This window comes from Artibeus jamaicensis, unplaced genomic scaffold, assembly GCF_021234435.1.
Source record: "Artibeus jamaicensis isolate MK-2021 breed Jamaican fruit bat unplaced genomic scaffold, CSHL_Jam_final contig_456, whole genome shotgun sequence".
NCBI lineage: Eukaryota > Metazoa > Chordata > Mammalia > Chiroptera > Phyllostomidae > Artibeus > Artibeus jamaicensis.
The window spans coordinates 2,943,942-3,088,120 of record NW_026521839.1 but is presented as its reverse complement, the minus strand read 5'-3'; the positions used below and the strand labels follow the sequence as shown (position 1 = coordinate 3,088,120).

At 40.8% G+C, this 144,179-nt stretch overlaps 1 protein-coding gene and 1 non-coding gene across 8 annotated transcripts; both read right to left on the bottom strand.

Annotated features, from left to right (window-relative positions):
* Window positions 1-24,300: 24,300 nt before the first annotated feature.
* On the bottom strand, window positions 24,301-131,718 carry NR3C1 (nuclear receptor subfamily 3 group C member 1). Of its 7 annotated transcripts, XM_037141717.2 has the most exons (10): window positions 130,841-130,941; window positions 129,691-129,787; window positions 126,120-127,313; window positions 55,467-55,633; window positions 48,175-48,291; window positions 45,558-45,836; window positions 43,925-44,069; window positions 39,168-39,298; window positions 28,901-29,058; window positions 24,301-28,349 (listed from the first exon to the last, which is right to left on the bottom strand). In XM_037141717.2, exons 3-10 carry the CDS (start codon window positions 127,298-127,300, stop codon window positions 28,197-28,199), a joined length of 2,331 nt encoding a protein of 776 aa, XP_036997612.2. In that variant the 5' UTR covers window positions 127,301-127,313; window positions 129,691-129,787; window positions 130,841-130,941; the 3' UTR covers window positions 24,301-28,196. The 7 variants fall into 7 exon arrangements, with proteins under 7 accessions (XP_036997612.2, XP_036997615.2, XP_036997613.2 ...); XM_037141720.2 differs by lacking the exons at window positions 129,691-129,787; window positions 130,841-130,941 and adding an exon at window positions 131,606-131,718; XM_037141718.2 differs by lacking the exon at window positions 129,691-129,787 and having other exon boundaries at window positions 130,841-130,949.
* Window positions 125,809-125,991, bottom strand: LOC119046591 (U2 spliceosomal RNA). Its single transcript, XR_005082014.2, has one exon. It is a non-coding gene; the product is annotated as a U2 spliceosomal RNA (small nuclear RNA).
* Window positions 131,719-144,179: the final 12,461 nt, after the last annotated feature.

Here is a 144,179-nt window from a genome sequence, read left to right as displayed (position 1 = left end):
GGCTGGGCAGGTGTCCCATGGCAGGTGGGCCTGCCCGGTTGCGGCTCTTCCCAGCCACTCCTGCTGCCCAGCTCCGGTGCTGGACGGTGGGCTCCCCGAGGGCAGGGACACTCCCTAAGTTACTTTGGGATTTTTCAGGAACCTTAATGGAGTAGTTTTCTGTGTGCGTGTGTATTTCCTTGTTCTTTTTTAAAATTTGACTTAAAATAAATTTTAACTTACAGTTGACATACAATATTAATTTCAGTTGTACAACCCAGGGACTAGACATTAAATCTAGTACCTGACTGACACCATACATAGTTATTATTATACAATATTGTGTGTGTGTGTTTCTCGCCGACAGTGTGAAGGACTGGGGGAGGGGATTTACATTCCTGAGCATGTGCTCTGAGGGCAGGTGTGTGACACACACACACACCTGTTCCTTCCTGCAAGGGGAGCCTGCCGCCGTGATGAAGACCTGAAGTCTGGGCGAGGCTGGCGGCCCACGCTGCTCACAGCGCACCCCCAACAGGGCTCTGTGGTGCTGCCCAGGGCCAGGGCGTCACACTCACCCTCACCGGGGGCCACGTCGGCCTCGCAGCTGCCTTCCAAGGGCCGAATGGAACCTCAGGACTGTGTAAATGGAACTACTCCTTCACAGTTAAGCCTTGTGTTTGCCACCTGTGGCCTAAATAGTATTATCGGAAAGTGGGCGGTGGCCCCCAGATTGGAGGAATCCCTTTTCCACCACAGGTACAATCTGTCAACTAAACAAGCAGGATGTATTCTCTGCTCTCTCTTTTTGTGTTCATGCAGCTGTGTTTTGTTCTCACAGGAGGTACATTGTAAGCACATTTGTCCAGCTTGTCTGTAGGACGGGACCTGCCCGTGGGGCTGGGAGCAGGTGGAGTGTGTGTTGAAGTAAGGGCCCTTGCTAACACCCTAGAATCGGGGATTTGGAGTGTAAGCAGTAACGGCATACTCTCTTTCCTTTAAAAATGAGGTGCTCTCAGTGAGTGTTAGTGTTCTGGTTGGTTGGCCCTTTATCTGCCCTCCTTCCTGAGATTTTTTACTGCTCTGCTGAGGTCAGCAGCTCTTCTGCGGGCGGCGAAACATCATTGGTGATATTCATTACCATCCTCGGGACAGATTTCTTTCCAATTACCCATACCAACTGGAGAAACACAGTCTCTTTAGGATCATACTTTTTGGGTGTCTTATTCCCATGTCGTAGACATAGAACAAAATCTCTTACGAAAACACCTCGCTCTGTCAGGAAATTTAGCATATTCTGGAAACATTGGTATTCAAGGTAAAAATAATGCTGAGACTTTTTGTGGTGCTGAAGGCCAAAGACTGATGTGGCCGGAGCAAGGAGTGTGCGGAGAGACGTCTTCTCAGCTCTGTGCGTGTGCATGTGTATGCACACACACACACTTATTTATATATATAAATAAAATGTATTTTGATGAATTCTTGGGACACTTCCACCACAGAAGAGATTTCAGCGGGCCCGTCCTCTCGCCTGAATCCCAGGCAGCTCTGTACACGATGAGCAGTGTCCTGCCAGCTTCCTGGCTACGTTGTGATTCCGCAGCGTCTGGCTTTGACGCTTGGCCATAGAAGTTTCAGAATTTGTGGTCTAGCATTTAAGTAGGAGACAGCTAAACTGTTCCTGGCAACCTGCACACAAAGATTCTGCCTTGTTTAATCAGATGCATTGCCCTGCTTTGACACATTGTTTATTCTTTTTTATTTTTTATTGTTCAATTACAGTTGTCCCCATTTTTCGCCTATTACTTTCCCCTGACCTACCCACCTCCCATCCCTCATTCAGTCCTCCCCCTTCCCCATTGTCTGTATCCATGGGTCCTTTATAAATGTTCTTTAACTTGGCCCCTCCCCCTTTCCCCTGTTACCCCCTACTCGCTTCACCTCTGGTCACTGTCAGTTTGTTCTTTATTTCCATATCTCTGGTCCTGTTTTGCTCACTTATTTGTTCTGTTAATTATGTCCACTTAGAGGTGAGATCATATGGTATATGTCTTTCACTGCCTGGCTTATTTCACTTAAAATAATGCTCTCCAGTTCCACCCATGCTGTCCCTAGGGGTAGGAGTTCCTTCTTTCTTTCTGCTGCATAGTATTCCATTGCATAAATATATCACAGTTTTTTTAAAAAATTATTTTATTGATTATGCCATTACAGTTGTTCTATTTCCCCCCTTCATTCCCCTCCACCCTGCACACCCCCTCCCCCATTGCCCCCTTTTAGTTTATGACCATGTGTCTCAAGTTCTTTAGATTCTATATTTCCCCTACTATTCTTACCCTTCCCCCTATCTATTTTCTATCTACGGTCTATGCTACTTATTTTCTGTACCTTCTTCCCCCTTCTCCTCCCACTCCCCTGTTGCTAACCCTCCATGTGATCTTCATTTCTATGGTTCTGCTCCTGATCTAGCTGTCCTCTTAGTTTGCTTTTGTTTTAGGTGTGGTTGTTAATAACTGTGAGTTTGCTGTCCTTCCACTGTTCATCTTTTTTGTCTTCTTTTTCTTAGATAAGTCCCTTTAACATCTCATATAATAAAGGCTTGGTGATGATGAACTCCTTGAACTTGATCTTTCTGAGAAGCACTTTATCTGCCCTTCCATTCTAAATGAAAGCTCTGCCAGATAGATCAATCTTGGATGTAGGTCTTTAGATTTCATGAGTTGGAATACTTCTTTCCAGCCCCTTCTTGCCTGTAAGGTCTCTTTTGAGAAATCAGCTGACAGTCTGATGGGAACTCCTTTGTAGGTGACTGTCCCCTTATCTCTTGCTGCTTCTAGGATTCTCTCCTTCATTTTAATCTTGGTTAATATAATGATGATGTGCCTTGGTGTGTTTCTTCTTGGGTCCAACTTCTTTGGGACTCTCTGAGCTTCCTGGATTTCCTGGAAGTCTATTTCCTTTGCCAGATTGGGGAAGTTCTCCTTTATTATTTGTTCAAATAAGTTTTCTACTTGTTGCTCTTTCTCTTCTCCTTCTGGTACCCCTATAATTCGGATGTTGGAGTGTTTAAAGATGTCCTGAAGGTTCCTAAGCCTCTCCTCCTTTTTTTGAATTCTTGTTTCTTCATTCTTTTCTGTTTTGTCATTTTTTCCCTTCTTCTGGTCCACTTCTTTGATTTGAGTCCCAGTTTCCTTTCCATCACTATTGGTTTCTTTTGAATTTCCCATCATTTTAATTAGTTTAGCCTTCATATGTTCCTCTAATTTGTGACTAAAATCAACCGGTTCTGTGAGCATCTGATCACCAGTGTTTTGAACTGTGCATCTGAAAGTTTGGCTATTTCTTGGTCTCTTAGAGTTACGGGCTCTGGGGCTTTGAGTTCTTTTTGAACCGTGTTTTGGTCTGTTTGCACCTGTTACGGATGAGGAGGGGAGCCTTAGGTGTTCACCAGGGCGGGGCCACCCACATTGCTGGTTTGTGATGCTGTATGTGGGGGCGGGGTCAGAGAGGGACAATAGCAGTACCCTCTGCTGCTTCCCACCACTGAGGCCTGTGCAGTCTGACTCAATGCTCATTCCTTCACCAGTTTATCTGCATGCGAATGTGTGACCCCGGTCAGCCCTCACTGGGTCCACCAGCTACTCCACACCTGGGATCCACCCACAGCTGCTGGCACACCTGGGTCGCGTGCCCAGGTCACTCTGGTGGATCTTTCGTGCCCGATCCCGCTCTGCTTCTGGCTCTGCCCCTCTTACCGGTTTGGCTGAAGGGTTCGTTCCGTATAGTTCAATTTTCTGTGGTTTGGCCGTGTTTTGCTAAAACTTTGTAGTTTTTAAACTTGGTTGTGCAAGAAGGAACAGTGCTTCCACCTACACCTCCATCTTGGCGGAAGTCCTATATCACGGTTTTTTGATCCACTCATTTATTGTTGGGCACTTAGGTTTCTTCCAGCACTTGGCTATTGTAAATTGTGCTGCTATGAACATTGGGGTGGACAGTTTCTTTCGGATTGCTGTTTCAGGGTTCTTAGAGTATAATCCTAGCAGTGGAAATGCTGGGTCAAAAGGCAGTTCCATGTTTAGTTTTCTGAGGAAATGCCATAGTTTCTCACAGTGGCTGCACCAGTCTGCATTCCCACCAATGGTGCACTAGGTTTCCTTTTTCTCCACAACCTGATCAGCACCTGTTGTTTGTGGCCTTGCTTATGATCGCCATTCTGACCAGTGTGAAGTAATATCTCATTGTGGTTTTAATTTGCATCTCTCTGAGGGCTAGTGACGGTGAGCATCCTTTCGTATGTTTATGGGCCATCTGTGTGTCCTTCTTTGGACAAAACCACAAACCACAAAGGCCAGGAAACAAACTCACACCCACAAAAATAAATCCCTCCTGCAATCCCACCATTGACAGCAAATGATCCAGTATTAGTAAGAATGTAAGGAGAGTAAGACTATTATAAGAAAGGAGAGTGAATATGAGATGACCTACTGAAAGAAAAATGATTTTGGGAGGGTAGAGGGGGGAGTACTAATAAGAGTTGGGAGTTGGTGCAATGTGAAGAGAGAAAGTAAAATTCACATTATAAATAAAAAAGGGAATGAAGAAGGTAGAATGCAGTAAGGGAAGGCGAGTACATGGTATGAGTTTAAACAGAAAATAAAATAAAGTGAGAGAGAGAAAGAAAAAGTAAATAAAAGGAATCAAGTTAGAGAGAAAGATCCACCACACCCTATCAATAACAAATTATCTAAAATTAATATAGGTGGGATGGGAATAAGAGGGGGAAAAGAAAGAAAAGTTTAGGAGATTTCTACAGGAAAAGGGAAGTGATTTTGAGATGATAGAGGGGGAGGGAATGTCAAGAACGAGGAACAACAACCAGGCTAAGATGGAAAAATTGAAATTTGAGACAAAAAGAAAAAGGAAAAAGGGACAGGATTAAAGAGAAAAGAAAACAGGCTAAGACCAGGCAAAATTAAAATTTGAGATGAATAAAGTAGGAGAGGGAACAGTAAAATTTGAGATTTAAAATCCAAAGTTAGTGAAGATCTATAGATAAAATTGAAAAAAGGCAACAGCAGCTACCATGTCCACAGCCAATGGGCAAAAATTGCTAATGGCGGAGAGAGAACGCAGGTATTTTAAGACTGGGAAAAAGAATGTGAGATGACTGTGGGCAAAAAACTGCGTTTCCAAGGCTGTATAAGGAGAAACAGGAAAGAGTGTGGAACGGAAACAAGTTGTAGCCAGAGAGAAAACAAAATTGAACATGAAAATAGTAAGACGAAAGAAAAAGGTAAAGTGGGGTAAGAGAAGGGAGGGGCAAAATATGTGAATTGAAATGAACTATAGTATAAAATCCAGTGACGTCACTGCACAAACTTGAAGGACAAGGAATGAATGTTAAAAAGCTATGCAGGAAAGAAAATACCACTAATCATATTGCCAAGAAGACCACGGTGGATTTCATCTTGGTAGCGTCTAGTATTTACCACTGTTTTTTCTGGGTCTGCCTCTGGTGACGTCAGAGGGTGACCCCGTCTGACCCTAGGCAGCCTGTGGGAGACTACCTGGGACACTAGGAGGCCCTCCGGCGGCAGCCGTCTTCTCCAGTCGTCCATCTGGTCCCTGCACTCAGCGCGGGGCTGCCGCAGCGCAGGGCCAGCCGAGTCCCTCCTGGGGTGGGTCTCCTGGGGTGAGCCCGCTCAGGGCGGTGGTCTGGCCACTGCTGACTGGGGGCGGCTCAGCCCTGTGGTGGCCGAGCCTGCTCTCGCCGCTGTCTCCTGAACCTTGGTCCCCAGTCTCTCCTCAAGCGTCTCCAGCCTACTCTGCCCCCCACCCACTTGGCTGGAGCCCCAGGAAAGTGGCCGCCAATGCGAATTTGCACGTTGGCCTTTTAAATGGCCTGCGTCTCCAGCCAATTCTTAGTGGGAAGCAGCCCTGCTGCTTTGTGTGGCGGGCTGTTATCTGGGTACTTTTCGGGCTCTGATGCTCTGGGTCGAGGACCCCAGCTCAGGGGGTAGGCCGCACACGTCTCAGGGGGATCCAGCCGGCCACCGAACATCCTCCCGGAGCGTCAGCTGCCGCCTTTGGGCTCCCAGCCAGACCTCTGCCATCTCTGCCACACTCTCTACCAGGCCGGTCGGTGGTGCTGAAGCTGATTTTTCTGTCTGTCCGGGGTTGTAAGGCTTCTTTCTCGCTATCGTTCGCGTGTTTGTTCTGGGTGATTTCTCCACAGTTCAGTTGGAATCCCAGATTGCTCCTGGGAGGAGGTCAGTGTGGCTTCCACTCTCTCCTCCGCCCTCTGGGCTCCCTCTCTGACACCGTTCATTCCTTGAGATGCAGTCTGTTAGGTCAGACTCGCTCAGGAAGCCAGGCAGCGGCGGCTGAGGAATGGGGTTTAATAGTGAGGAATGAGAGGGACAGTGGGGCCAACCACGGGAGGTTAGGACTCGCTCGGGTGTTCTCAGGGCAGGGGTTTTAAGCACAAAAACCCTCAAAGGGTAACTCGTTGGGGTGTCAGAGTCTGATTGGCTCGAGCTGGTTGCTGGGTGCCATTTCTAATGACCCTTGTCCTTGATACATCTTGTCAGGCTCAAGTTAAAGCTGCATCCTGCTGTGCTGGCTCCGCCGACCCCAGACCCCAGACCCCAGTCTTAGCCGGGCATCTGTTTGTCCTGGGCGGTCGGCAGGCTGTTTCACCATGGCCTGGTGATTTTCCATTCCCCTGGGCCTCCAGGTCTGTCATAATCCATCCTTTCAAAGTGTACAGTTTAGCAGGTTTTAGTATTTTCACTAATTCCAGAACATTTTTATCACCTGAAAAAGAAACTTTGTACCACTGCTAAGGCAGTGACTGTTTCTCCTCCCTTCGGCCCTCGGCAGACACTCACCTACTTTCCGTCTCTGTGGGTTTGCCTATTTGGACACGTCTTTGAAACGGACTCCTACAGTGTGTGGTCTTTCGTGAATGGTTCCCTTCACTCAGCGTCGTGTTTTGAAGGCTCCTCTATGTTGTGTGTGACAGTATTCCACCCCTATTTTATGACTGAATAGTATTCCATTGTTTGGATATGCTACACTTTGTTCATATATCAGTTGATGGACATTTGGGTTGTTTTCAACTTTTAGGTATTGTGAATAATGCTGCTTTGAACATTTCTGTACACATCTTTCACCATATTATTTCATTTCTCTCAGATCTACACCTAAGGAGCGAGATTGCTGGGACATACAGTTACAGGATGGACCCATGTTGGGGGGACAATGTACTGTCACTGAATGGACCCCTTCTTCTCCCAGGGACTCCCTGGGAGAAGTAGGGAATTATAGCTCTCAATGTCAGAGATTGGTGAAAAGCAAAGGAATTATTTATTCAAAAGTCATACAGACTTAAGAGTAATGACTTAATGTCTTCGTTAAGTCATTGAGTCATCCCAAAGTCCCTTAGAACACCCACAAACACACACAGTCCTTCCCCTTTTGCCCAGTTCAGGGTATTGTATCTCAGGAAAAGAAATAGAAGTCTGCGGCTCAGGTAGCCCCTGGTTCTTCCCAGTAATTCAGCTGGCCCGGCTTCCCTCGGTGCCCAGCACCATCAGCTGTGGTGTCGCCACCAACTCCAGTTCTCAACCCAATCCCATGTGGCACCTTCTCAGGGCCCACCAGCGAGAGTCCCTTCACCCCTTTCCTTCCCGCAGCGTCTTTCCTGCATTCTTCCGAACTGCTAAGGGAGAGCTCTGCATCGCTGCTCCATCTTGTTTTCTGGCGTCCTAAGCTGCATGGCAAAGGGAGCCCCAAAGCCACGTGGCACACCCTTCTCTCCAAAGCTGTATGGTCCCCTTCTCTCAAAGCTGCGTGCTCCCTCCTCGCATGGCCGCCACACCTGGGTTTAAATCCCAGTGCCAATCTTCTTCTGTATCCCCATTTCCAACTCCTCCCACCATCAGTTACACCTGCCAGCACTCCCATATCTCTTCAGCATTTCTGGGCTGCCATTGTAAGTCTGGGCAGGTGTGGCCCCATGGTGTGGAGCCAATCATCTCCAAGCTCTCACACAGGCACTGTAACCAGGGGGAGTTGCTTCCCAGTTACATCCTGGGTAGAAGTCACTCCCATCCCCCCTGGCTCAAGGCACAGCCATAGCTATTTAACATATCTATGAAACCAGTTAAAGGTTATAGATATGTTAAATGACCATGCCAGAGGTTATCTGCAAAACCGTTGCTATGCAGAATAACTCTCAATGACCCTACTCCATGCGTCCCAGCCCCCAGTTCAGATTTGTGGGAGTGAAGATATCCTGTATTTTTTAAAAATATTTCCTGGACACCCTGAGTTCTGGACCCCTTTATAAATCCCTCTTCCCTTGTGTGTGCGCTGTTATAATATGGTAAACCTGTGTTTAACTCTCTGAGGAGCTGCCAGACTGTTTTACACAGTGGCTGCATCACTTTACTTCCCAACAGCAATATATGGGTACCAGTGTCTTCACATCCTTGCCAACACTTGTTACTGTCGTTTTTAAAAAAATATAACATTGCTGGTAGATGCTGGCACACTGTATTTTGCTGGTAGAAAAGTCTAACCGCCACATTTTTCACATTTTCAGGATTAGAGGCCTACTTCAATAAGCATTTTTAGCATCATCTTTTTAAAATGTTTTACTTCATGGAGGCTACAATTAGAATAATTCTATTATTGTGTTATTTACTTAAATTATAGGTTAATTTTTGAAAATTCCTTATTATGGCTTCAGTTTTTGCCAGCCCTCAGATGGATTTTATTGAAAGTTCTAGCTATATCTGGAAAAGCTCATTATTTAGATGAAATGTTACAATTATTGTAATCCCTTGAATATATTCCCCTGCCCCAGAGGGCTTTTAATGTGCCAGACTGTGAATGTTTTTGAAACAACTGCTAAACACTAATTTTCAAAGACATTATTAAACATAGGCAGTAGCAAAAGTCTCTGCTTTAGAAGTCACCCTGGCCATCACTTTGAAGGCATTTCCAAATTATTTACTGACATTGTGTGTTAAATTCTTTCTTCAGGTTTGGCTCTGTGAGCCAGAAAAAAATAGCCATTTTATTCCCTAACATCTTAACATTTTAAAATATACAACAGAGCATTGTTAAGTAGGCACAGTGCTGGTTAGCAGATCTCTGGAACCTCTTGGTCTTGCACAATGGAGACTTTACACCCACCGAGTGGCAGTCGCGGTTTCCCCTCCTGCTGGCCCCTGGCAGCCACAGCTCCACTCTCCAGTTCTGTGAGGAAGTTCTGTTTCTCACCTAAGTGGAGCCAGGCGGTGTTTGTCACTCTGTGACTGGCTTATTTCCCTTAGCATAATGTCCCGCAGGTTCACCTGTATTGTTGTGTTTTGCAGAATTTCTTTTTTTTTTTAAGTCTGAATACCATTCCACTGTACATGTATACCACATTTCCTTAACCTGTCACTCCCCTGATGGACAGTTGGGTTGTTTCCACATCTTGGCTGTTGCAGATAGTGCTGCAGTGAACACGGGAGAGCAGGTACCTCATCAAGGTCCGCATCCCCATCCTGTTGAACATATACCGAGAAGCGAGGTTGCTGGGCCGCGTGGCTCTTCCATTTCCAATGTTTCGAGGAACCTCTATGCTATTCTCCATAGCAAGTGCACCATTTTTGCATTTCTGCCAGCAGTATGCAAGGGGCTCTATTCCTCCACTTCCTCACCAACACTTGTCTTCTGATTTTTTGACAAATCCATCCTGACAGCTGTAAGGTAATACTGGGGGTTTTGATTTGTGTTTCCCTGATGAGTAGTGCAGCTGAACATTGTTTTATATTCTTCCTGGTCATTTGTATTCTTTGGAGCAATGCCCATTGAAGTCTTTTTTAATAATATATTTTATTGATTATGCTATTACAGTTGTCCTATTTCCCCCTCCCCGTATTCCCCTCTGTCCTACAAAACCCCTCCCACCCACATTCCTCCCCCCTGACTTTAGTTCATGTCCATGTGTCATAAGTTCTTTAGCTTCTGTATTTCCCATACTATTCTTGCCCTCCCCCTGTCTATTTTCTCCCCACCTTCTATGCTACTTATTCTCTGTACCTTCTCCCCCCTTCTCCTCCTCCCACTCCCCTGTTGCTAACCCTCCATGTGATCTCCATTTCTGTGATTCTGTTCCTGATGTAGTTGTTTGCTTAGTTTGTTTTTGTTTTTGTTTTTATTTTAGGTTCGGTTGTTAATAGTTGTGAGCTTGTTGCCATTTTACTGTTCATATTTTTTTATCTTCTGTTTCTTAGATAAATCCCTTTAACATTTCATATAATAAGGGCTTGGTGATGATGAACTCCTTTAACTTGACCTTATCTGAGAAGCACTTTATCTGCCCTTCCATTCTGAATGAAAGCTTTGCTGGATAGAGCAATCTTGGTTGTAGGTCCTTTCCTTTCATGACTTGGAATATTTCTTTCCAACCCTTTCTTGCTATAAGGTCTCTTTTGAGAAATCAGTTGGTAGTCTTTCGGGAAACTCCTTTGTAAATAACTGTCTCCTTTTGTCTTGCTGCTTTTAAGACTATCTTCTTATCTTTCATCTGGGATAATGTAATTATGATTGGTGCATTGGTGTGTTCCTCCTTGGGTCTAACTTCTTTGGGACTCTCTGAGCTTACCGGACTTCCTGGAAGTCTATTTCCTTTGCCAGATTGGGAAAGTTCTTTATTATTTGTTCAAAATAAGTTTTCCATTTGTCACTCTTCCTCTTCCCCCTCTGGTACCCCTATAATTCAGATGTTGGAATCTTTAAAGATGCCCTGGAGATTCCTAAGCCTCTCCTCATCTTTTTGAATTCTTGTTTCTTCATTCTGTTCTGATTGAATGTTTATTTCTTTCTTCTGATTTGAGTCCCAGTTTCCTTCCTGTAACTATTGGTTTCCTGTGCATTTTCCTTTATTTCACTTTGCATAGCCTTCACTTCTTCCTCTATTTTGCGACCATACTAAATTATTTCTGTGAGCATCCTGATTACCAGTGTTTTGAACTGTGCATCTGATAGGTTGACTATCTCTTTATTGCTTAGTTATATTTTTTCTGGAGCTCTGATCTGTTCTTTCCTTTAGGCCATTTTTTTGGTCTTGGCACACCTGTTACAGATAGGGGGCAGAGCCTTAGGTGTTCACCTGGGTGGGGCAACCCACGTTGCTGTATTGTTACTCTGTATGTGGTGGGGGGAGGGGTGTCTGAGAGGGAACAATGGCACTTGCTCTGCTCTGTGTCAGTTTTTAGTTACTTCCCCTGCTTCCCTCAATCAAATTAGGCCCTTCTGGTGCTGATTCCCAGGCGGGTCTCCAATGAGCTCTCCTGTGAGGCTGGGAGTTCTTCTGCTGCCGCCTCAACCCCCACAGGAGTTTTCATTCAGAGGTTTGAGCCTTTATTTCCCTGTACTGGGGCCCTGGGTTGTGAGGTCTGTCTTGCTCCCTAGGTTTCCCTCTCAATTTTTACAAAAATAAGAAAAAGTTTATATGCACACAAATGTGGGACGGCCGGGTTCACCAGCCTCATCGACCAGCTGCAGCCTTGCCGGCCTTGCTCCACTATCTGGTGCCTCACCAGGTGTGCCAGCTGCTGTCTTGCTGGCCCTGGTCCCCCAGCCACACCTCGTTGTGAGTCCTCTCTGCCCGGTGCCTGTCTCCACTGGGCTGCCCGACTCCGCCCCTCCTGCCAGTCTGGATGGATGTGTGTACTTGAACACCTTGGTTTTCGGACTTCTATTTTTTATTTTCTGTCAGTTCTGGTTGTTTTTTGTTTTTAAATCATTGTTGTCCTTCTTTTGTGTGTGTGAGGAGACACGGTGTGTCTACCTACGCCCCCGTCTTGGCCAGAAGCTGCCTATTGAAGTGTTTACCCCATTTTTTAATTCAGGTTATCAGTTTTTTGCTGTTGAGTCATTAAGTCCTTATGTATTTTAGAAATTAACCCTTTATCAGAGATATGGTTTAGAGCAATTTTCCCCCATTGGGCTGCCTTTCTGCCCCGGCGGTTGTTTGCTGTGCTGTGCGGAAACTCTCCAGCTGCGTATCCTCCCCTGAGTCTGTCTGTGCTTTGGTTGCCTGTGCTTTCGGTGACAGATCCACGAAATCACTGCCACGACCGATAGGATGAATATTTGCCCCTATATTTTCTTCTACGACTTTTATAGTTCCTGTTTATGTTCAAGTCCTTCCTCCATTTGGGGTTAACTTGTGCATGTAGTGTGAGAAGGGCCCAGGTCCCTTCTTTTGCATGTGGAGGCCCAGCTTTCCCAGTGCCCCCGGCGTCTTCTCGACATTGTTGTGGATTGGTCCACAGTCCACAACAAGTGGCCCATATATGCACGGATTTATTTCTGGGCTCTCTGTTCTGTTCCGTTGGCCTATACTGTGTATCTTCCTGCCAGTTCTATGCTGTCCTAATTACTGTACTTTTTAATATATTTTGAAATCAGCAGCTTTGTTATTTCTTAAGTTGTTTTGGCTCTTTGGGGTCCTTTATGATCCCCTGTGAATTTAAGAATTGTTTTTTCCTAATTTTGTAAAAATGCCACTGTAATTTTTAAAATTAGATCCATTGTGGTGGCATTGATTAATAACACCATATACGTTTCAAATGTGCTATTCATAGTACATCATCTCTATATTGCATTGAGTGTTCACCACCCAAAGTCTAGTCTCCTTCTGTCACCATATATTTGACCCCCTTTAATCTCTTCATCCTCCCCACAAACCCTCTTCCACTCTGGTAACCTCATACTGTTGTCTGCATCTATGAGTTTGTTTTGTTTGCTTGTTCGTTTGTTGCTTCGTGCTTCAAATCCCACACAAGGAAAACCGTACGGTTCTTATCCTTTTCCACCTGACTTATTTTTGGTAGGGATTGCACTGAATCTGTAGATCACTTTGCATAGTTTGGGCATTTTAACAATATTAAGTCTTCTATGAACAGGGGTTGTCCTTCTATTTGTTTGTGTTTTTAATTTCTTTCATCAGTGTTTTATCGTTTTCAGCGTACAAGTCTTTCCTTAGTTTACTCCTAGGAATTTCTTTCTTATCGCTATATTGTAAGTGGGATTGCTAACCTAATTTTCTTTTCAGGTAGTTTGTTGTTAGTTTGTAGAAATGAACCTGATTTTTGTATGTTGGTTTTGTATCCTGCAACTTTATTGAATTTGTTTGGTAAAGTTGCAGAATAAGTTCAAACAGTTTGTGTGTGTGTGTATATGTGGAGTCTTTAGGGTTTCCTGTATAAGATCATGTCATCTGCAAATAGATTTAATTCTTCTTTCTCAATTTGGATGCCTTTTACTTATTTTTCTTGCCTAATTGCTTTGTCAAAGACTTCCAGTACTATGTTTACTAGAAGTGGCTAGAGTGGGCCTCTGTTCCTGATGTTAGAGGAGAAGCTTTCATTTTGTCATCACTGAGTATGATGTGAGCCGTGGGTTTTTCCTATATGCCCTTCACTGTGTTGAGGTACGGCCCTTCTACTCCTAGTTTGTTGAGAGTTTTTATCTAAAAAGGGAGTTGAAGTTTGTCAAATGCTTTTTCTGCATCTATTAAGAGGATTATGTGACTTTAAAAAATATTTTATTTTCAGAGAGAGAGAAAAGGAGGGAGAAAGAAAGGGAGAGAAACATCAATGTGTGGTTGCCTCTCACATGCCCCCTACTGGGGACCTGGCCCACAACCCAGGCATGTGCCCTGACTGGGGATTGAACCAGCAACCCTTTGGTTTACAGGCCCACACTCAGTCCACTGAGCCATACCAGCCAGGGCTGGATTATGTGGTTTTTATCCTTTATTCTGTTAATGGGGTGTTTCACATTAATTGGTTTTCCTGTGGTGAGTCATCCTAGCATCCCAGGGAAATCCACGTGGTCATACTATATGATCCTTTTAGTATGCCATTGAATTCAGTTTGCTGGTGTTTGTTGAGGATTGTTGCATCTGTATTCATAAGGATACGGATTGTAGGTTTTGTGTAGTGTCTTTGGCATTATGGTAATACTGGCCTCATAAGTTAAATGTTTTGGAAGAGCTTGAGAAGGATTGGCATTAATTCTTCTTTAAATGTTTGATGGAGTTCACATTTGAAGCCATGTGGTCCTGGGCTTTTCTCTGATGGGAGGTTTGTGGTTACGGATTCAATCTCCCTGCTAGTTAAAGGTCTGGTCATACTTTCTCTTTCTGTTTGATTTGGTTTTGTAAGGTTGTGTGTTTCTAGGAAATTATCCTTTTATTATATTATAGGTTGTCTAATTTGTTGACATGTAATTGTTCATATTACACTCCAGTGATCTTTTCCATTTCTGTGGCACCACTTGTAATGTCTCCTCTTTTATTTATGATTTTTTTCTACTTGGGTCTTCTTTTTTCTTAGTCTAGCTAAAATTTTGCAGATGTTGTTTATCTTTAAACTATTTTCTGGTTTTATCACTAGAGAATTTGTCCATGAATTGTTGAACTAGTGTGTTCGTAGGAGTAGGGAAGATTCAGGACTTCCTATTCTGCCATCTTTCTGACTTCTAAAATGGTAATTTTTTTCTTATTACTACTAAAACTTATGTAGCCCCTTATAGGTCATAAAAGCACTTTCACAATGTTACCTCATTGTGGTGTTTACATTACCCCTGTGAAGACAGATACTGTCAATATTTTCATGTTACACATCCAGAATGTATATACAAAAAAACAATTGCCCAGGATCACACAGCTGATAAAAAGTTCACATGAGCTTTCTCTCACAGCCCTCTCTCCTAAATGTAGAATACTGTTTTAACAAATTTAAAAAATGATGTTTATGAAGTCTCAACAGTTGTTCTTCCCACACTGCTTTAGTGATATGAAAGAACAATTTTATTTAATATGCAGTTCTCAGAAGCAACTTCAGGCATGCGTGCTGGTCCACCAAGCACCTGTTCACTTAGAACAGAGCTGGACATGGGGTAGCAGGGTGGAGTCAGGACACGGCCCCTGCCCTCCTCAGGGCGTGCGGACGAGCCGACAGATGGTCCCATCGTGTGCTGGACTCCTACAGGTGTGCGCTGTGCTTACACGGCGCAGGGGGTAGGCCCGGGCACGTGCCCCCAAGATGACATGTGTGCACAAGAACCCAAGCAGAGAAGGGCAGTTCAAAGAGAAGGAGCTTTATGAGCCAGATGGTTCCGGAAATGGCCTGGAAGAGATACCAAGTGGAAGTTCCAGGTGGTCTGGATGATGTGATTTTAGATTGTACATGTGAATATTGAGTTAAAAATGTGTGTTGGAAGATGGATGAGACAGTGAGCCTAAAGAGGCAAGTTAAGACTAATTTGAGCAGGGCCTTGCCTGTGTTTCTAAATTTTTCTGTGGGGAAGCATCAGAGGCTTTGGGATGGGAGGCCTGTGCGGTCCCATGTGGTTCAGGGAGACTGCGTGGGAAGCAGAGTGGAGGGTGCTGGCAGAGCTGCGAGGCCCGGCCCCAAGACCAAGCAGCAGGTCTTCGCTGTGATCCCGGAGAGGCACCATAAGGGCCTGTGTAGCAGGGTCAGCTGCCCAGCTTTACAAAAATACTTCTTAAAGGGACTTCAAACCAGGTTTCCTTGTTGGAAAATAGAGTTACTGTGTGTTAGTGATGGTCCCAATTTCTAGTGTGAGAACCTTTATTTGAACTCTTCTCTAGTACTTAATGTTCTTAGAGAAATAAGTCATTTAAATGCATGTCTTATTTTTGATATTTCTAAGGACAGTTATATCTGGTTCTGTAAGTCGAAGGGTTTCTTTTGTTTGTTTTTAAAGTTCAGGTTTATTGAGGCATAACTTGTATACAGAAGAACTCACCCCATTTAGCGTGCAGTTCAGTGTTCTGACGCACATGCGCAGTCCCGGAAACCTGCGTGACCACCACCGCAGGGAAGGTGCGGCTCCGCCAAGCTCCCTCCTCCGCCCTGTGCTCCTTTCCCTCCTCGGCTCCCCCGCGTCTGCAACCGCCCATCTGATTTCTGTGCCCACGGACTGGCATTACAGAATGTCCCCTACGTACAGTTCCACAGGGGGAGGACTTTCTGTCTGACCTTCACTGAGCACAGTGCTTTTGAGGTTCGTCTGTATTAATGCATCAATTGTTCATTCATTTCTGTTGTCAGACAGTATTTTATTGTATGAATATGCCAGAGTTTATCACTTTATTCTAGTTTTTGATTTTTATAAGTAAAGCTGCTATTAATATTCATGTACAAAGGAATGAATCTTTGCATGGATATATATTTTCTTTTCTATTGGGTGAATCCTAGAAGTTCAGAGGTTTTCAACCCATAGCCCATGGGCTGGATGGCTATGGATGCAGCCCAACACAAAATCGTAAATTTCCTTAAAACATTATGAGATTTTTTTTGTGATTACATGTCGCGCTGTATTTAATGTGTTGCCCAAGACAACTCTTCTTCCGGTGTGGCCCAGAGACTCCAAAAGGTGGGGTCCCCTCTATATCACACAGCAGGTGTAAATTTATGCTTATTTTTTTCAAGAAGCCGCCACATTGTTTCTTTCCATGGCGGTTGTGCTGTCGGGCCCTCCCATCAGAGTGCGTCAGAGCCCGGCCCTTCTCCACTGGCACTTGGTAGAGTCACCGTTTTCGTTTGTAGCATTCTAATAGGTGTGTATTACTGCCTATTGGGTTTTTATTTTGCATTTCCCTAATGACTACTGGCAGTCACCTTTTTCATGTGTCTATTTTCCACCTGTATTTCTTCTTTGGTGAAGCATCTGTTCAAATATTGAACCTCCCACCCCCTTTTGGTTTTTTATTATTGAGCCTTGAGAGTTCTTGACACGTGTGGGCACAAGTTCTTTATCAGAGTTATGCTTTACAAAACTTTTCCCCAATTGGCCCTTTCATTTTCATGTATAAAATTTATTAGGGTTACGTTGGTTAATTAGGTAGTTTTCAAGTGTACAGTTCTATAACACATCATCTGTGTTCACCACCCAAAGTCAAGTCTCCACCCATCACTGTTTATTCCCTGCCTTTGCCCTCCTCTTCCTGCCCCCACTCCCTTGCTCTCTGGTACTCACCATACCGATGTCTGTGTATGATGTTGGTTGGTTTTTTCTTTACCCCTCACCTATTCCACCCAGCCCCACCCCCACAGTGTCAGTCAATTCTCTATGTCTATGAGTCTGTTTCTATTTTGTTTATTTTACTCATTAGACCACACATATAAGTGAAACTATATGGTATTTGTCTCTCTCTGACTGGCTTATTTCACTTAGCACAATGTTCTCCAGATCCATCCATATTGTTGCAAAGGGTAAAATTTTATTCTTTTTTATGGCCGAGTAGTAGTCCATTGTGTAAATGTCCCACAGTTGTTTTACCTACTCATCTACTGATGGGCAGGTAGGCTGCTTCCCTATCTCAGCGACTGTAAATAACGCTGCAGTGAACATAGGGGTGCCTATGTTCTTTCCAATCAGTGTTTCAGGTTTCTTTGGATATATTTGTACAAGTGTCTTTTCATTTTCTTAGAAGTGTCCTTTGGCGAGTAGATGTGTTAAATTTTGAGGAAGTTCAATTTATCAGTTGTTTTTTTATGGATTGTGATTTTGGAGCACATTCAAGAAACCTTTGACTACTTCAAGGTCACATATTTTCTCCTAGTCTGTAAATAACATGGTTTGAGGTTTTATGTTTATGTCTGTGGTCTGTTTTGTGTTCACGTTCACATGTGGTACAAGGTATGAGTCCATGTTCATTGTTTAAAACGGCTCCATCTCTCTCCACTGCCCACGCACCGGTGTGGGAAGTGGGGTCTGTGCAAGTGTGGACACTGTTTATGTCGGGGCTGTGCCATTTTAATCCCTGTACTTTTATAATAATCTTTGAAATCATGTAGAGTGAGTCCTCTTTGTTCTTTTATTTCATGCATATTCTGGCTATTCTAGGTCCTTTTCATTTATGTATAATTTTTTTAATGTGCTGTACATTTCCATCAAAATTTTCTGATTGAATCTGTGGGTCAGTTTGATACAAATTGACATCTTAATGATATCAAGTGTTTTTTAATCACATGTATTTAAGTCATCTTTAACTTTTCTCAGCAATATTTTGTAATTTTCAGTGTATAGATTTCCCACATATTTTGTTAGGTTTATCTCTAAGTTTTTCATATTTTTGAAGATATTGTGATGTTATTTTTTAAATACTGATTTCTAATGTTTGTTGCTGGTACACAGAAATAAAATTAACTTCTGCATATTGACGTGATGGCCCACACATCAGCAAACATTTTCCGTGAAAGGTCAGACAGTAACTTGCAGGCATTGCAGCCCCGTGTGTCTCGGAGCCACGCGGCCCTGTCGCGGCCACCGGGGAGCAACTCGGAGGCCGGGCGGTGAGGGGGACGAATGCGCGTGCGCGCGCGTCTGGTTCCGAAGCCCGGCGGAGCCGGTTCTGGCCCGGAGCCATGATCTGCCGACCCTGTCGTAGCTCGCAACCTTGCTTAACTCACTTGGTCTGGTAGCTTTGTAAAAAAACAGTAATTCATTAAGATGAAATTAATGTAACAAAATTAACCATGTAAAAACAAATTATTCAATGGCATTTAGTGTGTTCACAGAGCTATGCACCTCTGTGTAGCTCCCAACCATTCCCGTGATTTCAGAGTAAAGCCTTTACCGATAAAGTGATTCCTCTCCTTTACCCTCCTCCCCGAGCAGTCACAGATGTACTTTCCGTATCTACAGATGCACCTGTCCTAGGTGTTCGTGTGAGTGGAATCACATGTGACCTTTCGTGTCTGGCTTCTCTCCGTGATGTGCTGGGGTTCTGTCCACGTGTCGCAGCGTGTGCTGGTGCAGCATTTCACGCCTATGGCTGAACAGCGTCCCATTGTGGGTTCGGGTCACAGCCAGCTTGTCCGCTCACCCACCGAGGAGCCTGTGGGCTGTTGCCTCCTTTTGCCCCTGTGGCTGGTTTTGCTGTTATTTACTGGCTTGAGTACCAGGTTTCCGTTCTGCCGGGTGGACGGACGCCTAGGAGAGGAATTGCAGGGTTGTGTAGTAATTGTGTTGACTTTTGATTAAGTCTAGTAGCTTTTTCAGTTTTCCACTATCGTGGATTGCGTTGGTCAATTCTGAAACGTCAGTCCTGTCCTGTATTCCGGGGCCGCCCTTGGTCCGGGCATGTCGCCCTTTACTGCGTCCCAGGCCCCGTCCACCGGGTTTTGTTTGGAGTCGTTGCATGTGTGTTCATGGCGGATGTTAATCTGCAGCCTTCTTTTCTTGTCGTATTTGTCTAGTTTTGGTGTCAGGGTAATGCTGGCCTCAAGCAATGGATGGAGAAGTTTTTTCTCCTCTTCAGTTTTTTTTGGGGGGAAGAACTTCTGTTGAACTGGTATCATTTTTTCCTTAAATGTTTGGTAGAATTCACCAGTGCAACCTTCTGGGCCTGGAGTTTTCTTCATGGAAAGGTTTTTAACTACAAATTCTGCCTAACTAATAGATACAGGGCTATTTAAGAGATCTGCTTCTTCCTATTTTGAGTTATATCTCAGATACCACAAAATTTACCCATTAAAAGGTACAGTTCAGAGGCTTCCCATAAACTCAGGAGCTGTGCGGCCCTCGGTGCAGTTTAATTCTGGAACATTCCCATGACCCCAAGGAGCCCGCCGCCCGGCGAAACCACAGGCCTGCCCTCTGTCTGTGGACTTGCCGCTCTGGGCACTCCGTCCAGGGTGGGGCAGAGGTCGGGGTGCAGTTCTGCGTACACCAAACAGAGTTTAGTCTTGTGTATTAATTATCGTATTTTCTAGGCAAGCAACTGTAAACCTACCTTTGCCCTCTGTATAAATTGATTTATAAGAGTCTTTTGTGACTAGCTTTTCATTTAGCATAATATTTTCTAATTTTATCTATGTTGTAGCATTCCTTTTTATTACCAAATATTTCACTGTGTGGGTATACCACATTTTATTTACCCATTTATTAGTTGACGGACGTTTAGATAGGTTGGTTCCACTTCTTGAGTATATTATGAATGATGCTGCTTTGAATGTCTGTGGAAGCTTTTGTGTGGACATGTTTTCAATTGTTTTGAGCATATACTAAAAATGGATCATTTGACCTCCAGCTCAGAGGACGCCGGTCTGGGTAACGCTGGTGAAGGCGCTCTCTCCTGTCTGTGGAAGCCTGGGGAGACTCCGTGCGGGGAGGGTGGGCTGGCTCCTCTTCCTCAGTCTTCTTGCTGACCAGGGAAAGTTCTGTGAAAGACGAGGCCAGACAGATTTACCGCTTTGCCTCTGCTTTTGTTGTTACGTTTTATTGATTGTGCCATTGCAGTTGTGCCAGATTTTCCCTTTGCCCCTCCCCCCTCCCCCACCAGCTGTCCCCACACCCATCCGTGTCCACGGGCCGCGCACGCACGGCCTCCCGCTGCTCTGCGCCCCGAGCTGCACTTGTGTCCCCACGACTGTCGGCTGTCGGGTAACAAGCCACTTGTGCTTCTGGGTCCCCTCGCCCCTCACCCGTCCCCACCCGCCCGCCGGCCACGCGTCCGCGGCCCTGTCTCCGGCCCGCCTGTGCTTTCACCTCGGCTGCCCGGCGCGGCTCCTCTCCCGCCTGGAGGTGCCTTGTGCGAGGGGAAGCTGCTTCCCGAGGGGGTGTCCGCGCCCCCGGGGCCCCGCCCGGGGGTGGCGGCTGGGAACGCGCAGTGCGGAGCCCGGGCCGGGGCCTGGGGCGCAGGGAGGGACGTGCGGACACAGTTCTGTGTTCACGTCCCTGTCACTCACCTTGACTTTCGCTGTGCGTTTTTGGGGAGAGCACTGAAAATGTCCATTTTCCCTGGAATTTCCCTGAGGATTTAAAACACAGCGAACGTGTCTGCAGCACTTGCCGTGTGGTGGGAAGCGAGCTGGGCAGTTTAAACGTGTTGTGTCTCCTTCAATTCTCATCCCTTTAAGTTGCTGGTATTGGCTCCATGTTTCAGGGGCGGAACCAGGCCTGCAGCACCCCACGTCCCCGCGTTTGAAATGTGCTGTGTCTTTTCTTACTTAACATGTTGGTGATCTCTTTGCATACGGTTAGCTCAGGGCAAGCACAACGTATAGCTAATTAAACACCGGGGCAAATTCGTTAGTATTAATGAGTCACCGCCTCTGCGTTTCAGCCCCTTACTGCCGCTCCCGGCACAGGGGCGGGCCGGCACGTATTTCCTTGTCTCCTCATATTTTTTAAAATACATACTCATTTCTAAAATATACACATTGACGTAATTTACATATTATAAAATCGACTCACTTCAAGCGTAAAATTTAATGACTTGATTCTGTTCACCGAGTTGTGCGACCGTCGCCGTCATCCAGCTACGGGACATCTCCGTCTCCCTGTGAGGTCCCTGTCTCTGCCCCGTAGGGCCAGGGGCGTCACAACCCCCCCCCCCCGGGCCACATCAGCCCCCGGGTTGCCCCGACAGGGCCAGATGTGACTTTCGGGCTGTATAGATGGAACTGCTCCTTAACCAGGGGTGAGGAGTCAGGGCGGGCCGGCTCGGCCTGCAGGCCCGAGTGGCCACTGGGCCGTGAGCGCCCATCGGTCTGCTTTGTCTCTGCAGAGTTGCCTTTTCTGGACATCTCACGTTTAGTCAAATGATACCTAGTCTTTTGTGTCTAACTTCTTCTACTGAGGTTCGTCCGTACTGTAGTAGGCATCATTGTCTTTTTTATTGTTGTATCACGTTCTGTTGTGCGAATGTGCCACACGTCGCGTGGTTATCAGCGGACGGCCATCGGGTCGTTTCCACTTCCCGGCTGGCGCGGACCCCGGGGAGGCCCGTGTGCAGCTCCCGTTCCTTTCGAGTACACGTGTTGGGGCGGACGTGGACTTGGGAACTGCCTCGGGTTCCCCGGGGCAGGAACCTCTCCCGGAGTTTTAGTATTGTCGAGGTGCGTGTTCTTCAGAGGGGATCGCCTAGCGCGACCCCCCGCCTAGTGTGACCCCCACCTAGCGCGACACAGTGGGCAGGGGCATCGCCTGGGAAACACTTGCGATGTAGTCTCGGGCGCTATGAACCTTTGTTCAGTCGGTGTGTACACTGTCCCCCTCCCCTTACTTGGAAAGAGTCTGATTTGCATCTTAATTCCCTGCCATTCCCATTGGTTCCGGAGGCCTCCCGTGCGCACTCAGACCGAACCCAGCAGTGCCACGCTCACTGGGACGAGTGTGCGCACTATTTGCAGTTGTGTGTGTCTTTACTGACTGTTTCTGGGGAGGGACAGAAGAGGAATGGTTTATAAACTCTCTTGAAAGTGGGCTGAAGAGCATGAGGAAAGTTTTTGGGGTGTCTGATGTGGTCTCCGTGAACCCTTTTTTCTAAGATTAACATGTCTTCATCCAAATAAAGTAAAAATGTCTCCCTAACAAAGTAGTGTTTCATTTTAGGAAACAAGTCTGATGTAACAAGAGAGGCTGCATGTTTTCACCAGAGAGCATGCTATAAAGTCACTACTAATGTTAAAAGCCACTTTCTACCAAGTATGAAAAATGAGTTGAAGGTCTGAAAATATTAAACTAGTGTAAATGCCTCTGTATGTCCAGCCTCTTTTCTACACCCAGTCTGGCTCTTCCTTTACCTGCCAAACTAAGAATACAGTTTATTTTATTTTAAAGATTTTATTTATTTATTGTTAAAGGGGAAGGGAGGGAAAAAGAGAGGGAGAGAAACATTCATGTGTGGCTGCCCCTCATGCTCCCCCTGCTGGGGACCTGGCTCTCAACCCAGGCATGTGTCCTGACTGGGAATTGAACCAGCGACCCTTTGGTTCAGCCACCGCTGCCCACCATCAACATCCCCAGGGGACAGGACACAGGTTTTTGAGGAGGGGATGTCACTGTTCAATGACGAAGTCAAAACCAGGACGTTAGCAACAGGGATCGGACTGGAGGAAACCCTGCTTCAAGGCCAGTGCCGACCCTGTGAGATCTCATCCCCTCTGGAGCGTCCCCACACCAGCTTCCTCAGTAGCACTTACGGGCACAGCCTTTAGAGCCGGTTTCCGTGTTTAAAAACAAAGACCAAAAAGCCGACGTAACCACGTCCAAGCTAGTCAAATTACTCAGTTGTTGGGGCCAGCTTCCTCATGGAAATGCAAGGAGGTTAACAGTCCTGCAGCTGTGCTTTAGAGAACTCGACAGGGTTGCTAAGCTTAAGTGGGGTAATATGTTGCAATGCCATGTCTGGCACATAGTAAATGTTCAGAAAATGCAAAACAGTAAAATGTAAAAGCAAACGAACGGTTTCCTGGGACGCTTGTGGACCAGAGATACATTCTGATGTGATAAACGGCCTCAGAACAGACTTTCCAATCAACCCTCGACAAAGTGGGCATTAGCAGCGAGGAAGCAGTTGTTTAGCCTCTAACCCCCCCCCCGCCCCGCCCCGCCCCGCCCAGAATAAAGTGGAGATGGTGTCTTCTTCAGCTCTGGCTTTCAGGCGTTACTAGGCAGGTGGAGACGAGCTGGCGCGCGTGGTGCTGTGTGAGCACACAGTGAACATGTGACATGCGTGGCAACAGAACCGCGTGCATATGGGAGGCGGCTACTTCTGCCTGCCTAGCCCGAGACGCTGGGGACTCGGGTTTGCTGTCCACACACATCCGGTCACTCTGAGTGATGTCCGTGCAGAGGGCAGTGGTGGCATTTTCCTCTCATATTCCGTTCTCAATATTTATCGTGTATGTGGTAGGTATGTTTCAAGTATACTTAGTGCACGTATGATGAATCAGGCAGATTTAGTTTTTAAACCATGATGAAGAGAATATTTATAGGGAAGTTTGTTAGATCATCCAATTCATTGATAAAACCTGAACACATTATATTTTGGAAAAAAATGAACAGATTGCATGAAATAGTTGTGTAACATTGCTGTGATAGTTTCTAAATACTTATGCCCTTTTCTGGGAGAAAGAGTTCATTTTAAAGTGAGGAAGGTAAGAACTGACTAGATCACATGTGTTTGCACACAGTGCCATTTTCGGTGGTGGTTATGTGGAGAAGCCTCAGGAGGGCGCCCTCCCACCCTCAGCCCCCTGCAGTGACCGCAGGGGCCCGCGGAGGTGGGGACGGCACAGTCACGGGCCTCAGGCCCGGGGCTGAGCTCCTCTTGGACTTGGGCCACCTCAGCAAGCAAACGCTGCCCCACGGACTCTCGGAGGCCAGCATTCGCATCCCAAGGTGCCCGAAACGATGACTGCTTTCAGTAGAAAAAGGAGGAAAACCGGAACTGCGCGCGTCCTACAAAAGCATGTTGGAGTCACACAGTGAAAAAGCAGATTTTTTTATTATGCTGTTTTTCCATATTTGGCATTGCTGTAAATGGCTAACTAACGTTTACTGCCAATCAGTACAAATGTGTGGTTTGGTAATACCAGAACAGCAAGTTTAAATGAAAGATAAAAGTTAAGCATTTCCACACAAGATTTGCAGTCTGACATTTCACTGTGTAGGTAAAAAGACTTTTTTTAAACTAGTGATTATTATTCAGCATGAATAAAAAACTACAACTTTTATTTTTAAACAGGAGTCACTGGTTTTAATTTTTACACATTTTAAAATTACTGTGATAAAAAATAATGAAAAAGCTTCTTAATAAAGCCATACACAGTATAATATAGATTTGCCCCCATTATATAGCATTTGTTTAATATACAAAATAGAATATTGACACACTTGAATCTAAATGTAGTTAAGCGAGTTATTTGAGGAGGATATTTTCATACTGCCTTTCATCCGAAAATAAAAACCCTCCTTTCAGGCATTTCCTAGAGAGAAGCCAGCCCTTGCCAGCAGCCCGGTGGCTCACCCTTTGGTGGACCAGGCCGCCCGACCGCAGCCCGGAAAACGACGGGACTTCCACTCAAGTGTCCTGCTCCCACTCCTCCTGTCCCTTCCAACTCTCACACCAGGCACACAGGAACACGCTCGTCCATCCACAGCTAGGGTCTTTAAATGGCCCACTGAGACCGAAGCCTCACCCAGGGCTGCCATGGCTCTTGAATGCTGGCAGACCACAGCGCAGGGACACTGTTCCTTCTGTGGGCATGCGGTCCGGGTCAGTGACAGCCGGCTGGCAGACATGAGGCACTGGAGCGGCCCCCCCCTTCCGAGTGAGGTGGGCCTTCCCTGAGGTGCACATCCAGAGGGAGTCCTTTGCTGTCACCAGACTCATCGTGGACCCGAGCCATGCTAGTTTTCCTTTCGGGGTGCAACTTTTTTCAGAGGGCGGGGGCTCTTTTAGGGTCCCTTCCCATAGTTTTACAATTGGGTCTGTATACACCCCAAGGGTCACTTTCCTACCAGCAATTAGAAAGACAGTTGAGGATGTGCTGTTGGGAGTCACCTAGGCACGTCACCAGCTCTCCCTGACGTTGCTACAAACTTAAATGGTTTGGGAAGGCAAGACGCCACACACATGGAAAATGAAGCTACTTCCAAATAACACCCTCTTTTTTTCACTTAAATCCATGATTATACGTAGATGAACAACATAATTAATTAGGACAACTTCTTTCCCACATATTCAAAAAGGGCACAACTTCCTCTGCCACAGCCTCCTATAGTTTTATGAATGTCAGTTGATTTCAACAACAAAGTGCACACACCTGTCTTTCACTGACCTCTACTTTTTTTAAAGAGCTGAGGATGTTGGGACTATGTATGATTAATGTGCGATGTGCTTTCTGGTTTTAAGCATTTAACATTCTATAAATGAACAATAATTTACCTTTCAGAAGATTTTTTTGAAAATTAACACTGTCATTGATAATAATATTCAAGCGATATTAGGCACCAAAAATTTCACATCCAGCTGGGTTACAAACCATCTTAAATTACTTTGAGATCAATTTAAACAATTACAAAACAACATTCCCTTTTAGATAGCATTCAAAAAGCAAATTATTACATTTTTATTAAATAATTTCTCCAAAATACTGAAAAATAACAAATAACATTCAAATAGCATTCAAAGAAAACATAAATGTCATGGGGGGGGAATGAACTCTTGTAGGATAGAAAGGAATTAGTGTATTATTGGCAACCTATGAGATTCTGCACTATTTACATATTGCTGGTACCTCTATGCGCATTATTGCCAAACTTTTAAAGCCTCTGCTTTTGTTGACCTGTGGGAGAGGCTGCGTGGGAAAGCAGCCCTGAGCCCTGTGTCAGCACCGCCCACCTCCGCCCACCTCTGCCCACCTCCGCGCTCTGGAGAGGCGGCCAGCGACACTGCGGCCAGGCTCTGTTGGAATGAGAAAGGTGGTCATGCAGGAGGCAGAGGACCGTGCCCTCTGTGGCGGGCACGGCCGGAGCTTCGGCAACCTTCCCTGCACACAGGCCAGTCTGCTCGCCCCTCTTCCCCTAGAGCAAACCTGCTTGGTTTCTGAGACCATTGCCACCTGTGCGAACGCTTGCACTCACCATAAATCATATAGGTTATCCATCAACATTTCTCTGAGCCCTACAAAAAATATAGAACATGTCGTGATAAAACAATCTCATCTAAAAATCATTCTTATTTTACACTATATAAGCTATTTTACAATCATTTTAATAAATTGCATGTAAAGCTGCAGTAGCCCTTCCCTTCCCAGATTAGTGAATACCAATATGATATATATCTGAAACTATAACTAAATATAAAAATATATTAGAAGTTTCATATTTTTAATATTAGATTTTGTTTTCTATTACACAAATAATTTGGCCACTTTGAATAGAAATCAAATTTCTTACGGCTTAGGAAATATAAGTTTTGTGTTTACAGAAAGTTGGTAAGGTGCACACAGAAAGGGCTACTACAGCTTCTATTTCCTTTAAAATGGTGATTCTCAACAGTGAGGAGGAAAAATTTACAAGACTTTTGTTAGACTCTGTGGCACATACAGGGCTGTGAGGGATGTGCAGGTTCACAGACGTGAAGTCTGATGCACAGGCTAAATCACACATCAGTAGCTGAGCTTTCCTGTACCACCAGGAAAGATGGACCAACTGGTGACAGAGGGGAATGTGAAAATGGGTGTCTAGCCACGTTTGCCATATTAAGATATTGATTGGGGGTCAAGTTTAGTGAGAGCAATTATTTGGTCTGATTAAAATTTCTCAGCTTTGTTTCAGCTGGTTATCTAGAGTCGTAACTTTTAAGAACTCACACAAACTACCACAAAAGGTCCTGAAGGACAGCGCACTAGCTTTCTTGCCATCTAACCATTGCAGGGACAGGGCAGTGGGGACAGACAGGGCCTCTTGGTAGTTATTTGTTTGCTTGTTTGTTTTAACTACTCTTTTACAACCATCATCCACAGTTTACCCAGCAGGTCACTGGACTAGGTAGGTGCTTTCTACCAGTTAGAACGGTTAATCTGCACAACCTATATAATTCTCCACTGAAGCAGATATATACAAAATATGAACTTTTTTTGACAAGAATACTGGAGATTTGAGTCAATTTTTGTGGTCTTCTGACAGCTAAATGCCATCAGGTTAGAAGCACCAACCCATTTTCACACAGGAGATAAATGTTCAGAGTTGATGAGGAAAGCTACGAACTAGCTGCCCATCTTAAGCAGTTGTACAAGAACTTGGATACAAAAATTATGTAAGAAAAAATGAGCAAGTGTAGTTCACTGAATATAAAGGAAATTGTTAAAACCAGACAATAATAGCTATAAAAGGCACAACTTCCCTTTTCTGATATACACTTGTAAACTTTTTTTCAGGTTTCCATGCATAAATCAAAAATGTTATGTTAACTATACAGGGCAAAATACACCAGTAACAAGTCTAGAAAATTCTGTCCAGCCAACTGTGGAAACTAGGAGCAGAGAGTGCACTGTGCAGACTGGGGCACGGGTGGTCTGGCTGCCGTCCTCCTCTGACACTGGAGACCACCCCACATCACTGCTCTGATTTCTGGGGCCCACCACCGTCACCTTCCACTTCTCCCGTCCCTGGAAGTGATGGCGCAACTGCTGTGTGGCCACGCCTTGGCCCTCTATAAACCACGTGTAGTGCGTACTGACAACAAAACAGAACAGGAACCAGACATACACAAAAAAGGAAAAATAAAACAGAACTGCTCTAGGACAAACTGATAGTTTGTACAATAAAAGCTATAAAGTCAACTTTCTTTAAGGCAACCTTTCTTATTAAGGCAGTCACTTTTGATGAAACAGAAGTTTTTTGACATTTCCACTTGAATATTTTGGTAACTGATTGGAGATGATTTCAGCTAACATCTCTGGGAATTCAATATTCATGCTCTTATCCAAAAATGTTTGGAAGCAGTAGTGAAGGAGATGTTCAGCCACCTACAAAGAGAAGACAGAGGAACGATCGGTCTCAGAAACTTAGCAGCAGGCACACTCATGCCTGTTGGTCTCTATTTTCTTTTTAAATATATGACCTAGATAGAATATACCAATTTCTGCTGAAATTTCCCAAATTAAAAATAAAAGTTTAAATAAAATGAACACTCAGGTACTAAAGACATCTTGAACCCCTTAATTGTACACAGAATTATATGAAATTGTGTTTTGTGATGAACTGTAATACTATAATACATGAGACATATTTAATAGCTTAGTCAAGTAAAGCCAGGGGATTCTGCATTTTAAAAATTAGTGCTGTTAAATTCTCTGTCAGCATCATGATGTTATGTGCATGTGACCACATGACATTAAATTGCACCACTGGCCTTAGGTAAAGTGTGTGCCCAACTGAAGTCACAACTTGAACTCCAACCATCATCAATATCCACAAGTGGGGAAAAGGTATTGGTGTACAATTATATACACTAATTAGAGCATACTTGATGTCCCAGAAAATGCCTCTGATGTTTGGATTTGTGTCTAACACTTACGTCATGCATGGAGTCCAGGAGTTTTGTCAGCTGGTAGAACCGCTGCCAGTTCTGACTGGAGCTGCCTTCTCTCTGGACAATGGCTTTCCCCAGCTCTTTGATGTAGGTCATCCTGATCTCATCGAACAGCTCCTGGCTCTTCAACCCTTCCTTAGGAACTGAAAGATCAAGATGCAGTAGATTAAATCGTGACCACTGTTCCTATGCTCAGAGTGTGGCAGGTATTGATAGCATGCTTCATGACTTCACAGTGTTGGTATGATTTCAGTGCACTCTATTAAAATGTAAGTATTTCAAAGGACCGTGAAACTACAGCCAAGAAACTAAGAGTCAGAGGAAACTGGAGGACTTAACCTTGGGTAAGTTGCCTCGTTCTGCGTCTGTGACATGGCACTGGTGGTGCACCTTCCTCTCCACAAGGCTGCCGTGAGGACCAGATACTGGTACGCAACACGGCGGCTGCCATTCTGCCCTTCTGTTTCGCTCTAGTGCAGACGCGTGGAAAGTTTCAACAAGTTTCATTCCACCAGTTACATTCTGGAGTGGCTGTGATGCCACCAGTCACTTACAACCTTAAAATCAGTATGCAATACTTTTTATCAATCAATGCATTAACATACTGAACTGATATGATTCCAATCTAAAATGTGATTTTTTTATGTGGCCTATATATATGCCTCCTAGGAAGGAAATAATCTGCCTTCCTTTCTGTACTCAAATATAGTAAACACCTCATGAACTATGGATCATAAAATTGGTGTAAAATCAATTTTAATATTATTCTTAAAAGACAGTTACTAGTAAAGATTGTGAGTGGAGCATTAATCGTGGTTTCACTTACCTTTATAGAGATGGTGACTTTTGTGGAGTGCTACACTTCTGAAAGTGCACTCCTGGGAACTCTGGTTCTGTGTTAATGGCCAGGGAGACGACGTGATGGTCCCAATATAAGCAAAGCTAAATGTTCAATACAGAGTGAGGCGTATTCCTGGATATCAGACCTTCTCAGAGCTGTAATTACGCAGTCTCTGGGTAGGAGAATGTATTTTTCCCTAAACTTCACTGCTGCTGACTTCTTAGGAAATGCTGGACGTAGGAGCAAGAAGTCGTAATGTAATTCTCACTTGCCCTGTGGACATGTTTCCCATTCTTTCTCACTAGATTAATTTTTTTGATTTTCAAAAATTTAGATATAATTAATGATATTATAAGTCTCAGGTGTATGACATGATTACATATTTGTATATGTCACAGACTGATCACTGCAGTAAGTCTAGTTAACATCCATCACTATGTATTGCTATAAAAATTTTTCTTTGTGATGAAAATTTTGAAAATTGTCTTAGCAACTTTCAAATATATAGTATGTTATTATTAGCTGCAGCCCACACGTTATACATTATACCCCAGTGACATTCATTTTATAGCTGAAAGTTTGCACTTTTTAACCCACTTCACCCATTTTCCCACCCTCTGCCTCTGGCATCCAACAGTGTGTTCCCTGTGCCCATGAGCTCATTTTGCTTGTTCGGCCTGACATACGAGTGAGGTCATGCAGTGTCTTTCTCTGACTGGCTTGTTTCACTGAGCATAATGTTCCCCAGGTCCATCCACGCATCACAAAGGGTAAGGTTTCTTTTTATGGCTGAATAACATCCCACAGGATATAAACACCTCTTTCACACTGTCTTTACCCACGTATCCATCGATGGACACTTAGGCTGCTTCCATATCTCGCCCACTGTAAATGATTTGTCAATGAGGGTGCACATATCTTTTCCAGTTAAATGTTTTGTTTGTTTTCTTTGGAGAGAGGTTTTGTTTTCTTTGGAGAGATACCCAAAAGTGAAATTGCAGGATTATATAGTAGTTCTATTTTTAATTTGTTGAGGAATCTCCATACTGTTTTCCACAGTGGCTGCACCAATTTATATACCCGCCAACAGTGCAAGAATTCCCCTTTCCCCCACATCCACACCAGCACTTGTTATTGTCTTTTTGATGACAGCCATTCTAACAGGTGTGAAGTGTTAATCTCACTGTGGTTTTGATTTGCAGTTCCCTGATGATTAATGATGTTGAGTACCTTTACATGTACTTGTTGGCTATTCTGTATGTCTTCTTCAGAAAAATGTCTATTCAGATCTTCTGCCCACTTTTTAATTGGATTGTTTATTTTTTGGCTACTGAGTTGTATGAGTTCTTTATACCTTGGGTTGGCCAAAAAGCCCGTATGGCTTTTTCCATAAGATAAACACATTTTCATTTTTATCAATAACTTTATCGATCTGGCTCTCTCCCACGTGGTGTAATGCTGATTGTTCTCAATGTCTCAGTTTGGTTGCTACCAACTTCAGTTGGTCCACTGGACCATGGGGTGTGTCCAGTGATGCATCTCTGGCATGAAAGTTTACAAACCACTTTTGACACATTCGATCGGTCACAGCACCTTCTCCGCATGTGGCACAAATCTTTTTTTGCACTTCAGTTGCATTTTTACCTTTCTTGAAATATTATGCTTTATTTTCTCCCATCTTCAATGAAGTTAAAGACAACTAAGTATTACTAGAGCCACCTTGCGGGGAAAACTGAATGGACTTTTTGGCCAACCCAGTATTTTTGGATATTAACCCCTTATTAGATATATGATTTGCATTTGGTACATTGCCTTTTAGCTTTTTGGTGATTTCCTTTACTGTGCAGATGCTTTTAGTTTGATGTAGTCCCACTTGTTTATTTTTGCTTTTTGTGTCAGATCCAAAAAAGCCGTCACCAAGATTGAGGTTGAGGAGCTTATCACCTATGTTTTATCATTTCAGGTCTTAACATTCAAGTCTTTGATCCATTTTAAGTTAAAATTGTTATGTGATATAAGACAGTGGTCCAGCTTCTTTCTTTCTTTTTGTATATGGCTATTCAGTTTCTCTAACACCATTTATTGAAGAGACTGTGCTTTTTTTTTGCCACCATATATTGGCTACTTTGTCATAAATTAACATTTTAATATAACTAACATAAATTAACATAAATTAATATGAATTCTTCCAATGCACAAGCACGAAACACCCTTTCACCGCATCTTCTGGTTGGTTTTGTCAATGTCTTACAGTTTTCAGTGTATACAGGTCTCTTTCACTTCACTGGTGAAATTTATTCCTAGGTATCTCGTTCTTTTTTTTTAATTTCAATATATTTTTTTATTTTTAGAGGGGAAGGGAGGAAGAGAGGGAGAGAAACATCAATGTGTGGTTGCCTCTCACACCCCCCCAACTGGGGACCTGGCCTGCAACCCAGGCATGTGCCCTGACAGGGAATCCATCCAACGACCCTTTGGTTGGCAGTCTAGCACTCAATCCACTGAGCCACACCCGCCAGGGTGCTATCTTACTCTTTTTGATGCAATTGTAAGTAGAATGGTTTTCCAAATTTCCCTTTCTATTAATTATCACTGTATAGAACTGTGACAGATTTTTGTATACTGATTTTTGTATCCTGCAACTTCACTGAATTTGTTTATCAGTTCTGACAGTTTTTTGGTGGAGACTTTAGGGCTTTCTATATATAATACCATGTCATCTACAAATAGTGAGAGTTTTACCTCCTCCTTTTTGATTAAGATGCCCTTTCTTTTTCTCACAATTATCTCTGGCTAGGACTTCCAATACTATGTTAAATAAAAGTGGCAAGGCTGGGCATCATTGCCTTGTTCCTGATCTTAGAGAAAAAGCTTTCGGATTTTCACCACTCAGTATGGAAGTTAGCTGTGGGCTGTCATATTTGGCCTTTATTATGTTGATATATATTCTATTACTACTTTGTTGAGAGTTTTTAATCATAATTAGATACTGAATTTTGTTAAATGCTTTTTATGCATCTATTGAGAATATGATTTTTATCTTTCAATTTATTAATGTAGTGTATCATTCTCACTGGATTTTGATTAAGATTAGACCAGAAAAGACACAGGGAAATGTTTTGATTCCGTAAAGCAATACTTGGCACTTCTAACATGTCAGTGTGAATGCGAAAATGAGGACTGCTTAATCAGGAGAAGTAAGACCCCACCATGTAAGTGACGTATTGGTCACTTGACACATATATTACAGATAATCTACTTATTGATGATTTTCAAGACAGTGTTTGCTTATTTATATACTTTTTCCTGCTTGTTACCCTAATTCTAAAAATAATTATGGAAGAAGCCCTTTTTGATACTTAAAAGAATTCTATCCACCCAAAATTATCTTCATAGTTCCATGAATTTTTGCTTTATGTTTTTGGAGGCTATACATTTAGAAATGTTTTCCTGGTGAGTAGAATGCTTTATGTAATGAGTATTTTTAAAAATATAACTTTATTTTTTACTTTACAGTTTATTTTGATAATAACATAACTGCTTCAGCTTTCTTTTGGTCAAAGCAGTGGTCAGCAAACTACGGCTCGCAGTCCAGTCCCATGCGCAGCCCGTGTTGGTAAATGGTGCTTCACTGGAAGACGGCCATGCCTGCTCTGTAAGTATCGTTGGGGACTGTGTTCGTGCCACGAGGGGCAGAGCTGAGTGTAGCTGTACCAGGGAATGTATGCAGAGCCAAAAACATTTACCATCTGGACTGTTATGAACATGTTTGCCATTACTGGGTTATACCACGCATAGTATATCCTTTTACCCTGGGCATATGCCTGGGTCTCTTGTGATGCTGCTGATATATTTGAAGTTAATTGTACCACCTATTGCCTCCTCTTATGATGCTTTTTGTTTATCCTTTGCCCCCTCCTCACATCTCACTCTTTTGGATTGTTTTTTTCACCATGTCATTCTCTCTTCCTTAATGGTTTGCTGTGTTATATACACTTTCTGTTTCTAGTTGTCATCAACACTCATTCTTAATTTACCAAATTCATTTTTTTTCTTACATGTAATTATTGTGTGCTTCAGTTTTATTTTTAACCCTCCAAAGAGATTATTGTTATTTTATACATAAATGTTAGGTTAGATGTGTCTACATGTGTATCCCCTTTGTTCTCTTATCTCCTTAAAGATATGATTATTTTCCCTTAGCCTAGAAATGATATATCTTTTAAAAAAGATTTGATTTATTTTTAGAGAGAGTGGAAGTGAGGGGAAAAAACATCAATGTGTGGTTGCCTCTCGTACACCCCCCACTGGGGACCTGGTCTGCAACCCAGGCATGTGCCCTGACTGGGAGTTGAACCAGTGACCTGTTGGTTCACAGGCCAGCATTCAATCCACTGAGCTACATCAGCCAGGGCTTGATCCATCTTTTAATATTACTTCAGTAAGGCTTTCTGGTGGCAAACTTTCTTTTAGCCTTCATAAAAAAAAAAACAACAGTATATTTAGACCATTAAAATTTAAAGCAATTGTTTGATATATTTGGATCAGTATCCACCATGTTTGTAACTGTTATCTGCTCGCTGCATTTGCTCTTTGTTTCTTCTTAAATCTTTTCTTTCTGCCTTTTCTAGTTTTCATTGAGCATGTCTCAGTATATGAATTACATATTACTGCTTTTTAAATTGTTTCTAGTGGTTGCCCTAGAGTTCGCATATACATTCACAACTACAGTGGACCTTAAATAATGGTGGGGGAGGGGTGCAGCTGAAAATCCACTTGTAACTTCTGACTCTACAGGTGTCCCTTTGTATCTGTGGATTCAATCAACTGTGGTTGGGAATGTGAAAATACTTTTTGATCTGCATTTGGTTAGATTTGAGGATACAAAATCTGTGAATACAAAGGACCAATTGTACTTGTTAAAAAAATCTGCATATAAATGGACCCAAGCAGCTCGAACCTGTGTCGTACAGGTTTGCAGTCTGCATCCTCTTTCAAAATATTCCTACAGGTAGTGCAGGTACCGCACAGCCTAGTCCCAGTCTCCCCCCCCCCCCCGCCGCCATTCCTTTCAACACTGCTGTCATTCATCCACCTCATCCATATGTTACCATCATCCAGTACCTTGTTGCTTTTATTACTTTAAACAGTTACCTGTTACATCAATTAAAAAGAAAAATAAAAGCTTATTTCTGTCTATTCCTTGTCTAATACTCTTCCTTTCTTTATGTAGATCCTTGTTTCTGACCTGTATCATTTTTCTTTCCTCTAAAGAACTTCTTCTAACTCTTTATGAAAGGCAGGTCTACTAGAGACCAATTCTCTAAAGTTTTTGCTTGTCTGAGGTATTTTGCCTCCACTTTTGAAGGATAACTTCACTGGATACAGAATCCTAAATTGGTGATTTTTTTCTTTCAGTACTAAATATTTCACTTCACTACTTCACTCTCCTGCTTGCATGGTTTCTGATGAGAATATTGTTGTATTTCTTTGTTCCTCCACAGGTAAGCTGTCTCCCCACCCCTGGCTACCTGCATGATTCCTGCCTTTATTCTTGCTTTTCTGTACTTAGAGTAAAATATGCCTAGGTGTAGATTTTTTTTGGCATTTTTCTTTGTTGGTGCTTTTGAGTTTCCTGGATGTATGCTTTGGTTTCTGTCATAAATCTTGGACACTTATTAGCCATTATTACTAAAATATTTCTTCCATTCCTTTCTTTTACTTCTGATTTTCCCATTACTTGTCTGTTACACCTTTTGTAATTGTCCCCATTATTCTTAAATATTCCGTTCCATTTTTTATCTTCATTCTTTTTTCTCTCTACATCTGAGTTTGGTAAGTTTCTATTAACTGTCTTCAACTCAGTGATTCTCTCCTTGGTGTGTCCAGTCTTCTGATGAGCCCAATAATAGCATTCTTCATTTCCACATTACAGCGTTTTTAAGTTTAATTATTGTTCAAGTACAGTTTTCTGTCTTTTACTCCCATCCCAGCCCACCCCCCCGTGCTCCCCACCTCCCTCCCATTTCCACCCCCCTTAGTTGTCCATGTGTCCTTTATACTAGTTCCTCACAGTACAGCATTTTTAATTTCCAGCATTTCCTTTGGAGTCTATAAAATGTCCACCTCACTGCTTACATTACCATGTGTTCTTACATGTTGTTTACTTTTCCCACTAGAGTCCTTAACATAGTAATCGTAAGTATTTCAAATTCCCTTTCTGATCATTATATCTGTGCCACAGCTACATCTTGTTCTAATGTATGTTTGTTTTTTCAGACTGTTTTTTTCTTTCATTTTAGCATACCTTGCAGTTTTTTGCAAAAAGCTGGAAATTTTCTGTCAGAACTAAAGTAGACTATAGTGTAAGTCTTCTGTTAATCTGGTGAAGGGCCAGGCTATGTTAAAGGTCTGGTGCAGGTGTTAAGAGGGTCTAGTCTCCTCTTTATTCCCCCCCCCCCGCTGCTGTCGTTCCTTCTTACATATCTGTGTTCTGCAGCTTCCTCCATTGTAGCTCCATTATCATTACTACAAGTCTGTGGCGTGGTGGTAAGGTGTTGAGGATGTGGAATGTTTTACACCTTTGTGATCTGATCTGTTTTAGTAGGCCTGGCCTCTGGGCTGGGTCCTGAAGAAGTGTTTCTGAACCTTTTCTCTCTCCCCTTTCAGGGGTGTCCAACCTTTTGGCATCCCTGAGCCACACATGAAATACATTGCAACATAATCACACAAAAAAATCTCATAATATATTAAGTAAATTTACGAGTTTGTGTTGGGCCACATTCACAGCCGTCCTGGGCGCTGCAGGTTGGACACCCCTGCACGATAGAGAGGGGCTGAAATTAGGAACTTGCCCCTTCTCCCAAATCAGATACAGCTTTGTCACAGCAGTTTCCCTTAGTGGGTAGAAACATGACAGGACCATTCCGAGGTCTTCACCATGGGAACCTGGGATTCAGGAGGTAAACCCCAAGTTAGCCCCCTATCAAGACTGAGTCCCAGGAGTTAACTCTCCAGCTACTCCTGACTGGGTCTTCAGAATTCATCAAAACTACCACAAGTTTTCCTACCAGTCCCTGACTTTAGTAGCTTCTGTTCCCTGGAAGTTGATCTTGAGCTGTGCTTTCTCTGTATTTGCCTGCTCTACAGATTTTGAGGTGGTGATTTGCCTTGTAATCTCGACCCTCTGATGGACTTAAGAAAAGCCACTGATTTTCAGCTTCATCAGGTTTTTCTTATTGTGAGGTTAGGTGATAATTTCCAAGCTGTTTACTACTTGTCAGAGCTGAAACTGAAGCCCACCTTCATTTTCTTTCCTTAGCATTTTGAAAACAACATTCTTTTTTCTTCAGTTGCTGCTGTTCACTTCAATTGCTTCTCCCTTGAAGACATTTTTTTCTCTGCCTGTTCAGGGATCTCCTTGTCGACCTTGCTGTTGAACCAGTTGGATTTTGTCAAATACATAACACTACGTGGAATTCACCGCACTGCCTGGATAGAGGGTTGGTGTCTTTTCAGAAATTTGAATGGTTTTCAGCCATTACCTCTTTGTGTGCTGTCTTTTCCCATCTCCTTCACCTTCCATTTTAAGTCTCTGGTGCTTATGTGAGGCCAGAGTTTTTCCAGCCGGTGCCCTGTGCATGGGTCACCTATGGGTTAGAGTAATGATTTGCTCTGCTGGCTGCCAGTGCCCTCACTCGTCGACCTCCGTGTGCTCCACTGTAAAATGCCCTTTCTATGTTCATTATGACATGGAGGTGAGTTATGAAACAGTTTTAGACCTCCTCCCTCAAACATGCCTCTTTTCCTCTTGTTCATTTACACATACACATAACACATATATAAATACATGTACATACATGCATTCATTTAAACAATTTTGTTCTGGCTAATTTCTTTAGGTTTATAATTTGAACTTCAGTTTAAATGTCTGTTCATGTGTGTCTGATCTGTTGTTATGGCCATCCATTGTTTTTCCATTTCAATGATATTTCCAGCCCTGTTTTTAAAGTTGTTAACTACAGTGCCATACCTGCAGATGCCCTCTGAGAGCTGGCTACAGAGTGCTTCTCACCTCTGTGGGTTCCCAACTGCACTCAGTGTGCAGTCCAGCATCTTTGGTGGGAGGCGAGGGCACTGTTCTGGCATTCCATCAGAGCAGAAGTCTAATTACATCTTAGGGCAAGTATTTTCATCCTTATGAGTCTATTCTTTTTTTTTTAAGAACCAGTGATATGTACTAGTTCAGTTTATTTTTTCTTAACTACAGTTTAAGTCAGGTATATATAAAATTTTAACCACAATTTTTTACAAATAAGACTGGTTAGTATCTTGGTCCTGGCTTATACTCGGATATTATGTTAAAATCATGATCAGAACTTTGTTTACTCAGATAACACTGAGCTAACTTCAAGTGCACTGCTGTGGGTAACCTTAAAATTGAGTCTCTAGTAATGATCTTTACCTTTAGCTTTTTTAATGGGCTGTGAAAAGTTTTCTAGCCTTGAGTATTAAGACTCCTTAAATCCATGAGCATCAAATGACTTTTTGTAGAACAAATAATATGAAAGCATTATAAAAGCTTAGTCATGTGCAATATCCATAGCTTAAAGTTATGTAACATTTTTATAATGAAAACACATTTACTATTGGAATAAAGACTTTTTTCATATTTTAAATATACTTATTTTAAAAAGGTATTCAGCCATCAAAACTCAGTATTTTATAAACACTAACCTGATACATAATTTTTAATAGAATGGCCTAAAGTTTATAACCAACTGGTTCACCTTCTTATTGTTGAAAATGCCCTAATTTTACTCATAGAGACAAGATACTACAGAGCATTCCTCTGCTACCTAGCTGAGAGTACTCACTGACCTTTCCAGAGTAACAGATCCCTGTTGCTGGTTTCTAGCTAGGTTACCTCTTCCCGGCAGTCCAGGCCCAGGGCTGCACCAACCAAGCCTCTAATGTTAATCAAGAACACCGTTTTGTAGGGTGTATCTTTTTTCCCCCTGCACTGTCTTATACATGGTAGCACTCACTGTATAAGTAAAAATTTGACACAGTAAATAATGTACTAGAGGAACGAGTTTCCCTCCTAGAGAGGTGCTGTCAAAGGTCACAGGAAGGAGGAAGCTGACGCACAGCCAGTCAGCTGAGACCCCCGTGCAGCTCACATCCCTCTGCATCTCTCCAGGGTGCCGATGGGCCATGCTGATTGAGGCATCAGGGGCTGTGCCCTTCTAAAATTTTATATTTATGACAGTCTGGCTAGCAGAAAATAGCAGACTTGGTATAAGTATTAAGGCTATGTATACAAATAAACCTTTGTTTCTAGACTTCTATATTTCATGCTTCTGACACATTTGAAAGTGAGTTTTAGAAGTGAAGAGGTGTTCCACAAACCTGATGAGAGAAGCAGCAAGGTCTTCATACAGAGAAACTCTTCGTAAGATACCTGAAGCCTCTGTAACTCGGTGGCAACAAACAGCATATGTTTACATTGATCAAACAGGAAGGGTAGAGCCATCCTCTCCCTGTGAAATACAAATATCAGTGTTTGAATTAGAAATAAATAGCACTTGTTTAAAAAATGTACACATTTTTAGTCATTATTTTATAAAACTATGAACCCATAAAGGAAAACCTGACTGTTATTGGAGTGGCCAAAAAGTCTGTTACTTTTTCCGTAATACGGTTCTAGTAGTGCTTAGTTTTCTTTAACTTCATTTGAAATGATTTTGTTAGACTGTATTGTGACAGCTGTCAGTTACATCAGTGTGCATTTAAAAAAACATCAAAATTGGTGAATTTTGGGGCAGCCATTTTAATATTAAAGATGGAAGAAAATATGCAACATTTTTGGTGTACTATGATTTATTATTTCAAGAAATGTAGAAACGCAATTGAAATGCAAAGATTTGTGCAGTGTATGGAGAAGGTGCTGTGACTGACTGAATGTGTCCAAAGTGGTTTGTGAAGTTTCATGCTGGAGATTTCTTGCTGAACGATGCTCCACGGTCAGGTAAACCAGTTGAAGTCGGTAACAATCAAATTGAGACATTAATTAAGAATAATCAACAGTATACTATGTGGGAAATAGCCGACATACTCAAAATATCCAAATCAATAAAGTTATTAGTGAAAGTGAAAAATGTGTTTTTTCATTTTATGGAAAAGAACATATGAACTTTTTGGCCAGCCCCGTACAATACTGTTAATGCTAATTCCTTATAGGTCAGGAATTTTTAAAATTTTTCCTTAAACTTGTTCCTGGGTGTTGAGCATATAAAGAAACTACTGAACAACCTAATTTTACATTGGAGAAATTATTTTTCTATCATGCATGCCATGTATTATTTACTTGAGTGTTTAGAATTTATTATTCCTACAGAATTTATTACCACATGCTCATTTAAATCCAGGTTTTATGGTAGCATTTGAATATGGCCAATTAGCTAACAGTTTTAGGTCCCACCCTTCTGAAAATCAAAAGGTACTTTTCTGCACGGCATCCCGTTCTGAAGACGTAATGTTCGCAGTTATGCAGAGCCACGTGTGAGGACGCCAGGCTTTCTGGTTCTTCAGCCTGCCTCTGGCACACACTGTGTGATGGAATACTCTCCTAACCAAAGGTGCTACATGCATGCCCAGTTGGGAATCTTAACAGTCGTTATCACAACTATGATTTTCAAATAGATCTCTAAAGTTTCCTAACTTTTAAAATGACACCAAGAGTCTGAATCTGGGTCCAGTTCATAGTTTTTAAAACTATTTCAATATCTGTTTGGTTCTTTTAAAGTTTTTGACAGAAAGTGATCTTGGGCTTAACAGAAAAAAAGTTAGTATTATTCCCAACTGAAGATGTAGTTTACTTCTTTACACGATAACCTGGATCAGACACGAGTGGCCTCCGGCCACAGTGGTGACAGGAGCTCTGAGGCTCTTCACACTGGAATCTGCTTTCACTAGGAGGCGCTCCCCCAGGGCCGAACAGGGGCTCAGCATTCCTTTCCTGGGAGGTTCTTTCAGTTTCTAATCTGTGGTAGTTTTCACAAAGTTACAATGTAGTAGAGTAAAAAAAAAAAAAATCATTCTAGTTGGCATTCAAAAAAGTTTTTCTACAATTTTTCTGACCTAAGGACAATGATAAGAAACTGTTTTGCTGACTACACAGAGGGTCAGACTTGGCTTCACACTTGCCGACACCCAGCTCTGCCTGCCGCGGACGCCAGGTTGGTGCTGACACCCAGTGAGCTGGAAGAAAGGGAGCAGGCCTTCCCTCCGCACACACAGAAAGGAGGAGGTCAGAATGGCCTTTTCCAAACTGCTGTTTGTCTAAGCCATTTACCCAGCAGTGGAGCTGAGCACTGAGAAAACAGTTCTGTGAGTCCCACCTTCAGGTAAGGAAGGCATATGGCGTGATCAAGCCGTGCTGTGACTGTTTAAATCTCAATGTGTTGCCAAAACAAAAGGCCTGAATTAGGTTAATTTTATAACAGAAGGATGAACTGGCGTATCATAGAAAGCTCCCCTCAGTTTTTAAAATTCCAATTAAATGACTTAAAATTGCTTTTTTAGATAGAGACAATAAGTAAGTATGGTTGGATTCTGAAACAAACAAGTACTTACAGATTTTAAATGTCTTCAAGTTTACATATACGCCATATAAATTTATCAGTTAATTTAAAATTTGAGCCAACAAAGCTTGTTAAACTGTGATGCCCCTGATTTGAACAGTCCTCTTTTTGGCAACAGTCAGTCAAGGAGCCCTGCCCCAGGACACAGGCACCCCTCAGGGTCCATATGGAGACCTGCCCTGGCTGAGCATGAGACAGTGCCTGTCAGCTGAGGGGCGGGACATGCCCTTCTCCTTCAAGTCTCAGGTCAAATGACACCTCCTCCCAGAGGCCATTAGCCACCCCAACAGACACAAAGCTCTGTCCAGTAAAACCTTTATCTCAATCTGAAATTTTACTGATTTGGTGATTATCTGTGTCTGTCCAGCTGGAATGGAAGCAATAAAGGTGCGAAGCCTTGCCTATCTTGTTCTCTGCTATAGTACCAGGCAACACACATTAGGGGTGTGATGAATATTTGTTATTCCCCTTTAATCCACTCTCTTCCATCATGTCACCCTCTCTCGGAAACCTTCCCAGGCTTCTTGGCTCTTAGAATAAAATCTACACTCTATTTTGTGACCTACACATTCTGTTTGACTCCGTCTCTGCCCACTTCTCTAAGCTCACACAATGCCCTCTGTGGCTTTCTCTCAGTTCCTCACACACGCCACAGTTCTTTCTAGCCTTTGCCCTCATTTCTTCTGCCTGGAATGCCGTCCCTTCCAAAGAACCAGTCCTATTTAGTGCTCAGCTATTCAGAGAGGTCTTGTATGTTCCCAAAATCTAATAGCATACACCTCTCTCTCCTCCCCTTTGTCACACTAGTATATCATGGCTCTCCCAAGTAATTTTGACCATGTGCCTTTTCCCCCATCAGGATGTTAGCAGGGCCATCATCTATTGTATTCACTATTATAGCTCAAGCTTCTAATGTAGTGTCAGGCACTTGGTAGGTACTCATATAACAGAGTGAACACAGTGCTGGGAAATAAGTGCTACCAATAGAGAAGCAACACTAAGTTTAACTCAATAGTTCAGTCCCGTGTTTTACACTAGTTTTGCATGCAGCTATCCTAATAGAGGGGAAAACCTGAGCTTTCTGCTTCAGGTAGTTCCTATCTATCCTGCCAGATACGTGGTCTTGGAATTACCTAGTAGTAGTAGCATAAGAAACTGTGTCCTGACTCTAGAATTAGCCACTACTTGTGCAATGCCTAAGAATTTCCTTTAAAATATCTGGAGCTGGTACCATCTAGTCTCCACTAGAACACAATCATGCAAGCTTCCCACATCACCAAGACGGCCCCCCAGAGACACTACAGTGCGTCTGCTTCGCCTCCTCCAAACGCCCTGCCAGCCGCCCTTGTCGTTTGATGCCTCCTCTCCCCTTTCCTCCAAGTATGTCCTGTTCATCACCTCCGGTTAATGTGCAAACTCCTTGCCACTCTGGACATATTTAAAGTTTTCAATGTTTTCATATGGCATCCAGTCCTGAAAACAGACCACTAATGACGTGTGACTCATGCAGAGGGGGTGCAGTGGGACTGCTCTAATAACGTGGTTTAAGAATTCATTAACTTTTTTGAACATTTGTCAACATTAAGTACACAGAGCTCACAATTAAAGAAATATCCTTTTTGTTCCCCATGTAAATTCCCCTCCACATTTTATTCTGCCTGTTTGTGTTCTAATGCAGGAGGTGAGCGGTGGGTAGTACAACAAGGTGGAAAGTGGACAGGTCTTACACGGTGACGTGGGCACCATGAACTGAGGGGGTGTTTGGACGACAGCTCATGGGAGTGGGGACAAGGAGTGTGTGAATGGAGAACAGTGGGAGAAGGAAGCCAGAAACCACAGTGAGTGCACAGGTGGTCTGTGCGGGAGGCTGTGCACATTCACGTGCTGGGGGTACCTGTGGTGGGCGCACACTTTGCTTAGGGGAGAAAACATTAGTCCGCGTGATGGTGACGACACTGGAGGCAGAAAACCATTTAGGAGAGCAGTGCACAGAGCTACGGGGGACAAGACACCTGAAATACTTCACAGATGGAAGCACAGGCCTGGAAGACCAGAGAGAGAACAGCTGATTTATAAAATCTTGAAGCTTGGTTGGTTCTCTCCCAATTAAAAAGAACATTCTTATTCCCATATTCTTCCCAAGCAATGAGCACTGAGTGACCCTTGCCACGCAGAGAGACCCCTCTTCTCTCTGGACCTCTACTGCCCCTTCTCTACCCCCAGCCTACATGTCCTGGTCTGTAACTGTCTCTGCCAAAAGCAGGACCAACACACTGTTTCTTACTGGGATCGGGTTATGGAATTAAAATGCACCGTAAGACTCCATTTTACCTGCTATAGACTTTACTAACCCAGAGGTGCTATGTAAATAACATCCTTAAGTACGCCCTGGGACACAGTGTTGCCACATGTCTACTACATGTTAGGTCTACTACATGTTATACCTGGTGGCATTTGATTCAGTCCTGAATGACCACAATGAGCTGGTTAAAATACCCTATGAATACAGGGAAAATGACTTACTCGTTAATAATAAAATCAGGAGCAAAACACAGCATGTTCCCATGTGTTTGTTTGTATGATCTCCATCCCAGGGCAAATGACATGAGAAACATCCATGAATACTGCAGCAAGGTCATCTGGTCATCCAGGTGTAAGTTCCTGAATCCTGAAGCAAGAGAAACAAAGGCTTGAGGAAAAACTGCAGTTGCTGAAGAAAAGACCCATCTCTCTGGACACGGCCAAAGGCCCAGCCAGGAGTCAGCCTTATTTTGGGAGACCACTAACAGAGGAGATGAAGCTCCAGGGGGGCTCGCTTTTCCTTGGTCATGTGACATGCTAATGATCAAAGCCCTCGGTGCTTTTTAAATGTTTTTAAAAATCTCACCCGAGGATTTGTTCTTCAGATTTTACAGAAAGAAACAGCGACGGGAGAGAGAAGCTTCGATCCACTGGCCTCCTGTGCACGCCCTGAGCAGGGACGGACCCCGGAAGCTGTGTGTGTGCCCTGACTGGGGGACCGAGCCCACTCCCTCTGGTGTGTGGAGCAACGCTCCCATCACCTGAGTCAGGGCCCTCGGTGCTTTTCAACAGCATCCGATGTTCAAAAACTTGAGTAGGCAAAAGGTGACAAAAACTGGCTACTCTTAAGGAAATATAAGCTAATTAGTAAAGAGGCAAGCCAAGAGTCCTGGCTTGGGACATTAAATTAAAAACCTCCCCCTGATATTTATGCCACTTTCCCCCTTGACACCCTAGGGATGCCAGGGGGTCATGTCACACTTGTTCCGTGTCTCTTTGTGTGAGCATCAGCTGTCGAATCCCTTCCAACTGTAAAGGCAGGGAAGAGTTAAAATAGCCTATGTTAGTATGTTCTGACAGTGTCACTACCCCTGATTTTTGCCAATTTTATAAATAATCTGATTTTTAAAAAATGATACACTAAAAAGAAACAACCTGAATTCTAAGAAGTATTTTACATTTTTTCCCCCTACTTAAGTGTAAAGGGAATTCTGAGGAACTGTGACTCCATTTGTGATGTTACACGGTCCCATCAGAAACTACTACCCTCTGAGTAATAATGTGAAAAGCAGAGGGCAGTATAAAACTTGTATTGCAGACTCTCCACATTCCCATAACAGAGTCTGAGAAATATCCTGGGACCAGATGGTGGAAAGCCAGACTGTTTTTGTCTAAGAAACAGACTCACAGAAACAGAGGACAGACTGGTGGTTGCCAGAGGGGAGCGGGGATGGATGGGAAAGGTGAAGAGTAAGATGTACAAACTTGCAGTTACAAAATGAGTAAGTCACGGGGATGTGATGTGCAGCACAGGGAAGAGTCAATATCTTAACACCTCTGTATGGGGACGGATGCTACTAGACATATCATACTGATCACAACATAAGGTACAAAAATGGAAAGTACGCCCTGGCTGGTGTAGCTCAGTGGATTGAATGCGGGCCTGTGAACCAGACGATCACGGTTCTATTCCCAGTCAGGGCACATGCCTGGGTTGCAGGCCAGTTCCCGGCAGGGGACACGTGAGAGGCAACCATACATTGATATTTCTCTTCCTCTCTCCTTCCCTTCCCCTCTAAAGATAAATAAATAAAATCTTAAAAAAAAAAGGAAAGTACAAAGGTTTGCATCTTACCTGGTAATGCCTTTGCCCATTTCACCGCTGCAATCACCTGCCGTCCACCTAGCATGTTGAGTGTGGTCATGATCCGCCAGGAGGAATCCGGAAGAGAGCTGTCGTACCCTGCAAACAGCACCTCGGGTTCGATGACCTCCAACAACGAGATCAGGGTGGGGGTGACTTGTGGCAACGCTGCAGGGACTACTGTTTTGTTAGCAGGGTTTTCAGGAGTCTCTTGTGCGACCCCTGCAGCAGCTTGCTGAATCCCTTTGATCTTCTTCTTTGTTTTTCGAGCTGTGGGAATTAAAAAATACACAGAAATGAGTTGTGATGGGAAGGTGGAGGTGGCAAAGTTTATTCAAGAGATGTTTTAATTTCTGAAACTGTTTGGAATGAAAGAGTAAATAAAATCTTTTATTTAGCACTCATAATAAAATGAAATAAGAGGAAAAAATTTTTTCTGCTACAAATAAGCCAGTTACTTTTCTATTCTAATTACACTTTATATGAAATTATCTTACAATAATAAATACTATGTTAAAGCAGTCTAAGCAAATCACTTACATAATTCTTCCATAAAGTAATTTCTGTCTTTCACTCCAAAGTCAAAATTTTCATTGGTTATATAATGCAAATGACTTTTACTATCAATTTAAAGAATCTAAGCTTGTAATACACAAGAAACTCTAGCTTAGGGTTGCTCTAAACAATGGTAATATATATAGAGAAAGAGCTATACTGTTTAGTCCCTTGCACAAAGTTCCCTTCTTTTCAAGACAGAAAAATGACAGCAGATCACATGCTGAAGACCGCATTAGTTCTAACAGCAGAAAAATCCATTTTTTCCCCTCTAATAATGAATATGACTTGGGACTAAAAACATTTGGGTAAAGAGAAAACCTTTACATTTTTTCACATAAATTATTAGTGGGTAATTTCCCTTTTATAAGAGATTTAAATTTAGGTTTATATGACTACAAACATAAAGCGTCCATTTTCATAGTAATATTATATATAAAGTAACTAAAGTTATCTTTTATCTTTGACTTAGTTTGGAAATGTAATCAGATTACAACATGGATTTGGTAGTTTTTTTAGTAAACGTAGTCATACTCTTTGTCGTTTTAGTGACAAATAAGAATTATTATTTTTTAGTCTTTGTGCTGCTGAAGCAAGCACATAATTATAGTATTCTTAAAAAAAAGATTTTATCTATCTTTAGAGAGGAGAAGTGGGGGACAAAGAGAGGGGAACACTGATCAGCTGCCTCTCTTGCTCCCCCACCTGGGGACCTGCCCCGCAACCCAGCACTGTGCCCTGACTGGGAACTGAACTGGCAACCTTTCTGTTCACAGGCCGGCACTCAGTCCGCTGAGCCTCACCAGCCAAAGCCCACCTGACTCTCTCTATCAAAAATAAAACTATGTTTTGTAATGGTTACAATGCACCTTAAAATGAAGTTAAGTATAAAACATTTGAGATCATCATTAAAAGACCTTATCTTTATTCAGCCCTGGCCCAGTAGCTCAGTTGGTTAGAGCACTGACCCAATAAGCCAAGGCTGTGGGTTTGATCTCTGGTCAGGGCACATACCAGAAGCAACCAGTGAATGTATTAAGGAAGTGGAACAGCAAATTGACATTCTTCTCTCCCAAAACAATTTTTTTAAAAACTCCACCTTATCTGTAGTCAGATGCTAGGCACTTCAGGTAAGGCTGCCTTAAAATATATCTTGAGAATTATTTACTGTGAGGAAAAAGTATCACACCCCTTCCTGCACTGAGTTCATGGATAGATCAAAAGACCCACATGGCGTCCATCCCCTCTGACACCACTATGCCCTGTTTAGCTGATCTCTCACAGGAGATGATTCTCACATACAAACATGATCATGCCTCTGCTCTTATTTCACCTGATTCCTACTCAGCTTTTTTTTAGATCTCAAATTCAATGTAGTTTCTTCCAGGAAGCTTTCCCTGCCTTTCAGGACAGAATCGGGTGATCTTCCCCATGCTGTGTGGCTCTGTTCCTTTGCAGTGTGCCACACCATTCTGTGACTTCCCTCTGCACCCGAACTGGACAGTAGGCTCCTAGAACACAGGCACTGCTTCACTCTGCGGTGCCTGCCCTCCTGGTGAGTACTTGCTGCACGAAAGTGTTACTCTCACAAGAAACTCTGAGCGTATGGGTCACCAGGTCACCATCATCACCTTCATGGAACTTGAAGTTCCAATTAAATCAGAATTCCAAAGCTTGTGAGATTAATGTTAATCATAAAAACTGTTACTTAAACAGTGTACCTTGAAGAGTTCCCCCCACCTCTGAAGATCAAAGTAATGTTGCCTCAAGTATTGTAATTATGTAATTACATAATTATTATTCTGTAATTTCACTGTTTAAGTACAGTCTGGCTATACTGAATTCAGTAATAAGAGCTGGTGAATAAACTTAAGCAAAACATGAAATTTCATTGAAAAATTCCAGCTTTTATTGAGCAATAATATAAAATTGTGCTAGGTGGGCACAAGTATACTGCAATAACTAAATTATTACATCTGCTTACTTATATTTTAAAGAGTAAGATTTGTATATCCCGCAGATACAATTCATTCCTTTCAGGTCTTTACATTACCTTCCAGGTTCATTCCAGCTTGGAGACATTTCCGATAGCGGCATGCTGGGCAGTTCTTTCTTCGAATTTTGTCAATGATGCAGTCATTTCTTCCAGCACAAAGATAATTATGCTGTCCTGTATGGAAAATAAAGGCACCGTTAAAACATCACAGGGGCGAAAGGGTGTTTTTCTGGAGAGGCTGTTCTATTTTGGGTGGAACACAGCCAAGCAGCAGAGGCACTGATGGCGGGAGGGATGGCGTGCTTGCTCACGCTGCCATGACACAGTTGAAAGGTCAGCTGAAAAAATCTTTCTTATTCTGGTCAACAAATTCAACATAGGTCATTAACAAACTTTACAGAGCATACAAATAGAAAAGTGCACAAAATCATAAATGTACCGCCTAAAACATTTTCACAAACCAAACATGTAACCAGCGCTCCGATCGAGAAGCTGGCACTACCCCACAAAGGCTCTCTCACCCCTCTCTATCCATTCCCTGTCAAGGGGCACCTCTTTCTTGATGGACATGCTTTCCACAGTTTCTTCCTTTAATGGTTACAGAAGACGTCTGTAATCTCTATTTTATGATGACTTCTGACCTAATGCTAAGGACTAAAGACAAAGGACACAGGCTTTAAACTACTCTGAGAGTTTTCCCAAAGGGAAAACGACTTTCATTTAGCTTCATGCCACCACATGCAAATAAAGTGTTCCTTGTCCCAATTTTAAATGAAGCAACAGGTAAACACTTCATCTTGAAAGTTAAGGTTCCCATCAACTAGTTGGGTGAATCACAGATGTGGCAAACTAATCTACTGTATATAGATCTTAAAGAGATTTGTTAATTATGTCATATGCTTTTAGAATATAAGAATGTTCGACTTCATCATGGACCCCAGATATTGAAAGACCACTACTGTCTAAAGTCTTGTGTACCGTTACTAAATAATTGGGTGCCAGAAGATGTGTTAGAGGTAGAAGTGTAGTTTTCCCCTGGCAAAAATTTTCATGGAAAATTTAAAAGGAAAAGACTCAAAATCTCCATGCCTCGCCACCACATAAGCACAATCTTGTTATTTTCTTTCAATCTGGTTACTAAATGTTGAAGAAAGCTATCTGAGGATCTGCTGGCCAGGCAAAAACAAAGGACCTTCCTATACAAAAAATACCCTAGATAACCAAGAGTCCATGTACCTTCCACTAGAGGGGATGGTCTTGAAAAGACTGAAAACCACTTCTCTCCTCAAAAATAAATCATGTTCAAAGAAAATATAAAAATCATTTCACTAGGTTGAACATGCTTCTGAGTTTTAGGAAAAGATCCTTTATGCATAGGACAACCTAATACTTGCCTTGGGTGAAAATAAACTATATTTACTTTTTCTTAATATAAGTCACAGTGATCTTTAAGCATTAGTTCTGAGTAGATGGTTAACTGTATCAGGTTCGATTCTTTGCGACTAATAAGCCACAGAGTTGACACAGAACTGGCCTCTGACACCAAATGTCTGTGCCAGCTGCTTTGATTCCTTTCTACAATGTGTATGTTTGTAGCTGCTTTACTTGAACGTAAAGTGCAAGCATTAATCCAGTAGGTCTATCCTCTATTAAAGCAAAAGTGGGAACAACACAGTTATAATATAAAAAATTTCTACTCCACAAAAGTATCACCAAATCACCATCCTGCGGTTACTTTGAAAGACAATTGAAAAAATTACTCACTGTCAAAATCAAAACATTCTAATGCCTTATTCATATGCAAATGAAACACCGGCATGTGTACATTATGCTGAGAATGACTTCTTTATCCTAGGTACAACTATGTCTTAGGCACATCTAAGAATCTGAGCTACAGGATCAGGGGGGAGCGTGGTTATATCTTTAGGTCAAAATTAGTCCTACCTATCTGGTTATTAGTATGAAGTTGGGCAAATCTGTGTCTTACAGAATAAGGAGCGGTCACTTTTTTTTACAAGGCATGGCCAGGAACCACTAATAGTCACTCCTTGTTAATCCTCTGATACAACAATGGGACATCTAGGTTTGGAGTCTCCCTTTGTCTTATACCACTTGGTAAATTCCCTTTCTAACTAATGGAGTAGACATGAAGGAGAAAGACCTCCAAGCCAATGGGAATTTCTTGACATTGTTTTGTCTTCGTCGTATTTATTTTTGTGGTTAAAATCTATTTTTGGCAAGTGATTCTAGTTTCTATTTGTGATAGGTGTGGCAGCCGACCTCCAAGGTGGCCCCTGTGGTCTCCGTAGTCCCTTCCCATATTCTATCAGGACTGTCTGTGTGACCAGTAAAATACGGCAGAAGTGACAGTATGTCACATCTGAGACTCAGTTATGAAGACACTGTCTCCATGTTGGTCACACTTTCTCTGGCGGATCACTCGTCGGGGGGACGCTAGCTGTTATGCTGACAGCGGCCCTGGAGTAGGCTTCCCCAGTGAGGAGCTGACGCTTCCTGCCAGAAGCAACCCTTCAGGTCATTGTGCCCCACCAGTGGTCTGAACGTCACCTCACAAGTGTCCCAGGACTACCCAGCTAAGAAGCTGCTCCCAAATTACTGACTCTCAGAAACTGTGACACAATAAATGCCTCATTTTAATCTCCTCATTGTGGGGATAATTTGTTATATAGCAATAGGTAATACAGTAGGGATAGTAAAGTTGTTTTTAATTAAAAAGTGATCCAAGAAAAATCTTAGTTAATAAACAGGACAATGGTCTGGCTGGGTGGCTCAGTTGGCTGGAGCACCGTCCCGTGCCAAGGTCATGGGTTTGAGCCCCGGCTGGGGTGCCTGTGGGAGGGAACCGACTGCTGTTTCTCTCATGTCTGTGTGTCTCTCTCCTGCCCCTTCCCCTTCTCTAAAATCAATAAACATATCCTCGGGTGAGGATTTAAAAATTATAATTAATAGGTAGGACAGTGACACGTAGACATGAACAAGATCATCAAAGTTGTACAGGAAATGGGTAACGCGGCAAAGGGCCTGCTCTAGGGCTTTCTGCAACTTTATACCCCACTTGAAGTACCCAGGTTTTCAGGGTGCACTGTGAGGCCAGCTTGAGCTTCTTTCTCTACCTGCTCTCAGAAGCAGTGAGGTACCCTGGAAACGGCACTGGTAGGTGCCAGGAAGCCCTTGATCTGAATCTCGGTTCTATTTCCTACCTGTGGGATTTCAGTGATGTTTGTTAACTCTTCTGAGCCCCTGCCCCCCCGTCTGTAACTCCAGAAAATTAGCGCCTGGCCGGCTGGGCTTCTGTAAAAGTTAAAGGCAGTTGTGGAGAAGGCTCTCCTGCAGTGTCTAACACATTGTAAGCACTGAATAAAGGGCCACTATCGAACAATGCCCATGCTCTAGCTTTCATCCCAGGACCTAACTAGATCACAAACTGCCAGGTGACAGGTTTTTATCACACACCTCTCAGGCTGTTGGGGCACACGGAGGTGAAGAGCCTGTCTGGAGACAGCTGTGTTTCAATCCTCGTTCTGCCAGCTAAACTCCCTGAGCCTCAGGGGCTCAGTCCCTCAGACCCAGAGCACGGGAGCATCTGTGAGTTCTCCGCTGTAAGTCAGTGGTAGGACACATAAAGCACAGTACTGGTGTGTGGTAAGTGAAGGGCAGCTCATGCCCATCTCCATTATGACCCACCAACAAAGATCAAATGTACCGCTGTGCAAAGGGAGCATAAGAAAAAGGGGCTCAGGGGAGGAAAGACCACTGAACGCCTAACACCAACAGTACTGGAGCTACCCGACGTTGTTTTCTGTGTGCAGGAGAGAGACTATCGGAATACTGAATAAAAAATTCAAAATATCCTTGATGTGGGCTGCATGGTCATTAAACAGGTAAAACTTATGCAAATTTCCTAAAAATAGTTAAGTATTTGGGTATTTATTATAATATGACAATTTGGGGGATAACTTATTTATAGAAGATGTTATAAATGGAGTGCTAAATGTAATATAAATCATACAAGTTACATTTTATAATTTTTAAGAAGTGCTCTAAAATATATATCTGGGCTTCAAAATATTTTCATCATGTCTAAATAGGTTATCAAAGGAGAACAGAATTTTAGACCTGAAAGGGATCTTAAGAATGTTTAAGCATTAAAGGGTGTTTAACATGGTCCACACTTAAACTTTTATTAATTATGTAATCTAGCCATCACACTTCACTGAGATATTTAAATGATAAATATTGTGAAACAGTGGGGCTAATATTCAATTAAATTTTACCTAAAAACAAATACCAGAATTTAATTCTGAAGCAGGGATTAAGACCAGAGGGCATGTAGTTTGCAGTGGTGTTTTTTTATCTGCGAAGCACATTTAGCTGTGTCCCTCCTGCCGCACTGCACCAGGACACTTGCATCCACCCAGCACTAACTGCCCTCCTTCCCCCAGTCATACTGCACGTGGCCAGAATGACATACTTGGTCCCTGCAGGCATTTCAATCTGTAGCCCTGTTTTAAAGAATGCTTAGTTAAAATGGAGGAGAGTGAAAAACAAGATACCATATTTCTTTGAAGACTCACTGTCTCATTCTGAATTTCACTTTTAGAAATCAATGTCAGTGTCATTTGTGATGTGTAGCAATACCGTGTTACTCTTACCACTGCACTTACATCATGGAAATAACTGATCAGTTAAGAAAGTGCTGAATAAAGTAAAGTGAGGACAAGAGGAGGCTTCCTTCCCTTGGGTCTGCTCTACATAATACCTATTACTACCTTGTTAGAGGCATTTCACTAAGCAGGAGTAGGCTTTACTGAAGACTTTACTCAATAGTCGGGGGCTACTAAACTGGCCAAAACTCACATCCCCGTGCTCTAGGTTGGGGAATGAGTGATTTTATACTTTGCTAATGTATCAAAGAAAGTAATCCAACAGCAATCCTGCGGAGGAGCAACAAGGCTGGAGGAATCACACTACTGACATCAAACTACACTACAAGGCCAAGTAATCAAAACAGCCTGGTATTGGTATAAAAACAGACACACAGATCAATGAAACAGAATAGAGAGCCAGACATAAACCTACATCTTTACAGTCAATTAATATTTGATACAGGAAGCAAGCAAGCATACAATGGGCTACTGATAGTTTATTCAGTAAATGGTATTGGGAGAATTGGACAGATACATGCAGGAAAATGAAACTAGACCACCTTCTTACACCACATACAAGAAAAATTTATAAGTGGATTAAAGATTTAAACATTAGATCCCAAATCATAAAAATCCTACAAGAAAACATAGGTGGTAAAATCTTGGACATTGCTAGTACCAATAGTTCATCAAATATCTCCCCCCAGGCAAGGGAAACAAAAGAAAAAAAATAAATGGGACTACATCAATCTAAAAAGGTTTTGCACAGCAAAGGAAACCACGAACAAAACAAAAAGGCAACCCATGGAATGGGAGAACATATTTGCCAATATATCTGATAAGAGGTTAATATGCAAAATTTATAAAGAACTTATAAAACTCAATACCAAAAAACCCAAACGATCCAATTAAAAAATGGGAAGAGGACCTGAACTGACACTTTTCCAAAGAGGACATACAGATGGCCAACAGACATATGAAAGGACACTCAATGCCACTAATCATGAAAGAAATGCGAATTAAGACCACACACATGAGATATCATCTCACGCCTGTCAGAATGGCTGTCACCAATACATCAAACAACAAGTGCTGGTGAGGAAGTGGAGAAAGGGGAGCCCTTCTGCACTGTTGGTGGGGATGCAGGTTAGTGCAGCCACTGGGGGAAGCAGTGTGGCGAGACCTCAAAACATTAAAAGTGAATCTGCCTTGTGATCCAGGGATCCCACTTCTGTGAATACAAGAAATCTGGAGAAATCCAAAACACTAATTTGAAAGAGCATAAGCACCCCTATGTTCACTGCAGTGCTATTTACAATTGCCAAGACAGGGAAGCAGCCTACCTGCCCATCAGTAGATGAGTGGGTAAAACAACTATGGGACATTTACACAATGGAATTCTACTTGGATTTTAAAAAATGAAGGAAATTTTATGCTTTGCAACAGCATGGATGGGCCTGGAGAACATGCTAAGTGAAATAAGCCAGTCAGAGAAAGACACACACCATATGATCTTATTTATATGTGGAATCCAATGAACAAACTGAACAAACAAGCAAAAGAGACTCAGAGAGCAGGCTGACAGCTCTAAGGTGGAGGGATCCAGCAAAAAGGAAAAAGGACTCATAAACACGGACAACAGTGTGTGGATTGTGGGGGAGGGAGAATGTAAGGGGGTTAAAATTGTAATGGAAAAAATACAATAAAAAAATTTTCAAGTAATTCAAACAAAAGAAAATGACTCACCTAATTTTTAAGGATATGCAAACAGAACTCTAGCCAAAAAATAATAATCCTTCTCATACTATGAATGAATAATTATTTCTTTAAAAATTAATATAATCAGAGTAATGTTTAGGTAATTTACTGAGGCCACATGGCCCTCAAATTGCTTTCCAGATGACCGAAATATATAATTTTTCCAAGAGAATTCACTGGTGCTGTTAGAAAAATACCAGTGACTTCTGGTAATAATTTGCTATGAAAGCAATTTCTCCTTTAAAGAGTTGATGCTTCTGTCTACAAGCTGAGACTACGTCAAGGGTGAAGCCTGTGTTATTATCACATTTGTAGAGCGAAACCACTTCCTCCAAAATGCCTTCTTTCATGATTTCTGGGCAGTTCATCATCTGCCCCTCTGCATGGCAGTCGTTGTGCCTTGTCAACTCAGCCTGCACGTCACGCAGACTGGGACCTTCCAGAAGGCAGGGGTCAACTATCGTGTTGTATTTATGCCACTCAGCGCCATGCCCTGGTCCAAAAGCAAAACACCCCTTTGTCCCCCGCAGTTCTGTCACTCATTTTTGCCAGACTGAAATAGTCGGTGACTTTAACCAATTAATTTATGGGAATCAAAGCCTGTGATTCTAATACAGTGAGGGTTATGTTACTGTTTAAACCCAACACACCACCATTTCACATGATACCACTTTCTTACAGTTACCTTCTGGTCTCTGGCCAAGCTCCCTCCCTTCAGTTTATTTTCTATTTTATTCTACTTATGTTTTTAGTTGCTTTTTAAAATTTCTCTTTCCTCCTACAGATCTAGGAGCCACCCTCCACCCTGCCCCTCGTACTGATTTCTAGGCTTAATGAGCTTTGTCTATAACAGAAATTTCAAAATCCACTCTGAGAAATAAGAACCAAAAAAAGGGAAAAAATAAAACTCTTCAAAACACACACTACCTTCCACTGCTCTTTTGAAGAAGACTTTACAGCTTCCACAAGTCAAGACCCCATAATGACACCCGGAGGCTTCATCAGAGCACACTAGGCACAGTTTGGGAGGTGGTCCCGCTGCTGCTGAGGAGGCGGACGGAGGAGAGCTCACATCTGGTCTCATCCCAGGGCTGAAAAAGGAAGAGAGCAGGGATGTCATTTAGCTGTCACAACTGTCAAAAAAAAAAAAACCAAAAAACCATCAAAATACAGTTCCCTTAGGTTCTCACTCCACTAAACTCTGGCTTCAAGTAGTAGGAAGCATTCATACATCCTACCTAGGTAAATATATCCAAATAATTGTTTTATGGAAAATTAAGGGTGAGGTCATTTCCTTTTTAAGTATCCCCTAAAAAGATTGTGCTTCACTAGAAATTACAATGTTTTGTTGTTGAGGGTTTGTTTATATTTTTAATTACCTTAATCCATTTCACCTTATGAAGGTGATTATTAACTTTTACATATAATAACACTCACTATTGATGAGTTTTGCTAAATAGATATATAACTAACACCACGATCAAGAGAGAGATCACCCCCAAAAGATTCCTCCTACCCCTTTAATTGCTTAGGAAAACTTTTCCCCCTAATTTTAATATATTGGGGGGCATGTTGATAAATTGAATCATATCTTACCACAATTCTCCTCATGCCCCCCGCTTGAGCTGAAGCTGTTTACAGTGGGAGTCTGGTCTGACACCTCTCATCCCCAGTGTCACCCTAGCCAAAACCACAGTTTCTCATGATGTGGAAGAGACTGAGGCAGAAAGGTTTCTCTGTGTGACTTTCCCGTCTGCCTTGCTGTGTGACTGGATAAGCACTAGGCTTTCGATAGCAAGGACCATCCTGTCCACCCCACTCGGCGGAGCTGTGCCCTGGGGAAAAGATGGAAAATGGGAATCTGCTTCTTCTACTAGGTCTTGCTTCTCATTTTACAGACTTTTCACCACATGAGTACAGGTCTAGTGTTTAAACATAAACATTCTTTTCCTAATTTTTGTTTTGACAATTTTTAAACACTCAGAAAAGCTGATTTGTTCAACGCATATATACTCTTTACTTACCATTCTTAACATTTTGTCACATTTGCTTATATATTTATTTATACACCAACAAAATAGTGTTCCTTAACAGTGAAACACTTCATGATAGACCATACAATGGTTTCCGATGCGGTATTCTCCTGAGGAATCTTTATCTTACAGGCTAACTTTAGCACCAAAACTGCTGTGTAACTCAAAAGAGTCTCTGACCTTGTACCTTTCCGTAACTAGAAAGTGTCTCTAAAAAGAGTTTCTGGAGACTACACATTCCTTCTCTGGTTATGTGTTCTTCAAAAATGTGAATGTATCAATCTACTGATTTTGGAAATATACATATTAAAAAGGATGTTATTTAACACCTATGTAGGAAAGTTCATAAGCAACACCATTACTTCTAAAATTTTCACACTCTGCCTATTCGCTAAAAGAGATGGTGGCACTTGAGGAGGACCCTTCAATTGGGTGTTAGCTGTCCCTTTGTCGTCCTTTACAGCTGTGGCCAATAACAGTACAGCAGGCCCTCAAATAACGTAGCTATTCAGTGCTGTTCTGTGATTCATCCTTTCACTTAAAGTCGCAGAAACTATGGATGTCTATGGAGCTCACTAAATTACAACTCAGTGTATTAAATCTCAATTACAAATATACTCAAATTCACAGAGTAAACTAAACTTGTTTTGGCTATCAACATGGTTGGAAATTACATTTGTGAAGTAACATCTTTGTTATGTTTCAGGAATAAAAGTTAAAAGGTAATTATAGAATGACAATTTGTTTTATAAATGTCACTCAAAGTAACCAGGTTACTAAACCCCAAAGCTCCCCTCACATTCCGCCCTCACATGAAGTTTACCACGCCTAGCCAACCCTCGTCCGCCCAGGAGGCTTAGCTAACAGGACAGCATCCCCACCATCCCAGTTCTGGGAATAGGCCCCAGGGGTTCACGCTGCTCTCTGAAGACTCTCAGGAAGAATTTCTGGATGCTTTCGTATCACAAGGCAGTGACTCCCTACTAGATCTGGGAAAGGGGACTGAGAACATATTGAAAGCCTACAATGAAAGAATAACTGGAGCTAATTGTGCTATAGGTGAGCCACTCCTGATGAATGGAGCCTGTGACCAATGTAGAGGAGCTGTGCTGGGCCCAGGTTTTACAGAGAAGCAGGAAGGCTTTGAAGTGAGTGAATGGAGCAATGTGTGAGGGAAGCAAAACTTCCTTGGCTTCTGTTGGGAAGATGCTCCTATTCCTGCTCAGCCGATCTCTGTCATCTGACATCTATTTTTAGGGACCAGCCAGTTGTTCGTATATTTAGTTTATGGAAAATAAGTGCAATATTTAAAGATTTGTAGTGCTAATTCTCATATGTATGTATGTATTTAAAATTAAATAGCATTTGTAGTACTTTATAGTATTAAACTGCTTTCAGGAATAGAATCTCCTCCTTCCTCTCGACAACCCAGTGGAAAGGACGCCACAGGCTCTAGGCGAGGTCATGCACTAGTTGGGGGTTGATTAGAGAGCCTGTAAACTGACATGCTTCAGGTCCCAGCTCTTGCACTGAAAAGCTGTGTGACCTTGGTTGGTATCTACTCCTTGGTTTCCTCATGAGTAAGCTCTTTCAAGAAAGAGCTCTTTCTCTTTCAAGAAAACTGGAGATTTCATGAAAAGCATTACATAAGTATTATATAAGTGGAAAATAGTATTAACTCTAAAACCTACAATAGTACTCCCAAATTCTCACTTATAAATTAAGAGCATCAGTCCACTGAACAGATGACAGAAGAGAAAGTTAAAACTAAATGAACAAATGGATTGATAGAAGTACAACTAAGGACCCAGCACCCCTTCACACAGTCACTCTGGGCTACATCAGATAAGAACTGAGCACGGGGAAGACTGCCGAGTATACCACAGACATTGGTGACCGGGAAAAATCAGTTTTTGTCACACAAATATGAGGACTATCATGGCCTTATAATGAACACCATTGGGAGTAATGGATCAATGCAGAATGGGGTTCAACGGCAAATGCAACCCTATGATACTGCTAAAGGAGCTGGGCTAGAAGAAAATGGTTAGAACTCAAAGGAAAACCATATGGAATCACCATTTTTTAATGACGCATGGCAGGAAGACAGCAAATGCAGCACACTGCAATAAGAGTGGCTATTACATTCTGCAGCTGCTGAGGTTCTGTTGGTGACTGACTTACACTCAGGGTGCTTTCTTTTTAGTGAGGAGTCATGGGAACAAAATGACTGTTTCCAGTGAACGCCTGAATGCTGTTGCCCATTCAGAATGGGCGCCGAGTTATTCCTGAGGCTACTGAGTTTACAAGAGAAAAAAAAACACGTATAAAGTTGGCTTTTTCTATTTGATTCTCTTGATGAAGAGCAACTGATGGAAGGAGGGTCACTGATGGACAGTCAATGGATTAATTAATCACACATCGTGGGAACCATGTAAAAGGTGCAGGCAAATTATACCCTTTAGCTCAGCACATGCTTCCTGGAGCCTGAGTTCCAGGCACTGTGAGGTACAGAGGTCGTATCTTATAGGGAAGTCAGGTCACGCATGATGTACGTTACTGAAATGGTAATGAACCTTTAAACTCTGATCCATGTAGGAGTGGCAGAATATTTTTTTAGCTGCCCCTTGTGTCGTAGTACTACTAGGAAGAGAGTCAACTACATACACAGACCTATTGTTTCAAACCCTTACTCCAGGGTTCTGACAATGGTGCAGCAGTGGCTAGCTGACAGCCTGACTCTGTTTCCTTATTAGCGCCATTTTAGGAATTTTTGTGTGGATGATATGACATCGCATTTACATAAAGGACTGGGCACACACCTGGTGATCATCAAACAATACATCTCTCTTCAATCCTCCCCATTAATTTCTTTTTTCTCCCTCCCCCAATTCCTCCTTTCCTTCTGGAGTATCCTAGGGAAAAAGAGAAGTACTGTATAAATAGCCTTCCCTGTGAGGGAAAAGTTAATGGTCCTTTAGAAGGTTAAGTTTAGGTAATTGTAGATATTCTTTTGATATTATATCAAAACTCAACAATTCAGTTTTGTAAAGGTTAGTGTGCCAATGTGGAATCTGAAACCATGCTAGTGAACTCTTTGCAACTCTGTCACGTCAAATCCACTGGCCCATCTTCTCCCTGTGAGGGGATCTCCTACCCACGCATGATTTTGTACTAGTGTTCCCTGAGTTGTGCAGCCCTTCCAAGTGTTGACATAACTCATTATCCAGTGCAAAGGTGTCCCACTTGTTAAGCTCACAGTGGCAGTTATGTCTTCCAAAGTTCTCAAGTTTGTTTGAAAGCTCTAATTTTTATCAACTGCCAATTGTCTTCCTTGACATGGTAGGCTGACTTCAGTCACTTTTGAGAAAACATGTCAAGTAACCAAGGCAGAAAGTTGCAGGTTAGCCAGGGTACACCATGAGAAAAGTGGCTTGTTTAGCTCACAGCTTGGTCGTATGTGTGCCTTTCTCTGAGACCGTCGTCGAACGCTACAGGCTGCAATCGTGCTTTCTGCGTCTTCCATTCTGTCACACCGATAGGCGTGTTTAAAAGACATCTGTTCAAGGGTAGAGACTTAACGCAATTTCTATTTTGCTTCCTCAAGGATATTCTTAAGAGAAACTGGTAGCTTGCTTTTTTTTTTAACCATAAATGCATGGCAGCAAATACAATGCCTACTGTACCTACACTATGATGCCAGGAGTTTTAGTCATCACTGTTTTGTGCCACTCGTGCAAATATCAATAAAGTGAACAAGGCAAATAGAAACTGTATATTATCATGAAAATAGTTCTGAAAAGCCCCTGTGGCCTCCCTGGGGGTCCAAGGACCACATGTTTCGAATTCCTAGTATAAAGAATAGTGAGGACTCTAAGTCAGGTAGGCTAGAATTCATTACCGAACTACAAGGTGATAGTTTGGTGACCTTTTAATCTCTCTAAATCTCAACTGTCCTATTTCTAAATGGGGGCTGTAATGTACCTGGCAAAATGATAGTGCTGCTTATTACTAAGTCAGAGGCTTCCCCCAAAGAGAACAGAGCAGAGATGATACACTATTACAAACCCAATTGGTGTGGTTGGCTTACCCTTCAATGTAAACATATTTAATCGACAGATTTTAATGAAATGCAATAAGTCCATTAAAAAAAGCAAAAAGCATATCATCACCTCACAGAACAAGTATTAACAAACGTGGGGAAAAATCCTGAAAATAAAGCTTCTACAACAGGATTAATTTCTGCCATCTACAAATGGAATTAGGTATATTCTCATTGGATTAAGAGTTTTGTCCCAAAACTATAAAGCAGCTGGGAGCAGTTTTACCTGCCAAGGGACATTTAGAATTGAGCGGAATCAGTCTCGGTTTTCAAAGCTGGGGAAGTACCACTGGCATCTGGTGAGAAGAGGCCCAGGGTGCAGCTAAACACCCAGACTGCACAGGACAGTCCCCCACAGCACAGGGTCATCCAGCTGCAAATGCTGGTGAGGTTCTGTCAGAGTGAGGAGCTCTCGCCACAAAACTGTAAGCAACATGAAGTTGAGGGGGAAAATTTCAACAAGGGCCAGAAACACTTAAAAACCTTCTAAACTACCTTTAAAATGGAGCAGCTGCCCTACGGAGGTAGCCCTAACTACTATTTGATCCAAGACAAGTCCAAAAGGAGATGGAAAACAGAGCTGAAACCAGGATTATATGGGTCTAGTGATTAACTTGAGTCAGTAATTTAACTTTATTTTTTCCTCCAGCACTAGCCATAAATAGTGGTTTTTACACATTTAAAATCACCTGCATTTTTCTTATCTTTGTTCATTAGGGAAAATGTAAATACTCAGCTGCACATACCAGGCGACTGTATTTTTGACTGCCCATTTATCCCTGAATTAGCTGAAGGAGTACTGATTGGCTGGCACATACAGGATGTGACATCGTCAAGGAAGGCAAGAACAGCTCTGAGAAAACGGCACTCTTATTGCCTTCTCCTTATAAAAAACTCACTATAAATGCAGACACTTACAGAGCAGCACACAGCTGAGCCAACATAAAAGGGGGAAGGTAACATATCATTTTCCTACTCCCTAAAAATAAAATCTAGTAAAATTACAAATACATTGGTTTATGAGGAAAATCAAGTCATAAAAAGACGTAAAAAACAAAAAAGTTAATATAGGCAAGATACAAGTTCAAAAACAACTCCACAGCCATCGGTTTCTCCCTAATGGAATGAATTCTGGAATTTTGACCATTTACTGTAATTTGTAATATAACTACTATGAAATATTTAAATAAAGGTAACAAAAACAAAAACACCACTCATTTCCACCTTAACTACAACATTTTAAAATATCTTATTCAGTTCTTAGAGGGACCTGAATTCCTCTCACTATACTTAGCGACCCTAGAGAAGCAGAGTTTGCCGACTCCAACCCTTTCCCCACGTTCTATTTCTGACTCCCTATAACACCACGTATCTTTTCCTTCCTGTCCACACCCACTGCCACCATCGTCTTGTGTGCCTGCCCTCTCTTGCCTTAGCCACCACAGTGGGTTATGCTGAGCAGCCTCCAGCTGCTTCTCTTCCCATTCCACCCACCACGCCGCCAGACCTCCTTTTGTCCATCGTGATCAGAAGTCTCTGGGCTCCTCCACTGTGTATAGTACAAGCCTACTGTGGTCCACAACCTGGTTCTTCTTTCTCTAATCCTATGTCTTCCGCTCCTCTACAGCAACCATTTTCGTTTCTGTGATTGCCTTAGGGGCCCTGTATCCTACAAATAACTATTAAGTGACTGCAGTGTCCACCAAGACAACTTCTAGGTTCCCTTATCAGTGCCATCAATCACTTTACACAGGTGATCCTATAATACCTTTCAATGTATGTTTCTACCAAGGCATATCATAATTACATTAGCCAAAATTAAAATGAAGGAAAGAATCCTGGAAGCAGCAAGAGGTAAGGGGACAATCACCTACAAAGGAGTCCCCATCAGGCTGTCAGCAGATTTCTCAAAAGAGACCTTACAGGCAAGAAGGGGCTGGAAAGAAATATTCCAAGTCATGAAATCTAAAGACCTACAACCAAGATTGCTCTACCCAGCAAAACTTTCATTTAGAATGGAAGGACAGATAAGGTGCTTCTCAGATAAGACCAAAGTCAAGGAGTTCATCATCACCAAGCCCTTATTATATGAAATGTTAAAGGGACTTATCTAAGAAAAAGAAGCTAAAGAAACATGAACAGTGCAAGGACAACAAACTCACAGTTATTAACAACCACACCTAAAACGAAAGCAAACTAAAAGGACAGCTAGATCAGGAGTGGAAACATAGAAATGAAGATCTCAAGGAGGGTTAGCAACAGGGGAGTGGGAGGAGGAGACGGGGGGAGAAGGTACAGAAAACAAGTAGCATAGACAGTAGATAGAAAATAGATGGGGGGGGGGCAAGAATAGTATGGGAAATATAGAACCTAAAGGACTTGAGACACATGGACATAAACTAAAGGGGGGTAATGGTGGGGTTGGGGGGCAGGGTGGAGGGGAATGAAGGGGGGAATAGAACAACTGTAACAGCATAATTAATTCAAAAAAAATAAATAAATTTATTTTAAAAAAATATTCCTTTTAGGTAGAGCCCAGCATCTTGTAGTGTCCAGTACAGGTTATTTCATTGAACGTATTTATAGGTAATATCTTCATCCATTCTGCAGAAGAATTTGAGGTAGCTAACATGGTGGATTAGATATCTATGAGGTTATACCCAGAATGCAGGCATCACCTCACTACTGCACAAACTCTTTCGTTATGCACATCATCCCCTTTAATTCTCTCCACAAACCTATGAAGGGGGTACTACTGTCAATGCCCTACAAATGAGGAAACTGAGACTTAGAGAAGCTGACTTGTCTAAGGGAACATAGTAACTAACAAAGTCAGAATTCAATCCCAGCTCTTTCTGACACCAAAATTAGCATTCTCAGCCAGTGCTCCACCTCCCTACAGTGGTGCAGTGGCAGAACTGGGAGGATGAGGTGCATCTAGGCCTTCAGGCTGAGGAACGATGCCTTCTGCTCTGTGGAACTGAGATCTGATTCTCAGTGCTACACAGTGAGAGGCAGCAAATGCCCTGTGCCTGCTTCCAAGCACAGTCTGCAAAGCAAGATTTCTGTCTGTGTAAGGGTTGCCAGAGCAGGTCAAAGTTGTAAACACAGTTCCCTTAAAATTGTGCAACAGTCTGTATCGTTTGGCTGAATTTTTAAATGATTCACAAACTAATGTATATTTCACACTCATGACTTACACAATTCCCAAATCCCCACAAAGATGTTTGTACTATAAAAAAAGTTTTTATTATTTATTATTTATATTTATATTTATATTAGTATGAAGCAAGGAGCAAAACCCTCAGAACCAACCTCAACTTGGCAGGGCACATACTCCCTCCCTTCCCTCAGGCAAAAGCCCAGGCTTCAACTCCCAGACTCTTAGCCTTGGTGTGATTCAATTAGAGCAAATTATAGTGATACTTTCTATGGGACATCAGAGCTCCATCTCACAGAAACTAAGGTCAACAGATGCCCAAAGTAACGGTTATCATGGATCTAGAATTAATGGTCTTAACTAATACCCATTTATTATCTATTTAACCTGCATTCTCCAGATATCAAGAAGGCTGACAATATTTTTTAAAAATAATGTGAATTATTTTAAAATTCAGTAATTTCGTTACTTTGGTACGATTCATTGGTAAAGTATATAAGTAATTACCAGTCAAAACATACCAGATGTGTATTGTGGCATTACATATATGTATAAATATAAATAACATATATTTAACATATTAAATATACTTGTCCACATACCCTCTCTTCTCAATAACATTTCATAAATAACAGTGATAAGCAATATAAGCTATTATGTAGTTTCACTTCTGTTTTTCACAGTCCATGTAAGTGTTGATTATTCCAGGTCATTTTTTAAAAATCCTCACCTGAGGATATGCTTATTGATTTTTTTTTAAGAGAGAGAGAAAAACATCATTTGGCTGCCTCCATATATGCCCTGACTGGGGAGTGAACCCGCAACTTTTCAGTGTGTGAGGCAATGCTCCAGGCAGCACAGCCTCCCGGGCAGGGCACTGCAGTCATTTTAGAATATTCACTCTCGAATATTCAACAGAAAAGTAACTTCTGTTTCTTCTAACATGGTATCTGCTAACATTTTAGAAACCATATGGGAATGGAAAAGAAACGTGAAAAGCAAATAATGCTGTGACAGTTGTTTTAAAGTTTTTTGGGGATATTCTTCAGAATGTAAAAATTTCCAGGGCACAGGCAGCACTCTTTGGAGGACAAATAAATAGTAACTATTGTTGCAGTGGGAAATTTGCAATCTGGAGGCTCTGAAATTGATAACTATTTATGATCAATAGTAATTTTACTTCTAAACTAATTTGCAGATTTAAAAATAAAACTAATACTGCAATTCTCTCAAACTTGTCTTAAAAGTTCTGTCAAAGTTTGTATCTTCACAAAAGTATTGCAAAAATTATTTTAAGTAAACCTAATCCCTCCCTTAAAAGAGTAAGAATGTGAACAGTCAGCCATCAGAATTTTAGAACTGAGTTCTTACACAAGCAGTGAGTTTTGTGGGCAGGAATCAGAAGCTGCTGAGTACCAGCACAGACCTGACATTCCCGTCCAGCTATTGCTCCAAAGTTGAAGAGAAAGGAAGCTTCTGAAAATCAAGCTCTTGATTTAAAATAGCAAAGTATTTTTTAGACTTGTTACTTTCAACAAAATAATCACTTAAAAAACTTCACAATTCAACATGGCTGAACACAGCAACAAAAAATTATAAAGTTCTGAGAGGGGCAGGGGAGAAAAGGAACTAATAAAACGATGATTGACAAAATTTTCAACCATTGTTTAAAACAGCACACAAAACATCTTCCATTTGCCAAAAGCATGAATCACAAAATTGATGTTTTTAAGGAGAAGTCATTAATTTGTAGCATAAATATCTGACAACTCTGGACTAAATGTTTCACTGCTGAGAAATGATTCTCCCCCAGTAATACTGAAAGCTGGCAAGTTTTCACACCAGTGTAGTGTGCGCCAGGACCTGTCGGGTGGGCGGTCAGTGCGTGAGCCTGGCTACCCCAGGCTGACTCGAAGGAAGTTTGGAGAACCCAGGTGTTCATTTGGTGTTTTCTTTATCCACCACTTTCTGTGAGAAACACAGACTGGACCTTAACACTCAAGACATAATAATTAAGAATACCCAAAGCAAGAGGAAGAGAGAGTCTTTCAAAATTACAATGGAGGTAGTTAGCTGAAGTTTTGCTTGAGGAGGAAATCTGCCTGCTCCTGAAAAAGGGGGCAAAAGGATATAGACTATTATAAAGGGATCCTTTTTTGTGATTTCTGAAATGTAGTGTAAACCCCAAAGGTGAGAAGATGAGAAACTCCGACTAAAGGAGACACACACAACAGAAAACATGGGGTGCTCACATTTTTGCCACCTCAGTGGACAGTGGGGCCTGAGGGTCTTGTTTGGAAAGGAGGCCATCTGCCGCCTGCCCTGCCTGTGCACCGACACAGGGACACTAAGGGCAGGCGAGTGCCAGCCTGTGGAGGCGCTTCTGGGGGTACGCCTGCCCCATTTTTTACTGAAGTGGGAAAGGTAGGCTTTTCGCTTACCTTTTAACTCACAGCTATAAACTCAACATGAACATGTCCCCACACTGAGGAAAACTCATTACTGTGTTCATAAAGCCCAAACTAGTTTTTTCATAGTTTCTCTCTTTATATCTAGTCCACAGTCTACTCCAACATTATTCTTTTATATTCAATTTGCCAAATAAAGCTAAATTGGAAGATACTGTTTAAATTATAAAAATACTTAGAAAATTTGAAAAACATCAAAAAGTTTAAATTAGAAAATAAAGCTATCATAATTTTGTTAGAGAAAACCAGTAAACACTTTTATATCTATCCTGAATCTTTACAAAAACTGTATATGTTTATTTGGGGGCTAACACTATATATGACTGCTTTGTGTGCAGCTTTTTACATACTAAGCACTGTTCATTTGTTGTTCATCACTTAACATTTTGAGAAAAATTCCTATTCTATGCGAATACTATTTTATTACATCATTCTTTGGTGGTGCAAGTATTGAGCTGTGGCTTGGCCACTCCCTCATTACCGCTGCCCCATTTTGTCCGTTTTTCACTGTCTGTCCCCAGGGGTGCGGGGACCCCTGCAGACACCTCTGATTATGCGAGTTCCTAGAAGGATGGACGAAGAGAGCCAGCGGGCGGGTTCTGGGCCCTCCACGTGTGTTGTTGCGCTGTCCGCCCTCCCTTGCTGGAGAGGAGGTGCATGCACCCCCCACTCATCTTCACTCCCAACAGAAAACACACCTGGTTGATAACTGATGAAAATTGCCTATTTCTCTATTGGGGTGTTTGTCTTCTCAATTTGTAAGAATCTTTTAGTATTTCAGCACAATCTATTGAAGACATTATCTAAAAAGCCCTAATTTTAATTCATATTTTAAAATATTTCAAGTCTGATGGTATATACACCTATGATATTCAGAGCCCTCTTGCTCACGTGAGAATACTTCTTTTGGCCACATTACAGTTTGAAGTGCATGTGAGCTTGAAACTAAAATGACTGGCCAAATATAGTTCTGGTTAAAAGATATGGTTAACACATGCTTTTATTTCAGCTCCCTCTGGAACCCAGGAAAATGAAGGTGCAGCACTTGTCATTAAAGGCACAAACTTCTAAAAATAAAGACAAGAGAAACAATATTTTGTCAATTATATCATAATAATCCCAGGAGAGGGGAAGAGAAGAGATAATACCAGCAACATTTTACACTGGTTTGGGCTTCTGGGCCTGTTGTTAGTGGGGAAAGCTGAGCAGCAACTTACTAACTATGACAGAACTTCCAAAGTCTCAGAAATTGGGGGTAAATGTCGGGGATCAAAATAAGTGCATAGTCTGTTTAAGAATATTTATAGGTTTCTCTTTACACAAGTGGCAGGCCTGGTAATGAGGGCCAACTTGCCTATAAAAAAAACAAAAATGTTGCATAAAAAATATTTTTGAAGAATCTCCTAAAGAATACTTGTGAGCTGACAAAATGATTAAGGAATCTGGCTAAAACATAAAGGAAGGCCCCTGGTCACTTGTGCTCTGAGAATGTTTACACATTTAGACAAATTTCAGTTTCAAATAGAAGGACAGAAAACCCACTAGAAAAACACACAAAAAACCCAAACTTCTATATAATTTACCAAGTAGGAATTCCAAATGGCCAGTAAATATATGAAAAGATATTCTGCTTCATAAGTAATCAGGGAAATGCAAGTTAAAATCACCATGAAATACCATCATACACCTACCAGACTGGCAAAAATTAAATGTTTGACATGAAGGACCTGAGCTGAAATGGCGCACTACTCTGGAAGAGAGTGTGGCATAATCCAGTACAGATGAAAACAAGAGCGTTTTATGACCCACAAACTCCATCACTCGATACATCCTCAAAGAAATTAACATGTCTGTACAATAAAATGTACAAAAATGCTGACAGCAGCATTTTTGTAGTAAACCCAAAGTAGAAACTACTCAAATGTTCACAATAATGGAAAGGATGTATAAACAGTGGCACAAGTCTACAGCTACCAACTACAGCATCATGTAAAAACATGGATGAATTGTACAGCGCAGAGTGACTAAAAAGTGACAGTCTACTTGTTAGTAAGTTCAAAAACATGCAAGCGAGGCTTTATTGTTTAAGGGTGTATATGCAGGTTGTCAGAAAGGCAAGAAAATAATAATTGTAGGTGTCAGGACAGCAGTCACCTCCAGCAGTGGAAGGAAGATGGGACTATGACCTTGGGAGGTCATACCAGAGGCCTCAAGTATCCATGAAATTGTATTTACGTGGATTTTTTATTTTTATGTATGCTTTGTTTCATAGTAAGAAATTTAAATTCTAAACAAGATAAACAGGTAGGAAAAGAAGCGGGTAAAAAAAAAAAAGAAGTGGGTAAGGTAATCCTGCTATTACCTCCCCTACTCCAATTATTCTATTGTCTATATTCTGGAACTCCTAGACTGGTCTTGTAAACTACTGTTTTCCATCTTTTTTTCTTTTTGCTCTTATTTCTGGGTTGTTGTTTTTCCCATTACATCCCAGGCCTTTTACTGAGTTTCTCATTTATACTTTTGTCTCTCTAGGTCCTAAGAGTTTGGTGAGTTTGGTTTTATTCTGAGTGCTTGCTCCCTCTTTTTTAAAATTTTTTAAATATATTTTATTGATTATGCCATTACAGTTGTTCTATTTCCCCCCTTCATTCCCCTCCACCCTGCACACCCCCTCCTCCACCATTCCCCCCTTTAGTTTATGACCATGTGTCTCAAGTTCTTTAGATTCTATATTTCCCATACTGTTCTTGCCCTCCCCCCTATCTATTTTCTACCTACCGTCTATGCTACTTACTCTCTGTACCTTCTCCCCCCTTCAACTCCTCCCACTCCCCTGTTGCTAACCTTCCATGTGATCTCCATTTCTATGTTTCCACTCCTGATCTAGCTGTCCTTTTAGTTTGCTTTTGTTTTAGGTGTGGTTCTTAATAACTGAGTTTGCTGTCCTTTCACTGTTCATATTTTTTATCTTCATTTTCTTAGATAAGTCCTTTTAACATTTCATATAATAAGGGCTTGGTGATGATGAACTCCTTGAACTTGATCTTATCTGAGAAGCACTTCATCTGCCCTTCCATTCTAAATGAAAGCTTTGCTGGATAGAGCAATCTTGGTTGTAGGTCTTTGGATTTCATGACTTGGAATACTTCTTTCCAGCCCCTTCTTGCCTGGAAGGTCTCTTTTGAGAAATCTGCTGACAGTCTGATGGGAACTCCTTTGTAGGTGACTGTCCCCTTATCTCTTGCTGCTTCTATGATTCTCTCCTTCGTTTGAATCTTGGCTAATGTAATGATGATGTGCTTTGGTGTGTTCCTTCTTGGGTCCACCTTCTTTGCGACTCTCTGAGCTTCTTGGACTTCCTGGAAGTCTATTTCCTTTGCCAGATTGGGAAAGTTCTCCTTTATTACTTGTTCCAATTAAGTTTTCCACTTGCTGTTCTTCCTCTTCTCCTTCTGGCACCCCTATAATTCGGATGTTGGAACGTTTAAAGATGTCCTGGAGGTTCCTAAGCCTCTCCTCATTTTTTTGAATTGTTTCTTCATATTTTTCTGTTTGGTCATTTTTTTCTTCCTTCTGGTCCACTCCCTTGATTTGAGTCCCAGTTTCCTTTCCATCAGTATTGGTTTCCTGTGCATTTCCCATCATTTCAATTAGTTTAGCCTTCATTTGTTCCTCTAATTTGTGACTAAAATCCACCAGTTCTGTGAGCATCCTGATCACCAGTGTTTTGAACTGTGTATCTGAAAGTTTGGCTATTTCTTGGTCTCTTAGGGCTCTGGGGCTTTGAGTTCTTCTTGAGCCATGTTTTGGTCTGTTTGCACCTGTTACGTATGAAGAGCGGAGCCTTACGTGTTCATCAGGGTGGGGCGACCCAGTTGCTGGGTTGTGATGCTGTATGTGGGGGCGGGGTCAGAAAGGAACAATAGCAGTCCCCTCTGCTGCTTCCCGCCGCTGGGGCCTGCGTGATCTGTCTCACTGCTCGCTCCTTTGCCTGGTTTATCTGTGCCGAATGTGTGACCGAGATCAGCCTGCCGCCTTGTGTCCTCAGTGGGTCCACCCGTTGCTACTCCACACCTGGGATCCACCCACAGCTGCCTGCGCCCCTGGGTCTTGTGCCTGGGTGGCGCACCTCGGTTAGTTTGGTGGATCTTTCCTGCCTGACCCCGCTCTGCTGCTGGCTTTGCCCCTCTTAAAGGTCTGGCTGAAAGGTTCATTGTTGTCGGACTTCCCTGTAGCTCAATTTTCTGTTTTGGCTGCGTATTTTGTTACTAAAACTTTGTTGTCTTTAAACTTGGTTGTGCGAGAAGGCACAGTGTTTCCGCCTACGCCTCCATCTTGGTGGAAGTTCTCGCTCCCATTTTAAAAAACCCCTTACTCTTATTTGATGACTGCAGTCTCTTTCTTCTGAACATATAAATGATAGATATTTGTAAGTTCTTTCTTTCTGCATATTTTTTCCTTCTGTTGTTTGTTTTGAGCTTTGTTTTGAAAGTATAAGCTTTCCTTTCTTTCATTAGAAAGAGCAAAGTGGTGGACTCTGGACTGGAGGGTTCCCCATGTAGCTGAGGGTAGAGGGATGTGCTGAAGATGACTAGGTGAGCGTTGTATACCCAATACTGATGGGGTTCACAAAGTATGAAAAACAGACAGAAGAAGAGATTGAAGAAAAGTTTACAGTACCTCAGGGACCTGAGAGACAATACTGCAAGGCCTAAGGTACATGTAAATAAAGTCTCAGAATAAGAAGACAGTGAGAAGGGACCAAAAAGATATTCAAAGAAATAGGATTAAAAAGAAATTGGAATCAATGAATTTAGCAAGGGCACAATTTACAAAAATCAACCCTCTTTCTATATATTACAACAAGCAATATGAAAGTGAAATTTAAAATTAATGTCATTTATAATTGCAGCAAAGCATACACACAGAAAACAGAAATAAACATGAGGAAATGATGTGCAAGAGTGCTAAGGAGAAACTAGAAACATCACTGAAAGAAACTAAGGGAGATCTAACTAAAGGGAGGGATACACAGTGTTAAGTTATGTCTGTTCTCCCCAAATTATTCTACAAATTCAATGCAGCATCAATAATAATCCCAGTAGGCGTGCACGCGCGCGTGTGTGTGTGTGTGTGTGTGGTGTGTATAGAAACTGGCAACTTAAATTCTACAATTTTCATGGAAATACTGAGACCGAGAAGATTCTGTACCCTGGTTCTGTCTTCTGAGGGAGGGCTAAATATTGTCAAAGATGATACCATTCATTTACCAAACATTTTGAGTATCTGGAATTAAATATATATAACGAAGGCAGTTCATCCCTTAAAAGTGAAACAATACTTCAGCCTGCAGGCAAATACAAAACTCTTCCTTTAGATATTTTATAAGCTGTTATAATTTCAAAATAGTAGTAATCTATGTTATTTGGATTAACAAAAGCCTAAAATATATTAAGTAAGTCACTGCTCCAAAGACTCAGCCATTGAGTAATGTTAAAGGGAAAACAGACCAACTTAAAGGAATCTTCCTTTTGCCAAAGGTTTGGTTGGATGTATTAACGCAGAATTACAGGTGTTCTTTAAGTTATGAGGGTCTCATTTGAGCACCTTTAAAAATTAAAGGTAAATGCCCTGATGGCTTATAGCAAAAGGAGATGTTCCATGTAACCAAAGTCACTAGAACAGTGAGTTTGAGAAGAAGAGCAAAAAGCAGAAGTCCATCACTCAGCAAGCAGTATGCTAATAAAAAATGACAAAAATAGAGCCCTAGCTGGGTAGTTAGTTGGTTGGAGTATTGTCCTGATATGCCAAGGCCGTGGGGTCAATTTCTGGACAGGGCACATACAAGAATCAACCGGTGAGTGCACCAGTAAGTGTAACAACAAATCGATATTTCTCCCTCCGCTCCTAAAATTTTAAGAAATGACAAAAGTAGAAAGAACTCATCCACCGTTGGTCTTGTCAAGGGCATCTGCATACGCTGCTCACGACTGCCCTAAAGAACATTCCTTTCCAGTGCAAGAAGACAAAGTTTCTAATCACCAACACTCTCACCAGAGCACAGTGCCATATCGGGTAGTATTGCCATATGTTGTTTTACAACCAAAGTTGGAAGCAAATGACATTAAATACTTAATATGAACCTGTTATTAAATATTCTTATAGAACTATTCTTTTATTAATAAAGTAGAATCACTGGTACAGAAAAAGCCTATTTCAAAAAATTGTGACTGACTATATAATTACTCAAAAATGCCCCCCGTTTTTATCAGGAATTCAACCTAAATGTTACTGCTATATGCTTGACATGAATGGTTTTATGGCAAAGAAAACAGAGAAGGAAAAAGGAGAAATGAATGTTTGTCTTCACATCATGTCCTGGCTCACACCCATCTGATGCTTGTCCAGGATGATGCGAGTTTTGAGTCATAAGCTGCAGCACTGACGCCGTGTTCAAAATGACAAACGGGTCTCTCCGACCTTCAGCAGGAATCCAGGGCAGCCACGGTCAAAACAGAGTGAAAAACAGGGTGCCACGCAGGTGTTTCTCAGGAAAAAAGTTATGAAACATATTATGTTTCAAGAATAACAGAATTTCTTTTATTTTGTTTACCTTACTTAATCTGTTAATCAATTTGCCTAATTTAATTTACAATTAATTGTTGCTAACCTTTACTTGAAGTATCAGGCACTGTGCCAACTGCTATACAGAAATGATCCTGGTCATTTTCACCCTGGTGAGGTCTTTCAGAATGGGTTCTATTAATATCCCCACTTTCAGGACAAGGAAGCAGGCTGAGAGGGTCACTGCCCAAGGCCACCAAGGTGCTAAACTCTGTGAGAACGGAACCAAGTGCCTCAGGCTGCGTGCTGAAGAGTTTCTTGCCTGCGTTCTGTTGCTGCTGTCCATTTGGAGGACACAGCCATGACAGTTAGAAGAATCAACTTTAGGAGAAGTCAGAAAAGTTATCAAAAGATGTCATGGCAGTAAGAGAAAACTTTATTAGTGAAACCAAGAGAAGGAGATGCCTCAAAATGTTTTGAGATAGAATCGAAAAATATTTAGCAAACAAGCAAGGAAAGGTGATTGGGTTCTCAACCAAGAGTTAAGAGATGTAGTATATCCTTAGGATTACAAGTAAGACAGACAGAGATTCCGTTTTCATGAAGCTTCTACAGCCCACTGTACAATACATACAGGGAAATGGAAAGGTATGATACCCTGTGACTCAGGCTGCCCTGGGAGAAGGTGGAGGGGCCTTTGGCTGGAGAGATGTCAGGGACACCCTCCTGGAGGACAGGGCATCAATGCTAAGAGCTAGAAAAGTTCAGTTGGAGAGGGAGGTCAAGGGAGAGAAGATAACATGCGCAGAGGCCTCCTGGTACAGAGAGCACAGCTCATTTGGGAAACTCAAAGTAAAGGCAATGGAATAAAACCAACAAAAATACTGTACTAAGAACATTTGAAAATACCATCCAACCAAGGTTCCAAAGTGATCTGGAAGTCAGAGGCTAAATTTCATAATGTGCAAATGGAAGACAGCATGTAAGGAAGGTGGTGGTAAGACAGAAATCTTAGTAACACAAGCATCGTACTGCATTTTCATATTTAGAGTGGCAAAGCATTCTAGTGCAAAGCAGATTGGCCCACCAGAGACAGGCAACCAGACAGATCCCAGATGTCCTACCACCAACACAGTGGGTGCCCATCAACAACTCACTTCGTTTCCTTGGACTTCAAGTTTCTGCTTCTGAGACACAGATAAAGCCACTTATCTGGCACAGGCCAGGACGCTAGACCTGATAGTTTTCTCAGGATTCTTTCAGTTTTAGCATCCATGATTCTGTAACTCAGATACATGATGGCAAACAACCAGAGATGAACAACAACAATATCACTATCCTAATGAGAACCAGTAATAGTAGCTAATACTGTGTATTAAAGAACTGAGCAATGTGCTAGCACTTGAATTCCTTACCTCACTCAAACTTTGCCACAACGATAAGAACAGGTACTATTATTATCCCCAAACAGACAGGGAAAATGCAAACTTAGAGAAGTTACCCACCTACGGTCACATAAGTAGCATTTGGTGGAGCCCGGTTTCTTTTCTAGGCACCCCAGCCACAGAGGCACGCCCTTTGCCTGCAGTGTGCACGCTAGGCTGCCTCTCTTTCATGCACTGTGAACGGCCATAGTCTGAGCACTATTACCCTGTATACACTGATGGTACTTAGTGCACTGCTGTCCCATTTAGAGATGAGGTGACCAAAGCTCTTGAGTGGCCCCTCTGGGCTTGGGGATGCCCCCGGGCTGGGGTCTGGGTTTCCTGACCCCACTGCTGTGCTCCTCCCAACACAGCGAGTTACAGAGACGCAAAAAGCCAACATCAGAGAGCCAAACTGCAAAGGTTCTCACTCAACCCTCTGTGGTTAATTTATTAAAGGCTGATTAATAAAAGGCTTTATTTACCTTTATAAATCGGTGATTTTAGGCTAGAGATTTTTCTGAATTAAATTTTTATTAATTATGTTCTTACAAGGTATAACACAGGGCAGCCTTTAAGTTACTGTGCTGTGACAGAGAACTTAGTATTTAAATAGTGTATTTTTCTATGTCTAGTTTGGAAAATCCAAGCTTTAAAAGGACTAAGATAAATTAGACATGAAAAAGAGTAATAGACTCCTAACACAGCCTTCTATATCCATAACTGTATAAAAGTTTGCTTTCTCTAACATGAAGTCAGTTAAACTTTATTTCCTGTATCCCTGTTAGCACACAAGTGAACCAAACAAGAACAATTAATACTGAATACTTACTATATACTAGACATAGCCTAAGTACTTAATAAATATTACCTTAGGCTAATCCTTACAAAAACTTACCTTATTCAAGCCTCACAACAACCATATGTAGTAGATACTATTATTATCCCCAGAAAAGAAAACTGCAAGTTCAGAGAAATTACCTGTCCAAGGTCATATAACTAGCATTTAGTGAAGTCAGCTTTTTCATTTCTCATGTGTTAATAGCCCCTTTCTATGGATGAAGAAAGGTTAGGTTATTCTCCTAAAGAAAGGCAACCAACTAGAAAAAAGCTGTACCTGGATCCCAAATGAAGAAGACCACTCTGATGCCAAGCTCTTAACCATTATGCTATACTTACAGTGTCATGCCTTTAATGAAGGGAAGATTATTAATGAGGCATACATTGATTGCATGGTATCAGGATGCTAAATTTAGCTTATCAAAGTAAGTTACTGAAAAGCTAGAGATAATGGGCAAGCCATTCAGCTGATACCCGCGTGGTTAAATGAGTTAGCAGCCGAGGTCCACTAGGGGGCTACATTAGGGTCACTGCACTGATTGCTTCTCCCCTCCAACACCCTCTTACAGTTCCAGTGCACACCCGTCCTACAGGTCTCACACCCTCAACTCTGGGATGCTCTCCCGGAGAAGAGCCACGCAGAGGAGGAGGGGAGGTCTCTATTCAGCTACTTTACAAAGGTGGCTTCATTTTAGCTTTAATTCAGTTTATGATTTTCCTATCTATCCTGCCATCAGTACTTTAAAATAATTAGAGAAAAGTTCTAGGGCTTTGAATGATAGATAGGAAACTGGATTTTTATGTTTTCCCCCCAGGAAAAATCTAAAAAATTAAAATTTACCAAATTTGAAAATCTTTGGATTACAAGGAAAAGACTGCCACCAAAATAATGTTCAGATCTCAGGAAAGTCTAAAATGAAACATTCTTAAAACGTGTTAATAAGGGATAACAGCAAAACTGAAATGACTAGAAACTTTGAGGCTTACACATTTTTATAATAACTAATTATGTAGCAAACAGTTTTTCAATTCAGGCAGAAAACAGAAGATCAGAAAATCAAGTAAGATTCCTTCATGATCAGAGATTGCTTGGCAGAAACAAGGTTATTGAAAGCTGATTTCTGATTTTACCAAAGCAACAGTGAGGAGGTGAGCTTAAGTGTTGTATGACTTACAAGTTAGGTTTTAACAAGTAGAACTGTAAAGGGAGTCCCTTTTCAGAAAAACAGCTTGTCTAATCAGGAATCTCCTCCCTCACTCCCTCTCTTTTCCTGATGCTTAAATGTAACAGTATATGAAATGTGTATTTGATACAGAAAATGCCAAATTTGCACATATCCATAAATATACAAAACTCTTTTGCAATTATCTTTACTGCAATTTATTCTAATCATCTTACTAAAGTAGTAAAAAAAAGACTAAAGTTCAAATTTTTTATTTAATAAACTGCAATCATTACTGTTTGTAAGACCTCAAACTGAAACTAGTACTGGCATTTTCCCCTTTACTGCTGGTTAAAAACAAAGAGAAAAAACTTATACCTGAAAAACTTATACCTTAAGCCACTGATTTCCGACCTTTTCCATCTCATGGCACACATGAACTAATCACTAGAATCCTGTGGCACATTAAAAAAATACATGTTTTGGCGATCTGACCAAACACATAATTTTGATTCATTCACACAGGACAGCGACGGCTGTGTTGGCTGATGTCATTTTTTTTATTAGGGAAAAGAGGTCAGTGCCTCTGATTACATAGTCAGGTATTTTGTGTTTTAAAAATTCTTGTGGCACACTGGTTAAAAATCACTGCCTTAAGCCAGTGCCCCTACTTCTAGGCTCCAACTCTGATGTTAATTATTTTTACAGGGGTATTATATTGTTAAAAAATCACAGGCCTTCTTTTTTCTCTGGTAAATGTTGCTCACATTATGACATGACAATGTGTAACATTACAGACATTAGACACTGGCTCTTTGGGAAATCTATTTTACTATACATAGAACTGGAGATTGCCAGGAGCTAATTAGGTACGAACTTTTTCTACCTAAGGATTTCAGCCTAAAAAGGCCACCTCTCCCCACTAATCAAGAATATTCAATCACATCTCCATTGTAAAAACTTAGGCCAAACTAAATGCAGAGGAGTATCATTCATTAAAATGACTGATATTTTCAGGCAAGTAACAGCTCTGTCAAACCTGTGCTACTAAAAAAAAGTTTTTGTGCAACCCCTCAAAAGCTAACAGCTGTGTCCTGTAAAGGATAAGTCAGAATACCCCCAGTCAGCAAATAACAGCTCTCCACCCTGGGCCAATTTGCCTTTCCAGGTGGAGCTCTTAGTCCTTTAAGCACCCACTCCAGTGTCAGCTTTCAATTGCTGTCATCTGGCCAGGTTACCTGAATTCCTGTCCGCTTGTCTCTCTGGTCTGAGACCTAGACCCTCAAAACACAGGTAACCTGACAGAGTTACCCAGCCCACGGTTCTTCAGGAGTCATCCCAAACCTCAGGGCCTCCACAAGGTCTAGAACTGTTTCCAGCACACAGCTGTGATGGTGGATTAGCTACTGATTTTACATCAACTCGCCTTTCTGGCAGCATACTTTGGAGCCTCAATTATAAGATCTGTAATGTGACTTCTAATGAAATTACTGAAAATGCTCACTGCCACTAAACTACAACATTCAGTGAGTGACTCCAAACCAGGGCAGTGACGTCGTTGTAAGGTCCTGTAACGCTGTGATAACAAGCTGACCTCACAATCAGATGAACTGGTACAGCTTATTTCAGCCTTATGATTTTCAGATTACATACAATATGTGCCAGTTCACCTACTTGGGGAAATCTGTTACTCCAAAAGCAACACTTGCAGTGCTATCTGAGCCATTTGTGGATAAGCACCTTCCCAGCTGAAGTGATGCTGCCACTCTGTTGCAGCTCTCGCATTGTATACAGTGTCCTGTTCATGGGATAGTTAGTACCATGTTTGCTTTTCCATTTTTGTGCTTTCTGTGGGTGATTTCCCTGGCACAGTGCTGTAGTGCTTAGTACTGCTAAGCACAAGAAGGCTGCCATGTGCATTAAGGAGAAAGGATGTATATCAGATAAGCTTTGATCAGACATGATGTATACACCATGAGTTCAATGTTAATGAATCAACGATATTCATTAAGTAAGGATTTTTTTAACAAAAACAAACATAAAATAAGGTTACATACTGATAGACTGGCAAAAATATTGTAACCAGAGGCTTGTAGGAACCTAACCCTGTACCATTCTTAGCTCATAGCTTTTGAAGGGCCAGGTTTGGCATGTAGCTGTAGCCTGACAAGCCCTGATGTGGATCTAGATGCATCATCCACAACCACCCATGGTCCGCACCAATTATGTAGAACCATCCATCTGCCCATCAGTATGTCCCACACTGATCACACCTTCATGCAACACAGATTGTTATATACCTATGCTTTTTGTTGGAGTATTAATTAGTTTTTCTTTTTAAAAAAGAATCTAAGGGCTCAATTTTAAAATTTTATATAAAAATAGAAAGGTAATGGGTCTTATTATATTTGTTAATATTTTCCCACAGATGCTCCTTTGGATTACTGACAAAAGAAAATACCCAAATAATTACTTTTCTCTCCATGCATGCCATCCTAGAGAAAATTTATAAAAATTCCTAATTATTGCGGAGTAAAGTATGATAAAACTGAAGAGGGTGGCTGGGGGAAGAAGTCTCTTCTGGTGTACCATTTTCTCTTCTTAGCCTTCCCAGCCCTGGAGAAAGGATGGGGAGAGTCCAAGATGATTACACTGTCTTTTTGTGGCAGTGGTGGGTAAAAATGGGGATACCGTCTTCCTTCGCTGCTTTGCTGTACAGAAACCACACACACTGTTTTCCTCACAACACCATCCTCCGATGGGACCGCTGTTCCTTCTGTAACCACTTCAGTCCGAGATTCCAGCCCCCCAAAAGGGATTCACAGCCCCTCCCCTTCGCTCTGCCATTGCTACTACTCTCTCCACCACAGCTTCTTCACCCCTCGTGTTTGACATGTGGGGTGGGGTAGGTTTCTCTTTATACCTCCTAAAATTTGCTACCATTTATCCTTTCAGAGGATGTCACCCCTTATTGTAGGTCTACCTGGGAACCTGGCTATCTTCCTCCCCAGCCTGTCACTCACCACTATCCACTGCTTGATGATTCTACGCACACACAGGCCTCGGTTTTTTTTTGTTTTGTTTTATGGTCCAAAACACAGTATTTCCTAAAATGGCTCTTCTTCCACCTCCTAACCCACTCTTTTTTCTACATTTGTCAGGGTCTTGTTTCATTGCCTTTAAACCTCCTCCATTTTTCTGCTTACTTTTTCATTAATTGATGCATTTAACAAATATTTATCGAGCATCTCTCACATACCAGGCACTGGGGTATAGCACAGTGAAAAATGTACACATGGCCTTCTATTCTCATGAAACTTTTAGACTGTTGGGGGACACAGGCAAGCGAGCAACCAGGTGCAACACAGCGAAATAACTGCTGGGATAGGGGGAAGGCCCAGCGCTGCAATGGTACTGAGGAGGGACATCTAATCTGGATGAGACCAGGGATGAGGCTTGTTTGAGGATGTGATGTTTTCACTGGGTTTGGCTACCCATGAGGAGTTGGCTACACAAGTAGAAAGGGCATGGGCGTTGGAGGTGGGGCGAAGAATAAGGAACCACACTATGCAAAGAAATAGGGAAGTAAAAGCAGTTAGTAAAGGTTACAACATGGAGGCTTACCAGATTCTAAGTGCCCTGATAAGTCATAGTAAACTGTTACACTGTCCTGAGGAAGTGAGGACCCTAAGGCATTATAAATGGGAATGACCTGACGAACATCTGCAAGTTTGAAAGCTGTAGCTGCAGTGCAGCAGCACACAGCCTGCAGATGACAAGAAAGCCATCTTGATGCTACAAGGGTATGGAGCCTGAACTTAAGGCTAAAGAAGAGAAGATGGTCAGAAGTAGGTGGGTTTGTTAAGTAGTAAGTCAAATCCATGAGGCTTGATGACTGAAATATAGGGACAGAGGGGAAAAGGGTAATTGAAAATTATGTCCAGATTTCTACATTGGGGAATGAGATTGACGAAGTACTGTACATATGCTGAGACAGGGAATGTAGGGTGGAAAAAGCTGATGAGACTGTACTGGACATGCTGAGTTTGAGAGGCCTATAAGTCACCCAAGAGAATATACTCACTAGGCAGTTGGAAATATAGCAGTTCCCTCTTATGTGCAGGGGATGTATTCCAAGACCCCAGTGTATGGTTGAAACCGTGAATAGTACCAAACCCTACACATACTACACATACTATGTTTTTTCCTATTCAGACCTTTTCTCTTAAGGGAAGCACTTGATGGCTTCTCTTTGGCATAACCAGATTGTCAGCATCGCCACTCGTGTGCTTCGGGGCCATTATGAACTAAATTAAGGGCGACCTGAACACAAGCACTGAGAGACCACAGCAGTCCAAGCTGACCTGATAACCAGACGGCTCTGGGAGGGGAGTGCACACAGTGGATCTGCTGGACAAAGGGGTGATTCACATCCCAAGTGGGATGGAGCGAGACTTCATCATGCCGCTCACAATGACATGCAAGTTACAGCTTATGAATTTATTTCTGGAATTTTCTATTTCTTATTTTTTGGACCAGGGTTGACTATGGGAAACTGAAACCACAGAAAGTGAAACTGCAGATAAGAGGGGACTGCTCTAAGGGTCAGGAGGTCAAGAGAATGTGTCTGAGCTGGAGATAACAGAAAACATGGGTATCCACTGCACAAGGATGGAAGGCAACCGAAGCAACGTAAGAGGGTAAGATTATGCAAGGAGAAGGAAGAATGAGGAGGTGGCCTAGGACAGAGCTCTGAGAAGCTTCAGAAGGAAGAGGAACTTGCAAAGAAGAGGCCAGAGAGGTAGAAGGAGCAAAACTAGAAGCACTGTGTTACAAAAACCTTAGGAAGAAACCCTTACAAATAGGACCCTGATATCTGGCACAGGGTGATGCAGGTCCCTGGAAAGTAGGTCCCTGGAAAGTGTCCACTGAACTTGACAAGAAAGTGATTGGTAACTTGGAAAGATGTCACTGGAGTGTAGAGAGAAACCAGTGATTCTCCAAGGTCAGCTGCCTCATCCTGCCCCCAGTGACCCCCCTGCCCTACCTACCCCTGTGCTCCCTTCTCCAGTGCCACCTTGCTGCGGGTCATGCTTTAGTTGCCTGATATGTACAACTGGCTCATATCACAATTGCTAGAGTAGTTCTTCTAAGACACATCTCATAAATTGATCCTGGCTCCAATGCATAATGGCTGTTGATGGCCTTCAGAATAAAAATCTGAAGTCCTTAGCACGACATACAATGGGTTCTCTTATCTGGTCCCAATATACATATCTGGCTGTTTCCCCACATTCCAAACAGTCTACCTCCACACATTTGACTTTGTAAAAGAGGCTAATCTTAAAATTTTATTTTAAACATTTAAAAGGTCAAGATTTTTATAATGGACATGTAGGTGAGAACAATTTCTTTTATTTCTTAAAAAAGGATGGATCCAGGGCTCTCTTCATTTACCCCAACACACCACACAGACACTCCCTGTGGTGTCCAGCATGAAACACACGACTCCAGGAGAAGAGAAACTTGTGTTTTTTAACATTTAATAATGCACTTTATATATACTAATCTGTTATATTAGAAAGCTTTCCAGCCTATTATCAGTTCACTCATTTGTTACATTCTCAGCTGAGTAAAACGACAAAAGGAAAAAAAAAAGGAATAGTGGCTTTCCTTTGAAAGGTTCTCTCCTACCAATCTTGTAGAAGCTGCCTGTTGATTTCCAACTGGAAGATGGCAGTTTGTGCAAACTGCACTAAACCAGTGAGAGTTAGAGCTTTCTAGTTATACCACATGCTTATTAGGAAATAATTATATGGGTTAAAAGCCATTTAAGACTTCCAGACCAATTTTAATCCAAATAAATCAGGGAGGCATGTGGCATGTCTAAGGCAGTGCTGAAGATGACCTAACAGGTTAAGCAGGTTTTCTTATGTAATTTCAGGCACAGCTGAATCCCTCACAACATTCCCATTCCCTTAATTTTGTTTTCTTTTGTAGCTTCCTACGATTTTGCACAATCACACACGTGGACAAGCATGTGGAAAAGCTCCCACACACTAAGCACAGTGTGGTGGTAATAAAATAGGCTTAGCAAAGCTGCTCCCCTTTTAAAATTTACTCTGCTTGCCATGGTACTATATTATAGTACCATGGCAAATGCAATAAATTATACAAATTGCATGTGTTTGTATGTAAAGACATTTAAATGATAATATAAACGAGATGATCCTAGGATCAGTCATTGGAGGGTTACTGTGCACTTTATAAATCCTATATCCAAAGCAAATAATATTTTAAAAATCTCCTTAGTGAGAATGGTACAGTGATAATTTATTATTGTCAAAAAGTCAAAATTTCAATTCATGAATTGTTTATCCTAGGTAGCAAGGTTTATAGAGGAACACTATGAAGTCTGTCACCATTCTATAATTATAATTTAGCATGTTCTCAATTACAGAAAAACCATTTTCAGTCATATTGCTTAAAATCTCAACATCTTCTATAACATACATTTCTTATGTTTTTTACATGCTGGGTTTATTTTTCAGCCACAAAATATTATTAATATTTAAATGTGATAGAGTACTCCTATAGTGGCCAAAGCTATTATGTTACCAATGGTTCTTGGAAGAAATATCAGAAGCATTTGGAGGGCTTTCTCAAATTACAGATTTCCAATCTCAAACCCCCAAATTCTGATTTGGTAATCTGGTGTGCATTCTAAGAATGTCCCAGGTGATTCTGACTTGGTGATTAGCTACAGAATGCAATTTTTACTCATCATAGTTTTTTTGTAGCAATTAGAGGTGAAAACACATAATTTATGTTACATATACATGGGGCACAAAATAAAAAAATTATATTTGGTGTCTCCATCATTGCTAATTGTTTAGTTGAATTCAAATCAAGATGAATGTCTTGGCTGAATTTTTTTTTGTTTTTGGTAAACTACCATGGATAATTTTTAGAGTTAACAACCAATTTCTTACTATTATTTGCATAATCAACTATTCCAGTTTTTAGCTTATTGCCATAACTTAAAATACAGCATTATTTTATGAAATGGCAAATGCTAATCCCAGTTTTGACTTGCTTTTCTAGTTTTCAAGAAGAAAGGAATTTCATATTATTTGAGTTCTTAAACAATGGTAACAATAGAGATGTCAAAATCTAGTTTAGATTTCTAGGTTTTTTCTGTGTGCAATGTAGACACAACCACAGGACTTATTGACATTCATGAATGAGTTTTAGCTAGGTCCAAGAAGTTCCTCAATTATAATATTAAAGTACTGTCAGTATATGTGTTTCATGCATTTTTTTCCTCAGGAAGAAGGTCAATTACTGTTATCAGAAGAGGTTTATGGACTAAGAAAATGTAAAAATACTGATTCAGGGAGCTGAATTGGAGGTTCGCTAAAATACACTATGAAAATAATTTAAAAATTATTTTCACATTTGAACAAAGAAGGACGGGGAGGCTATCTAAAATCAAATATCCTGGTTCCAGCTTGCAGTTTTATTAGTTTTAAAATTCAATGAAAATAAAGGCTTTTAAAAGATCTAATAAAGGAAACATATGCTAATTCAATAAATATTTTCCCCCAACGAAAACTTACTAATTTGTTTTAAAACTCTAATTTCACATCATGTAGTTAAAAACTCTATCCTGAAAGGCTTTTTAGATATTAAAAAGATTTTAAAGTGTTTAAAGGTGAAAAATATAACCGTTACTGTATGCTTAAGTGATAGTTTTAAGCATATAAGGCTTTATTATAAAAAAATTCTTAGATTTTAATGTTTCAATTTTTAAAATAAATTTTAATTTGGACAGAATTCCCTTCACAAATAAACAAGTAAATAAAAATCTGCAAAAATCTTTTAGAAGCCTTCCAATTAGTAATTTTATCCCATAAAACTGTTCTAATCTTAATTTAAAAGATCTAGCACAAGTATTTTTTGACTTGTGGGTACAATATAACAGAATATTCAGTAACACCATTAGGTCTTGACTGGTTTTTCAGTCAAAAATTGTTCAGGATTCAGCAGACTCCACTTTTCACGCATAGATGACAATCAACTGCCTTAGGTGCTTAAATGATTCCCCAGCTCCAAACAAGTGCTTTGGGCATAATGCATCCTTAGAGAAAAAAGTACGCCCTTTCCCTCTTTTCTAAGTTTTTTTTTTGTTTGTTTGTTTTATCTTAAAATAGTGTTGGACAGTAAGTTAAATACTTTCCAAATAGGTCAGAGAAACTCTGAAATATAATCCCCAATAAATCAGACAGGGTGAGGGCAAACCAATTTGAAAAATTCCTTTAAATGACTAAAACTTGCTTTTAAAAAGATGTCATTATTTTGTGAGAGATATTCACATCCAGTGAAAGAGTACTAATAATTTCCAGGGGATTCCTAAAATATCTTGCAAGCCCTCGAAGACCTTATGAGGTACTTAATAAATTAGTATGATTGTGACTTTTCCCCATGTTTAAAGAAGCGGAAATGAACAAGTTAAAAGGCATTTTCCTAACCCTGACTGCAAATCACAAGCTTAATGCTGCCTGACGCCAGCTGGCACGGTGCCCATTTACAGTAAGTTGTTTACTCCCTGTCTACCAATCACACCACAGAGCAGGAATGCCTACAGACATAGTCAGACTGTCTTTTCAAGACAGAACAACTAAGAAAGAGGTATTTAGAAGCTTGATCAAATTCTCAGAGGTATTATTTTTAATACTGCTCCAAAATATTCCAATCCAGTTTCCATAATCTCAGCATTTTTAAGTCAAATAATTGCCCCTTAATAGACAATCTTAAAGTATAACAGCTTATCAGTGGATCGAGTGGTATCCTCTAGTCATTTTAAGTATCTACCTTTTTAATATAACTTTTAAAGGCCACAATATCTATCTTAAAATGGATCTGAATTTAATCAATCAGGCTGAAACATTTAAATAGCAGAATAAGACAAATGGAATGTCCAGAGAGGAGTAGAAAGCAGGAAAAATGAACTGTGATTATTGTGAGAAGTGGATAGGAAAAACACAAGGACTCAAAAAAGTAATTCCTGGTTTGCCCTTGAAATCAGGTTTGCTGCTTGGCCCTTGGTGAGCCTCTCTGTACCCACACCAGCCAGTTCAGGGATAACTGGGTAATAAGAAACCTTTTTCTTTCGGAGCAAACTTGTCTGCTATAGCTATTCTCCAGATGTCTTCCCGAGGTTACATGCCATCACTGGCATCACGTACAAAGGGAATGTCTCAGGCTTTCTCTATCAACATCAGTGTAACCACAGAATTAAGTCAACGAGCACTCTGAAAACCCCCCAGCTCAAAAGACCCTAGAAACTAAGAAATATTTTTTAAGCCACACATCTGTGACAAAACAATTAACAACCACAGGAATGAGAGAGATACCTTCAACAGCCTCTTGAAAGAGGAAGCTAATGACACCACAGAAACACCCAAGGCTGGCTGCTCTAACACAGGTAGTGTGGGCAAAAGTAGGGTGACAATTCCAGGGTGACATTCTTTTGAGCTAATAAAGCTATTGTAATAATCATAACTTTCATATCTCTTTCCATACAAAGAACTGTAAACCTACTTTTGCCTACCCAATGTGCTTCTTGAGCCAATTTTTCGGTGGGTTCTGGAGACCTTTTTATTATTATTATTATTACAGTACCCTAAATAAATCATTTCACAACAGCCGTTTTCTAGCATCTCAGCAACTTTACATAATTCCCAAGGCCAAAAGGCTGAACAAATTGCTTTATTAACAATATAGGATTATTTAGAACTTCAGAGCTAGTCTGGATTTTTTGTTTTGTTCTGTTTAGCTTTTCCTCTGTGTTTTAAATCCACTATGCCCAATATTTTTGGAGTTTTAGTTCCTGCAACTTTTGGTCTTATTAATAATGTTTCTTCCACTATATCTTTTACCTTTTTGTGTGTCTCATAATTTTAATTTCTTCAAAAACAAATGTGCCACTTTTATTAAATAACTCACAAAGTTATCCTATACTACTTTCTAAAATGGGGTGGGAGGAGAGGTCCGTGTTAGTGATCAGCATACTTAGGTTAATTTGCTTTTATAGGAGCCCAAATAAGAAAGAATACCCCCAGACAGTACTGCGGCCAGCTATAGAGCACAGTGCATATGCTGTTTCTAAGATCTCATTAGGATGTGAGGTCTATAGACTTTAATCAGCAGGCAAATAAATAAAACCAAATTATATCTTTGTTTTTATAGTTAATACCTAGAAAGGTACCAGACTCATGACCTTGGAAATTATATAATTTATAAACAGGATTTCAAAATAATGCTGAGGAAGTGGTACTACCTCACTTCTTCAGTCATTTCTAAATCAAAAGGGCTAAAAATCATCAACTATTCATTAAATAGATTGAAAATTTTATTTTATCTATGTAAGAAGCAAGTTGGTTTGTCAACACAACCCCCAATAGCTCCATGCTAAGATTATACATAGTATTGACCAAAAAAATTCAAATTTGATAGGTTGGTAAAGATAATTATTATAGGAATAGTTCCATTTCTCAGATAAATTTCTAAAGTTCATTTTCCCTTTCAATTTTAACCAATGAAAGAGATAGGAACAAAAAACACTGTTTTGTTAGTTTAACAAAACCTTATTCCATACAAAATTGAGTATCACAACATGAGAGCAAGAAATTGAACAAAATTAAAAGAGGCTCATTTTACCTATTAAGTGAAAAATAATTCTCTAAGACATTTAAGCAGAACTGTGTCATCTCCAGCTCACAGCTGAACCACGGAAGGGCAGTTTAGGCTGAGAGCCTTCACTACAAACGGGGGACACCATGCTCCCCCTTTCCTCCTCGCCTCCCCCATTGCCCTTTGGGAAGCTTTCATAGTACCACCCGCAAAATAGTACAAAAACATTTCTAACAATACAAAATAAAATATTGTGGTAATGTATTATTAGTTGTCCTCAGTGGGGAAAAGGGGAACTCATGCCTCCATTATTTTATTCTAACTTACTTGTCTCCTATTTTAAGGTGGTCCATCTATGCCTCATATGCCTTCCCTGTTCCTCACCTTCCCTTATATGCTTGTTAGACTTCCAGGTCTAAAACTAGTTCTGAAATTTCGGTTTACCAGTTAACAGAAAAATCTGACGTAAATAAGAAAAAACTTAAAGCAGTATTTTCTTGAACAAGTATATGTCAGTCAAGCAAAATGACCAGTTCTTTCACCTAAGAACAGCCAAGTTCAGATGGCTCTGGGCCACTGTGTGCTACAGAACAGGAAATATATTGTCAGTAACGTTAGGATCAGGCTACATGGGCTACAAGGAAGTCCAGAGCCATAGTGCTTCTCTCACATCCTTTTTATCACGAGCTCTCCTCATTCCCCACCCCAATAAACAAAACATTTGTATCACTGTAAGTTCTGTTTTTTATTCATCCTTTCAAATGTTTTGCCGCCCAGACATTATTATTTAACATTTAGTATGAAGAGGACTCCCCAGCAAAGATGTTAGCTCAGCAGTGGAAAGGTCACAGGAGGACATGAGAAAGGAAGACAGACCCTGGGACATCTGCATTAACAGCAAGTGTCCCATGTGAGAGTAAATGATTTGATTCTGAAGGGGGATCGCCTTAATGCCATTTTGATTGAGAGTCATAAATTCAACAGCATCCTTCAAACACTTCAACCATTACAACCATTTAATATCTGGTACCATTACATATGTATGGAAGGCAGTCTACTGTAAATGTTAGCAAAGAATTTCACACAGAAGAGCCTCCTGTTTTCTTTGCCTGCAGTTTTAACACACTCTAATCCATTTCTCCTAAAACAAGTTTCAAGTTTTAAAAGATTAAATTTCACACAGAACACAAAATAGCACTCAGATTCATAACATTAATTTGTATAGAAAGCGCTCAGGGAGCTCAGTGAGGCTGTTTGGATAAAACCAGTAAAACTGAAATGTAATGTCGTGCTTACCATTGAACTTTGTATTTAAACAGTTTGGAAACCACTGTCTGAAACCTCACTTTGTCACCACCATCAGCCCCAACCATCATTTCCAAACTCACCCAAACCTCCTTCTCCTTGTACAGACAAAGCTCACAGCCCAGCAAGGCCCCCAAACCCAAACTGGCGTCTCCCTCCCAGTTTCCTGCAGGAGCTCTCCTCCCATCCCTCCATCTTCTCAGTGCCCCTCAACAAGCCAATGTCATTCACTTACCCATTTAAAAATGCCTTTTTAAAAGACTTTTGTTTATTTACTTTTAGAGAAAGGGGAAGGGAGGGAGACAGAGAGGGAGAGAAACACTGATAGGCAGCCTGCAACCCAGGCATGTGTCCTGACCTGGAACTGAATCAATGACCCTTTGGTCTGGTAGGCTGGGGCTCAGTGCCTGAGCTACACCAGACAGCCCTAAAAAAATACATTTTGAGTGACTATGGTGAGTCTCTAGATTTCTGATTATTCTGATCATTACTGCCTTAGAAACTTCCTTAACAAAAAGCTTTCTCTTCTTATTTCCCAAAGTACTCAATGACTTCTGCCACTCATGAATTCTGAAGTGACTGCCTTTATTATTAATAAATGTAGTCTTGACTACATGGCATATAGTCAAGACTGCTAAGAGAGAAATATACATAATTGTTCCCTCAGCTTGGAATTTTAAAAATCAAGCCTTTATCTCTAATGAAGAAAATAAAGCCCACATCTAAATTTAAAAAAATGAAGATTTGAATCCCATGTATTTTATAGAAAAAGCTTATGTGAATGCATACAGTTTGATTTAAATGGTATCTAATAAACTGTGATAAAATAGTTGCTCAAACACCATCATACCGATGAAAATGACACTACCAATGAAACTGCTGGCTGGTGGGCAGTACCACCATGGAACGACTGGAAATGTTTGCCAGCTGCTACACGAAACACAGATTTCCCATGAAAAGCAGTTTGATGGGCAGGGCATCAATACATACTTTACAAACAACTGCAACTTCTCTATAAAAAAAGCTTATTTGTTCCAAAATTGAACTTATGATGACAGCTCAGGACCACCTGTATGTTAGACACTATAAGAAACTTGAACTATTCTAAAGATAAACAGTACAATAGTTTGCAAGAGCTCTAATACTGGATTTTGGCCAATATGAATTCATCATTCAAACCAAGGGCCATAATAGTATTTTTCTTCATTCAGAATTAGGAGACCGTACAGAGGAAACATTTGGGATCTACAAAAAGTGCTTTTAACATAGGGGAGTGAAGTCAGCAAACAAAAGGGTGGAGTAACAAACTCCAGATTTCATTCTTCCATAAGAACACAGGAAAAAAAGGGGCAAAAACTGCCAGAATCAACCTTTTTGGATCTCAGAAAATTAACCAAAGGCTTGTGGTAACCCAGAGAATGTGCACTCAACCCCTATCCCACCTTGCAGACTCTTGGTAAAAACAGTGAACTTTGGGGTGTTTTAACGTACCCAGTCCCATCCATACCTGCCCCTAAGCCCAGTAAAAGCCATGATAATAACGGCCCACATTCCTGGTGCCGGGAAGTAGCAGAATAAACTTCACTTGCAAAGAATTGTAATGAATAATATTTTCTGACCTTTCTGGTGGCTCCCTGGAAGACCTCAGAAAGATTGTCTTTGTTTTGCCTAACTCATAGTGGGCCTAGTGCTAAAGTGCTATACTTTGTGTGTAAGAGGGGTGGAGGTACAGCATGGGGCAGGGTTGCGGTGGGGGAGGTAATTTGTTACAAACTTTCAGGCTAATAATGTCTTAGTTTGCTTCTTTCTGAGGTGATGGATAACAGTTGAGGGAAACAATAGAGTAACTCAAAAAACTTAGGAGGAAAGACTGGGGCTTTGGAAAGGTCCAACACATTCCTGGGAACCCAAAAAGGGCCCAGCATGAGTAGGTCATGCGTATGCCCGGGGAGGACCTAAGAAGGCCCCAGGCTGTGCACTGGTCCATGTGCATATGCTCAAACACAGCCCCTAGGCAAAGACCGGGAGATTTTTTTTTTTTTTTTTTTTTGCTTCCAGACATTTAATAAACTTTTAGGGTCCACAATGGACAAAAACTACAAACTTGACAGAATTACTTCAAAATAGTCACTAAACAACCAAGCAACCAACATCTACAATACATGGCAATAACAAACACCATAGAAGGGGGACAGACTCCAATTTCCAGAGTTGGTACATTACAATATTTTTAAATGGCCAGAATTACAGGGTGTTCAAAGAAATACGAAAGTATGGTACATGCACAAAATTTAAAAAAAAAGAAAGCAAAGAATAAAAGCTGCCTAAGGAAGCCCAGATGGCGAACTTTGTAGACAAAGACTTAAAATATGCTGGTTTAAATGTGTTCAGTGACATAAACTATGTCTAAACAACTAAAAATCTAATTAAATTAAGATTAATAAAGGAAAATTATAAAACTGAACCAAACAGAAATTTCAGAGTGGAAAAGTACAATAATGTGAGTGAAAAATTCACTAGAGGGGCTCTATAGCACATGTGAGCGAGCAGAAGAACTGGCAAACGTGAAGGTAGGTCAATGGAGAGTATCCAGTCTGAGAAACCTCCCCCAACAAAAAATTAATAATGAAAAAGCCAGAGTCTCGGAGTCTGCGGGATAGCACCAAATGTGCATAATGGGAGTGACAGGAGGAGAGAGAGAAGAAAACCTACAAAATATTTAAACAAATAATGATCAAAATCATGTCAAATTGAAAAAACAGACTTCCGCCAAGATGGAGGCATAGGTGGAGACGCCATGCTTACTCACACAACCAAGTTTAGAGACCACTAAATATTAACAATAGAAAACACAGTCAGAATACAGAAAATTGAACTTTTCAGAAGTCTGATAACAACAAATTCTTCAGCCTGACCAGTAAGAGGGAGGAAACCAGCAGCTGGCAGAGCGGAGTTACCCAGAAAACTCGGTCACACAGACTCAGGGCGTGGAACCCAGGGGCAGGGTTGGACCTAGTAAGAGACCCAGCGAGCGACCACGGGGAAACAGGGAGGGAGCAGGGCTGCGGGTTGACTGTGGTCGCGCATTCGTGCGCGGATAGACAAGCGAGGGAGTGGGTGGTGAGACTACAGAACTGAGCAGGCCCCAGCAGCTAGTGTCAGCAGAGGGAGCTGCCATTTCCCCACTCTGACCCCGCCTCCACATACAGCGTCATAACCCAGTGACCTGAGTGGCCCCGCCCTGGTGAACCACCTAAGGCTCTGCTCCTCACCCAGTGGCATGAAACAGCAGAGGGGGTCACCATTTCCCTGCTCTGACCACGCCCCCTCATACAGCGTCACAACCCAGGGACCTGGGAGTCCAAGGCTCTGCTCCTCATACTTAACGGGCACAAACAGACCAAAAATGGCTCAAGAAGATCTCAAAGCCCCAGAGCCCGTAACTCTAAGCGATGAAGACATAGCAAAACTCTCAGATGCACAGTTTAAAACACTGGTGATCGGGATCCTCACAGAACTGGTTGATTATAGCAACGAATTAGACAAACATATGAAGGCGAAACTAATTGAAATGAATGGAATTGCAGAGGAAACCAATAGCGATGAAAAGGAAACTGGGACTCAAATCAATGGAGTGGACCAGAAGAAAGCAAATAATGGCCAAATAGAAAAGAGTGAAGAAGCAAGAATTCAAAAAAATGAGAGTCTTAGGAACCTCTAGGACATCTTTAAACACTCCAACATCTGAATTATAGGGGTACCAGAAGGAGGAAAGGAACAGCCACCAGTGGAAAACTTATTTGAACAAGTAATAAAGGAGAATTTCCCCAATCTGGCAAAGGAAATAGACTTCCAGGAAATCCAGGAAGCTCAGAGAGTTCCAAAGAAGGTGGACCCAAGAAGAAACACACCAAGGCACATCATCATTACATTAGCCAAGATTAAAATGAAGGAGAGAATCCTAGAAGCAGCAAGAGATAAGGGGACATCACCTACAAAGGAGTTCCCATCAGACTGTCAGCGGATTTCTCAAAAGAGACCTTACAGGCAAGAAGGGGCTGGAAAGAGGTATTCCAAGTCATGAAATCCAAAGACCTACAACCAAGATTGCTCTATCCAGCAAAGCTTTCATTTAGAATGGAAGGGCAGATGAAGTGCTTCTCAGATAAGATCAAGTTCAAGGAGTTCATCATCACCAAGCCCTTATTATATGAAATATTAAAGGGACTTATCTAAGAAAAAGAAGTTAAAAAAACATGAACAGTGAAAGGACAGCAAACTCACAGTTATTAAGAACCACACCTAAAACAAAAGCAAACTAAAAGGACAGCTAGATCAGGAGTGGACACATAGAAATGAAGATCTCAAGGAGGGTTAGCAACAGGGGAGTGGGAGGAAGAGAAGGAGGGAGAAGGTACAGAAAATAAGTAGCATAGACAGTAGACAGAAATTGATGGGGGGGCAAGAATAGTATGGGAAATATAGAATCTAAAGAACTTGAGACACATGGTCATAAACTAAAGGGGGTAATGGTGGGGATGGGGGTTAGGTGGAGGGGAATGAAGGGACGGAATAGAATAACTGTAATGGCATAATCAATAAAAAAATAAATTAAAAAAAAAGAAAAAATATATATGCCAAATTTGATGGAAAACATCCAAGAAGCCCAATAAACTTCAGTAGGACAGATTCAAAAAGATTCACAACTGTACACATCATAGACAACCTACAAAAAGCTAAAGACAGAGAGAAGTAACTCACTACATACAAGTGATTTTTAATAAAACAGTTGATTCCCCATCAGAAACTATGCAGGGGCAGACCAAAAAGGAGAATGACATATTCAAAATGCTGTAAGAATTAATGTCAACAAAGAATTCTACATGTAGCAACACAATCCTTCAATAATAAAGGAGAAATTAACACATTCTTAGGTAACAGACACTGAGGCCGTTTGTCCCCAGCAGACCTGCCCTCCCATGAATGCTGATGGGAGTCCTTCAGGCTGGAATGAAAGGACACTGGGACACTGGACAGTGACTCCATGGGAAGAAATGAAGAACAGCAGGAAAGATAACTACATAAGTAAATGTATTGCTGTTTGCAACTTCCTTTTTTTTTTCCTTCTGATTGAAAAACTGCATAAGCAATTGTTATAAAGCTAGGTAGATAGGCACGCAATGTATACAGAGAGAATCTGTAACAATAACAGTATAAAGGGGAAGGAGCAGAGATATATAGAGACAATGTTTGTGTACACTAGTGAAATTAAATCGGTATTAACTCAAACTAGAACATTGTTACTAAGATATTAATATAATCTCCAGGGAAACTAATATGAAAATAACTTTAAAAGGTTAAAGAAATGACAATGGAATTAAAATGGTCACACCAGAAAATATTTCATACAAAAGAAGGTAGTAATGGAGGAAATGAGGAACAAAAAAGACATGACGTAATGAAAGAAAGAGCAAAATGTCAAGTCCTGCTTATTGATAATTACATTAAATATCAATAAATGAAACTCTTAATTAAAAAAGAGATTGGTAGAATGGATTAAACAAACAATCCAACTTTATGAGACTCAACTGAGATTCAAAGATAAAAATGGATCGAAAGTAAAATTGTACAAAAAGATATTCTATGCAAAGAATATACCGTAGAGCTACAGTGGATATACTAATATCAGACAAGAGAGACTACACAAAAGATTACTCCCAGTGATGAAGGACAATGTAGAGTGATAAAATAGTGAATAAGAGATATGAACATACATGTATCTAACAACAGAGCCCCAAAATATATGAAGCAAAACAGCATTAGAGAAATAAGCAATCTAATAATACTAGCTGGAGACTTGAATACCCACTTTCAGTAACAGAAAAGCCTGACAATATCAGCAAGAAAACAGGAGACTTGAACACCATCATATAGCACCAACAATATCTAAGAAACATCTACCTAACAATCTACCCAGCAAAAGAAGAATACTCATTTTCCTCAAGTGAACATGGGACATTTTCTAGGCTAGACTATATATTAGGCTATGAAACAAGTCAAATAAATTTAAAAGGTTGAAATCATACAACTATGTTCTCTGACCACATGGAATGAAGTTAGAAATTAATAAACAGATGGAAATTTGGAAAATTCACAAAAATAGAAATTAAATAACATATACCTGAATAACCAATTGGTTAACAAAAAATATCAAAAGGAAAATTAGACAATATCTTAAGACAAATGAAAACAAAAATACAATATACCCAACTTTATGGGATGCAGTGAAAGCAGTGCTAAAAGGAAAAAAATTTAAAGATTTTATTTATTTATCTTTAGAGGGGAAGGGAAGGAGAGAGGGAAAGAGATATTAATGTATGGTTGCCTCTCATGCATCCCCTGCTGGGAACTGGCCTGCAACCCAGGCATGTGCCCTGACTGGGAATTGAATCGTGATCCTTTGGTTCACAAGCCCACACTCAGTCCACTGAGCTACACCAGCCAAGGCCTAAAAGGAAAATTTATAGCTGTAAATATCTACCTTATATACAGGGAAGAACGTAAATCAATAACCTTGTCTTCCACCGAATGAAACAAGAAAAGTGAATAAATTCAAAACAAGCATAAGAAAATAACAAACAAATAGCAGAGTGGGACTAAATGAAATAGAGAATAGAAAACCAATAGAGAAGATCAATAAAGCCAAAAGCTGCTCCATTAAAAATCAAAATACCTTTAGCCAGATTGAATAAGAAAAAAAAAGACCTAACTTACTAGAATCAGAAATGAAAGAGTGAACATTACTACTGACCTTACAGAAACAAAAATAATTTTAAAGGAATACAATTGTATACCAACCAGTTAGATAACCTAGATGACATGGACACTTTCCTAGAAACACATAAACTACCAATACTATCTGAAAAAGAAAGAGAAAATCTGAATAGACCTCTAACAAGTAAAGACATTAATTCAGTAATAAAAATTTTTTTTAGATTTTTATTTATTTATCTTTAGAGGGGAAGGGAAGGAGTGAGGGAGAGAAACATCAATGTATGGTTGCCTTTCATGCGTCCCCTGCTGGGAACTGGCCTGCAGGGAACAGGCCTGCAACCCAGGTATGTGCCCTGACTGGGAATCGAACCGCCATTGTCTGGTTCACAGGCCCGTGCTCAATCCACTGAGCTACACCAGCCAGGGCCAGTAATAAAAAATTTTTAAACAAAGTCTAAACAGCATAGCTGGTGAATTCTACCAAATGTTTCAAGGCAAATCAATAATAGTCCTTTCCAAACTCTTCCAAAAAAACAGGAGAGAAAGGAACCACTTCCTAACCCAGTCTGAGGCCAGTATTACTCTGGTATCTAAGCCAGACAAAGATATCACAATAAAACTATACACCACTATCCCTTATGAAGAAAAATGTAAAAGTACTCAACAAAATATTGGCAAACTGAATCTAGAAGCATTAAAAACAATGATAAACTATGACCTGTAATTCCAGGAACACAAGATGAGTTCAACACATGAAATCAATTAATGTAAAATCTGTATCAAAACAATGAAAGGTAAAAAGCACATGACCATCTCAATAGATGGGAAAAAAGGCATTCAACAAAATCCAATATCCTTTCATGAGAAAAACACTCAACAATTTAGAGAAAAGGGAACTTTCTCAACTGATAAAGGACATCCATGAGAAAACCCACAGCTAAAACACACTTACACTGAAAAATTTCCCCCTAAGATCAGGACCAGTTCAAGCACACCCGCTCTCTCAGCTCTGCTAATCGGCATTTTACTGGATATCCTAGCTAGGGAAATTTGGCAGGAAACAGAATAAAAAAGCATCCAAATTGGAAAGGAAGAAGTAAAACTGTATTTACAGATGACAAGATCTTATGTATAGAAAATCATGAAGAACCTACCTAATAAATCCACTAGAACTAATGAATGAGTTCAGTAGTTGCAGGATACAAAGTCAACACATAAAAATCAGTAAATTATTATATTATAGCAATAAACAATCTAAAGATGAAATTAAGGAAACCAATTTACATAGCTTCAAAAAGATTTAAATACATCCCTGGTGGGCTGGAAAGGGGTACAGCCACTGTATGAAACAGTGTGGCAGTTCCTTGGAAGGGTTACTATATGAACCAGTAATTCCCCTCATAGATGGTTATGAAATAGATTTTAAAAACAGGCCCACACAAAAACTTGTACTGTAGTCTCCCCTTATCTGGTTCTGCTTTCCACAGTTTTGGTTACATGCAATCAACCAAAGAACAAAATCATTAAAAGAAAAATTCCAGAAATAAACATTTCATAAGTTTTAAATTGCACCCTTTTTGAGCAGAGTCATGAAATCTCGCAGTGTCCCGTTTTGCCCCGCCTGGGACATGAATCGTCCCTTTGTCCAACGTATCCATGCTGTATAAGCTCCTCGCCCATTAGTCACTGAGTAGCCATCTCAGTTATCAGATCAACTGTCATGGCATCACAGCGCTATTTCAGGTAACCCTTATTTTATTTCATAATGTCCTGAAAGGACCAGAGTAGTGATGTCTGCAGTTCAAATAAGCCAAAAAGAAGCCATAAAGAGCTTCCTTTAAGTGAATAGGCAAGTACAGAAGAGGAAGGTATTTGGAGAGATAACACATTCATTCATCTAGCTTTTACTCTATTTTATATTTTGGTATATTGCCATAATTGTTCTATTTATTATAGTTATTGTTGTTAATCTCTTAATCTAATTTATAAATTAAACTTTATCATAGGTATATATGAAAAAACTAATGCACATAGGGTTCAGTTCTGCCTGCAGTTTCAGGCATTCACGGGGGGTATTAGAATGTACCCCGTGGATAAGAGGGAACTATTGTACATGAATGTTCATAAACAGCATTATTCATAAGAGCCAGAAAGTGGAAACAACTTAAATGTCCAACAGCTGATGAGCAGATTAAAAAATGTGATAGACTCATATAATAGAATGTTATTTAATCATAAAAAAGGAATGAAGTCTTATACTGTTCAATGAGGCAACACTGATGAACCTTGAAAATATACTAATTGTTACAAGTGGGACAGAAAAGGACACACTGTATGTCATCTATATGAAATGTCCACAGTGGGCAAATCCAGACACAAAAAGTAAATTAATGATTGCCAAGGATGCTGCTAAACATCTCCCAACAACAAAGAATAACCCCATTCGAAAGGTGTCAGTAGTGCTGAGGCTGAAAAACCCTGTTCTAAGTTTAATCTATTAAATAGGAAAAATAACCAACCATGCAAATCTATTACTATAATTTTGGAATGTTGTACCCCCAACTTATTAGAGTTCTAATTCTTCATTCATTAGATACTGTGTATGAAATCAGATAGTAAAGGGATGTTTAATTGTCAGTCTCAAGTTCAGAGTGTACTTTAAAACTAGTTACCAATTTTAATACATCTTTAAGATCTTAAAATTAAAATAAACTTTTTTCTGAGAGGAGTTTGACAATAGTGAATATAAAGATTTCAGGAAATTTGAATTCCATTACAGTGTTCTTACAACTTTTTAAAGGATGTTCCTTTCATGAACATTGCCTACCTAAATGTTGGCTTTGAGGCTGGGACCCGGGACTCAAAACTGGCCTGGTGATACCGCACACAGTCCTGTGTGCAGCCCATGGTAGAGGCTCTATAGCCATGTGTGTAACTGCGAGAGCAGTGAGCACTCTGGTGCCTGTGCAGTTTTCTAGCCTCTTCCTTGGGACTGGAACCTGTCCACTCACCAGTCTTTGGATTCTTCTTTGTAAGAGAAGACAAAAGGTGTTCACACAAGTTTACAAAGGAAGCATGGATGAAGGTGTTCGAAAACCATGAACCTGGGCAGAAATACTTTAATTTATAAAATACATGCACTTCTGAAAAATATGAGAAGTAAATATTTTCAGATGTATAACCCTATAAAGCAGAAAGCACTGTAGTGGGAAAAGGCATGGAATCAGAAGTCATGACCTAATTTCAAATCCTGACTGCTGGATTAACATCCAAGTCACTTAATCTCTCTGAACCTATTTCCTCATGCAAAACAAAAGGATAACTTAAACATGCTCTAAGCGTTTTACCATACTGTGAAGACAATAATAAAACTTGTATAAGATGTTGTAGTAAACAATTACTTGCCTAATAAAGAATGCATTTCAATGGAAGTTTTATTTTTTTAAATGAACAAAGTTAAAAATTCATGCAAGAGGAGATTAAAGTAGAAACTGGCTCTCTGGGTTAAGATGTTACAATACTAAAGCAGTTCAATAGATCTTCACAGAAATAGTCCCTCCTATCCCTCTTCCCCTAACCCTCCTACCCAAAAGATGCTTCCTGGTACATATTCAAAAGTAAAATGCCCAAAGAGCTCTGAAATACACTGAGGATGCTATCAACTTCTTAACCTTACATTCTGTGTCATCTGAGCTGACAGCGGGGAACCAATGACAAGATGGTACCCTCTGCACAGCATCCAGGCAAGGGAGCCTATTGACTCTCCATTTTTTAAAGACCTGTAAAATGTTAATTCTGTGAAATAATATACATTTATTATCATTCTTCTCAAAATTAATTATGAATATATCATTATTATTTAGCCATTTTTACTTAAAATGAAGGGACAAATTAATTCAGAGGATAATGTCTCTTCTGGAGCAGAATGATAACTTAAATTTCTTAAGCTATTGTTTTAGGCAAGGTAGTCTTGAGGAATGTGGCCGACATATGAAGGAAACTGGCTACCTGACTAGAACAGGCTACTCCTTCCAGGCTTTAGCAATGACTAGCATTTAGCTAAGATTGTATTGGTTTGGCTTCCAGCTATTACTGGTTCCGCCCCTACTCAAACACCTACTTGTCTGAGCAACTTCATGACAGATGCAGAAGTCCCAAAATTCCCACCTGAAAGTTTTTACTCAGTCTCAAAAATTCAATGAAATAGCAACTAAATAAAAGAAAAAATACCCGTAAAGTTTAAAGAAAGTGAAAGCAGGTCTATATAAAAGCAAATTATAGGAACCTATACTGGTTCTTATAGCAAAAGCAAATGGTTAAAACTCAGATCCAAAAGTTAAGGAAATTTGGAAATCTGGAGATTCTGGAGATGTATCAATTGAGAATAAAGCTGTTAAAATTGGTCCATTAAATGTCCCTGGATTCTTTAGACCACAAATTAAAAGTCAGGTGCAAAGCATGGAGGGATATTAATAAAAGTACAGAAATGTAGGAAACTAAATGTTTTCTCTGAATCCTACTCTGGTAATTAAATGAGTCCTTAATTGACCAAAGATCACTAGAGAGAAAAACTTTACATTGGATTCAGTAGTTCTCTTTAAAAATATTTTTTGTCATTATATATACATCCTCTATTACATTAGGTGGCTACCTGAGGTTATCAGACAATTTAGTAATACCTTAATTACCAGAATGGAAAGTTAAGCTTTCTTAAAAGAAAACTCAATTCAAATTCTGAAAATTACTTTTCTTTTAAATTCTCACATTTTTATTCCATTCTGAAATGCGTCCATGATTCTGATTTATAACTAATGCAGTAGATATAAATCCCACCGTATGGGATTTCACTAGAAACCATTTTGATGGCTTCTTGTTTCGTATCAGTCTTTTCCCTTGTTCCATAAGACTGTAAGCTCCTGGGCAGGAATGTGGCTTTCCTTTTTAGCCCTAACAGGGCATGGGACTGCTCAGAAGGCAGAGGATCAGTGCTTGCTGACACATTACTACCCACTGCAAAAACTGCAGCTGTGCTGCTGAGGAAGCAGAAGAGTAGGAGGCAAAGGAACTGCAGGCATGGCAAGGAGAGCGGCGTGCACATCTCATCATTGTCACTTACTAGATGGGTGTCTTTGGTCCACTTCTTTTACCTCGCTTACCTTTTGGCTCTTTATCAATAAAGCAGTGGTGAAGTATACTTTTCCTTCAGCATTATCATTAGATAAGATCACAAGGGTGAATGTTCCATAAATGTTCTCACAAGGGTCAGAGTTTCGTGTGGTAACTTACCATCATCTATGCCACTGTTGCTAAGATAAAATATTAATCACATTTTTCCCTTTCCTAAATAATTGTTCTGCCTACTCTCAAACTGCTGAACTGATCTTCAACTTTCCCCCCTCCTCTCTTTCTTGGCCCTCAATTAACACCAGTAAATTTCAAAACTCCTTGCAACAGTTCCCTATGCTTTATTTGGCGACCATATTGCTCAGATATGTCTTTGAACCTTGTTGCAGCTTTTAGCATTTAAAAGTTGAGGAGGCTTAAACTGACTCACAACAAGAGTCCCTTGCTTACTATCCTTCTGTTCAACGAGCACAATTACTGCTCTGCCTTCTAAACCACACACACATAATTTAACATACTGGTTTTAGTCAATAAGGCAGAATTGTTCCAGAATTTCAAAAAAGGATTCCTATTAGCCACTTTTGTAACCCTTGTTTATTCCAAGGCCTAATCTCAATTTCTTTATTAAAACAAAGCACACTCAAAAACTGCCTTGATTTCTAAAAAATTTTTAATCTACTTAAATGGTACCATGAAAAACCAAAATGTAAATATTTCACACCCAGCATACTGGCAGAAAAGAGAAAGACGAGCAATACCACATGTTGGTGAGAATATGGGGCAAAAAGAACACTTGTAACACTGCTTGGAAACAATCTGCTATTATCTGGAAGGAGTAGATGTACCGCCTATGTCCTACTTATTCCACTTCTGGTATAAATCCCTAAGAGAACACTCTTAGCAAGTATGAACCAAAAGACAATTTTATAGCAAGACTGTTCAAAACAGCAAACATCCATTAACAGGATAACAGATATATGTGTATGTTATGTCCATTCGAAAGTGTAACATATGTACCAATAAACTTCAGCTTATATGGATGAATCTTACAAAGTTTAAAAAACCCACAGGTATAAAAGGCTATATTCAATATTAGTCTGCTACATGAAGTTAAAAAAAATCCCCTGAAAGTAAACAGAAAGATACCTCATTTTATTGCGCTTTGCTTTAGTATGCTTTGCAGATACTGTTTTTACAAATTAAAGGCAATACCCTCCCCACCAGCAAAAAGATTACAACTCACTGAAGGTTCAGATGATGGCTAGCACTTTTAGCAATGAATTATTTTTTAAGATACGCACATTGCTTTCTTAGACATAATGCTATTATTGCACACATAACACACTACAGTATAGCATAAACATAACTTTTATATGTAGCAAGAAACCAAAAAATTCACATGACCCGCTTTCTTGTGAAGGCCTGGAACTGAACCCGCACTATCTCCAAGGTACACCTGCAATGTATTATTTAGGGATGCATAAATTGGTAGTACAATCTTAAAACAAAGCAAAAGAATGCAAAGACACAAACTTCAGCCTTGTCGTTACAAGGGGTCTGGCGGGAGGAGATGGCTAGGAGGGGCCTGCAGTGAGCCCTGAAGGTAATGGTCAGGATCTCTCCTTCATGTTAGGTGGCAAGTGCTTCTTTCACTATTCTGTAAATCATATAATACAGGTAAGCTATACATACTTTTTTCTATATGTGTGAAATAATTCATTAAAAAGTGGTTCCTATGGTAGTAACAGAAAAATGTTTTCAAGATAGTTTGTAAATTCAGTTTCTCTTTCCTGTCTTATTTTGCCACTCTATTAATATTAAAATATGCTACTGCCTTTACTGCCTTTTCAGGATGTTTACTATTCAATATTTACATTGTTTAAACTTTCCCATATTCTAAGTCATTAATAATCTGTCTCAGCCTCATATCAATGTAGAGAGTATTTTACAGAGGAATAAATAAAACCAAAGGACTTAAAACTTATGGTGAATCAAAAAGGAATACAGAATAAAGGATCTGAATTTACAGTCTGAGACTTGAATTTTCAAGTCATGTTTTATTGAGTATCTAGATTATGCTTCTTTATTCAAGCTCCTTTGGGCCTTCACATTCTATCTATATTCAGAGGCCCCTTCTTGTAACTTGGGATGGTTACCATGCAGTGATGAAAACCACAAACTTCAGAAATGGGAAGCTGGAATGCAGGCAGATGCTAGATTCAACGCACCGCTGTGCCAGACTCCAGGCTGGCATTAGGTCAGCAGCTATATTTGAACACAGAATCCTTCACGAGTCCTTACTCTTTCAATGAAGAAAGTCTGGTCATCCCACCTATTCTTAAATTGAATATTTTAGGAATTTTATGCAGAACAAATCACTGAAAGCTAGGTACACAGGCAACACACAATTTTAAAAGAAAAATATAAGAAAGCTATTTCATGCTTCTCATGTATCCTGAAGCAGTTACAAAACCTTTCTAAGACTTAAACCTTACTTGAGAGAGTAAGGGGGGAAAATATATGTATATACACAGAAAGATGTACATTGTAATAGTGAAAAAAAAAGTTAACCTTCCAGGACTTAGTAACAACTCTTGTTACAAAGATGGTCGGCTAATCAAGATGACACTGAGTGACCCTTCAGAACTAGATGGACTAATGAATGAAGCAGCATGTGAGAAACACATTAAATCTATTGAGGAGTAAAAATGGAACCCTGTAAGTAAAGCAGCACAAAATAACTTTTAAAAAAGTTTATCTACATTCCCTTCAATGGAGGCCTGATCAAACACACATCACGTAGTTGCTGGGACGAAGCAGTGGAAGGACATCTGTGACACAGTTTAAAAAAAGACACAGTTTGTACACATGCACAGATTTACAAATTAGAATGTTACTCAAAATTTTGTTAATTTTAAAGAATTAAAGTTATGAACTTTTATTTACAAGTACAGTTGACCCTTAAACACAGGTTTCAACTCATGAGTCCACTTACACGTAGATTTTTTTCAATAAATATGTACAGTACTGTAAATGTACTCTCTTCCTTGTGACTTTCTTCATAACGTTTTTTTCTCTATGCTTACTTTTTATTGTAAGAAGAGTATATAATACACACAACATACAAAATATGTTATTCAACTATGTTATTGGGAAGGCTTCTCTGGTCAATGATCGGTTATTTGTAGTTAAGTTTTGGGGGAGTCAAAAGTTACATGCAGATTTTCAACTGTACTGAACTTTGATGCCCCATCTCCCATACTGTTCAAGGGTTAACAGTAAATTGTCAATTTCTAGAAATTATAAACAATATCAGAAGTAATCAAAAGAGTAGCACCTATCATAATAACACCCTGCCACTTATGATTCTGTCAAGACTCTACTACTCCAAAAATGAATGATATAAGCTTGCATTATTTGCTAATGCGATTGGTGAAAGAGAACTATAAGAGTTAAAGTGTAAAGTACTTTTCTGAAACCAAAGAAAAAATCCTTATTTCAAAACAGTTGTGTTAATTTCTTAATAGTCTTTGGATAAATGTTTGAGAGAATGCAAAACATAGGGCTTGGTTTGGTATTTTGCAACTTTTTGCTATTTCTCTCTCCTTTTAAAGTAGGCACAGTGCTCCACCACATTTTCATAAACCCTCAGTGTTAGCTTTTAAGGGAGGCTCCCTGAAATCAGGCCTGTGCCAACTAGAATTTTTCTAAGGCAAACTAGGAAATACAACTGTCTGTTAGAAGTTGAAAGGTGAAGAGAAAAATGCCAGAGTGAACTTGGAGGATTACAGAAAGCCAAAAAAGGTATATTTGACACACAAAGGCAGTGGGAAAAATAAACTGAAAAAGTAAAAACTTGAAGAGAGTTATTAGCACATACCCCTTCTCCATCCCACGAACACAGCAGGAGCTACATGGTTAAGAATGGGAAAGAACCTCAGGTAAGATTCCACATAAGGACGGGAGGCCCCCCCAGAGCTAGGACTTAATTAGGGGAGCCCCTTCTTTCCCTCTGCTGTGTAGAATTCCATTGTGTAAATGTACCTACCCTTTGCGAAAATATGAATGAAACTGGAGATCATTAAGTGAAATAAGCCAGGGGGTGAGGGACAAATACCATATGATCTTACCTTTAATTGGAACATAATCGACAAGAGAAGAGAGCAAACAAAATATAACCAGAGACATTGGAATTAAGAACAATCTAATAATAGCCAGAGGGGAGGGCGGAGGGGACAGTGGGGGGAAAGGGTTTTCAGGAACTGCTATAAAGGACACGTGGACAAAAGCAACGGGGGAGGGTGGAAGCAAGGAAGTGAGGTGGGTTTGGCAGGGGTGGGGGGGAGTGGTGGCAGGAAAATGCAGACAACTGTAATTGAACAAGAATAAAGTAATTAATAAAATAAATAAAAATGTTTTAGCATAAAAAAGTTTGGGTTTCACCTTAGAAAATAAAATAGGGAGGCCAATTAGTTTTAAAAAAAGTGAGCTCCTTTACTTCCTGCACAGGATTCTTTCCAACACCTCTCCACCCAGGGCTACCTCTATATCAGCCCGTGTTCCCCCCTAGGCTCGTGACCTCTCAGGAGAAAGTCAGGCCAGACATATCTGCCCACCTGCTTCTGGTTTATTGTCATGTTACCTGGGGACATGGACTATTTGGCTATGGCGGGCTTCTCCTCACATTAGCAGGGTCCAAGTCCCATGGTCATCTCCTTAGCAACAGAGTTTACTGGCATCCTTGCTAACTTCATGGAGCAGTGGTTCCAAACGATGGGTGATCTTCTAGGGAGTTTTTGAAAATATTCGGATTCTTGGGCTCTATCCCTAGGACACTTAAATGAGGGTGATGATAAGGAGAGGCAATGTGCAGAAATCTATATTTTTCTTAAAGTAACCCAGAAAGAACTTGGGATACTTTAGATCCCAAGAACTTGGATACCAGTGTCCTTTCTCTTCCCCTGGGTGGAAGTGAGAGTAAGTTTACAGTGAGGCAAAGGAAGGGCCCCTGGAGATAGTCTCAGGGACTAAGACTGGGATGAGCTGCTGCCACCCATTGCTTCCCTGGGCGCAAGTCTCATTAGGACCCTTAAAGCTTAGGAGAGAAGCAAAGCACACGCCTGAGGAAAGAGGGGTTCAGGTGTGCTTGAAGAACAGCTCAGCACCACTAGTTCTGAACGTGAATCTTGACTGATCTGCTACCCGTGACTTAGGCATCAGAGTTTAGAAAAGTGCAGTGGGGGAGTGGAGATGAGGAATGATAGTGGGAAGGAGGAAAACAAGGCTGACGCTGCTCCAAGACAGACAGGCAGTACTTACTCACGGGCTTCCTGCGAACCTGAGGGAGATGCTGTGACTGAGGTACACTGGAAAGGCTCTTTTGTCTCAAATTAGCTTACTTTTTACTAAAGACAGTACGATGTTTGAAATTCCACCATTATGATTTCATTTCTCTCTTAAAGTTGTGTCACTTGTTAAAATACAAATACCCCTCAGTATTCAAATGTTATCTTTCACCGATGCAGCTTCTTTTTTACAGGCCACTAAAACAAAGCAGGTTTCTGAAGGGTACTGTGCCCCAGCTCCTGGAGGGGAAGGAGAAGGGTACCTCCCTAAACAGTCATGACTCAATGTGGTGGATTCTGAAACTTGCCTCAAAAGCCAGCCCTGGGGCAGAGTCTGTGGAGTTGTTGTGAGCCTAGGACAAACCTGACCCACAGGAACTGTGAGTGTGCGGTGTGCGGAAGAACCACCTGATGAGGCACCACCTCATGATGCACGGTCCTGTCCTTCCTCCCACACTTGCTGTATCACACTGTGACCTTCTGGAATACTATTCAGCACCTGCTACAGTTAACTGTCTCTTAGTTATTTTATGTATCCGCATGATATCTCCCCAGCCAGATACAAGAACCTCTGCAATTAGAAAGAATGTGAGTTCTCTTTCCTCCCCCTGAACAGGTGGGAGGTCCTCAGTAGTAAGTTTATGGACCCACCTGATCAGCAGGTGGGGAGAAACACCCTTCTACTGCCCTCTCTTTATGACCCTCCACTTCTGAGCACTGGACTTACTTGCCTGTCAAAATTTTCTTCTTTCCCATCTAAGATTCTTTCCTTAGCACAGTCTATTTTTACTGATTCTGCAAACTTGTATTGGAATAAAATTAACACTGAATATTTGGGGAGAATATCCCTGGGCCCCCAAAATGTTTGGAGAAGTGGAAGTTCCCTTTGGTTTATGGTTGAAAATGGTCTCTGTAAAGAATGAAACTGAGAAATGTTGATTTTAAAAGAGCAAAGACTAAAAACTATAAAGACCAGTTTAGTTAAAAAAAATAAAATGAAGGGCTTCTAAGTCAAACACTTTACCAAAATATTAGTAATCAAAAAACTATACCCAAACTTCCTTTTCTCAGAATATGTAATCACTAAATGTGACAGGCAGCTCAGGAGTAGACAGACAAACTGGCTTGCTCAGTTTCCCGTAACCGCCCAGCTAATGCCATAGGCACCTCAGCCTCAGCCGTCACTTCTTGGAGAAGAACACTTACTTAGTGGCGCCTCTCCCACAGTGAGCAGCGGAAACCCCAGTTAACATTTCTGGTGGGGTGGATTCTGAAACATGTGACTTAAGTTCACCCAATTTTACCAAGTGTTGTGTGTATGTGCCCTTTTCTATTTCTTACTGGTAGAACAGAGAGATTTCAGTGTTGAGTTTCTACCCAACATAACAACTGTTTCCAGCACAAGCAAAAGAAATGCATTTCTAGGTGCCCCTTTTTAACTTTTTAAAAGCAGTCAACACATAACTGTTCATGTGGGATCATGCTGGTTTTTTTCCCCGATCTCATATAACACCTGATTTCTAGGTGTGACAACTCCCAAATCTAGGCTTAAGGTACCCATTGTGTCTAAGAGAAGCCAAAATTCTTTTTTATTTTTATTTTTTAAAGATTTTATTTATCTTTAGAGGGGAGGGGAAGGGAAGGAGAGAGGGAAAGAAATATCAGTGTATGGTTGCCTTTCGTGCATCCCCTCCTGGGAACTGGCCTGCAATCCAGGCATGTGCCCTGACTGGGAAACGAACTTTGATCCTTTGGTTCGCAGGCCCGCGCTTAATCCACTGAGCTATACCAGTCAGGGCCCAAAATTCTTTTTGAAAAAATCTAGATTTGGATCGTGTCTAGTGTTACAGCTCTCACCCCATGAAACACAGTGAATCCTACCCAAGGAGACCTATGGGTTTTTAATCTCTATCTTGGTCTAAGCCATTCTTTTCTTACAGGAAAATATTCCAGTGAGCAGTACCCTCATTCTGAGGCCACAATTAGTCAAATATTTCCCTTCCCTAACACACCTTCCCTTCTTTCCTTTTTATTCCAAGGAGATGATTGGGTCTTATAGCTTTACTGAAGTGCGAGAGACAGGTATAAAAGCAATTTTTAATTTTATAGTAATAAAAGCATTTATACAGGGATGAGGACTAGGGAAGAGAAAATGGGAAGGAGGTGGGGAGCAGGGGGCAGGGGGGCTGGGATGTGAGAAACAGACAAAAAAACTGTACTTGAAAAATAACTAAATAAAATTTTTTAAAAAAGCATTTATAGAAGTATTTAGCAAGTACCTAGCCCTTTCTTTATAATAAGTTACACAAGAAGTTCATTATCACAAAACCATTATTATATGAAATGTTAACAGGACTTATTTAAGAAAAAAGATCAAAACTGTGAACAAGAAAATGGCAATAAATACATATCTACCAACAACTGAATCTAAAAATCAAACTAAGCAAAGAACAGAGACAATCACAGATACAAAGAATGTTTTCTGGTTGCCAGATTTGGGGGGAGCGAGGTGTGGGGGATGGGTGAAGAGGTGAGGGGATTAGGAAGTACAAACAGGTAGTCGCGGAATAGCCATGGGGATGAGCAGCAGAGTATAGGAGATGGAGTAGCCAAAGAACTTATACGCATGACATGAACCAGGTGGGAGGATTGCCTGAGGGAGTGTGGGAAGGTGCTGGGTGGAGTGGGGGCAAAGGGGTAAAAATCAGGACAACGGTAATAGCATAATCAATAAAATATAATTAAAAAATAAATTGCACATGAGAAAACTGAACAAACCATATGTGTGCTTCACAGGAAAGTTAAGTAACTGGTGCAGGATTGCAGAAAAATGACAGAGCTAGAATCTGAACCTCAGTTCACCTCTAAATTTCAGGCTTTTTATCCTTTTGATTTCAGTGACTCTACCTTTCCAGCTTAGGCAAGTTTCATAGGCAACTAGAATATCACAAACGGAACGATCAGAATTTCAAATGCACCCAATTCCTAGTACTACTGTGACAGGCTGCAAAAACAAAACCAAAAAAAGACTCCGTGCTCTGTCACTATGGTCATGCCCTATACAGCAAAACTGGGCAGCTCCTCCTCCTCTTCCCAATCTAGACTGGCCTTACGGCTTGCTCTGACCAACTGAATGTGGTAGAAAAAGTTGTCCCAAGCACAGGCCTTAAGAAGCCTTGCAAGCTTCTGCTGATTCTTTGAAGCCCTGCTGCTACTCTGAATAAGCCCTGGAGATCCAGTTGGATAATGAGATGTGGCTGTCAGCTGTCAGTCCCTGCCACAGTCAACCAGCCAGCTGCCACAGACACACTGAGTGAGCCCAGCTGCAATCAGCTGAGCCTGTCACATCAGGAGAATTACACAGCTGACCTGTTGACTCATGAGGAATAAGAAATGATTGTTATTTTAAAGCTACTACTTTGGGGGGTGGTTTGTTCTACAGCAAATGCTACCTGGCCCAAGTACCAAATGAATCCACTTCAAGCAGGCAGAGAAAGTGAAACAAAAAGTTACTTCTAAAAGATGGGCCCCGCCCTGACTGATGTGGCTTAGTGGGTTGGCTGTCTTCCCGCAAAGGGAAAGATCCCAGGTTCGATTCCCGGTCAGGACACATACATGCCTGGGTTGTAGGTTGGTCTCTGGTTGGGGTATGAGAAGCAACCAATCAATATTTCTCTCTCACACTGATGTTTCTCTCCCTCTCTTCCTTCCTCCCTTCCCCTCTTTCTAAAATAAATGACAAGTTTCTCTTCCTTATTACAAAAGTAATATTTGTCATTTAGAACATGTAAATAAAACAAAAACATCTATAATCTGTCCCCGCCTCCAAAGAAAGCTGGTTTCCCTATTTATATCTATCTTTGCATATGTGAAAGGTAGTTTTAAAACAATTTCCTTTTATTTAACTAAGGTTGGCCGAAAATAGTAAAGATTAGTGTTTTTCACATTCTTTTAAATTCTTACATTGACTTAAAACAAAGAATAATCAAGATTCCAAAAGCATCAGCCCAGATGGTGAAACGCAAAAAAGATTTCAGTGCTAAAGAGGGAATTTATGTCTACACAAACCATGTCTATGGTAAGTTATTGTTCCTAAACCTACTTGGAAATGCTACTTCTTATCTTATTATTTTATTATTTTTAATCAATTTTGGTTGATTCTGGGCTGAGAGGCAAACCATTGATGTTTCTGTACCCCTCTTCTTTCTCCCTTCTATTCTCTCTAAAAAATAATAAAATCTTTTAAAAAAATACCCAACTAGAAAATAAAGTCCTTTCAGTTGTGGCACTGAATTCAAACTGAATCATAAAAAGCTATTTTTGAAACTCCTTCTTTGAAGAGATAGAATCTTTGCATTATACTATTACTTTCAGAGAATTAATATTCTCTTTAAGAAAAAGCCAAAGATACATAAACAGGTCAGATAACAGAAGTAATGACATTATGTATGAATCCCCAAGACTGAAGACATGAGAGGACTGCTCTCCTTCAGATTTATTCCAATTTACCTTAACCAAGTTCCTACGAGGTTCAGGTTGTGGAAGAGTGTCTCTGAGTGGAGGAACTCGGTAGAGGGTGAGTGGGAGGGCCAGATGGGAAGTGCTCGGCACTCGTTCTGACAAAATACCCATCACATATGCATTTTTCAGTTCCTCTTCAAACTTACAGCCAAAAAGATCAGATAATGGTACTACAGGTTAAAGTCTCCATTACATAATGATAATGACAGGCCTGCCTCCAAGAGCTTGCTGGTTTGGTTCCTGACCACAACAAAAAAGTAGGTTTTAAAGCTGGTGGAGGGCCTTTCCTTCAATTTGTGAAACATACAACGTCTCTGAAGCACAACAAAGTGAAGAACAATAAAATGAAGTGTGCCTTTATTTAGTGAAAAGTTAAAACCATAATGAAGCCAGTTTAAGAGCTATCAATTAGTGAAGAAGGCTTATGCATAGGTCATTGCACAACAAACAGAGTTCTCAAGAAGGAACCTTTGGCCTGAAGCTGTCTAATCTCACCCATCTCACTAAAAGCCATAGCTAATATTTCATGAGTGCTTTATATCTGCCAGACATGTGCTATGAGGTTTACATGCATTATCTCACTGTGTCCACTATAAAGGTGGAGGAACTAAGGGTGTATAGGGTTATGCACTTGCTTAAGATTACACAACTGTTAAACCCAGAGAATCTGACCACAGAGTGTTAATTCTTACCCAAAGTCTTACACTAATTGTACTAGGTCTTGGTGTCCTAGTATGAAAAGTGGGGGCCAATTTCAAGACTTGATCCAGTTGGAATTCTGTGGTTCAGTGACAGTAGTAAACATCTTAGTGGTCTGTTTTGGTTAGTGATAGGGATTGGCACTGTCCCCTGAAAAGAAACGCCCTTGGAGAATATGCTAACACTGACGACTCCATCCACTCCTTTGCTTCTATGCACAGATAGACACAGGCATGGAGCTACTTTGGGAGACTGTGCTACGCATAAGCACATACTCTGGTTGGCTCCTGCCTCCCAGCAAAGAGCTGGCAGCCGGGGTTTTCTCTTCAATGCCTGCCAGAGTGAGCACTAATTAAATGTCAAATGAATGGATAAATATCCCACAGCCTCTACTGGAAGGAGCCTGAAATTGGATACCATTAATATTTGCTACAAATCTTTTAAATGCAAACATCCATATAGACCGTAAGCTCCACAGGGACAGAGACAACATGGGACTTGCTCACTACTGTATCCCTTGCAACATAAGCTGTCTGCATGTAGTAATATTGCTAGTATATTACCCCTAAAGGGGCAAAATACATTATTTACAAGGCCATACCATTTGTTTCCTCTTCCATGTTTTTTTTTTCTAAATAGCTAACCTAAACCAAGTTACCTTAAGTGCTTGGTGCTATAAGAAAACATTCCTTATCTTTAAGAAGTATGAATTAGTTGATGAGATAAATCAGAAATATATAAAGAAAGCAGAAATAAGTCAACAAATATTTACTGGGTACCTACTATATGCTGATCACTGAGTTGGGGATAAAGAAGTGTGCAGTCAGCAGGTGCCACAGGACACCTCCAGATGAAGGAGAGGGTGAGATGAGCTAGGCTAAATTAGGGAACATGTGCGAAGTGAGTGGGCACTGAACAGGTCTGGATGGCCATACCATGCTGAACATGGAGAGGAGCCTGAGTGCCAGACTGTAGACATCTCCAGCCACATCACACACTGGTACACAGCATTTGTGGCATGGAATTTGCTAGTGATGATTCATGTATTTTCATTGGAGAGAAGAACATAAATGTGCGAAGGCTGGACTGTGATTTACTCTAATCCTTGTGAAAAGTAATCTAGAAATAGCTGTTAAAAAATTTAAATACGCATACCTTTGACTCAGCAACTGCACTCGGGGAGCTATGCTTAGAAATACAAACTGATATACGAAAGGATACCCAGAAAAGGGTATTTTGTTGGAGGCTTGTTTGTCGTAGCAAAACTCATGAAACCATCTGAATGGAATACTGTACAACTATTAGAGAGAATGGGATCCACATTTGTTGATGTAAAAGGATGTTCAGGGTATACTGTTAGGCAGGAAAAGCAAGGTGTAGAGAAAGTGGCATAAGATGCTCCTCTTCTTATTTAAAAGTAAACAACCCAGATGCCTTATATGGGAGTAGGGGAGAGACAGGCATGAAAAGAAAGGAAAGGAGAAGTGATATGAATATGTTTACAAACTTTTCCTGGTACCTGTAATTTTACTGAAGGGAATGAACACACATTATTTTCATAAATTTTGAAAAAGCATTTGTGAAAATAATATTGTGAAAACAATTACAAAACAAGCCAATTCAGATTGTACCTATAATCTTGCTTATACTCAGACATGCTTTCTTGCATAAAAGATAGACCAGGATGGCGCTTCATGAAATTGTGCATAACCCAAATCCTTCAAGGGTGCTGAGGTTTTCATGTGGCTCTTTGCTATGTGCCATTTGGCATATGGGTCGTGGTGGGAAGAAGATGGAGAACCACTATGCTGTGAGCATCAAACCAAAGATGGTTTTTGATTAGGGGAATAATATGAAAGCAGTTTTGTTGGAAGACTAACCTACCACTGAGTGCAGAACGGACTGAGAAAAGAGAAGGAAAAAGTAAGAACACATTGAAGAGACTGCGGAATTAGAAAGAATCTGAAGTAGGGTACGGCCAGTTTTTTTCTGTTGTGCTAGCTTCTCAGGGAATACAACTTAATGCCCCCCCTTCCAGCCTTTGTCACTTACTCCTAACCTGGTCTTGGGGTCTTTGTGGTCCTTATTATCTACTTCAATAGTTTAATATAAATGTCAAAGATTGGTTCCGCTCTCAAAATGTGGGTTTCTTCTTTTAAAATAGTATAAACTAATCACTACGTATGTTGTTTTATTTAGGGTTTCACTGATTTCTCTGGTGTTGACTTCTGAGAATGTTTACATATTTTGAGGAATGGCTTCAACAACAATCTCTCATAATTATGATATTCTGTTCTCTCTCTTCCACTCTAGTTCACTCTCTCCCCGCCCCAATTTAATACTGTTGTCTCCCAATTCTCCAGTTATTCATTCAGTATCTTCTGTGGCTGCTCTCCTTGGATGCCTTCCAGAGCCTTGTCCTTGGTCCTCCCTCTGTTTTTGTCCTGAACACTAAAGCAGTTCCTTCTTAAATGACCTACTCTGATTTTCTTGTTTTAGCTAATGCTGACTTACCTGGCATTTTCTCTTTTCTGTACTGTCTTTACCATATTAGTTTGATCTCTCCCACAACTCTTTCTCACCCAAGTATATGTTTACTGATTTTAGAGACAGAGGAGGGGGAAAAGAGAGAAGGAGAGAGGGAAGGTGGCAGTAAGGGGGGGTGATAAAGGGAAAGGGAGGGAGGGGGGAGAGAGGGGGGAGGGAGGGAGGGAGAGGGAAAGAGAGAACTGTACCCACAACCTAGGTATGTGCCCTTACTGGAGTTTGAACCCACAACCTTTTGGTGAACAGGATGACACTCCAACCATCTGAACCATCTGGCCAGGTCTCTCCCACAACTTTTAGTAGAAGAGATTACATATTTTACTAACCTTCTGAGTTGCTATTATATACTATAGATAGAACAAGTCAAAAAATAGACTTGCCCAACTTTCAAGCTAAGTCTACATAAATGTATACATTAGACTGCTGCTAGAATAACTGTAATTTGTAAACAAGTGAAAAACACAAAGATGAAAACTTCTGCTACAAAAGGTTACTATACTGAGCAAGATAAGTGGGAGAAAACAAAGCCAGACCTCAAACTCTTCTCCAAGCCTTGGTTACCCTGATTTGTTCAATGGTGAATATACCAGAGTTGTTCTAAGAATGTGTGAAAAGCAATCCATTCCAGTCTTAGAGCAAATTTAAAAACTGACAATTAAAAATATATTTTCTTTATAGATATTTTCTCTCTGTGTATATTATATATACAGAGAGAAATACACATACACTGTGTGTGTGTGTGTGTGTGTACATACACACACACACACTCTGTATATTTAAGTGCTTGTCCATCTTGAAACTGATCTCCTCTCTGGAGGAGATACTCTGGGCTGTCATCCTTCTTAGTGAAATTCACTACCTGCTGATGTTTCTCTTCTCTGGAAAAACAGAAGTGTAATCCTTCCCTATGTAGCTTCTTGGTTTATATGTAGAGTGTGTTTATTCATACATATTTAACATGTATTTATTCAGGTCTCACTAGGTGCTATACACTCTTCTACTTGCTGGGATACAGGAGTAAGCAAGACAGACTATATGACTGATCTCCTGACACTTAACATTCTAGCAAGGGAGTAGACAAGACACACAATTAGATCTCTAATGTTGAGGGGAGGGATCACTGTGTGGAAGATGCCACTCTTTCAGATGGAGTGGTCAGAAGATCTCTCCCATGCAGCTGGCATTTAGGGGGAGACCTAAAGTAAACTGAGAGAATGAGCCATGTGTTACTGGGGGGAAGAACATTACAGGCAATAGTTCCTCAGTTTTGGGCTCATGCATCGGGGGACCTGGAAAAAGGACAATGCTTCTTCTAGAGAATAAGGAGATATTCTTAAGTGACTAGAAGAAAAGAATGTCTTACACCAAGAATGCATAACCTGAGGTTATACATTAAGGGTGAAAATTTTGCTTCCTCCTTGTCTTGCACCACAGATGTGTAGGATGACAGTACGTACATGTTAGTTTTCTCCACAGGTGACTGAACTCTCCTGCTGGTTCACTCCTAGTCCGACTAGCTCATACTTTCCATCTTTTCCTTCTGCCTCAGACTCCTCTTTACCCCTTTTTATTCCAAAACAGCTCAATCAACTCCTGTTTCCTAGTCATCCCCACACTTTCCTCTATGAAGCTTCAATTATGCCTTTCTGAGGATAAGTTTAACATCCTTCAAGTGCACATTTCAAAAAGCAAATTGGGCAGGAGGTGGAACAGGTATGAAGGTCACTAGAACAGTGATTTTCAACATTTTTCATCTCATGGCACACATAGAGTAATTACTAGAATTCTGTGGCACACCATAAAATATTTTTTGGCCAATCTGACAAAAATATAGGCATGATTTTGACTGGACAGCTACTGTTGTGCTGTTGGCTATTACCATTTTTTCATTTGACAATCGAAGAGAAAAGCGGTCAGTGCCCCTGACTAAATTAAACACTCATGTATTGAATGTTTTAGAAATTCTGGTGGCACACCACAGTGCTGCGGCACACGGGCTGAAAATCGCTGCACTGGAAGATCACTGAAGAGCTCTGTGATATTGGGGGGCTGGGGTTTCCATCTTCTTTATCTCTATGGCCATTGCCTAGCCCCACAAATGCTTGCTGCTGCTAGTGCAGCTGGAAGGACCTTTGAGATCATGGGGTTACCCACCCAACTCCACCCAAGTCAAGATTCCTAAGAACGTGCATTTGTATATCTTGCACCTGTTAACAACACAATGTAGTGTTGCTGCGTTACACTTCCCTGTGATCATACAGGTTCACAAACATAAAAAATCTCATTTAACCAGACACTGGAACTAGAATTTAGAACTCTCATTTTCTTTTTCCATAGGTCTCTTAGTTTTAACTTTTCCCTATGCCTTCACTTATTTACTGTTTTTTTCTTGTAAATATGTCTGTGGTACCCTGAAAGCACTGTGCAGTCCTGTTAAATGACATCATCAGTTAAAGGGTCACTCATCTCTGATATACTGAATTAGAGATTGTTTCACCTATTTTTCTTGCCTTCCCTTTACAAATATCTCTTCTTCTTCTTTGATTGTATTTAAGAGCTGGTACCATGGACTGTACCAACACTAGCCCATTATACATTGTTTACTTATGAGAAGCATTTTCTACTTAAGTGAAAACTCTACCAACCTCCGTGCCAACAGAACTAGGAGGTTTAAGGCTAATAAAAGGGTAAAGATGCAAAACCAAAATTAGTAAGGCAGATCTGCCATGCTACAGTGGCTCTTCACCCACTTTCCTTAGCCAATGAAAACTTCTCTAAGTCATTTTAGGGGTAGAAAGAATATTTGAGGGAAAAAATGGTTGTTTTCAGTACAAACAGAAAACAAAGTTCTTAACGCACAGAGAGTTTTGGCATGAACAGCTTGGTTACAAAAGGTATATCCTAATTTTAGTGCCGTGGCATGTGTCTTTACGATTTCAAAGGCTGGGACCCATTCCAATCCTGGAATTATATGAATAATAAAAATGACCAAATTTCTTTAAAAAGACAAGTAATTATAACCTAAATTCACTTAGTTCTTTAAGTACTTTCACTAAGAGCAGAAAATTTGTTTTCAGGTTATAAGGAATAAAAGTAGAAACTGTGAATTTTACATGACTCGATTTATCTTATGGGTTTAAATAATCTTAGTGGATTTCAGTTGCTCTTGTCATACTGATTGTCAGTGCTAATTTCCTGATACATGGATTGTATTAAACCATTTGGGAGATTGTTATAAGAATTTATATTTACTTTATATCTGCTATCACAGGCCAAGGCAAAGGCAGACCCACCTTATTTGAATATAAACAGTCATAAAAAATTAAGCATAGAGGTGAGTAATTTCTATTTTTTCTGTACTATGTCAGGAAAGGGAATATATAAATTGTTAACATAAAGCTCCCTGACAGCTTACAGAAAAGAAGTCAGAACTCAAACACTTCAGCACCACCTATTTCAGATTTAGTTACCTTGGGGAGGCTAGGTGCTTATTTCAGGGATACTCAACACAGTTTTAAACATCTTCTATAAAAACACCTACACAAATTTTTTAAATAATAACCTCAATGAAAACAAATGTTATAATTTTGGAGAGGACTAAATTTCTGTATTTCTGGAAGTACTCAAATCATTTGGAATCACACAAACAAGGTAAATGATCAAGCTAAGGAATATATTCAATACATTTTTAAAATATATTTTATTGATTATGCCATTACAGTTGTCCTATGCCCCCCTTTCATTCCCCTCCACCCTGCACACCCCTCCCCTACCATCCCACCTTTCACTTATGTCCATGTGTCACAAGTTCTTTAGATTCTACATTTCCCATACTATACTTGCCCTCCTCCTTGCCTATTTTCTACCTACCCTCTATGCTATTTATTTTCTGTACCTTCTCCCCCTTCTCCTCCTTTCACTCCTCTGTTGCTAACCCTCCATTGATTAAGCAAGAACATTTAGGTGGTTACTACAGTGTAATGAATTGAATCCAGTATTCTTTTATGGCTTACAAGGTGGTTCTAAACTTTCCCTTTAAGAAAGCTGCCTACAAACATAATTAAGTTATAGTTTACATTGGGATGTTTACCAACAGAAGTGCCATTTAACTTGTTTCTGTACTTGGCTCTTTGTCATTAAAAAAAGAGATTTATGACTTTGGTTTCATCCATCAAATTTGTCTTATTCAAGTTTTGGTCAACCACTTGACCAGTAAAGAAAAAGTGTGTAAATATAGTTTTTAGTAAGTTTCATAATTCTCCCAAATTTATGCACTTAGGATAAATTTTGGTATTCGGTATAGTCAGAAGCTCTTTTCCAATTTTTTTTAAAGCTGGTACCTTCCTTCTCATTTTCAGGCAAACTCAAGTTTCTTAGTGAAAAAAGACCTTGCACACTGGTTGTTCTAAAGAGCACCAGACAATAAAACAGAAAGGGGATATTCTAGCACTTACTACTAAAAAGGATAACTTGTGGGTATGAAAACATGCAGGAGAGCAGATTTTGATCCATTCCTCCTTTACATATTTAGGGATTCACTGATGACAAGTAAAATTTTTAAAGATCCAGGAGGAATTTCTAACACGATATTAAATTATTTCCCTACAGATCAGTATTGACTTTTCTTGACTATTCTTTTTTTCCTCTTTAAATGTCTCAAGTTTTCCCACCTGTAAGATGAAGGTAAATAACAGCTGCCTCTGTACTTCATAGATATTGACAGAATCAGTAACTTAATGTAGAAACTAGAATTAAACACCTTTATAGGGTTGTTAAGAGATTTAAACAAGATGAATGCATACCAAGTCCTCAGCATAGTGCTGCCACATAATTAGTAATCAACATTATCAGAATAAAAGGGTTAGAAATATGTAAGAATGTGGAAATTGTATATTTTTAAAAACCTAAACAAGCTGATTTCATATTAACTTTCATAAACACCTGGCTAATCTGTATTATGTTTCAGGTTTCTAGAACTAGAGACCAGATGTTAAAAGCAGCCTACTGGGGAGCTCGGATACTGAGAATTAGGGTACTCAACCCAGCAACACCACTAATTTGGTGATCTTTCTCTAGACTCTCTCTATGGGTCTCATGTCCTCGTCTGAAAAACAGTGTGGGGAGTGCATGTGCTCTAAAGTCTCCTTCAGAGCTCATCTGTAATCATTGTACCTCTAACACATGAATCAAGCTCTGAGAACCCAAGGGCCCCTCGCCTCTCTGGCACTGCCAACAACTGTTTATGTACCACCAATTACATTATTTTAAATTATTATCTCATAAAAATACCAAATCTGGGTTCATTTTCTCCTCTTGTACTTTGTAATATACCAAAAAGAAAAAAAGAAAAGAATCAACTTTGTATACCATTCCCTACCACAACTGCCTCCTTCACTAATGTGATAGGTTAAGAGGATTTTAAGAGTTTACACAGAAACACACAGATGTTTTTAAAATAATTACCATATAATTGTTAAGACAGTATTTTCACTCCAAAACACCTAATAACTCAAGGTTATAGACTAGCTCAATTCAGCCGCAGAACTCAAGTCTTCTGATTTTTGGTCTAGTTCTTCTCTACTATGTATCTACTATTGAATAACTAAACCATATCATTTAGAAAGGATTTGAGGGATTTTTTTAAAAGTACCAAATCTGCAATCAAAATCGTCCTGAAATTAAGAAAGCCTTTATCCCCAGTAATTACAAAATAAAACAACAAAACATTAAAATAACACCACCAAAGTAAAACAGTGTCCACAATAAACTGGTAGAGGTTTAATGTTCAACATATGACTATCAGAAGGTCATAAGTCATCACAATGTCCCAACCGGCATGAATAATAAATCATGAACTAAATTATTTGTCATTTCTCAATAGCTTTTAAAAACTGGCTATCAAATATACTTTCATAACAGATAGCTAAATATTATGGAAAGTTATGAAATCAACTAGAAGAAAGGCTAACTTTATTAGAAAAAGAAATATGTTAACATTTATTGTAACAAGCTGTATGTTCTAAACACTGCATGCTTAGGTTAAACTCACAAATTCTTAGTCGCAAAAATAAAAATTCAATGTGAGATGCCATCATAGACATTTACAACTAATCATCTCATTAAACTTTTCTCTATCTATACACACACACATACACACATTTGGTGCCCTATAGGTTGAATGAAAAAAATTCTAAAATAAGGTATGGTTATTAAATTTGCTGCACTGTAGACACTATTAATCTTGTCGAAACTTGTTCAAAAGAAAAAATATTTGAATGCACTCAAAATTAATATTTGAGTTACGCAGTAAAAATGTTTAAGCATGCAACTCTACCAAAGATAAGCCATTAATATTTAAACTGGCCAAGAGACATTCAAAATAATTGCCTTTAAGAACTATATTGCAATATAAATAGTTTTAAAGACTATCTCGCAATTGCAGAATCTTATAATTTATTCTATATATGTACCATTAAATAAGAATATAATTTCCTCAATACTCCAGCAGAAAAATACACAACCCATGAAATTAAATTACTAAAGGAAAGGGTTGCATTCCATAGTCAGATGACAATGAACATAAAGATGTGGTATGAAATATAAAGTGGTTATAACACGAGATACCATCATTATTTCAACTATATTTCAGTACTTAGATTCACACTGATTAAATAGCAGCCTAAATAAAAATTCAACAAAGCTGAAGTAATCTAAAAAGAACTAAAAGTGTTCATTCCACCTTGTTTTTGTTGTTAACTAAGCCTAGCAAAAGCCAGTGACGTAGCCCTTATAGGATAAACAGGGCCTTATTGCCACAATTAGCTTTAGATTTCTATTTCAAATGAAAGAAACTAAATTGTGATCCCAGTTGATATACTCCCTTATACACAGCCCCACAGTTCTCTCTTTTTTGGTGCTCTGAATTCATGACAGTTGACCAAATTCTTGGTTTCTGGAACTGTTCTTGATATTTTTTAAATTTATTTTTATTTATTTATTTTATCTTTATTTTTTTTAAGATTTTATTTATTTATCTTTAGAGGGGAAGGGAAGGAGAGAGGGAGAGAAACATCAATGTATGGTTGCCTTTCATGTGTTCCCTGCTGGGAACTGGCCTGCAGGGAACTGATCTGCAACCCCGGTATGTGCCCTGACTGGGAATCAAACCGCCCGAGCTCAATCCACTGAGCTACACAAGCCAGGGCTTATTTATTTTATCTTTAGAGGGGAAGGAGAGAGGGAGAGAAACATCAATGTATGGTTGCCTCTAGTGCGTCCCCTGCTGGGAACTGGCCTGCAACTCAGGCATGTGCCCTGACTAGGAATCGATTCTTGGTATTTTTAAACTTGTCTTCCACCATTCCACACCTCACTGCTTCTCCCTCTCCCATCTGCCTTCCCCACAACACCCATTAATTCACAAACTCCATGGGAAATCCTGTATTTACTGGACATTTGTGAAGGTAGTGAGGAAAAAAGAAGGCAATCTGTCAAAATTACTTGTTTGGGCGTGAAATCACTGTCTACAATGAATTTTTAATTTTGATAAAGTGGCCCATTTTCTAAAATATACCTTGCTGTGTAACTTGAATACAAATATCACGATTAAAGGTCACATAGAAATGATCGTACACGATTCAAAAAGAAAGGATCACTTAATAGATCTTGTCTTTTTTAAAAAAAAAAGGAAGTCCTCCATAGGAATATTTTTATTTACCTCAGAAATATAAAACCCAAGTAGAATAAGCTGGAAGAAAATGAGAGCACTTGGCTCTCTGAAACTACAAGAATAAGGAGAGCATGGGCTTTCAAACCCTTCTATAAAGGTCAGTGAGTAATTGATTTTTTTCAGATACAGCTTAATTTAACAAAATATTTCTTGAAACTTCTTTTGCAACGTGATTCACCAATATATATATATATATATATATATATATATATTTTCATGACTGAGAAATATGGAAGCAAGTACCCATTGAGGCAAATACTGCATCATACAATTATCAGGATGTCCTTAGACAGGTAAAAGCACAAACCTATTTCACTCACTTAATTGGTTCACTTTGGTAGGAATACACAATGAGAACTCGCTGCTAAATAAAATTAGGTGTGATTTTTAATTTTTTTCATTTATTAATTTTAGAAAGAGAGAACAAGAGAGAGAGAAACATCAACTTGTTGCTCCACTTATCTATGCTTCATTGGTTGACCCTTGTCTGTACTCTGATGGGGGACTGGACTGCAATGCTGGCATTCCAGGATGACGCTCTAACCAACTAAGCTACATAACCAGGGTAAAATTAGGTGTGATCTTTAAAGAAAGAACAAATATGTTTTAAGAAATATGCCCCGGACTTATTTTAAACCTAATGTAAACTCAGATTTTCTAATAACTAGGCTATTTCAATCACCTGCAGGTCAGAGTGATAAGACTTACATAACCAACCAATTAATACAGATGCTCTTTCACAACAGGCATTCATACTAAAATAAACCCTTCTGATCCAAGCTCTAAAAATTTCCATAGGCCTCTAAAGTGATTTCTACCCACATACGAATTCCACTGTTAATACAATTTGCATTTAACTTAATATATGCAAAGTATATATGTCAGAATAAGTCTTTCATAAAGTTTATAGACATTCAATAATATATTGAAAATGGTCAGAATAACTAAAATATTTGGAACTTCAACAGAAAAAAACAAAACAGCATTATAATAAGAATCATGTTATCAATTACAAAAATACATAATAGCCAAAGAAACACCACAAAAAGTAGTTCCAGTAAGATCTGACCATATGTTAGCCCCACATTTCTGTATCGAAGTCATTACATACTAAATCGAAACACCTGAATACACAGCCCATGTTACCTTCTTAAAAATCTTTTACTAATAAAACAGTCATAACAAAGTACAGGGTTTTAAAAAAATTTTTATCATTAAGCTGAAAATAAGTAAATAAATACACAAAACAAATTTCCTTTAACATTCAGCAATAATTTTGTGTATGTGAATATGAGAAATATTAAGTCTAAAAAAAGATGACTGAGCCCTGGCTGGTGTGGCTCAGTGGACTGAGTGCCAGCTCGCAAACCAAAAGGTTGCCAGTTTGATTCCCAGTCAGGGCACATGCCTGGATTGCAGGCCAGGTCCCCAGTAGGGGGCGAGTGAGAGGCAACCACACATTGATGTTTCTCTCCCTCTTTCTCCCTCCCTCCCCCTTGCTAACAAGAAAATAAATACAATCTTTTAAAAAATAACATAAGATAATTGAGTGCTGATTGGGCTGGTTCAGTGGATTGAGTGCTAGCCAGCAAACCAGCAGTTGGATTCCCACACAGGGCACACGCCTTGGTTGCCGGCCACATCCCCAGTTGGGGGCGTGCGAGAGTCAACCAAGTGGCAATTGAGTGACGTATCTCTCATACAACAATGTTTCTCTCCCTCTCTTTTTCCCTCCCTTCTCTTCTCTCTAAAAATAAATAAATAAATAAATAAATAAATCTTTAAAGAGATCATTGAAACACTCACCGCCGGAACCTTTAGAAGTGGGGGAAGAAAAAAGTAGGATGTAAAGAAAAAGTATTGACTAAAAAGGGGGTAAATAAAATAAAAACAAAATCTCTTCCTTATGCCTCTTCTACTTCTGAGAAAACATTCAACATGATGTTAATGAAAAAAATGAGAAAAGGAAAATTTGCATCACTCATTCTGTGTTTGTACAGATCTTCAATTTCATTATGTTAATAAAATTAGATACAGATGCAATTAATAATGAGAGAAGTTAAAATCAACATAAATGTTTGTAGCTTCATTAGGTGCCAATCATCATAGCCCTAAACCCTATGACTGAGTTTACAAATTGATCTTGCATCGTTCTTTCTCTCTAATCTTATGCTTTAAAAACTGGTCAACTTTTTAACACTAGTAATAATCCCAACCAAAGCTCTAATACCACCAGAAATTATTTACTTTGGACTTTTTTTAGCCATTTCATCATTAACGCCAAAGTGAAACAATGTTGAAAATCAAATTATTCAGACATCTGCCTTAATAGGTGTTACAAGTTTACACTTGTAACATAACTTATTGAATTTGAGTATTTAAAAAGTATATTAAGTTAGAATGGCTAGTATATTTTACTTAAAGAATGTATTTGAACATCAATAACATTTCTCCTCTTTTACTATCAATGAACTTGATTATTAAAAAGAAAATACTTCACCATGCTCAACTGTGACATTATGATTTTACAATTTAATGTGGTAATTAGATGTTGTGCTGTGCGGACACACTGGAAGGAACGACCTTCCCGCTTAAAACAGAGTGTGAAGTGTTTTAAAAAGCATTCTGAGAAAAAACAATTTTAGGTGATATCTTAAAAAGTCAAATAATTTATTTTTTTAATTTAAAAGAAAAGCAAGTGAAGTTTATTAGTGGCATTTAATATTTATATATCGAAAGTCAATATTCAATACATGTTGTGGTCTCAACATGTTAATTTGTCTGCTAATCATTTAGGGTCATAGCTAATGTTTGGCTAGAACCATGTAATGTATAGAGAGGATAAAGCAACCAAATTTAGTTATATTGGGGTTGTTGTTTGGAAACAATAGACTAATTCAATGATGGTTAGAAAAGAAACATTGTTTCAATTTATTTGGAAGAAGCTTTGTTCTGGGTAATCATAGTTCCCAATGTTAATGCCAAAAGGTATAAAATTTTCAAACATTAACAAATGATCCTGTATAAAGTATTATACCTTCATTAGGACGTACACTACTGCCTATAATTCAAATCACAAATTGGCATAAAAAGAATCACTGCACTGGCTATTAAAGAATCATGAAAGAGCCACATCATCACTGCTTTGCCTACTGCCATAATAAGGTTGCTATGACACTCAAATTAAAAATATGTGAAGGTACTTAACACGTCATAAATTACTATCAAAGGCATTATTAATAATCTATGGGTAACTATGTTCACCTGACTTATGCTCCAGATCCCAGACTTTATAGTGCTTAATGAAAGTTCACTGTGCACTGAAAATAAGTCTTGTTCCAAGCCTTTTTTATAGTAAGGAAAATGATAATACCTTGGTGATTATCAGACCAAAATGCATGAATAATCCCTAAAAGTTTTCTAAGACACATTATTTTACTTTGTATAATTACATGCCTTATATAAATCGATGCAATAATTTCCTACTGCTTAGTCAAATCAACCAAGCACATTCGACCACGAATTTCATTGCCAAAAAATTTGAGATAGAAAAATTTTAAGCACAGCAATGCCTTTTACCATTTAAACACAAGAGTTTAAGTGATAAGAAATATCTCATATCTCCTTACTAAAAACATTTTAAACCTTCAATTCAGAGTAACAGCAATACGAACTTGAACTAGTGTTCTTTTAAATAAAGATAATTATTTAAATAATAGGTTAGTAGGTCATCTACATTAAGACACACAAGAGCCAAGGTGTTATTATTTTTGATGAGAAACAAGTCTTTTAAAAGAAGTAAAACACAGCCTAAATCTAAACTTTTCCCCAACGAGAAAAGCTTCCTATTTAATGAAGGGGGAAAAAATGTGAGACATTATAGTATTAAGACATCTTTTAACCAAAAAAAATGTATTTTAAAGGGAATTTTAAATAAAGTCTTCAATGCCTCATTAATGGAAAAAATGACTATCACTAACATTAAAGAAAAAACTTAAAATGCTTATGTACAAATAAATCACTGTGTCTACTATACCTTTCAAAAACAAAACAAAACACTCCACTGATCAAGCTCGTGTTTCTACAATCACATTTTTATATTTTCTTTCACACTTAAAATGTGATACACAACCACCACTTATATGAGTTGGGGATGGGGGTACAGCTAGAGAATTTAACCCCCTTCAATGGATACATCTAAATTTAGAAGTTTTTCCTAGTAACTCCATTTTAACAGGCCCTTTTGAGGTAAAACAAAAATGTCAGTATACTTATAAATGACTACGAAGACAGAGAAACACCTCAAAGGACAGTTGAGAAACGAAGCTTAACCGTACTGGCCGTCAGTTATCTATCTGAGAACTTGTGGGAACATTTGAAAGTAAAATTCTGTTTTGCACCACCAAGTTGCCATCAATTCCTTTCTTACAGAGTTTAATCAGCACATAGGATTTGGCCACTTTACGTCAGGAACCCGGTGGGCAAGCCCCACGTCTAATACGATGGGTCCGGTACACTGCTCACCGCATTGCTTTGACTTAGTGTTAGTGTTTCTTATTTTTAACTCTTTATTATCAAGTTAACCCTTCCCAAGTGTGCAAATACAGCAGCACAACTTTTGATCATGTAAAGTATGAAGGGCACTTTTCATTGCCATGTAAGCGTATGCTAAAACAGCCGAAAAGGACGTACACAATGAACGTGTTGTATCTGTGGACACTGCATCCCCTTGGATTCACACGATTTTTACTTAAGATAGCTGTTAATGACTAATATTATTTAATTTTTTAAGTAAAAATTTCAACCACTGGCTAATGGGATACTGAATGACAATATTCAGCAAAAAACTTGAGAGAAGTGTGTACAGAACTATCACTCAGGTTGTCTACCATACCTATTTTAAATGGATAAGAACAGATACCACACTTGGTCTTAGCCAAAAGGCTGAGAAGCGATCTACCATACCTATTTTAAAAGACTACTTATCTGCATGAATAAGCACAAAAATCTCTGGAGAACACATACAAATAAATGAATATTTAAATCTATCAACCTGCCTCAGGTTAAGAGAAAAACAATCTTACCTTGAATAGCCATTAGAAAAGATTGATTGACCAGGGAAGTTCAAAGTCCCCAAGGAAGTCAAGTTGTCATCTCCAGATCCTTGGCACCTATTCCAATTTTCTGAACCAATAGGGATTGGTGGAATGACATTAAAAACAGGTTTCTGATCCTGCTGTTGAGAAAGAGATGCTGTATTCATGTCATAGTGGTACATCTGTCCCCCTGAGGTACTCACGCCGTGAACAGAAATGGCAGACATTTTATTACCAATTATATTTGTCCCAGAAAAGCTTGTTTGACAGTAAACTGGGCCCAGTTTCTCCTGCTTAATTACTCCAGGTGTGCAGAGTTCGATGAAGTCGTCTTTTTCAGTTTTCACTTGGGGCAGTGTCACACTGGTGGGGCTTGATAAGATCAGATCTCCATCATCCTTAATGTTAGGTTTAGTGTCCGGTAAAATGAAAGGCTTACAGTCCTCATTTGAGTTTCCTTCCAAAAGGAATGGATCATCCTCTCCTGTCAAAGGAGAAAGCAAACAGTTTTCATCTATCAAGAGGTCTGATCTCCAAGGGCTCTCATTCATCTCTTTACTTGGGGACCCAGAACAGAACTCTAAATCCTGCAAAATGTCAAAGTTTCTTTGGTCTGCGGTATACAACCTCACATTGCCCCCGTTGGTGCCAGTCTGGCTCTTCGAATTCTGCGGTTCTGAAGACACATCAGAGCTTGTTTTCGGAAACTCCTGCTCTGTGGGGGCAGCAGACATAGTAGCGGATGCTGAACTCTTGGGGTTCTCTGGAACACTGGTCGACTTATTGAGGTTTGCAATGCTTTCTTCCAGAAGCTGTAAGTCTGTTTCCCCAGAGGAAAGGCTGATTTGGCCCTGCTGTGGGAATCCCAGATCATTACCCATCACTTTTGTGTCTGTCTCTCCCATATACAGTCCCATTGAGAGTGAAACTGCCTTGGACAGATCTGGCTGCTGCACATTGCTTCCAGAGCCTTTCGGAAAATCAACCAGAAGTCGTTGCTGCTGGGAGTCTGACTGAGAAGCAGGAGCCAGTGAGGATGAAGATGTAGGAACCTTCACAATAGCTCCTCCCCTCAGGGTTTTATAGAAGTCCATCACATTTCCCCTCTCAAGCACACTGCTGGGGATTTCTTCTCTGCTGGCTGGGCTTAATGATTCCTTCGGGTCCATCAATGAATACCAGCTACCAAAAAAAAAAAAGGGGGGGGGGACATAATAAGCTATAAAGTCACATTATCTCTGTGATCCGATTAGTAAGAGCCTGTTAAATGAACCTTTTAGTTAACTCTGAATTTAATTCCTTGTTATCAGAAGAGCAGTTTCTGTCTTCCAGAATAAAGCCATGTCCCCTGCCCCAATTTAGTGTGCCACATTTAAAAGTACAATTCGGTCCATTTGCATGGCTGAGAACAAAATTGTATCAAACTAAGCTTGACTATTCATCCTGCCACTCACAGAACTGTAACTTCATTAATTATAGACATTATAATTCATTACATCTGATTATTCTAAAGGTTCAAGCTGATGTCAAAGCATTTAATTAAAAAAAAGAATTATGAGCATTAAAATTCCAGCCTCTTTTCAACTGAAGCTGTTTGCTTTTCTGCGATTCAATACAAATAAAATTTGGTAAATACTACACTAGAATTCCCTATTTCTGATTATTCCCAAATTCCCCTCCTACTAGCTAGTCACACATTCAAACCTTTTAGTAAAACCTACTGGTAAACCATGCACATTTTACTTGAAAAATAAATAGTGATGATCTGCTCATGTTCCAATAGGCTAGGAAAAGGCTCCTTTAAAAAAAAACAAACTCACGATTCTCACTGAATGTACCTGTTGAATAGCGTCTGTCTTCAAATTTTGGACATACGTAATGCAGTACATTGTATATAGGCCAACTAAAACTTAGATTTTAAAAAGTAAAATAGCAGTAGCTTTTTGCTATAACTTTAGCTTATTTAAACATAACAAACGCAGTGCCTCTCAATCTGTACAACACAATGAAATATAGATAAAGCTACATTTCTTTAAAACTGCTTATGGCCCTCAGTATGAAATACTGTATGCATCTCTAAATTAAATGTTCCCTTTCTAAATATAGAAATACTGAACAACAGAAAAACCCAGTACTGTAAAATTACATTCATGTAAATTCAGTAAATTTACATTCATATAAATCCCATAAAATGCTCAAAATAATTTCCTCTGCATTCTAAACCTTCACCTATGCCAATTTTGAGCCTATTCTCAAGAGGGTTAGGTTGCTAGTATATTGCTAATAATCAGGATTTTTTTTTTTAAAAATGGGCAAAGACTTTGATAAGCACACTTGCGACATTATGGTGAAATCCCACCCAACGAAAGGGAACTTTTTCCTCTAGGAGTACTTTAGAAGCATAAACTTCACTGGCCCTTACTGAAAACGGAGTGTGAGGAAGGTATAGAGAAGGGTAGGCAATCCTCACTATAAATCTTGAGGGTAAACTGCTTATTTCCCCTCTCTTGTTTAGGCGACAACCATCTCCAAACACAAGATATCAAATGGAACCAAATGAATTTCCACGAGCTTTGACAGCTGCCTTCACACTAGAAACCAAAACAATGCCTCATAAAACCAAGTGATCCGTCTCTCCAACGACTTTATCCCCCAGTTCAGATTGCAAATAACCCAGGCACTCTAATCGGCCTTAATGGACCATGTCGTGGGGTCTTAAGTGGCATTATCAAGCCCGAAACCCAAATGGCAGACGCGCGCTTGTCAAAAATCGCAGCAGAAAACGAGGACGGCTGGGGAGGGTCTTCTCCGAAAAGGGACCACTGCTGAACGGCAGGGGCGAACCGCTGCCCGGCACCGAGAGAACCGACGCGGGGAGCGGGGAGCGGGGACGGGAATAAAAAGTGCGAGGTGGAAGAGAAATGCGTCCAGACCTGTTGAGCTCGCGCCCGGCACGCCCACTCCTACCCGAGAACGCCAGCCCCGAGGTCTCCGAGCGGCAGGCGGGCGGGCTGTCAGCCCACGGAGACTGTGCGCTCGCACTCCCACCGGCGAGCCCGCCAGAAGCGAGAAGCGCCGGAGCCTCGACAGGAGCCTCGACAGGAGCCCGACGCGCTCGCTCTTGAGCTCAGGGCGGAGTGGAAATACTCCGAGGAGCAGAGAGCAGACGCGGTCGGCTCGGCGCTCACCAGAAAAATGGGTGTCTGGGCCGCCCCCTGGGAGGGGAAAGGAAGGGACTTAAAAAAGAAAGGGAGGGGGCGGGCAGTATTCCGCACCAAGGAATGAGAGGCTGGAAGCCCGTGGAAGCTCAGGAGGGTCCACTCACAGAGTCAGAGCTCAGGTTCCTCCCCCTCAGCCCAGCCGGGGGGCGGTGGCCGAGGGGGAGGAAGAGGCCAGCGCTGTCACCCGCGCAGTGTCCTTTCGTCACCGTCAGCGGGCCCTCGCCGGCCCCCGCCCCCACTCCCCGAGGCTAATAAAAGTTTGCGGGCCCCCGCGGCGGCCCCCGAACGGCACCTCCGGGAGCGAGCTCCCGCTCGGGCCCCGGCCCCCAGCCTCTTACCTCTGCCGAGGCGCCGCTCACCGCCGCCGTCCGCAGCTCCCACCGCAGCCGAGATAAACAACTTAGCGCGTGAAAGCAGGAGGGAGAAATTTTTTCTCTAAAAAAAAGGAAGTAAACAGCGGTCCCCTTCTCCATGGCAGGGGGAGCCCCTACCTAAGAAAGTCTCGCATGTCTCCGCTGACACGGCAGCCCCCGCCCGGGCTCCGTCTCCGCCGGCCGGGTCTCCCAGGCGCGCGGACTCCGTCCCGGCGCCGGCGGCTCCAGCTGCGGCGCCTCCTTCCACCCACTAGAATCCGTCCCCGACGGGCGGGCTGCGACTCGGGCTCCCGTCACAGACTCGAGATCGCAAAATGGAGGAGGAGGGAGGGAGGGAGGGAGCGCGGACACGCAAAAGGGCCGCCCGGACGCGGCGAGAGAGCGGGACCGAGCGGGGGGGGGGGGCGGAGGCGGTGCCACGGCGCGCACACACTCGCACACACGCGATCCCACTCCACCCCCGGCCGCTCCCCGCCCGAGGGGCCGCGAGGTGGTGGCGGGGAGCGGTGCAACCTGTTGGCGACGCTCGGCAACTGCACGGGCGGCCGCGGCCCCTGCCCCCCACGGCCTCCTCACGGGCCCCGCCACCCGGGCCCCCACGGCGCCTGCACGCCCGCGGCCGGGGCATGGCCCCCGCCCAGGCAGCCCGTCGCCGCCGCCTTCGGGCGCGCGGGGATCGTCCACGCTCACCCAGCCCCCAAGAAAAAAGACCGGAGGCGGCGGCAGGGGCCGACCTACACTCTCCAGGGCACGTTTAGGAGGGAAGCCGAGTTTCTCTAGTTTCTCTTCTGCCTCCTTCCCGCCCAGCTCCGCAACTCCCGACCCACTGGGGAGCTCTCCCCTTGTGGCTCGCAGCAATTGCCGCCAGCGCCCTTGCGGGTGACAGCGGGCTGGCTAGAGGAGCCAGGGCGCGGCCCGAAGGGAGCTGCGGGGGTGGTCCGCGCCACAGTCCCCGGGCCGAGTTTCGCTTAGTGTGTCACTTAGCACGGGGCTCCGGGGTTGCACGGAAACGGTGCCGCAGCGTCTCGGACGCGCTCGGGGCCGGCTAGCCTGACACGCCCTCTGGAAGGCTTCAGGGAGGGCAGAGCAGAGGAAGGGGTCCCTGCATACGTACTCTGGGCCGGGGGACGGTCGCGTGCCGGCAGGTCCCCCACCCCCGCATGGTCTGAGATGCCCGTCTGCAGCCGCCGCCGCGCTCTCGCACTGGGAGAGAAGTTGCAAAGCAGAACCCACCCTCCCCCGCGCCCCGTTCCGTCCCCCACCCTCTTCCCCGAGTCTGCGAGGCGGCGGCGGCGGCGGCAGAAGGAGGCGTCGCCTGCCAAATTCAACCGCCACCCCCCCTCCCTCCTAGCGCGCTCACACTTGAAGGAAGTTGCACGCCAAATGCAAAACCTCCGGCGAGCTGGATTTCTTTGCACTTTTCCCCCCATTATTTTTAAGGAAAGCAGGGGGTGGCAGGCCTAAAAGCAAGTTGCAAACGAAACAGTAAGTTGCTTGCAAAGTACACCGCCCCCCCCCACCTCCTGACCTATCCTTTCACCCTCCCTGGGCCCGCGTCCGCGCGTCCCGTGGAGGCCCCTCCCCGAATCGTGACTTGTGCTGCACTAGACTCCAAGCGTCGCCCACCCTTTTCACGTTATGGGACCCCAACCCCTCGAAATAGAATAAAACACACGCAGCTTTAAAATGTCAGCATTAAACTCCCTCCAGCTGTTCCCGTTACGCGCCTCCCCTTCGGCCCGAGGGAAACACGTGGCCAATCCCGTGGGAGAGGGGCTGTGGCGAGGGGCGTCTGCGCGGGAGGTACCCGCCCCAACCCCCTGCCTCAGCTCCCCGCATCCGGAGGGCGTGGGGCCGGGACCGGGACCGGGCCTCCTACCTTGTGCAGCATAAACTATGATTTTTGTGACTCGGGGAAGGGTGGTGCTGTGTTGCTTTAGTGTTTCGGGAGGTAACTTTTGCGCCCCCACAGGTGACAGTGCTTGCCAGCTTCTGACGGGGGCGGAGGCTGCCGCAGCTCCACCTAGTCCCTTGCCCGGGCGCCCGGCCGCAGCCGCTCGCTCCTCAGGCCACTTTGATTCCGACGGCGGCCGCCTCGGCTCTGACATCTTCCAGAGGGTTAGGGACGCGTGCCGGAAGCCGGCTGCCGCCATCTTGGTAAAGGTCGCTGACGCCAGCCGGGCCGCGCGGCCACCATCTTGGCAAAGGTTCGCGATCCGGGCGCGGGCCGTCACCCGTCCTCGGTCCTGACGGGGCTCGCTGCGCCGTGTTGTCACATCTAAAAGGAGAGATCTAGGCCTTTAGCAAGCTGCCTTTCCCGAGACGATCTACAAGGGTCTCTTCTAGGCGATTCTAAGCCGCCATCTTGGCAAAGGAAGAGACGCTCGCTGCCTCAGGAAAGAGGGAACCAAAAACTTGTACCAACGTAGAATTTTTAAGAAGGGCGCTGAGTAACTCAGTGGTTAAGAACCCCCCCCCCCCCGACTGAATCCAGAGGAGGTGACTTTTCTTTCTCTTTCACTCGGTGCATGCCAACTAGAGGGAGACCCTTGCCTTGGCTGCTCACAGTGGACAATAAGTGAGAATTGACTGCAGAGCACTACTTTGGCCTATTAGCCCGTTTTTCCACCTTCCAAGTCTCAAGTACTAGAATCAGAACTCCCGTGGATCGGCTTCCAAAATCACCAACAATATCATGGGGGGAAGTCAAGACCCAAACTGACGATAATGTTATGCATGTTTTAAAAGGCAGTTGAAAAACTCGTGCTAATTTAAGTATCCTTCTAAATATTATACTTAAATGTTATACTAGGAATTGTTTAAATACTTCACATATATAAATATAAAATATATAAAGGAACCATAAGTTATCTAACTTATCCCCAAACCACAACCCAATTTCTAGTTGAGTCTCTGCTTTAAGAATATGCTTTATTTATCTTACCTGTTCAGTTCTAGGAGGTAAATACTCTGCTTTTCAAATAATATCCAATTTTATGAAAGTTCCCAATTAACGTTTTCCCCACTCATTTTTTTCCTGTAGGTCCAGAGGACCATCTTTAAATTGAAGAAGACTCATTATTTTAAATTCAAAATTGCCATTGAAAACACTTTCAATTGAGCAAGTGTGAAATTTTCCTGATTCTTCTTTTCAGTGGTCTAAATGTACCTGTTAATTTTTTAATTTGATAGAAAAAAATTCTTATTCTTTAGTCTTTCATTTTCACTTGAAAACATGCTGAAGTGTAAATTAAACCAGTGTGTTTTTCAGAGTTAGAATTGTTACACTCCATGGTTCACATTTATTGAATGCCCCTGTCTCGTCGACTGTTTTTGCTGACAACAGCTTAATAGATAGATACTGTTCATGAAAATTAGAGGAAACTGAGGCCTTCAGAGAATGATGTTATCCAAGGACGTATGTGTACCCTAAGTGTGGAAGGTAGAATTCGACGCCATTGAAGAGGTTTTTCTTCACTGATCTCATCATTCCCATGAAACAGTATGTAAATCCTGTAACAGACTTGCAGTGCCTGTGTATGGAATGTAGTTCAAGAAACGAAATTCACTGTACCAGAAAGAGTGGGAAACTAAACATTGTAATAATAACAGCAATTCTAACCATAGTTAGTAAACTTCCTTACTTCTGTTGGTTCTAACTTACAGCTTCTGTCTTCTGGGCACTATTGAAAGTGTTTTATGCATACCATCATACAGACAATTATGAATCTGTAACCCTGGGGAGTTACAGTTACTTCAAGAGAATAAATAGGGTGAGCCCCATCTGAGAGGGATCATAGTTGTCTCAGAAGTAAAGGTGGGAATAAAGGTGAGACATCCAAACTCCAGCAAGGCAAGGACCTGACCTGTCTTGTTCACTGTTGTATGTCCCACTCTGAGAATAGTGGCCAGGGCATAGTAGGTGCTCAGCAAATACTTTACAGAGGTATAATAAGACAGTCAATAGGACATAATATCACTCTTCCTAGGTGGTTGTGGAGGCCAAATTAGTTAATGAAAAGTATACAAGTATTACTCAAGATCCTCATTTTTATTATCTTGTGTTTAAACACCTAAGTGCTCCCATTCTACAGAAACAAAAAACAAAACAAAACATGAAAAAACCAAAGACCCATTATTATGTGTTTTCATAGTCTCCTGTACTTTGGTAGCACATTACAGTGACAGTTCATTATTTGTGGACTCATTTATTAAATTTCTGTTTTCCTCGTTAGAATATGAGCTCTGTGAAGGCAGGACCTGTGTTTATTTTTCACTACTACAGCATCTGGCAAAAGTGAGGCCTGCTCAAGTGTGGTTGGTGGGGTAATGATATGGGTATAATAATTTAATAGTTTATCAAATTATAGTAGTTTTAATTTGAACATTTCACCTAAAATGTCATGATAGTGTGCTTGAGTGTGCTATTGTTTTGTTACAGAATTACGTGCTTTTGATTTTGTAATAAAAGATTTTGTAATAAAAAATGGTACTATTTGTGCTGGATCCTATATATCACTACTGCATAGTATGTGTGAAGTGAATGTTTGTTGAATGAATAAATAACTTAATGAATGGGTGGATGGAAAGGGTCTGAGACTCTATCATAAGGCCAATAAAACCTTAAATCTAAATAATAACCCAACCACTTTTGCATTTACATAGCAATTGATATATTATGCAAGTGAGTTCTCCCATTCTGTTCACATTTTATTGTTTTCATTCCCATTAAAATAATCCAAGCCTCACTGCCAGATTACTTCCCTAAAACATGAAATCATGTCATGTTCCTACTCAGGTGGAACTACTCATGGTGTACATATGCAATAAGAGATCAAAGTTGCCAACAAGTTGTTGCTGTTAATGTTCTGGGAAATGCTGAAGCTATGCTAAATAGGGGAGAGGGGGGAGCAATTACTGTAGTTAAGATTGGAATTTGACATCCTATCTAAGATGTAAATAGCAGGTTTTAAATTCTGCCTGCGTGACCCTGGACAATTGTTTAACTTCTACAGGCCTGGATAGTTAGAAGCATATGGAATGGTATTTGGGTTTTATGTATAGAAATCCTTCAGTGAATGGTATTTCCATATATGTAATAAAAACGAGGCATTCAAAAAACTAGGGAAATACATCATATGTTAAGTCTACAGGTTATAGAATTATACTTTAATTTTAAAAATTTATGTTAAAAAAAAGTAACTACAATAATTCCTTCTTCTATTGTATACAGCTCCCCAACTTCCATTCTGTATTTATGACTATCTTTTACCTGCTCTCAGCTGATGCTTTTGGACCAGTATTTAATTAAATTAAAAGTCAGTTAAAGCAAGAAAATCAAAGACAATCATACTGGCAAATTTTAAACTTTAAAACCTAAAACCTAGAATTGAACATTTATTTCGTAATCCATGGATGAAGGTCTAAAGCCTCTGGGAGCCCCCTGACTGGAGCCTGATGCCTTTGTTTGTATGTGAACACCGGGCAGCCTTGGAGCCAAGAGCCAGACTGGCTGGGTCGCCTCTGCCTTTGTAAGGGATGTAACATCGGGCAACCTGAGGATCTGTGCCTCAGTTTCCATCATGCGTAAAAGGGGGGTGATAACAGCACTAACTCCAGTTATTATAAAGATGAACCAAGTTTAATATCTGTGAAGTGCTCAGCCTAATTCCTGAAACTTATTTAGTATTTAATCATCAGCAGCAATTATTAATATTCAGTATCAGTATTTCTCTCATTTAAAAAAAAAAGTGAAGCAAGAATTTCAAAGTATTACAAAATGAGAGGACAGATTTCTGTTTTTATGATTTGTCACCCCTGCCCTGGCCCCAGTCTTCTATAGCTGTCTTCTGCCCACCTCATCTGAAAGCAATTGTTTACAAGGCAGATTTTCATTTAGATTGTATAAAACAGCAGCTATTGCTTTTTAAAAATCGTATTTCATTATTTTACTTAATATTTATTTAAGTAATTACCATTACAAGCACAAATGGAATAAACACATTTTGGGGGTGGAGGAAACACATAGAATGACTGGTAAGCATACAGCTTCACAGGTGGGAGAAGACATGTATAGAGAGTAAGAACTAACCCTGGCTCCAGGGTTCAGCATGTCCTGGGCCTCAGTTGGTATGTTTTCCAGGGAGCATGAAGAACTTAGATTAGTTGAGATGAATGCAATGAGTAGTTTTGGTGAAGACAGAGAGAGCTGAAGAAAGATCCAGCTTATACCAGTTTCATTCCCACACATTCATTTATCACCCATTTCCTTTTACATAGGGACATCTCCTTTGTGACTTATTTTTTCTATATCCCCTAATTCCTCATCATGGTTCTAGTTTTATTTATTATATCTTTCTATCTCCCCCTACACATACTTTATGATGCTAAATGTAAATTGGAATCAAGTAAATTTTTAGCATGTTTATATAATTAATCATTTTGAATGTGATAGATCATTGACTATGTTAGTTTTATATTAAACGGACACGAGGAGCTTTTGGGGTTGTCAAAACTGTTTTTGAAAATGTTCCTGCACCTATCATAGCTGTAAGATGCCTTTTAAAACTAACACCAGAACTTTAGAAAATACTTCTGTTCTTGTTTAACAGAAGGTCAGGTAAGAGGTCCAAGGGAACCCAGCTGAGTTTGAATGCCCCATCTTTTCCCTGCTTCAATATTTGGGTTTGATACCAGACATGCCTATTATAAACAATTCACACATGGTACAGCAAGTCCTTAATCATAATGAATTCCACTTTGGTTCTTCTCTTTGTAATTGAAATTAACATCGCCACACAAACTGGGAAATGCTAAATTTGTTACCAGCATCCCTGGTGTCTCGCTGCTTCTCATGATACTTTCAATGACTTCATCAGAACAACCCAAAATACCACATTTGTGCTCATATGCATGAAATACTCTATGGGTGTCCTGTGAAGTCTATATTCTCTACGCTGGCAGAACTTAGTTTAAGCAATACCTGATTCAAGGATAAGGTAAATATCAGCAGATGGAAAAGGTAAGTTTTGCAATACACAGAAACCTAATGTTTTTAGTGTTTGGAGGCATTTAGAGCAGGCACACTGAATAATCATAGCTAGTATTACGTACTTTGTTTTCATTTGTGGCATTTGTGGCTGGCCATTATGTCATTACTTTTCTTCCTCTTCTGATTTAATCTCCTTTTCTGTCCCTTGTTCTCTGGTAGAGATTGTTTTAATCTGCTCAGTTTGTAGGTGGAACCTATCAGCTCATTTTTGAGAACCTATATTTTCATTTTTCTGCTGACATCCTATTTATTTATTAGGTCACACTGAGTTTTATTTTCTTTTTTGTTTGTGTGTTTTTAAAGCTAAATTAGAAATAGTGGAGTTTAAAAGATCAAAACATTCTCGGTATGGGATCCTTGAACAAGATATGAATGTACTTTTGAAAGGCACTGTTGTGGTCCTGACATCAAACTTTTAAAATTGTAACAAATGCCAAATCAAGATATGAATGTACTTTGTATAAGAAATGTTATTTTCGTAGTTTGAAAACAACCATGATGGAGTATTTACACTATAGACATTGGAAAACACAATGAGTCCAGCATGATTTATTTTGTTGATTGTCCCAACTTAAGATAGTGATAGGAGAAAATTTTTTTAAGATTTTATTTATTTACTTTTAGAGAGAGGTGGGAGAGACAAAGAGAGTGAGAGAAACATCCATGTAAGAGGGAAACAGTGGGGAACCATATGAGAGGCGCCAACTGAACTGGCAACACAGGCATGTGACCTGACCAGGAATTGAACTGGTGACTGTTTGCTTCATGGGACAAAGCTCCAACCAACTGAGCCACACCGTCAGGGTTGTGATGGAATAAATTTTAGTAATGAAGATTAAACATAGAAGTGTATATTTACTAATAACACAAAACATTGAGGAAATGTTTTTCTCAGTATTTGAAAACTATTATCTGATCAGTGAAGAAGTTGCTCCCTTCATTGAAAAATGAGTGTAGCCCATCCTATAACTGTGCCACTTTTGTCTCCTTGAAAATACATAGAGACCGCCCCACTCCTGACAGCTGGATGGTCCGTAAAAGATCATTCCACCTAGACCGTGAGCCTGTGTGGGGGCCGAGGGAGGAAACAGAGAGCCGTGAGGAGGCAGGGGCGTTGGTCGGGGTAAGGCGGAGATGGTATGGGGTGGTGGCAGTGAAAGTGGGAAGCTCTGGTGGGGCAGGGGACGCATTCTGGAGACTAAAGGAAGGCAGACCAGTCATTCAGCAGCTCTACAGACTTCTGGGAATGGCCATGCTAAAGGAAAGCCACCTGGCAAATACTAAGAAAGCTCAATGGTTGAAGGAAGTGAGTGCAAGAAGCTGTACCTGAGAAACAGAGTGAGGAGCAGCAATGTCCAAGGAGGTAAGGAAACATTGGCACTATTAGAATTTAAGTAAATACCTTTGAAATGCGCGGAAAAACGTGGGCTTCATTGCCTTGCAGTGGAGGTGGGAAGGAGATACTCCAAATACCAGTACTATGCCATAACTGGAACTCATGTACTTAGAAATTTTCTTACTCATCTAGAAATTTGCTTGAGATTTTTACCTACATCAAAGGATTGTTTATTCATCCCAGTGCTTTGATCCTCACCTGATCGATGAAGATCCTTTTTTTTTTTTTTTTTTTTTTAGCATTTGCCCATTTTAATTTTGAAACTCTCCTCACTCCATCAACCTGTGCTACATGGACAGTGCTGCCTCTTTTTAGGTTTCTCTGGACCTTGATCGCAGTTTTTCTTGCTATGTCATAAAGAAGGATACTATCATAAGCCAAGCATTGTATTGCCTACTAGTTATCAGAAAGCTCCTCCCTGCTCCTCCCTTACAATCTACAACCTATACCCCACATTGCAGGATGAACATTTGCAAGGCACGTTATTAAATTTACAGCATTTTTAAAACAGTAAATGTTTCATAAAAATAAGAATAACCACTCACCATTCATCCGCCTTTCAACCCCAGTGACCAAAGAAAGGACAAATTCTCAACTAAACTGTTACCAACAACCGACACTTTCAGGATTCAGTTTGGATGTATCAATTTGGTTCACTTGGGCCTTCTGATAATTAGCTATTTTATTGGTAGTTTCAATTAATTATGGAATCTTTATTAATAGTAGGGACTTGCCCAACTAGCTTTCTCTCCCATACATTTATTCCTTCACCAAAATATAATTCCTTCAACAAATAGCAAGGACTACGTGTCGGGCCCCATAGTAAGGCTGTGGAAACATAAGAGGGCTAAGATACGATCTTTACTTTGGAGGAAACACACACATACAGTAACAAGCCATTATCACTTCAGACACATACACCAAGAAATCACTGGACGTGTAAGGAAAAGGAGTAGGTGTGGTTATGGACATGACAAGGGGGGTTCCTAGGAGGTGAGCATGACTGATTTAAATTATAGAGGGCCCCCTCCAGGTTATTTTGTAATTTATCATGGAAATAATACTTAGAAAGAAAGCTTGCCATTATTAGTATTCTATCAGAACATTTTTGGGGGGTAGAGGAGGATTTAAAAGAAACCAAACTGTTAAAACAAAGAGAAAATTATCGATCCTTTAAAAGACAAGAGGAAGCTCAATGTTTGGCAGGCTGGATCCAGGGTCTCAGATGATGTCAGAAGGACTTGGGTTCCATCACTTAGCTTTACTTTCCTGTGTTGACTTTATTCTCGGGGAGGCTATCTCCACCTGGTGGCCCTCAGTGCCTGGATTTAAAACATCCTACCGGCTTAGTAACTTCAGTGGAAGAGAGGGTTTCCTTTCCCTACCCAATGATATTAGTGGATGTGCCTAGGAAGTGTTACACTGGTGTAGCTGGGACACATGCTCAACCCTAAACCAATTACTATGACCATGGGATGTAAGCCGTGTGTACTGTGATAGGTGAAGCCTAGGTCAAGTGTTCACCACTGACATCTAAGAGGTGGATACAAATCAGAGAGAGGAATGGAGGGAAGGAAGGAGGGGAGAGAGAGAGAGAGAGAGAGAGAGAGAAGATGCCTCCCCACCCACACAGATAACCAGACTTTTACATTAAAATAGGAGAAAGGGGGATGCTGGGCGTACAGAAAACAACAGGTGCCCATTACAATAGCTCCTTACTGGAATATTAACAGTGACATAAACATTGTATTTTACAATATTAGGGAGGTTACTCGTGACCTAAAATGTTTGTCAGCAAGGGAATGAACCTTGAAATCAAGTATAGCTGTTGCAAGTCCTACTAATTTCCCTTCCTGAGGGGAAGGGAAATTTTAATAGGAAGAGAATGTGGATGTTTACTTAAAAATTTCAAATAGTACACAAATAAATTGACTGTTGCTTTGCAGAAATAGTATCTCTCCTTAACTGGGCTCTTTTCAATGTTTAAGCTAGATTTATGGTCTTTCACAGAAGAAATTTGTCTCTCTTGACTGTGACTCCAGCAGATGTAATGGGGCAGAGAAGGCTGCTGTGAGCTCTGTCTGCTTCTTTTGCTCCTTCTGTCTTGACAAGCTGAATGTCATGCAAATTTCTCCAGCCTGGGCACTGGGCAGGCAGGAAGCCAGAACCAGTAATAGAAGCAGGAGGCACTCCATGAATACTTGCTGATTAATTTTAGCTCCATAGGCCTGATGGGTTTTCCATCCCTATAATTACCATCAGCAAATAGTTATTGAATGATGTCCAGCATATTTTTATTCCTCTTTCCTTGCTCCTGATTTTCATTTTCTATTTTACTTCTCAGTGATTTCATCCCATGTGTTTCTGTTCATCAGGGCCAACAGTCTCCTTGATCAGTTTCTCATTGCTCAGTTTTATTCCACCTAGCTATAGATACCATCTATACCAGCCACATCTATCTGTCTATATCTACCTATCTATTCTTATTATGAATAGTTAAAGTCCTGTCTGGAATTAGTGAGGGAATAAATGATGAAAAAAAAGAGAAAGAACTAGGTTATTGAATGACTATTCTGTTAGCACATTCCACAAATGCTTTATAAGGTGATGATGATGATGATGATGATGATGATGATGATGATTATAGAAATAATGCTTACTAGGGCTGACAGGGCCTAGTCCTGACAGGGTCACTCTCTAGAGTGAATGCAGATCAGTGAGGAGTGAGGCAGTGAGTTAAGAATATGACAAATGGGGATTATGGTACAGAAGGGAGATTGGGGGCTCCCAAGAAAACTGGTTATCGTAGTGTGGATGGCTTTGGGAGAACAAAACATAACTTTAGCTATCGCTTCTGTCTTTTAAAAAGTTTTTAAAAAAATAATACACCGTGGAGGCAACTTTTCCCACACATCCCCCAGTCTGCTATGGATGAAAGTAAACATGACAGAGACATGATGTGATCTGCTTGGGGAGGAGAGGTGGCCAGTTTCCCAGAGGCAAAAGGCCTTGAGCAGTGGCCAGTTTCTCAGGGGAAAAAGGTGTCAAGCCCCTTCCTACAAGTACTTTTATTGGGTTGTAATACACAGGAATACAGGGTGGCAAGGATCAAACAATAGATAACATTTCAAAGAAATCTGAGGGCTTAGTCTGAGTCAAGAGTCTGTCAGGAAAGGGAGTTGCAGAAACTGTGGGAGACATACTCATTTCCTCTTGGACCCTTATCATATGAATGAAAGCACTCCTAGCAGAGCAGATTTCACAGGTTTTTAAGGAATTCTTTGTGATGCCAGATTCTCCCCTCCTCCCTGCCCCCCCCATACACACTTCTCCCAGAGGACATGGGGACTTGGGCTTTGTCAAAGTTGGGAGGCGAGAGTCCATTACTCCCTCTTTGTCACAGCCCCTATCTGAGTCCTTCCACGATGGCCTCCCAAGTGATTGTGACTGGACTAGGTTGCCCCTCCTCTGAGGAGTCTCACCTGTCTCTGACCATCCGACCATACTGTGGGGGCAGGGAGATGAAGCAGGGGCAGCATCTGCTGCCAGAGACAAGCTTTGTCTCCTGTGGCTCGAATTCTGGAGGTCGCACTCCACTCACCCTTAGCCACGACGGGTTAGGGTTACAGTTCCTGAAGCTAGGCAAAACGGTCCACAACGATACATGCTTTAAAAATACATTCTTATTTTTAAAAATGCAAACACAAGAAGGCAGAAATATATAAAGTAAAAAGTAAAAGCTCTCTCCCCCCAGAATCCCATTTTGCAGATTAACTATTTTTAACAGTTGGCATGTGTACTTCTGGAACTTTTATGTCTATTTATGTGTGCATGCATGCACACACATATATGCAGTTAAAAAAACAAAAATGGGATTTTACTATACATATCTTTCAACTATTCATTACACGTTTGGGGGGCATCTTTTCATGTCAACATTTTCAGGTAAGATCACAGTTTTCTATTGTTTGGCTATGTTATAATTTATCTAACCTTCATTTGTTAAGAAATACTTAAGTTGTTTCCAAATTTTCACTATGGTTAGCCACGCTGCAATGAATATTCTTGCCTGCATATCTCTGCACTATTGTGAAAGTATTTCTGTAGCACTGAAGTGCTCAGGCAAATGTAATTCATGACAATCAGTAAGCACCCAAATGTGCCACATTAATGAGCTTATAAAAAAGAAGGCTCGTCCACTGCCAGCTCATTTTCTACTTTCACCTTCCTTTAGGCATTTTAGAAAAATTCAATTAGAGCAGGAGTCATGGATGACTGTGCAGAATGGGTTTCTACCTGAAGATCCCTGTGTCTTGCTTATGGTCCCAGTTTTGCTGAATCCAGCCTTATATTAACCGTGTTATAAACTTCAAGAGGACTGGTTTACATATGAACTGGGAAGCATCACCTGCAAGGGATTACTTAGGGACACCACAATGCTTTTGATGAATAACCTCCCTCCTGTGATATCCTTGATCATGACCATATGGCGGGTAGATATTATTTTTTGCCTGCAACACATCCACCCTCCACACATTGTACCAGAACCTCAATATTTGTTTGTAAAATTGTCCTTTTCTGAACTTCAGTCCATGAGTGTGCAGTGGGGTTAACCCACCCCCAAATCTGTGGAGGGGCCAGACCTGACCTATTACTTTGTTCAGAGATGGGCACATGACACTTTATTCTAGACCTGGGACTATTTAGAAACTTGACCTTAGTAATAGCTAAGCAGTTTGGAGCAGCTATATTCTACCGCTCAGAGCCTCCATCAAAATGAGGCTGACCTTCCCCTCAACACCAAAAAAAGCAAAGAGATTTGGAGATAGAAAGATTCTCAATTATATAATTTGAACGTCTAGATCCTGAACCTAAGGCCACCCCTAGATTTGACTATTACACACTCTGATAAGTAAATTTTGTTTTTCCGTAGTGGCCAGTTAGCATTAGCTCTTTAACACTTGCATCTGAAAGGCTCCTGATGTAAGAAGGCCTAAAACATGAGGTGCTGCTCCTTTTGGAAGAGAGAGGCAACTAAGGTTATCAGCCATCTAGGGTGACCCCAAAAGGAGGAGAAGCCAGAGAGAGACCTTACCTGCTTTACGAGTTTGCCTAGAGTTTCCTGTTAATGATTAACTAGGTGAGATGGTCAGACTCCTTAATTTAAAATACACCTATTTGAATGACAATATCGCTCGCTCTTCAGTTAATTCACTCATTCCAGCTACTTCTGCCTCAGATTTTCATTTTTATTAATGTAGGAATTGCATCTCTAGTTTAGGCTATGCCTTAAAGGAAAAAACAAATGAACAAAAACAAAACAAAACTGGTAATCCTCCCAAAGAAATGCCTTATCTGGTTTCTCTTTAGGGAAGCCTAAATTATTACTCTGCTTGCCATATCAATCCAGCCTTATATTTTATTGCTTTGTTTATAGTTGATTTGATAATACATTAACTTAAACACACTACCTGTAAATATGCTCTAGTGAAGTATGTATTAAAATTATTTTAATATCTATTATTGGTGTTTTTGAAACCCAGTCCTGATAGCTGAAGGGAAAACTCCACTAATATAAAAAATCAATCACTTGATTGAATTAAATTCACAATTCTTGTATAAATATTGCTACTGTGTTACTTATGTATACTCTATACTTCTCATTTGTAGCGGGGAATAGGTGTGGTGGTGGATAGGGATATCATTAGTTGGATTCAGTAAACATTTATTTAGTTATTAATAGCTCCAGCTCAGTCTGAAATAGACTTGAGACTCTACCTCTTGGTAGACATATGTCTTTAGGCAACTTACTTAACCTCTGAATTTTAGTTCCTTTATTGGTAAAATAAAGATAATAATGGTGTTTGCTTTGTAAGGTTCCCGCACAGATTAAATAAGCTATTCTACAGAAAGTATTTTGCACAGTCTCTGACGATTTGTAAGTACTCTTATGTTACATGAATATTGTTGTCACTAAGCCCTGTGCAAGAGACTGGCAGTGTAAGG

What these genes read in the sequence shown, in the direction of transcription:
- NR3C1 (XM_037141714.2), bottom strand. An exon ending in ATGGGCAAAGGCATTACCAG is followed by an intron (nt 44,070 to 45,557) that starts GTAAGATGCAAA and finishes CTCTTGCTTCAG; the next exon opens with GATTCAGGAACTTACACCTG. An exon ending in CTTGCTGCTTCTCTCATCAG is followed by an intron (nt 29,059 to 39,167) that starts GTTTGTGGAACA and finishes TTGATCTTTCAG; the next exon opens with TTCCTAAGGAAGGGTTGAAG.